Genomic DNA, 144,179 nt, shown 5'->3' with positions numbered 1-144,179 from the left:
CACAGATGATCGTTCACAAAAAACCGAAGCCGTAAAAAACAGTTATAGATGTTTTGAGACAGCTAAGGAAAAACCCCTTTCCAAAGGTTTCATCGATTAGAGTACATAAAATATTAATAATCACTCCTAGAAGATTTAAAAATAACTTGGCTGATAATTTCTTGGATAAAGCACATGTACCTTTCGTAGATTTGTGATGATTAGTTATACGAGGGCGAAAAGAGAATATATTGAAGCACCTCATAGTTTTATCAAGAAAATCCGAAAATTTAGTCGCTGTATTATTACACAAAGTGTCCAATTAAGTTCACAGCGTTTGAAAAAAAATATTTAAAAACGTACTGCAGGGTATAAAACTTAACAATCCAATATGAAAAAAAAATGAATATAGAACGTTGAAATTGAAAAGTTTTTTTCATGAAATGTGACTAAAAAAGTGTGATTTAACCTATTTTAAATGTTAAATTAATCGAAAGCACCTGTCGCTTGAATATTTTTTGTTTTCTTTCACATTTTCGTATTTTTTCTTATTGGAATCATCGTTATTCCTTTAGTCGTTCGAGACAATCGAACCTAAAAGTGCAGTCAGAAATAACTAACCAAGTTAACACGCCTGGTGTCGGGTGATAATTCGTCTCGAAACGTCACAAATTCTAGAATAATTGAAGGTGAAAACATCTTTTGTTTTTTCTCTCGAAGAAATCCGACAATAGAGAACGCTCGAATTGCTACAGGGTTGCCACATTTGGATTATAATTATTACATGGCAATCAATAATATGTGGTATTGGTTCTTATTGGGATGTGAAACGTGTAGGGTAATATGGCTAGTCCACATTTATGAAAGATTGGTTTTATGTTGAACCTAACTCGAAAATTGTTAGTTTCTACGTTGTGAACTTGATTTCACACTCGATTTTGTATTAATTTCACTTTTATCTTGTAGTTTGACGTATTATTGTTACAATAACCTCAAAACCGTCAACATTATTTCACTTTGTCAATGTTTTTGTTTGTATGGCCATCTTGTACATACCAATATCTTAACAGGACACGATATCAGGTATCAAAAGGCGTTTTCTCTTGGTTTTATGTTAAACCTAATTCGAAAAAGTTATAGTATAACCTCAAAAGGCGTTTTCTCTTGGTTTTATGTTAAACCTAACTCAAAAATTGTTAGTTTCTACGATAGGAACTTGATTTCACACTAGATTTTGTATTGATTTCACTTTTATATTGTAGTTTGACGTTTTATTGTTAGTATAACCTCAAAATTGTCAAAATTATTTCACTGTGTCATTGTTTTTGTTTGTAACGCCATCTTGTACATACGAATATCGTAACAGGACACGAGATCAGGTATCAAAACTCGTTTTCTCTTGATTTTATGTTAAACCTAACTCAAAAATTGTTAGTTTCTACGATGGGAACTTGATTTCACACTAGATATTGTATTAATTTCACTTTTATCTTGTAGTTTGACGTTTTATTGTTAGTATAACCTCAAAATCGTCAATATTATTTCACTGTGTCATTATTTTTGCTTGTATGACCATCTTGTACATACGAAAATCGTAACAGGACACGAGATCATGTATCAAAACGCATTTTCTATTGGTTTTATGTTAAACCTAACTCGAAAATTGTTAGTTTCTACGTTGTGACTTTGATTTCACACTCGATTTTGTTTTAATTTTACATGAATTCTGTAGTTTGACAGTTTATTGTTAGTATAACCTCAAAATCGTCTAAATGGCTGTAATAACTTTTAACAATCCAAGAACGGTACGGCGTTCTGCACACATGGTGGTAATTCGGTGGAAAACAACATCAATTATTCAGTGATGATATTATGAGTCGTACACAAGTTATAAATTGATATAATATGTCCAAAGATGGCATTGAAAACATGAAAAAGACGGCCGGTGAAGAAATACGAATCCAGAAACCGAATTCAACTCGAAATTCTACAAAAATGGTTCTGGATAACCTCAAGGTAAAACAAAAACAATATCTATTGTGAATCTTTGATGTACATTTTTGGTAAATATAGTTTGAAAGCTTCTCTTATATTATACAAAGGTATATCTTCTTTCCCAATGGTATTCTTCGCGTACTGGTCTAGTAGCTCTATAAAATCTACCTCTATGCATATCCTTCTATATAAATTAGCACTGTTATACTGTATCACGCATGCGATCATCCATCCCTCGATCCCAACGCCAGCTGGCGGCCACAAAGTGAGGTAATTAAACGTCAATCCCACTATAATCGTTTTAAGATTTGTTTGCATAAAACAATGTTCGTTACCGATTGTTTTCTCATTATGTTGGCTTTCCAGAGGTATTTAGAGGTCTCGTATGTGTTTGTTATGATTTTCATGTATTCAAATTAATAACAAACATAATTTTTATACGTTTATAATATCAAAAATAATGTTAACAATATCAAATTCATAAAAAATAATCGGTATGGGAATCACGTATCTTAACATAATGTATAATAGCCTTGTTAACACTTTCCACGTCTTAGGTTATCAACGCGTCGTCGTAAAGGCCTCTCCAAACAAAAACTAGCCGTTTGCAATCGTCACAAAAATTTTAACAAGTATTCAAATATGCCTTTAGCGCACCGTACAAGTATATACGCGCATCTCGCTTTCTACTGCTTCCATCGAACGTTCTGGAACGAGACAGAAGATTGTGCATAACTCGCGAAGTCTTCAACTGTCTATCATGATCATGAGTAACTGGATTTTTCGATTTCTGAAGCAGAGGAATTTCGGTTGTCGGACAACATTTCATTTGTTCGGTATTACAGGGACGTATTTCGATAAATTAGTATTTCAAAGTATGTTTTATTTGGGACGCTGTGTATGTTTTTGTGAAGGATATAGGATCCATATGCCGTTCGGAACGTCTCATTTTAATACAAACACACACATATATACAAATTAACTGTGTGACAGCGTGATTGTATTGTCTGAATGGAACCGAACCAACCGTAACATTATATGCCATTAGTTCCGTTGTTATGTTGTAATATGGTTGTCTGACTGTTGTCGCGCCCATATTATACTGTCAACTATCGTTGATTATTTGATTTATTTAATAATTTTGAAGAATATTCGTAAATTTTTCGTTGATACTCTTTACGAAATATAACGATTTTTCATTTTTTATTTATGACGGAAACAAGGCCTCGTACAGATTTTTTTTTGTATCTAATTTTTTTGGAAAACTGTTAATTTTGCGTCGATAAACATGGTTGTCATGAAATCGGTTCAATGGTTTAGCTATTAGACGGTTATAAAGATTAGTTAACTTGCGGTAAATCGTTGTCCTAGGCGAAACTAATCGAAGATACTTCGAGACGATTTCTCATAATTCAATATTTTTACTTAATTTTGAATCTGGTTATACATACTATTAAACTGTGAACATGAAATTCTGTAAAATATTCATACCAGTACGTTCAAAACGTACTGTTGTGAGTAGAATTATTTTCGATACATTTTTTGCTATAACTTCTGAATTATTTGTCCGATTTGAATTCTTCTTCATCCATCTTGAAGATAATCAAATTTCCTATCAGACAACATACAACAAATTTTGATCATTGTCCATAAAATACCCATATTACCAAATTGAAAACCCTGTAAAGCTACAAAATACATGTTTTTTGCATATTTTTCGCTATAACTCCAAAACTATTTGCCCGATTCAAATTTTCTCTCCTTCATTTTAAAGATAATCAAATTTACTATCAGATATCTTACAACGTACTTTGGTCCATGTCCATAAAATACCCATATTACCAAATTGAAAACCTCGTAAAACTACATAATACATTTTCTTGCATATTTTTTGCTAAAACTCCAAAACTATTTGCCCGATTGAAATTATCTTTCCTTCATTTTAAAGATAATCAAATTTACTATCAGACGACCCAAAATATATTCTGATTAATATCCATAAAATACCCATATCACCAAGCTGAAGACCTCATAATGTTACAAAATGTTTTTTGCACATTTTTCGCTATAACTCCAAAACTATTTGCCCGATTCGAATTCTCTTTCCTCCATTTTGAAGATAATCAAATTTACTATCAGACGACTCAAAATATGTTCTGATTAATGTCCATAAAATACCCACATTACCAAGTTGAAAACCTCATAATGTTACAAAATGTTTTTTGTACATTTTTCGCTATAACTCCAAAACTATTTGCCCGATTCGAATTCTCTTTCCTCCATTTTGAAGATAATCAAATTTACTATCAGACGACTCAAAATATGTTCTGATTAATGTCCATAAAATACCCACATTACCAAGTTGAAAACCTCATAATGTTACAAAATGTTTTTTGTACATTTTTCGCTATAACTCCAAAACTATTTGCCCGATTCGAATTCTCTTTCCTCCATTTTGAAGATAATCAAATTTACTATCAGACGACCCAAAATATGTTCTGATTAATGTCCATAAAATACCCACATTACCAAGTTGAAAACCTCATAATGTTACAAAATGTTTTTTGTACATTTTTCGCTATAACTCCAAAACTATTTGCCCGATTCGAATTCTCTTTCCTCCATTTTGAAGATAATCAAATTTACTATCAGACGACCCAAAATATGTTCTGATTAATGTCCATAAAATACCCACATTACCAAGTTGAAAACCTCATAATGTTACAAAATGTTTTTTGTACATTTTTCGCTATAACTCCAAAACTATTTGCCCGATTCGAATTCTCTTTCCTCCATTTTGAAGATAATCAAATTTACTATCAGACGACTCAAAATATGTTCTGATTAATGTCCATAAAATACCCACATTACCAAGTTGAAAACCTCATAATGTTACAAAATGTTTTTTGTACATTTTTCGCTATAACTCCAAAACTATTTGCCCGATTCGAATTCTCTTTCCTCCATTTTGAAGATAATCAAATTTACTATCAGACGACCCAAAATATGTTCTGATTAATGTCCATAAAATACCCACATTACCAATTTGAAAACCTCAAATTGTTACAAAATGTTTTTTGTACATTTTTCGCTATAACTCCAAAACTATTTGCCCGATTCGAATTCTCTTTCCTCCATTTTGAAGATAATCAAATTTACTATCAGACGACTTAAAATATGTTCTGATTAATGTCCATAAAATACCTACATTACCAAGTTGAAAACCTCATAATGTTACAAAATGTTTTTTGCACATTTTTCGCTATAACTCCAAAACTATTTGCCCGATTCGAATTCTCTTTCCTCCATCTTGAAATTAATCAAATTAACTTTCAAATGACATACAATAAAATTTGCTCAATGTCCATAAATCAAATCTACTCGCATTTTTAGGAATACTATGTTTTTATAAATAAATCAATTCATTTAAATAATCTTCATTATATTAAATTATAGCACAAGATGAATAAGTTTAAAACAAATACAACAGGCAATAAAGAAGCTGATGATAAGGAAGGCACCAGGAATAGACAGACATGATAAAAGCAGCAGAAAGAGAAATAACAAAAACAGTACAAATCATACTAAACAAAATATATGACACAGAAGAAACGTCAAAAGTGGATAGAATCTCACCAATATGAGAGAAAAGAGACACAAGAAACTGTAATATAAGATATAGAAAGAGCCATAAAGACTCACAACAAAGATTTAGAACAAACAGAGGAACGACAGATTCCAGCTTCATAATTATATAAATAACAGAAAAAGCTATTAGAGAAGACCGAGAGATACAATTATGTTAGATCTTGAAAACGCATTCGACAGAGTCAATATGTATAGGTATAGAAGTAAAACTAATGAACGCTACCAATTAAAATCGAAACAACAAAAATGGTAAGGCAAGGATGCATACTAAGACCATTATTATTAACTATATTATTAGATGGATTAATATGAAGAAGACATATAAGATAAAATTAGAAGAATCAAATATAGAGCAAGTTAAAAGCTTCAAATAACTTGGCGTGACACTAACAGAAGATGGGAGATTCGAACTAGAGAAAATGAGAGAATTGGAGCTGATGGAAGATTGTTCGAGGCAATTAAGATACAGTTTCTAGCTTATAAAAAACCCAAAACAAATAGAAACAGGAATATGTATAAAAATAGCAACATTAACATTAACAAGAATGAGATTTCTTAGAAAAATAGATAACAATAAGGAATGGCACTATAAATTTGAATTCATAACAAAATAGAAAAAGGACAATTGAGGTGGTACTGCAATGTTATAAGAATGGTAGAAGAACGATTAATAAGGAGATTATATGAAGCTGGAACTTACAAAAAAAAAAGAGAAGAAGACTTAGGAGGAGCTGGACAGACGGAATTAAGATAATAGAGGAAAATCGAGGAATAAGCTGGTACAAAATTAAACAATAGACGCAGGATAGAAGAGAATATAATCTGGAAAAAGGATCCCACGTAATAATTCAACTTTAACTTATTTTCACCTTGGAGGGTCTGTTTGTTTGTCTTCCAGTTCTTCTTGGTAAGCCGCCAACTCAATATGAACATTTCTTTCAGCAAAACCAAATGTATGACAATCTCTAAGGATCCGCTCAGATGTAAGCTGGTTGTGGAGGACAATCCCATAGAACAAGTTATGCAATTCAGATATCTGGGTATAGACATATCAAGTACCCACGACTCAGTTAAAGACCTAAGAAGCCAGATTAACAAAGCATCCGCACTATCAGGACGCCTACGAGATATAGTCTGGTCCAACCCGTACATGCGCAAAGATAGCAAAATTAGAATCTACAAGACTTGTATCAGACCCATCATGACGTACGGCACGGAAGTCCGCGAGGACACCAACAAGACGAAACAAATGCTGAGGGTGGCCGAGATGAAAACACTGAGATCAATAGTGGGGAAAACAAGAAGAAACAGAGTAAGAAATACAGATGTCAAAGTGGCAATGCGGGATACAAGACATTGTGAGATGGGGAAGACAACGTAAGAGGCAGTGGTACAACCATGTAAGACGGATGGACGAGAACAGACTTCCGAGAATAGTCCGCCCGGCTCAAGACCTCCCGGGAAAGGTGGAAAGATAGTTGGAAATCCACCTCTGTGGAAAAGATGCAGAGGCAGCTTCAGAATTAACAGATCGACAGATCTCCAAGAAGTAGAAGAAGAAGAGGGGTTTGTTAGTTACCAAAATTGTCGCTTTTGCGGGTTCTTAGAACCCATATGGAATCGTCGAACAGCAAATGCATCCATAACGTATCGCTGTTTGGTGTGCAGTTTGATCTAGATCAATAATTGGACCATAGTTTTTTAATAATGAGACAGGTCAAGCAGTGACTGTTTTTGGCGAATTGGATGATACTCATGTGTCCAATACGTAGTTTAAACATGTTATATAGTCCATAAAACACTTTAATTATTACATAAGACTTATCCAAAACGCAGTTCAACGTCAACAAGCCCTCAACCGTGCATTAAAGGAGGAAAATCAATTTTGAGACATTCTTTATAATATCCTATATTGTATGAGAAAGCAAACCAGGGATAGTTACAAAAGTGCAATCAGTTGAAATCGTACGTCGTTCCTTAGACTTCTGTTTGTTCATTTATGGACCACTTGACCGGATGATATTCCTAATGCGGGTAGCTCCAGGATACTATACAGACTATACGGGCCGGCAGGAGTGAAATTAGATTTTTTTTCTTCTTTTTCCGGATGTACGAATGCTATCGATTTCCCGAGTTTCCGTTGTTGACCTAACAGTTTTAGTAAGGATGTCCCCCATTGAACTAAACTATAAAATGATGCCGTTTAGTGAACTTTCGAAAATAATTTCCACCTGTTTCTCAGCGCCATTTTTGTTATAATTGTGATGCTGTTAACATAGGACAGACATCTCATTTATTGGAACATAGATTAAAAGACCATCAATACGACGTTAAAAAATAAAACTACATTTAAAAAAAAAAGCCAAATCAAATGTAGAAAAAAGAAAATTTTTAGAAATGGTTCACATATATAGGAACGAGAAAGCTGTCAACGTGAACAGACACCTAAAATCAAGACAATTTAGAACCAACAACATTTAAGAAAGGTTCTATATAAAACTTTTTCACAAGTTTTATAGAGAAGTTTTTGTATAAAATATAGTCCAAAATTATATCGAAATCAAATTAAACATAAAAAAAACTTATTTCTTCACGTACTATTCAATAATACGTTGATTTATCAACATATCTAAATACATTTCCTGGTAAAAACCAATTACTAGCAATCATCAAAACGGTAACTGTTTACACATTGATAGATAGAATGAAAAGACACCCGGTGCTGCTGTCTTGGTGAGCGGTGTCGAGAAGTACGGTCTAGTTGATTGGTATACAGCACTGGGGAATCGTATTTCCTTAACACAAAGACAACGAGTCACATAAACTAGCTTGGTACTTGAATACGTGCTCAAAGGCGTACTCAGATATCACTTAGATAAATATACAAATATGAAACATTCCCGTCATCGTCATCATCATCATTATCAACATTATCGTTACTATATTATTATAATAATAGAATTTAAATCTAGCTGATGTAGTTTAAACCATGATATTATATTAAAAGTATATTACCCATTATAAAATGATTTAATTCCATAGTTAAAATCATATGGTACCAGAAGTACCTGGCCAAACAAAGAAAACACTTAATTGTTGGAAAATTCTCTACCGCTAAACCATTTTTTCAAGTCTTGGACGGAGGATCCTATATATACAGAACGTTTTTAATAATAATCATACTAGAAAGAAGTTAACAGATCTGCAGATCCTTCTTTGACCAGTAACTCTTTTGAAACTGGTTATCCAAATATTTCGTGTATTTAATCATTACACGTATACTGCATTGATTTATTTGACTGAGTGGACATATCCACAACGATCAATTGCCTTGCTGATTACAGTCACACATTCATTCGATTATTAATTCGATTTAATCGATTAGAATCTCATATACGATTAATTTACTCGGTATTTCACGTTATTATCTACTGAATTAAATACCATACGACATGATGTATACGTCGAGAGATAATAATTAAACAATTTTAAATTAATGTTAGTCATTTTAATATTTAACGAAACGTAACATCCTTAACTACGAAATTATAAAAATAACACAATAACATTTCATTGAATGTTTCGTTTGACATGCAACGCGGCTATTTTCTACAATTCTACGTAAATCTTCATTTAATTTTCACTGTTTACTTCACACATTATACACATACGTGAAGCAGATCTTATCTTGATTTATATCTCGTCATATGGTTATAGTTTAACAAAAAAAATTATCATTTTTCCTTGTTGTTAGGGATTTTTTATTTTCTATGATTAACACTTGCCCCTTTCGACACTATCTTCAGTTCACGGTGATAATAATGGATGTACGTTTAGTACAATATCTGTTGAACTACAACTCAAGAATTTGATGACATACTAAGATATCTGAAGCTAGAAACTTGTTTAAAAAGTTTTTCGTTGATGTAATCATGTGATTATTTGTACCAATCGGAATCCTTTACGTTTCTTTATTTCGTAAAAACAGCCGACCATTTGCTTCGAAGTGCTTGGCGCGCTAACAAATTTTGGTGGATTTGGCTCTTCTTGAAAGACCCAAACTGTCGATTGGTGTTTAGCTCCGGGGTCATATGTATAGATCCATGATTCGTCACCGAATCTTTTGCCAAATGTTCATGCAATATCAAATGTAAACGAGTTGAACTAATGCCCAAGTATGTCTAAATCTCACGGTATGCCACAGGTCGATATTTTTTGGCACATCGACGATTTTGTACGACCGTCACGAAGTTCATTCCATGACGAAGTGCTACCGAATTTGAAAAACACCAAAAGTCGAAGCGAGTTGATCGGCACTTGTTGAAAGTCATAAAAAACTACTGTACAAAAATGTTTTGACCAATATGAATGTTTCAAATCAAATAGCAACAAGTTCACCACTATAAATGTCAAACTTCAGTGTTACCTTATCTTAAAACTTAACTAACAACCCTTAAAGTTTGAATCATTCTTCGTTCATAATGAAAATAAGTTTCCATTTCTAATTTTGGCTCATTATGAATATCTTTGGGACTGACGCGCTTCGCTAATAATAACGTTCCTAACCTAAAAGTATCGTAATTAAGTTATATTCACATTGTGATAGGTAAAATTAGGCCTTGAAAGACGATTTGTAGTAACTCTACGTAAAGATTCTAAAAATTTGAGATCTTAAAGAGTATTATTCGTAAATTGTCTCAAATCTGGTATTTTCGTCGATTAATAAATGAAGGGAATTATGAACAGTGAGACTCATTATGAACAAGCATGTTTAAGTGTTAAACCATGATCTATGCAATGAAAAATGGTTAGAAAATATTAAGTATTCGTCCCTGCACGAAAGTACACACATTCGACCGGTTAAAAATTGAAATATCGGCCCTCGGGCATTAAGATACAAGAGGCCGAAAATTCAGCTTTTGATTCTTGTACCACAATAAACCATTATGCACGCGTCGGTGACAAGTCTCAGCAAGATCTACACAAAGTTTTAACTTGTTACTCCGATTCATTCAGTTATAGTAGAGATCGAGCGTTATTTTTGAAACTGTATCAAATTGAATAATGACATTTTTACCTTAAACTAGAAGAATTAACACTAAAATAAATACAAAACAGAATACAGAACTTGTTTCCTTGCAGACGAGAATTATTAGAAGATGACCCGCGTGCGGAAAGTGATTGGTCCAAGAAAATTAGTGACCAGCGTCTAAAAACAGAAGACATTGCAGTAGATACCGCCAGTTCCAAAGCAAGGATCCTACAAGAACAATCGAATGATGAAACTACCATTTTTTACTATGATCCGATATCCAAAAGAGTTTCCATGTAGTGGAATCGATAAGTAAAACCCGTTCCCAAAAAATCAGGTTACGAAAAGCACCTAAAAGAGTAATGGCTCTAATATTTAGAGACTGCAAGGTTATCCTTTCGATTGATTTAGAAACGCGGCAATTTCAAAGGTTATAAGTCCTCGATTCTCATTATTTCAAGCTTTAATTGGACCATTAGTTGTTTTCCGTCCACAATTCCTAGTCTCATCGTTATTATATTGTCTCATATACGTGGTTCAGTCTCAACCTATGATCTATGGCTTTCTTTACAATAAAAAAAGGTTAGGAAATGTTAAATATTCGTCCTTGCACTAAAGTATACACTTTCGACCGGCTAAAAATGGAATATCGGCCATGCACGAGCGCCCTAGGGCATTAAGACGCAAAGGGCCGAAAATTATTATATGTCTCATATTCTGTTTCTCACATTATTCTTCATGTCATTTTTGAAGCTTATCATTGTTCTTTAGTACTCTAGTACAAGAATATGATTTCATAGATATTGTACACCCACCATATACTCCTGATCTAACCTTGTTTGACTATTTTTTGTTCGTTGAGCTGATAGCTGAGTTAAAGGATGAAATATTTCATAGCGACAATTAAATCGGACAAACTCTGAAGATGCAATTAATTTTTATAGTCACATAGAAGTTTTAGACTACGAATATGAGTTATAGGTTGCAGAATGTCTTTAGAAGTTTTTATGATACATGCATACTTCAAAGATAACTTGGAGGTATATTCAGAACAACATGAAGAATGTTTCCAACGAAATGAACAACGTTTTTAAGCATAATTTAATCAGAACACTACATTTGATATGTAATATGAAAAAATTTATATTTACACAGAAGAAAAACCAAAAATATTCATTGTTAGAGCTTCTCTATGTTTTATAACGACTTGTTGAACTAATAGCTACTATTTGAGGCAATAACATCCAATATAAGTTCTTTTTCCAATCTCTAATATGCTATAAATATAAAATAAGTTCATTTAAAACAAAAATTTTATTACCAAATGATTGGTTCTTGGTTACTTTTCAGCATTGAAACGAATCACACCGCAATTCACATTTGGCGGGAGTATCAATAATGGCGGACATGTTTACGTGGCTGTGCCACAACGCCGACTGACGACTGAATGTCGACAATGACGGTACGTGTAGAGCGAAAGCTTTGCACTCGCTTACCTCGCATGTCCGTCTTCTTTGGCCCGCGGGCCTCATACTATAATGATATTTATGGTGAATATGTTTGAAAGAATTCCTACAAGAGTTATATGGAAAATATAACTGAAAATCCTTAAACAACCACATTAATTAATTACAGTAATTGTGATATAAAACGATCTATATTCGATGAAATTTATATTAAATTAAATGATGACGTTATAGGATTTGAGAATCGGCAACATCGCGCACATGGATTCTCACACTCAATCAGAGGTACGTTGAGTTTTTTGCTCAAATAAAGATCGGTATTCTGGTTCTTTTAACCGTTCTTGTCACGTTTGAAACAGATAATGGATGGCTTTAGGTGGAGTTATTCGTGAAATGGAGTGAAACTGGTAGCAGTCGAAGGTGTGAGGACTCTAACTGTTCACTTGCGGACGTGTTAAACTCAAACAAAGGTACCGACTAAATTTAAATATCGTCGGTGGCTACTACTACTCGGTATTCGTTTGTTTATATTTTTTTATACTTATTTATAAACAGATTTGAATTTATTTTGTATAAAAACACCCTATATACCTATTTATAGTTATTGTTGAGGATTCTTGGAATTTTAGTTGTTTATTTCTGTAATTTTGGGTTTTATTCTTCAAAAATTGGGATATACCGAGGTAAATATGAATAAAATAACGAAAACTGAGTTTATATTTCGATTAAATACTTTTTTGTTTTTATTTGAAGAAAAGCGCAGTAATCTGCCATCATGGAAGTGCGTGAACTTTTTATTTTCATATTTTTAAACTAGGAGAAACAATTTAACATGTAACTTTTAACAAAACTTTTGACACCGCCCTGTCACTTGTCACACATTGTCGCATTTCGTTGATAGACGTTTTGAGTACGTTCACTATTAAAACTGTCAAACTTAATGATGGAACTGACAGTTTGACATATTCATATCGGTGTTGCCATATCTTAAATACAAACACTTGTATCATGATGTAGTCTTCTCGATTTGGTTGGAAAAAATAAAACACTTTGTTATAAATATCGTTTTAATTCTTAAACATGTACACAAGACACTTCACATTTTTTTCTACTTTGAATACATTATTTGAAAAGTACCAGCTACTGCTTTTTATTAATAAATAAATTATTTTCATCGTATCGGTATTGATCAAATTTGAACAAATAAAAAGCGTTTATAAGAAATTCGTTTTTTTTGAAATATACCAAATATTCTTCTCGTATTGAGCTAAAATTTGATTCCGGAAGAAAGTTTTTTCAACATATATATACAATTTAGTACCAAAAACAATTTTTGTTATGATATATAGGCAGAACTTTAATATATTAAATAAAAATTATGACAACTATGTAAAAATGAATGTTACAGACTTACATAGAGCCTTTAATTAGTAAAAAAAAATACGAGAAATGATAAAAATAGAAACATAATCATGGATCATGAAGTTTTTCGAATTATAGGTGGAAAAAAATTGTAACAAATTAGTATTTTGACTTATTGTATCGCACTAAAGGGTCTAAATCAATTTCTGGTACTAACACTACTAACTTCCGGATGATATTTTGAATTATTTATCGATTTATTGAATCATATACAATTTACATAAAAAAAAACAACTATTTACACATGGTACATCATTAGAAATGACTCAGAAAGTTTGGGAGAAAAAATAAAACGAATTGTGAAAATAAATGTATAAAGAATTTTAAGGTAAGTGACTACGTTTGTTAACAGTTTTCAAATTTAGTGGCACATGAATTTTTGGAAAGTTTTTGTATTTATTTGTGACACAAATATTCACACAATAAAAATATCCGAGTCGTTTCTGATTGAATAGACGAAAAGTGCATTAGAGAGCACAATATGTTGATTTTTCTAGAATTGAACTATATTAAGAATGGAGACCAGTCAAGTTTGAAATATAAGCAGCAACCATGTCCAGATTTTCAGTTTTCATACGATGTAATGCACTTTTTGAAATGCCTATTATGTCTGCTATCTCGCGCACTTTCAGTCGACCATCATCCAGTGGATTTCCTCCAACATTTATGGAGTCGTCACCTCATTTGGTCGACCACTGCGATGCTGGTCCTTGCAGGTCGTACAGCCTCGTCTGAAACTAATATTTTACTGTTGATAACGAAGAAGCAGTCTTCAAAGTAGAATCTAGTTCATTGAAAACGTTCACTATTGATGGTTGCCAAACAAATACTGGGACAATCCTCGTAGAACAGGAAATTTTCAAATGGTACGAAAAACAGACTATTTTTTCAAAGACAACACATTATAGTTAATCCTGAGTATCTAAAAATCAGATGTGGTATAAAAATAGTTTAAATCTTTGGACTATTTGCATAATTTTACATTAAACATTTTACAATATATCAGAATCATTAATTACATTGCCTATTATTTATTAGCTAAAGAAACACCAAATAAATAAACTCATATAAAGTTATAAATAATTTTTGAATGAGAAACGATCATCCTAACTATAACATCGTCCACAATCCCATTTAACTTTAATATTTAAACTCCTTCTTTTATGACATCTGCAACAAGTTTTGCCTGTGAATGTTTTCCACATTTTCCAAGACATTTTTGCTTCAGACTACTACTACATCCTGTACATCTTTTAGTTTGAAAATAATATTTTTGGCGCCCTCTTGATTTTTTATTCGAGCCCAAAATAAATTATTCCCAACAACGTTTTTTTTACATTCAAGGAAGTTTCAGTGCAAAGAAACGCATGGGATTTGACACAAAATTACGTCCCGCCGATTGATATACACTCCTAAATAAACATCGACTAATCATTACTCATTCCTTTTTAGCAAGAAATCGTTGAGCTTTTAGCAAATTATTTAAATTTTTCAATGAAATCAAAAGGTTGCGACTAATCAGGAAAATCAAATCCATCCTCCCAATGTAGAATATTGGGATTTGACACAAAATTACGTCCCGTCGATTGATATACACTCCTAAAGAAACATCAGTAGTGTACGTCAAAAGATTTGTGTAAAGTCGACCAATCATGAAATCTACAGAATTGCCAACTTAGAATCAAATCAGTCCTCCCAGTGTAGAATCTTGGGATTTGACACGAAATTACGTCCCGTCGATGGATAAACAGTCTTAAAGAAACATCAATCATTACTCATTCCTTTTTAGCAAGAAATCGTTGAACTTTTAGAAAATTATTTAAATTTTTCAATGAAATCAAAAGGTTGCGACTAATCAGGAAAATCAAATCCATCCTCCCAGTGTAGAATCTTGGGGTTTGACACAAAATTACGCCCCGCCGATTGATATACACTCTTAAATAAACATCAATAATTACTCATTCCTTTTTAGCAAGAAATCGTTGAGCTTTTAGCAAATTATTTAAATTTTTCAATGAAATCAAAAGGTTGCGACTAATCAGGAAAATCAAATCCATCCTCCTAGTGTAGAATATTGGGATTTGACACAAAATTACGTCCCGTTGATTTATATACACTCCTAAAGAATCATCGGTAGTTGAAGACCAGTCATTACTCATTCCTTTTTAGCAAGAAATCGTTGAGCTTTTAGCAAATTATTCGAATTTTTTGAAGAAATCAAAAGTTTGTGAAACCTATTGTATTTTGTCTAGATCTCTTGATATTCTCTTAACGTTATTTATCTTTTGAGTTTTCATTTGACAACAATCAATTTTCTGATAGAAAAAATGAGAATAAATGTTCAATACTCTTTTTTTGATAACAGTTTCAATATTTTTTAAGACATTTTGATATTGTCCTACAACATTCCTTCTTTAAATTTATGAATCTCAATTATTTTCAGGTTTTCAATTACGTGTTTTCCTCAACTTTTTGTCAATTGGTACTCTTCAGGACTTTAACAGGAATAAGGAATATTTTCTAAAGATAAAAGTGATAGAATATAGAGAGTCCTTGGTGTTTTTTATTCATTTAAATAATACATTATGTCCAATTATCCTTATCGACATTATAATCGCTGTTTTAGACGCGTGGTTGTTTGATATCATTTCAAAAAATGATCGTTCAACAGTAGGACGCCAGCCCAGCTGTTTACTGACTCCAAACGCCCAACAAATGCCGTAAGAGTAACATCCTGCCTACGATACCACAAACGTTTAAACAACAACAAAAAAATCTTTCGGCCTACACCTATGTCCTGTATTTAACAGTCTTATCGTATCGTTCGATCTAAATTTGTGTCAAAAGCGTTTAAAGTCATTGTTACCGAACTTACACATGTTGAAATTGTAATAGACGCGATAAAATAAAATAGATGGATCCGAAAAAGTCGCTTTATTCTTGCCACTTGAAGCGCGAACGTTTCGTTTTCATTAGAATAAATTGTGTCACCCGCATTTGTATTTCGTTACCCACGATATAAAAGGCTCGTTTAAGTTGTCACATTGAAATGCACCTTGTTTTCTATATGGGATAATTGAAAATTACTAAATTGGACACCAATTTTCCCTTGAAAGGTTTTTTTAAACAGGCGGTGAACACGGACGTTTTTTTTTCCGTTCTTCACAATGGTTAACAGTGAGGAAGTTTGCTGTATGACTCGACTCATAAATTAGTTGTCAACTTGATACGTAATTTAAATATATACATCAAAATAAATTATTTCTACCATTCACCTCCGAAATAGTTCCGAAAATGTATTCTGCAACTCCACAAAGGCGAAAATAACTACTTTCTTAGGTAATTCCTCGACGAATATTGAATTACATCTTCTCTGAAGAGCCCTATGTCAATTATCCTTTAGTCAACATTAATATCCCCAGTGATTCGCAATTGCAAGGAAAGGTTTGTAATCACTGACTAGTTTCGACGTTATTACGTCTCATCAGAGTGATATAACAAACTGGAGACCCGAACTAAAGTCAACGTCAATTATAATCACTATTTAATACAAGTAGTTAAATATTCCCCAGCGAACTCTATTTGGCGCCGTCCTCACTTCCACTGGTCAGGTAGAAATCTGGTGTAGTCACAGATAATATAGATTCAGATTGAATCACGTCTCCTCTGAAGAACGTGATGTAAATCGACCTTTTTGTCGACATTAACATCCCAAATGGCTCGCAATTGCAAGGATTGTAACTACTGACTAGTTTCGACGTTATTACGTCTTATCAGAGTGGTATAACAAACTTTCGTTCGGACTGGAGACCCAAACTGAAGTCACCGTCACATCTAATCGCTATTTAGTTCATGTATTTGAACATTCTTCAGCGAATTCTACCTGGCGCCATCCTCACTTCCAACTGCAAACCACTCGTCAGGTAGAAATTTGGTGTAGTCACCGATAATATATTAAGATGATAATTGAAATGTATCGAAGATATTAAAATAAATGATTTCTATATCCACCTCTCAAATAATTATTTCGAAATTTAATATTTCGGACATGTATTCTACCGTTCTCAAAGAAGAAACCAACTACTTTCCTGGCTAATGCCTCGACCAATATTGAATTACATCCCATGTGAAGAACGTGATGTAAATCGACATTTTTGACGACATTAACGTCCCCAATGGTTCGCAATTGCAAGAATTGTGACTACTGACTAGTTTCGACGTTATTACGTTTCATCAGAGTGGTATAACAAACTTCCGTTCGGGTTGGAGACCCGAACTGAAGTTAACGTCAAATCTAATCACTATTTAGTTCATGTAGTTAAACATTCCCCAGCTAACTCTATCTGGCGCCATCCTCAGTTCCAACTGCGAACCATTGGTTAGCGTAGTCACCGATAATCTAGATGACCATTAACAAATCACAAAGCTAGTATTTGAAAGTGTCCTAGATATATCCAAAACCAATTAGCACGGATACCAAGATTCTGTAGTAGTTTTCAACTGTTTTTTGTTGTCTTTTGGCTGACCAAATTTTCTTCACTTGTCTTGAATTGGTCATTCTCTGTAAATGTTCCCAACACATCGACTGCGTTCTTTCAATGAATCCTGTGACTGGTATAACTTGCAACTTTCTAATTCTATCATTTCTTGTCACTCCTTCTACTCTTCTCCAATATTTCATCTCTCAGGTTGTATTTTACTTTTTTCTTGCTGATTTAGCACCCACGATTCGTAGCTATGTTAGTATGGGTCTAAATATAGTTCGAAATACTTCCATTTTGGGTTCTTCTGTACTTTTCTCTCTCATCAATGAATCCATTGACCAAAGCATAGTATACTTTGTTGGTATTTTCAATTTTCCTATTTATTTCCGTCTCTAGGTTCCCATCTGCTTCTAGTTCCACTCCTTGATGTTGCACTACGCTTGCTCGTTCTGTTTTTCGCTTTCTATATTTTTTCTATTCATTGTCATCACCTTCGTTTTCTTCCTATACATTTTTTTTGTTTGTAAATACGACAAACAGCAATAGACTTAATCCTCCTTCTTGTCTTAATCCGTCTTATGTTGTGAATGTGTTTTTGACCTTCCGATTTGTGTATTACATATTTCCTTTGGTGTAAAAATTTGGTTTTTCATACTTTAGCCTTTTCTACATTGTTAATCTGCTATATGAAGCATATCAACATCTCCTCTATCATCTTTTTGTATACTTTCATCACTATACTCATTGGATTTATTCCTCTATAGTTATTTGCAATCCTCGTTGTATCATCTTCAAGTTTTTCAACAATTCAGATGTTATTTCATCTTCGTCGTGAGTTTTTTTCGTTCTGAATTGCTTCTTCAACCTTTTTATTTGTTACCTTTTCAATTTCTTTTCTGCATTCAACTTTTTGTCTCATAATTTCGTTGTTATGTTCGGGTAGAATTAATTTCACTGTAGTATGGAATTTCATCGGTAGCGACGCAACTACCGATCGGAATTCTACGAAATCAAGATATTAGCCCAGTTGATTATGCTAGATCTACGATACCCTCTTCTCGTTCACATATAGAGAACAAACTCGACTGGAGCCACAAAAAAAAACTCGAAAATATCAGCTCCGATAGACGCTTTATCAAAACCAATTCATTTCATATTACAATGGTAACAGATAGAAACGATTTTTTTATAGAAACTAATAAATGATAATCGGATCATACTATACTAATTTTGGTGATCAAAAGTTATCAAAAATGTATGAAGCCTTCCTTTGTCATTTTAGAACGTTGTATTGACGAACTCCAAGCGTTTTTATTCTAAATTTTCCGTCTGGAGTTTGGTTAACCTGATGGGTTTATATAAAATTCTCTCTCGAAAGTTTTTGGGTCTAGCGTGGTTGAAGTTTGATTTTTAACACCAGGGGGATGTAAATTCGGACGGTTTCACGGATTATTTTGAATTCACTCGGCCAAAAAGGATTAGTGAGCTAAGGAGAAAGATGAATTTTTATTTTGATACAATAATAATCGTCAGTATCGATAGAGACGTCTCAAAAAGATTTGATGTCAAAGTTGCTATTCCCCAGCAGCATCTCCTGTACATCAGGGATCTACGAGAGAAAACTGCAAAGCAAATCCGATATATAGCTTCGCCGACGGTACCTTCAAATCAACCGCCCCAATAAACACAGATCACCACCATCAATACCGTTGAAAACATTCTGGAGTGGAATCGAAGCAATCTGATCGAGTTTAATGCAGTAAAATCACCTTCTGCTGTTTGTACGCCGAAAGCTTGCATTGTGGTTTAGGATTTTGTGTTGTTTCGATACAGGGTCTTGCTATCAAATAACCTTTCATACCATAGGTTTTTTCCATTGATCGAAGCAGTGCTGGAAGTCTTCTTTGGCGAGGAGCTTTGCTGTTTTTTGCTTTACCGCTTTCATCGACTCAAATCGGGTTCCTTTCAAAGCAAATCTTTTTCTCTAACATTTCAAAGAAATCTGAGTAGACCCGTTGACGCAAGATCTTTTAGTCAGGATTTTTTAGTACCAACTTTACACAGACTTTTGTCTTGTGCAGTTCCTCGCGTAAAATTTTTCTAAACGTTTCTTTATCGGCGTTTACAACTTCGGCAATCAACCGGATGTAAATTTGATGACCTGCACGTACAATTCGGTTGAGTTTGGTCACTGTTTTCCGAGTTGAAACAGACCTGGACGCTGGTCATCTTCAGTGCCCTAATTAAAGCGCTTACACCACTCAAAAACACGCACACGAAATAGATAATTGTCCCCATAGGCCTCTAGCAACAATTTATAGCACTCAATCGGAGTTTTTTTTCAATTTGACGAGAAATTTGAGATTGATACGTTGCTCCTGTTTTTCGTCACACATGGTGAGAAAAAAACACGTTCGTTTCGAACCGTTGCTGCACAAATACTACGGAAACATGTTTTGGAACATGCATAGACTACTAGTTTCCTAGACCACCCGTCTAGGGCGCCCTCTAGATGCGCAGTCTCGTTATTTAATAGCCAAACCTCGTATAAAATATTATCATCGCCGCAAATTCGCTTGTTGGTTGTTGGGGTGGGCAATAACATGTTCTGGCATAGCCACGTGACCTAATTAGCTAAAGCAGCATCACAAAAAACTTTGAGCCCTAAGACTAGAAACCGCTTCTTATCCTATACGTGTATATGCAGGTGTATATACAGAACAGAGCAACCTGGACAGCCTGGAGAATAAAAGAAAATCGCTGAACTGAGTTTATTTTATGTGTATTATTAAGGAAGATGCTGTTAAACATAATCCCACCAAAAGCAGTATTTGCAGAACCTATTCGACAAGCAAATCGCCCAGAATTTTAATTTATCGAGCCTCTTTTTTTTGGAAAAGTTCAAGTCTGTGTAATCAACTATCGCTGTCTTTTCCAAACACTAAAACCTACAGAAGTTGAAAATCAATATCCACAGGCATCTTCATCTGTAGGTTTCATTGGAACCAGTTCATTTCAATAGGGTTTACCTTATTGTGCTTGCTTTTTATAAAAAAAATACTTAAAAACATCCCTGAATAATATTTTTATATATCAAATAGACAACTGGGAATACCTATGTAAAGCGGGAACATAAAGATTGTTGAAAAATCGTAATAATCGTTTTTAACACTTTTGGGTTAGGATACGTTAGATTTTTTTTTGGTTTCAAAATAGCAAATTTGGCCGAGTTTATATATCATCTATCTGCTATCGAACCTAAATAAATTGAGTAAGCTTACGAATCAACGCGATTAATTGATGTTATAAAACATTGTACAGCTGATTACTTTGGAATAATTAGAAGTAATTATAAGTAATTTTGTATAATTCTATTGGAAATTCTCTTTATGACATATTCATGACTAACAACGTTATTAATAAAACAAAAGGTACACGTAATTTAGTTTTATAAAATAGATCCAATTATAAAAAAAAGTTGCGTATTTTATGACATATACTACCGGTCAAAAGTTTTTCCCACCATAAAGTTCGCGTGATGCACGACAAACAAAAAAAAATCGATCGATTTTGGTATTTATATTTTGAAGAAAATATATATACCGTCTAACAGTAGATTCTCCAGTTTTTTTAATATTTATTAATTGAAAATAAAAAATAAAAGTTATAAATTCTTTTAATATTCAATAAAAAATTACAATTTCAGATTTTCAATTATGGTAACTACTTATTATATTGTATTTTCTTTATAGTCCATTTCCCAGAGACCAAAAAGCGGGTTCACCTTACAAAAGGTGGGGTACAAGATTTTATTCGTTTATTTCGTTTTAATCGGTATCAAGAGTAAAATATAAAAAATGTGAGTAAATCTGGGCTCGGCACAACTTTTGGTAGCCGAAAAACCTCGAAATTTTCGGACATTTTTCGGTTTTTTCGCAATATCTCGAAAAGGTGGTTCTAGCAAAAAACAGTTTCTATACAGAGTTGTACAGCATTAAATTCCCTACAAATTTCATTTTCAACTTTTTCTTCTACAACCCATAAGGAGCGAGCTACAGTATCTCAAAGATGAACCGGTCAGAACTAGTCAGAGGGCGTTCACTGATCAGTGCCACAGTTTTTGAACGAATCTTTAATGTCAAATATTCAAAATTGTCATTCACTGACATAACCTCCCCCCTCAGACGTTTACATTTCAAGTGACGTTTTATTAAGACAATTTTTGTTTGACTAATCTTACCATCGTATAAATATTGACATTGACATTGATTGATACTAACGTCACTCAATTGTCTTGAAGTCGGCGACTATGACGGTCACATAATTACTTCCAGTACATTCTTTCTTTCCAATTATTTGAAATACTCTTTACACAGTTTCGACGAATGCTTGGGATCGTTGTCAGGTTGGAAGATGAATTTTCTGCTTATCAGGCGCTTGCTAGAACGTATTACGTTTTCCTTTCATATTTTGATTATTTCTTCAAAATTCCTCCAGTTTTTACCAGGTCTATTCAAAAATTATCGAGAAAAAACAAACATTTTCATTTTATACTTATATTTTTATAAAATAATCTAATTAATCAACATCATATAATTGAGAAAACTATGACTGTCATTTAGCAAAAGTTAATCGTCTAGTTAACAGTAGAAATATTTTGAAGTAACTGCGCCTGCGCATTTGGTAGCACTTGTCGAAGGTCTTTTAAACAACAGTAAAAAACACAAGCGTGCAATTGTCAATTATTTAAACCACCACAATTCAAAATTCCCATGCATTTGAGTGTCTTACTCAAAGCCAGAATGCTAATTATCAATAGATAGAGACAAATTTTATAGATTTTATTAGTTTTTTATTCACATTAAAATCTCACGTTTCATTATTTTAAATTTTAACATGTAACGTCACAAAACTTTTGACACCACCCTGTCACTTGTCATACATTGTCACATTCTGTTGATAGACGTTCAGAGTACGTTCACCATTAAAACTGTCAAACTTCATGATGGAACTGACAGTCTGACGTATTCATATCGGTGTTGCCATATCTTAAATACAAACACTTGTATCATGATGTAGTCTTCTCGATTTGGTTGGAAAAAATAAAACACTTTGTTATGAATATCGTTTTAATTCTTAAACATGTACACAAGACACTTCACATTTTTTTTCTCTACTTTGAATATATTATTTGAAAAGTACCAGCTACTGATTTTTATCAATAAATAAATTATATTCATTGTATCGGTACTGTTCAAATTTGAACAAATAAAAAGCGTTTATAAGAAATTCGTTTTTTTTTTGAAATATACCAAATATTCTTTTCGTATTGAGCTAAAATTTGATTCCGGAAGAAAGTTTTTTTAACATATATATACAATTTAGTACCAAAAACAATTTTTAGTGTAATAAAATGTGTACAAAAATGCAGCAAATGATATATAGGCAGAACTTGAATATATTAAATAAATATTATGACAACTATGTAAAAATGAATGTTACAGACTTACATAGAGCCTTTAATTAGTAAAAAAAATACGAGAAATGATAAAAATAGAAACATAATCATGGATCATGAAGTTTTTCGAATTATAGGTGGAAAAAAATTGTTACAAATTAGTATTTTGACTTATTGTATCGCACTAAAGGGTCTAAATCAATTTCTGGTACTAACACTACTAACTTCCGGATGATATTTTGAATTATTTATCGATTTATTGAATCATATACAATTTACACAAAAAAACAACTATTTACACATGGTATGTACAATTTTTTTTCAATTTTACATTCAAAAAAGGAACAAATTATATATTTTCGTACATTTTTCTATGAATACAGTCTACAAAATCACTATTATCGGCACTAAAAGTTATGGTTAAGAATTTTCAATTATGAAAAAAAGTGATTTAAGGATGTGAATTGTCTCTAGTTTATCATGAAATCGATAAAAATGGAATAAATCTGTAAATATCTGTACAGTGTTCAGTAAGTCTTACCAATGAAGTATTTAGTTCCCAGTATTTTGTTCCAAGATGATCAAAATGTTTGTAGATGTCAAACTAAGTGCATAAAGTCTTTTTACTATAAAAAAGTGTATGGTACACATGAAACACCAAACTACAGAGAAATTTGTAGTAAAAAAACATAAAAAAAGGTAACCAGACGATATTGGAGGCAGCGAGAAAAAGAAAAGCATGTAGACACGCTGGAAGATGACTGTGTCTAGTACTATATGAACAAAATTTGAACGAGAATTAGGAAATTGATAAAAAAAACACATTTGAAAGTTAAGAATCTGTAGCTACTGCTTTGTCTAAGGTTTGTGAAACAACTGGAAATGTCTAATTTACTGCTTGAGCTATTTTTCCACTTGTGGCACACGTAGAAAGCCCAAATACCAAAAAATATTAAACAAAGAAACAGATGATAAGTCAATATTGAAAAAAGAAAACTCACAGAAACTTGTAAGACGTTAGAAGATAACTTTATGAAACGCTGGATTAAGGAAACCTAGAGGAAAATGAAGAAATAGTTAAAAATAGCTCTAGAACTTTCAAAGAGTCTCACCAAACGAGAATGTAGATGCAGATTTTCTCTAGAGTTACTAAAAACGACTGGGGATGTCAAACTCACTGCCAGAACTGTTTTTCTATCGAAAAAAGTGTGTAAGACACGTAGAAAGTCCAAATATAACAAAATTTTGGAGAAAATTTGAATAGATTCAGAAGAAACGTCGATATTCGGATCAGAAAAATTATAGAAACATGTAAGACGGTAGAATAGAACTTTCTGAAGCATTGAATGAAAGAAAACTGAAGAAGAATGGAGAAAAAAGCTGTTTTTAGTTAAAAATAGCTCTAGAATTTCCAAAAAACCTTACCAAACGAGGACTTGTTGACATTATCATGTCTAGTGTGTGTAGAAACAACTGGAAATGTCTAATTTACTGCTTGAGCTATTTTTCCACTTGTGGCACACGTAGAAAGCCCAAATACCAAAAAATATTAAGATAACAGATGATAAGTCAATATTGAAAAAAGAAAACTCACAGAAACTTGTAAGACGTTAGAAGATAACTTTATGAAACACTGGATTAAGGAAACCTATAGAGGAAAATGAAGAAATAGTTAAAAATAGCTCTAGAACTTTCAAAGAGTCTCACCAAACGAGAATGCAGATACAGATTTTCTCTAGAGTTACTAAAAACGACTGGGGATGTCAAACTCACTGCCAGAACTGTTTTTCTATCGAAAAAAATGTGTAAGACACGTAGAAAGTCCAAATATAACAAAATTTTGTAGAAAATTTGAATAGATTCAGAAGAAACGTCGATATTCGGATCAGAAAAATTATAGAAACATGTAAGACGGTAGAATAGAACTTTCTGAAGCATTGAATGAAAGAAAACTGAAGAAGAATGGAGAAAAAAGCTGTTTTTAGTTAAAAATAGCTCTAGAATTTCCAAAAAACCTTACCAAACGAGGACTTGTTGACATTATCATGTCTAGTGTGTGTAGAAACAACTGGAAATGTCTAATTTACTGCTTGAGCTATTTTTCCACTTGTGGCACACGTAGAAAGCCCAAATACCAAAAAATATTAAACAAAGAAACAGATGATAAGTCAATATTGAAAAAAGAAAACTCACAGAAACTTGTAAGACGTTAGAAGATAACTTTATGAAACACTGGATTAAGGAAACCTAGAGGAAAATGAAGAAATAGTTAAAAATAGCTCTAGAACTTTCAAAGAGTCTCACCAAACGAGAATGCAGATACAGATTTTCTCTAGAGTTACTAAAAACGACTGGGGATGTCAAACTCACTGCCAGAACTGTTTTTCTATTGAAAAAAGTGTGTAAGACACGTAGAAGGTCCAAATATAACAAAATTTTGTAGAAAATTTGAATAGATTCAGAAGAAACGTCGATATTCGGATCAGAAAAATTATAGAAACATGTAAGACGGTAGAATAGAACTTTCTGAAGCATTGAATGAAAGAAAACTGAAGAAGAATGGAGAAAAAAGCTGTTTTTAGTTAAAAATAGCTCTAGAATTTCCAAAAAACCTTACCAAACAAGGACTTGTTTACATTATTACATCTAGTGTGTGTAGAAACAACTGCAAATGTCAAATTTACTGCTTGAGCTATTTTTCCACTTGTGGCACACGTAGAAAGCCCAAATACCAAAAAAAATTGAACAAAGAAACAGATGATAAGTCAATATTGAAAAAAGAAAACTCACAGAAACACGTAAGACGTTAGAAGATAACCTTATGAAACACTGGATGAAGGAAACCTGGAGGAGAATGAAAAAATAGTTAAAAATAGCTCTAGAACTTTCAAAGAGTCTCACCAAACGAGAATGCAGATACAGATTTTCTCTAGAGCTACTAAAAACGACTGGGGATGTCAAACTCACTGCCAGAACTGTTTTTCTATCGAAAAAAGTGTGTAAGACACGTAGAAAGTCCAAATATAACAAAATTTTGGAGAAAATTTGAATAGATTCAGAAGAAACGTCGATATTCGGATCAGAAAAATTATAGAAACATGTAAGACGGTAGAATAGAACTTTCTGAAGCATTGAATGAAAGAAAACTGAAGAAGAATGGAGAAAAAAGCTGTTTTTAGTTAAAAATAGCTCTAGAATTTCCAAAAAACCTTACCAAACAAGGACTTGTTTACATTATTACATCTAGTGTGTATAGAAACAACTGGAAATGTCAAATTTACTGCTTGAGCTATTTTTCCAGTAAAAAAAGCTTGTGGCACACGTAGAAAGCCCAAATACCCAAAAAAAATTAAACAAAGAAACAGATGATGAGTCAATATTGAAAATAGAAATCTCACAGAAACACGTAAGACGTTGGAAGATAACTTTATGAAACACTGGATGAAGGAAACCTGGAGGAGAATGAAGAAATAGTTAAAAATAGCTCTAGAACTTTCAAAGAGTCTCACCAAACGAGAATGCAGATGCAGATTTTCTCTAGAGTTACTAAAAACGACTGGGAATGTCAAACCCACTGCTTGAACTGTAATTTTTAAACTGGAAGGAAGAAAATTGAAGGAGAGTGAACAAATGAGTTATAAATACTTAAAAATATCTTCAAATTCAGAAAATCCTTATCTAAGAAGTATTTATAGACATAATTGTCCAGCGATGAGAACGTTTGGTAAAACGATTCGGAATATCAAATTATCCACAATAAAACACGTGAAAACGCATAATACAATGAAATTTTGTGAAAATAAGCAAAAAGAAATTAACTGAAAACTTAGAAAACGAAATGAAACATTAGAAGAACTGAAAGTGACAAAGTAAAACAAAAAGATCTGCTTCTGAATCAACGTATCCACAAAATCTTCCCAAACTTGACACAAGTGACTATTAGTCGTTCTTACAAACAAAAATATAGTTTCTAGATGAGACATCAACATCTAATAGGTAAAGAACATCAGTCCTTTGTGTATCTTTTTTAAGTACTAGGACTTTTTATATCCTTAAACTTAATAATCGTATTATATATATGTTAAATCTGATCGAAAATTGTCGCTCAACATAAATTTCAGTGCCTTGTCAACTAAAAATATCAGCACCAATAAGAAATGAAACTAAATATTGCTATCAAAAATGTTTTATACAAATATAGGTTTGTACTTGGTAAGCTTGTAAAAAAAGCACTGCTTTGCTATTCGTTTCAATGTACAATGTAATTCAAATTCGACAATTTTGCTTTCTTTTAGTATTTATATCTATATTTAAATAAATAATTGCTCAGACGAACCAGAAGGTTAGTAAACAGAATTTCAGATACATCATACGTTTAAAAAAAATCAACATTCAATTACTAATTTTCTTATTAGGAAATATTTTTATGAGCTTCACATTTTATTGCAAAAACACCCCGATAAACTTCTACGGCAATTTAAAGTCGAGTTCCACAAGGTTTTATCACAGGTTCACTAAGTGCCGTACAAGATAGTTCCTAGGTCAATATTTTCTATTTGCTCTGTATATATTTCCACATTTTCCAACTTCTTATAGTTTCAAATAAAAGAAATTTCCAACGCGGTTCAACACAAAAATGCAAATTTCACGAATTTAGTGCAAGCAGTAGTTCCGGAATCTTTAGTGACAAATAAATACAACTTAGGTCTTCCAGAATCAGTGAATCATTCAAAAGTATATATAAATAATATCATACGAAAGATTAATCCCTAGGAATGAACAAAACCGCTTACAATTTTAGTATCATACATAATTCGGAATATTTTTAGTATAATTATCTTTTAGTAGGATTTCCCGTTCACAATCAGTAGTTTTGTGAGTTGTGGAAGTAAATGGTGTATTGAAAGTCAAATTATTCTTAAATAAATGTATGTGGGAGCCGTGGCTTCAAGATCAATCATTAATAAGTCGATTTGAAAATTCTGTTAACGTTCTGCTAGAGATTAGCACAGAGAGAGGCCAAATAATTGATAAAAAACTCCAATATCTATCAAAAAATGTTTAAAAAATGATTTTAATTACTTTCAACTGACTTCTTAGTCGAGAAATATCCAGAAAATCGAATATACTCTAAAAAATTTCAAAGTAATGTGTGACAATGAGACGTAAAAGATTTTCAAAATCCTTGAGGTATGTTCGATAAGAACACTGAAAAGCTTAAAAAAATAGTTTTAGATATAAAAACAGTAGATAAAAGGCAACCAGAAACATTTATTACAAATAAAACTTCGAAACAATAAATTCCTCGTTATATTTAATTTTACTGAATTATCTTCGCTTGTTATATTGAGTACAACTCTGTACAGTTCTGAATGATGTCCGCGTTTTTCGAATTATAAGGATTAAAACCATTTTTCGTCGATGTTTCAATGTTCCGGTTCTTCCAGATCATGTGAAGTATCGTAAATCTACTAAAATGTCACGGATATCGACAGGCGTGATGTAAACAAACTACAGAGACCGACTAATTTGGAAGACCACAAGATGCAAATGCTGTGAAAAAAGCAATCGGTGGTTGAAGATATTTGGATTTCATACTAATTCGACAAACATGAAAAGTTATTTATACAAGAATCACGAAGTCCCAATAACAAAAAGATTTTCTTTGGATCGCAAACAAAGAAAAATGTTAGTTGTTAGAATGAGATGAAATATGTTTTAAGGAAGCAACAATATTGAAAGTAACATGCAAAAGAAGGCACCAAATGAGAATCTGAAGTATCACCAGTTGAAAGTACAAGATACAAAGTTTTATGAAAATATTAAAACAAAAAGATTGAGAATGTCAAACTCTCTACATGAGCTCTATTACTCAAAAAATGGTGTGGTTTACGTGGAAATGTAAAATCCAGAGAAAACGATACATTTAAGAAAGACATAGACTATAATGAGAACAAAAAAAATGCAGAAGCCTTTAAAAATCTAGAATATGTCTATATCTGACACTGGATGGTAGAAATCTGAATGGAAATCAGAAGAATCATCCGTTGAAAGTAGCCTCAAAGTTTTCAAAAAACACTACCAAAAGATAATTGATTTTTCTCAAGTTTATAAAAGTAATTTGGAATGATAAACTCAATTTATACTAACAGGTGCAATTACCAAAAACAGATCCAATCAAAGCCAAAGAAGATTCGATAAGCTTCATGAAAAACGTACAAAAAAAATTCCGTAAAAGGCATGTGGACAAAACACTTTCCTCGTTCAGAACCAACAACTTATTAAAATATTAAAAGTCTTTGGTGGTATTTAACCATATTGGAAATAATTTAAGAAAAATATAAAAAGACCTAGGAACATTTTGATAGTAAAATGTATAATTTAAGATTTCGAAAAAAAAATAATTATATGGCTTACTAATAAAATTACTTATCAATATTTTCATTTTGTTTCACGTCCAAACCGTTCACCATTTTCTCAATATTCTTTAAATCACTAGGCGAGCTCGCTGTTTCAGGTTTCGGAGATGTCGTATTCGGCCTTAGCGGTGGAGATACAGAACTCGCCCTAATTTTCCCCGATGGGGAATTACTGAGACTCCTGGTGTGCGAACTGGGAGTAACCGTCTCGAAAGCACTACCAAGAGGCGAAGAACTAACTCCCGTCGTTGAATTAGGTAGTGTATAAGGCGCGAACCTATGTCCTCCCTTCAAGTGATTATGTATAGGAGAAGTAGGAGACAGGTGGTGGCCGTGTGGATTGGGATGTGTGAGATTCTGATAATGAGAAAATAGAGCGGGATGTTGAGCCGCGAGGGCTAGTTGAGCGTTGAACAACAAACTAGGATTCATACCGGGACTATGGGAACCGGTGAAGAGACTCAACGGCGGACCGAATGGTGAATGTCCACCAGCACCTGGGTAGATACCAGGGGGATATAAATAAGGAAGTAAATGTGGCGGTGGATGAATCGGAGGTCCTACACTTATATTCGGAGACGGATACTCTCCCGATGGATTCGAAGGTCCAGCGGAATCTTTAGGAGATGTCGAAGGACGAGGACGAAACGCCGTACTACCCGGCGATTCCGAACAACTACTTTCTGATCCGGAATCGTCATGTAGGCGTCTTCTGATCGAATCTTCTTCTACACCTGGAACAAAACGCGAATATAGTTCATGACATAGTCTAATAATTGATATATGAGATGAGAACTAATGATTATTTGATACCAAAATTTTGTTTTTGTGTCTTGTTAAGATATTAAGTATCTTACCTGATTGATTCAATGATGAGGTTATGGGTGTCGAAGAATGCAAAGATGGTCTTGGACTATCGGCCGTACCTACGACGTCTAATTCGGAATCATCCGTTTTGGACACAGTACTACTATCAGCTGACATTCGGGCTGGTAGAGGATGCGAAGTTTTATCGTCTGTATGCCTTTGCGCTAGCATTGCCTGTCTGTAACAATATAAAGAATAAAATTATTAAATTTGACGTTTGGAATAAGATAGACAAATCGTCGAAGACCTAACCTAACCTAAACCAAAACATTGACCTCGCAAATTATTTCGATCTGTGGAAATTAATAATCATTGGGTACCAAACAAGGTTTATACGGTGGATGATCCATCAATTCGAAGTTTTTCACTGTTCAAAAACGTTTTTGTCTCGCATTGTCTTGGTGGAGAATGATTTGTATTCCCTGATTGGTACGCCATTTGTGGTGCTTCATGCTTGAACAAAATTTATTGGATTCGACTCGTCTTGAAAGACTTAACAATCGATTGTTGTTAAGTTTCGGATTCGCCTGTCAAATTTTGCGGTCAATCATAAATAACCTTGCCTAATATTGATTTTAACCACAAATTGTACTACCGTATGATTTTCATCCCCTGGATAGACATAGAAAAAACAAAATTTAATTTAACCCCCTTAGATTCCAAACAGTTGGCCTGCTAATATATGCATATCACTTACTGTAAATGCAAATTTGATACACCCACCAAACGAATAGCGAAAAGTCGGGGGTTTGTCACCCTTTTTGACCTTCTGCAAATGCCACCGCTAATTTGATAGTGTTAAGCCTTATTGTCACCCTTTGTGTCTTCATTTCCACTCGCCTTTTAATTTAAACTTTTCCTAAAGAAAGAATAAGTTGCTTGACGGGATGCCGAAAAGTCTTTACGGTTTAGGGTATGAAAATCGGCTTGGAGAGAGTTGGAATAGGGGTTGGAAAATGCTAGGTCATCTAACGTATAATTTAGAATTAGTTTTTCCGGTTTTAATCTGAATTATTTGGTAATTTAAGTCTGCCCTAATGAATTTTCCGAAAATTTTATCGAATTTACTTATAAATTATCAAAATATGTGGTTCAAATTCTAGATTTTTTTATTTTCGATATAACTGATGGATATTATACCATTTATAATCCACCCAACTGATATTTCAGCCGACTTTTGTCTCTTTCCATGCTTTTGAATCTGTTCCAATTCATTTCGAATCTCTTCTTTGTATATATACATACCCTATCATCCACTTTCACTTTGTTATTGATCTCGTGATTCATTAACCTTTTTAAGTAACCCTCATCGGTCTTAACAGGGTCTCAGTATCTTCCTCAAGACCTCTATCTCTCTAATATTCAAATATTCTTTCCTGATAGGCACATGGTTTTGGTTTTCGTATGTAATGACTGGTCTAATTCACATATTTTCAATACGCTTTTTTTGATGCTCTTATTTTCTCAATTTCTTTTATGTTTCGCTCATTTTCACCACCAAATCTTTTCAATTGACTTCTTTCCAAAACGATCTCACTCCCATTATTTATCTTGGGCGTATTTTGAAGTTTTCTGCAGCTTTCTGAATTACCTCCAGCATGGGATCTATTCTATGGCTTCTTTTCCTGATTTTAGCATTTTAGTGGTTCGTTCTTCTACAGCATTTAAAGAAAAAAGATTTAAATCTGTTGAAGATGTAGAGGATTGAAGGAAATAACAGAAACAGACTTCCTGCACTGTTTTGAACAATGGGAGATTCGATTTGAAAGTCGAAGCTAACTGAAAATCATATAAATTCAATAACAGCAGTAGCAGTATCAGCTTAGGACCTTTTTGGTCACGTATAACTATATTTTTTATTGAAAAATCGATAGAAACGTTTCTAGAAACATTTTTTTCAACAGAAATGTACTTAAATATCGTCGTCGTTCCCTCTCGATCTATCGTATACTCGAAAAGGTTACTAGCTATAATTATCGCAGTAACCGGTCAATTAAACCTTGTTATAATTCAACCAGATCGCCACCCTTTGTCTGACCCTTCTTTCACTACTCGCTGTATATAAATTCGTTCTACCCTCGAGCTCAATTTCTGTATGCGACATATCAATCGCTCCATTCTGCTAGGATGATACTGAAAACAGTGCCGTACGAATGTGAATTCAATTTAGTAACTAATATTTACACTGAAGATGATATAGTAACGAAATAAATCTAGTTTCAAGTCAAATTCATCGCCTCTCAATTGATTCATCCTCTGTCTACCCTGAAATTGGTTCAAAAAATGGGGTACTGCTTAACTGACTGGATTTTGGTGCATTGACAAAGAAACCTCAAAAAAAAAAGATACAAAGATGTTGATTGAGATGTTGCTGATGCAACGATGTAGCAACTGCAGTCTGGGAAGATGAATTAAGCATCTAGTTTTGTTGGAGGACTGCCAGAAGCTGAGATGAGGAGGTTATGTCAAGAAAACTAAGCAGTACTTGGCAACACTAAAATGTTTTAACAGCAAGGATGATACGTTGAGAATTTCTTTAAGCTCTTGGGTTTGAATTACTGAATGATACACTCCGTCTGAACAGTCTGAGTCGACTGAGAATGGTTTTATATGTCGTAATTTTACAGTAGTCAAAAATGTCAAGTATAAAAATCAAGTTTTTGTTAGAAGTTAACTTTCAAGTGAATTTAAAAGAAACAGTTTGTAAGATTGCTCTGTCCTCAAGTCTTTGGTTGTGTTGTAATCACAGATTTATGCGTCGCCTATGGATTTAGATAAAAGCACTCGAGGCACCACAAAGCAAGCTGTTAACATCCACTGGTAATCAATTGACATAGGTTAAATTGTCACTGGAAGCCTGAAACCTCTTATATCTCGATCTAAAAATATATTTCCAACGATCTATCAATGACAGAAGGATCACACTGATAAAGAAAAAGTGCAACATGTTGAGAATGACGTTAAAAAAAGTTTTTTCTCTAAATTCATCTTTTATTTGATAATTTTCGTATTCTAGTGTGGTAATTCTGTATTTCTCAAACTTGAGTAAAAGTAAAAAACACCTCAAATAACAAATATTAATTATATTTAGCACATTATTCTAACAGAAATTTCTTACTGAGCGAATTAAAACTTAAGACATTTTAAAAGTACGTAGATTCAAATCCTGAAGATAAACATCTAAAACATTGAAACATGAGAAATTTTTGGGTTGAATCTGTGTCTGCTCACTCATTCTGATGCTTGTACAACCATTTCAAGAAGCTTTTAATGATGTATATAAAGACAGAAAACAAAGATGTAGCTTTGCAGTTCTGAGCTATACAAACCGGCAATTACAAATCACAGTTGTTTTATTTGAAGAAACTCAACAATGTTTATGGAACCAGAAATATTTTATTAGGCACTTAAAACTTTTATTGATACTGCTAGATGAAAAGACGGTGAGTTATATGAGACTTTCAAAGTTATAGACACCATAAGCTTGCTACAAGTTCTAATAACGTTTGAGGAAGATTAGATCAGCTTGGTTTTAGATTTGAACTCAACCAAAGACAGTTTTAGTCTCTATTTTCTAAAATATTCGTCCATTTTGAGTGTGTTTCATGGAGTGATGTGGAAGAGGAAACTCCAGTCCAGATATGTACCTCCTTGTACATTTAACGCTGTCAAGATTAAAAAGAAATCAAGGGAAAGACAATTCACAGGTTTAAACTACAGATTCGTTCCAACCCATCCTTGGTACGGTGACGATTCTGCGCAATAAAATACGTGTTGGGAATCGTTTCCGGAACGGTTTTTTCGATATTTGGTTGATTGCAAGTACTGTTACAAGAACCGTGCGTAACTTTTGATCTTGGCGGTGGAATGAAACAATTTCGAGACAAAAAGTGTAGGTCTTAGCAGATTGTGATTCTGGTACCTCAATTAATCCATTAAATAAGAATTCTACTTCAACAAAACGTCTTGACGAATTATAGAAATGTCGAACTTGATACTTACTTTTTTTCCCGCTTTCCTGCACCCGTGTCTCTGAATCCTTTGGCGAAGGGGTTATTGTCAATTTTCAATTGCGTTATCTGTAATCAAAATAAATTAAATGGAAATAAAAATTGAAATAAAAAAAAAACAGTTGAGTGACTCATTCTTCATCACGTGGAAGCTACATATGGAGATATCTGTAAGGTGGGTACCGCGATTGCTTGAAGCCGATCAAAAGCTCTTAACGAAGAGACAATTGTCATTTAGACCAATTGGATCACAGTTATACGGCAGCAGTGGTATTTAGAAAATAGATTACATCGATATTTATGAGTATTTTTATTATTCTATCGTTGTAAATAGCAATTTGTTGAAACAGTCGCCGTTTTATTGCATCAATATAAACAATAATTCAAACTAACTTTCAACTAGTTTTTTCTCAGTAATCAATACTGTGTCCCGCGAGTTAAAACTATCTGTATATTGCAAAATACTTATAGTAAAATCATGAAAATCACTACGTTTGGGTTTTCGGAAACGATATTTTTAACTAAAATATTTTTAAAGATGGCCGACTTCCGGTTCTACCGGAAGTCGACTGTAACTTTGTTATTTTAAATAGAACATCTTGTATATTAATACATTTTAGAAATCTACATAAAATTTAAGTATACTATTGTCTGAAAACTTTTTTCGAAAAATGCATACATTTTGAATTATTAATTTTTTTGTAAAAAATTTGACCGTTTCATACCCTTATAAATTATTTTTTTACGAAAATACCCTTAAGGATATAAAAATGATTTCTATTTGGTTACTTTTAGCAAAGTCAGACGTATTTGAATTTATGTTGAAAAATTCTCCATTTTGTACAAGGTGTGTATAAAAAGTGTTCAAATTTTAACTTCATAAATATCAATTTTTATTATTTTTTTAAATAGAATCACACGGTTTTTCTATTTTAATGCATTCGGAGGTAAAAGTGAAAAATAAAGCAATTTCATAAAAAAGTATTTTTCTTTATTTTGTCAATGTAATGAATGTATTAAAATAGAAAAAAACCGGGTGGTTCTATTTGAAAAAATAAAAAAAATTAATATTTATGAAGTTCAACTTTGAACACTTTTTATACACACCCTGTATAAAATGAAAAATTTTTCAACATAGATTCAAGTACGACTGACCTTGCTAAAGTAACTGAATATGAACCGAACAAAAATCATTTACATATCTTTAAGGGTTCCCTCGTAAAAAATAATTTATAAAGGTCTGCAAAGGTTGAATTTTTTACAAAAAAATTAATAACTCAAAAAGTATGCATTTTTCGAAAAAAGTTTTTAGACAAAAGTATACTTAAATTTCATGTAGATTCCAAAAATGTATTAATATACAGGGTGTTCTACTTAAAATAACAATGTTATTTATATAGTTAAATATTTATAATATATAATATTTATAAAGTTATATCTTTGAAAATATATTACTTAAAAAGATCGTATCCGAAAACCCAAACCTAGAAATTTTCATAATTTTATTATAAGTATTTTGCCATATACAAATAGTTTTAATTCGTCATGGGACAGCCTATATAGTCGTAGAGGATGATTTTTCATAGTTTTGATTGAATTATCTGCATAAAAATGATAAAAAAAACAGGAAACTACAAAGGCGTACTAAATATTAATAATAATACACGATACTTTGTGTAAAACTAAACTCTGGTATTTTTTTTTGTATAAAAAAATCGATTTTAAACGATTGAAATACCCCCGATCAATCAATTTGTAGTAGCGGAATTTACTCTTCATTCTTTATCTTTATCAAGATCGAAATTTTCGGGAAATAAATTGGTCGACGAAATAAACACAAATAAGAGAATTTGAAATATGTTATCGAAAGAAAAATTCGGCCTACCGGTTACCACAAGCTTCGGCATTTCTTATTAATTTCCTATTCTAGGAATTGTCAAAGCAGCCGCGACTTGGTGAGAAAATTGTTGTTATAATTAGTTATCGCAAGGTCGGAGCCAAACCGTTTTCTGGGAAGGATTTTTTTTTATATATATATAAATACAAAAACTTAGTTCAACAATTGGGCAAAATTAGTTGAACGATCACAAATTCCACACATTCTTTTTAGCTTTTTAGTTAATAGAAATTGGTACAAAAACATCAATTCTCTTCTAATTATTATAATTATAAATAAATCGACACCAATTCATAATCAGAAGATTTTCAAGATAGTTTCGACGAGAAGTGAAGCGCTTTTTCTCCATTCCGATTGAGGTACCTCCAAAACATCTGATTTGATTGCATCAACCGCTTCTTCAACATAATCAACCAAACAACGACTGTACGGTTTTTGAGCCATCAATTCGATGTTTTGACTGTTCAAAAACGTTTTCGTTTAAGCTGTGTGAAAGTTCGCTTCGTCTACCATTCAGAATTCAGACCGCTCTACGTTGCTCTAATGGAACGTTGCTTGATTTGGCAAGCCTTGAACTACCACTACCTTTCGAAGCACTTGAACATATCTTTTGACATGTTTTCTAACTGATTTTGGACGAAATTCATCTTGTAACCAAGTACGACCACGATCGGATTCTAAAAAACACCTCGACTCGAAATGGTGCTTCATCACCAAATGTCAAAGCGAGTTGATTGGCATTTTTTGACCAAGATGAATGTTTTATGATGAATAATAGTTTATGTTTATATTTGTTTTAACTTCAACGATCTAAAGAGTTATTAAAGAAGAAAATTATGACGAGGATCAAACAGCACATGAAAATCCATAGCAGGCGTTTTTATTTAGAAAAGAATCTTCGACAATAAATGAAATCTTTTAAAAAGAGTTTATTTTGACTGGAAAAATCATTCCATGAAGTCAATATAGAAATAGAAAGAAACGATATTAAAAAATGAAGAAGAAATCACCTTAGAACTATAAGAGAAATGTTCATCCACCATCTCCAGGAAAACAAAGGATATAATTTGAAATAAATTCAGTTTTCAGACTGAATAATGCTACCCAAAAACTGAAAAAGGAAATCCAAAATATCAAGAATAACACACAAATAAGTGAATACTTGAAGGAATTGGTAAACGACAAGTGTATAAAAAGCGACCAAGAGATTAAAGAGGCCAATCATTCAAAAACCTTGGACTAGAAACAATCAACAAAAAGCAAATAGATTTACAGAACATTTAGCTCAAACTTTAACATCTACAGAACGAAAAACGACTTGAACAGTTAATGCAGAATCGAAACATCTTCAAAATAACTCAAACTAATCCAAAGGAAGTATCCACAAGTAAAGATCAACCCGAACAGAGCATCTGACTTCGACTTAATCCCAGGAGAGATACTACATTCACCAAAGAAAGCTACAATCAAATTAAAGCTGCCTTTCAAATTGAGTAGGTATGTATGATTCGCAAACCAGGTAAACCCATTTCACTATAGACCAAGTACACAGAACTAAGTCATAGAAAAGAAAGAAGTTTTCTTGGACGTGGCTCAGGCATTTGACAAAGTTTGACATGATTCCCAAACCAGGAAAACCACCAAACGTTGTAAAAGATTATTTAAACAAAGAAAAGTCATACCTTCACTTCAGTTTGGCTTCATTCCAATATAGACCAAGTACACAGTACGAAAAAAAAGAAGTCTGCTCCTCTGTTTTCTTGGACGTGGCTCAGGCATTTGACAAAGTTTGTTATGAAAGGCTCAAATACAAACTGGAAAAACTTTTGCCTAATCAATATACAAAACTGTTAGAGTTCTATATAAGCATCGAACCTTCAGAATAAAGCAGGAAGATTGTTAATGAGACTCAAAGAAAATCAACGCGGGTGTACCACAAGGTGGTATTCTTGGGCCGGTCTTCTTATACAGATATCAATTGTAAAGATGGCAGGAACCGATAACTAAGCGACTGTACAGTACTGATGTAGGTCATGGAAACTAATTCAAAAGACAACAAAAATAAATAAAAATGCTCTGGAAAATACCTGGTGGCGTGAAAATGAACAATGATTCGTGTAGAACTCGAACGAACTACTCAGAGGCTGAAGAGGTATCGAAAAATTTAAACACACTTAAATGTATGAATTGACACAAAATGACAGTTCAATAATGTGTTGTAAAAGTCAAAATTAGTTTAGCTTGAGATTTTGAAAGATAATTCTAAAATATTTGATGATCAGTACCAAAACAATCGTTCTGTCTATAATTTAGATACGGAAAATCGTCTCAATTCAAATTAATACGATCTTTACGGTATATGGGTATTTAAATAACTATATATCTGATGTCAGTTCGCGCAATTAGAAAACATAATTTATTCTTCGCAGTTGTATATCTTCGGAACCGATATTCGTTTCGAAAAATTTATGAGACACTTGTCTATATCATATTGATTAGCCGTTATTAAATTTAAGCGCTTGAGGATATTACAATTATTTTCAGTGTATATGAATGATGTAATTTAGTGTAATGTAAACTGGTTATTAATAAAAACTCTTTTTGCAACGGCCTTTTGAATAAATCAAGTTATACCACAAATAAATTGAGCAGCTTTTCAATCCAAATATTATGCAATTTTTATAATTAAATAATGTTATAGTCCATTCATTTGTGAAGAAAAGTAAATCGAACAGCTCTTCAATCTAAACTCTGCACTATTTTTATATTTAAATAATGTTATAGTCTATTCATTTATGAAGAAAAGTAAATCGAACAGCTCTTCAATCTAAACTCTGCACTATTTTTATATTTAAATAATGTTATAGTCCATTCATTTATGGAGAAAAGTAAATCGAACAGCTCTTCAATCTAAATTCTGTACTATTTTTATATTTAAATAATGTTATAGTCCATTCATTTATGGAGAAAAGTAAATCGAACAGTTTTCCAATATAAACTCTGTACTATTTTTATATTTAAATAATGTTATAGTCCATTCATTTATGGAGAAAAGTAAATCGAACAGCTTTTCAATCTAAACTCTGTACTATTTTTATGATTAAATAATGTTATAGTCCATTCATTTATGGAGAAAAGTAAATCGAACAGCTTTTCAATCTAAACTCTGTACTATTTTTATAATTAAATAATGTTATAGTCCATTCATTTATGGAGAAAAGTAAATCGAACAGCATTTCAATCTAAACTCTGTACTATTTTGATAATTAACTAATGTTATAGTCCATTCATTTATGGAGAAAAGTAAATCGAACAGTTTTCCAATATAAACTCTGTACTATTTTTATGATTAAATAATGTTATAGTCTATTCATTTATGGAGAAAAGTAAATCGAACAGCTTTTCAATCTAAACTCTGTACTATTTTTATAATTAAATAATGTTATAGTCCTTTCATTTATGGAGAAAAGTAAATCGAACAGTTTTCCAATATAAACTCTGTACTATTTTTATGATTAAATAATGTTATAGTCCATTCATTTATGGAGAAAAGTAAATCGAACAGCATTTCAATCTAAACTCTGTACTATTTTGATAATTAACTAATGTTATAGTCCATTCATTTATGGAGAAAAGTAAATCGAACAGTTTTCCAATATAAACTCTGTACTATTTTTATGATTAAATAATGTTATAGTCCATTCATTTATGGGGGAAAATAGATCGAGCAGCTTTTCAACCTGAATTCTGTAATATTTTTATAATCAAATACTGTTATAGTCCATTCATTTGACGTGCAAAGTAAATCTAACAGCTATTCAATACAAATTCTGAACAATTTTCATAATCAAATAATATTATAGTCCATTCATTGAGGGTACAAAATAAATAAAGCAGATTTTCAATCCAAATTATATGCAATTTCTATAATTAACATAATACTATAGTCATTTAATTTAACGAAGTAAATCAAGTAGTCCATGTATCCAAATTCTATGTTATTTTTATAATTTAATAATGTTATAGTTCATTCATTTAACGCACAAAGTAAAACGAGCAGCTTTTGAATTCAAACCCTATGATATTTTCATCATTTTAGTAATTTTATAGTCCATTCATTCTGAGATCGAAGTAAATTGAGAGCACAAAAAAATAAGATTGAAAGACAATCAATGGTTTGGAATACAGATTTTGGAAACTCACTTGTTGTGTTAACCTGAGCCTAAGAAAATCAATCTTCTTGATGTTTCCTGCGCTTTTTACCAGATTTTTCTCGTTAAGAATCGTGGTATCGGTCATTTTGAGATGTTTTAGATGCATTAATCATCCTCAATTGAATAAGACTGTCCTCTATAACTTCATAAGGACCTTTAAAGATATTTTGAACTGTCACATGCGGGGGTTACCAGCTACCTGCTTGGAAAGATTTCTCTATCAAACTTTCGATTAATCCATCGTATAAACGAGTTGACAAGATGTTATTTTAACTGTCTGACGTTTCATTTTCACACCAGAATGTCCAGGAACCTACGTAAGTTTCTTTGACAGCATTTGAAGTCGTTCTATTTAGTTTGATGTAACCTTAGAGGTGATAAGCAGGATCCTGAATTATCAAAGAAAGTTTTAATTATCAAAAATCATAATAAGACTTATCCACGACTTATTTTTATGGCTAGAGCTGCAATGTTTTACCAGGTCCGTTTCTCAGCGATTAATTCCTGTTTCATTACCTCTTCACAGGAAAAAATTTTAATCTAACTTTAATTTGGATAAAACGAATGGACTATAACATTTGCTAGTGAAAATATGAGACAAAGTATCTTCTGTTTATGGTTATTATAAAAACTACAATTTTGTTTATATTTTATATTAATGAAGAAAAAAAAATGATTTACCTTCTCATTTTGGTACGCCGTTACTGCAATGAATTCGGTTTCCTTGAAGACGTACGTTCGAAACGTTGAATAAGGAAGTTTTAGAATATCGTTAGCTCTAACTAAGTGAAATCTCGGTTGGTACTTGTGCATTGAATTTAATATCGTCTATAACAAAAAGAAATAAAAACTATTAACAAATTTTATAAGGAAAATTATTGAAATACTGAATAGATGTAAATGAGATAAAAGTAGACCACCTCGTATATTACCTTGGGATAGTCGAAAGCGCCATATTAGGTGGTCTTCTAACCAACGTATAAAACCAATATTGAAAAACAAGCAAAAAAAAACCTTTTACATATTTTTCAAATAACGAATGCGTAGTACTTACATACTACGTACCAGAACTGGTTCTTTTACCAACTTACCAACGATAATGATTTGTTGCCAACATTATAAACATCTCTGTGTGGTCTGGAACCGCTAGCTTCGTCTGTAGATCGCACACAGTCAACCAATATTTAAATATTTAGGGATACCATGTTCGGTTCTTTTAGATTTGGAAATTAAATTTTTGGTACCAAATTTTTGAGTAATAATAATATAAAAATTGGTAGAAAACAGTTATTTGAAAAAAACAAAACAAACTTTGCAATAATTGGTTGAATAGAAACGAAGTTATCTATCTTTGTTTTAAGTATTTAGAAATCCTGAAATTTCATCACAAAACGGCTTAAGATGAGTAAGCAGTAAATACAAATATCAAATAACTTATTATTTTGACGTATATTTTCTTTGAGATGCTAAAATCATAAGAATAATGAAATTTATAGACTTTTAACCGCGAGCGTAGTTTTTTTTGCTAACGATTGTACGAACATGGTTCCATAAGTACCTACCCTGACTTAGGGATGACGGTAGTTGCTTGTATTACAAAGTACACAATCTGTTTCTAGTTTGAAGACTCCACGTTGTTTAATATTTGGTTGGCAGTCATCAATAATGAATTTTTAAATTGGAAAAAGATGCTGAACTAGATTCAACTTTGGGTGAGACTGTTCCTTCGTTATCAACAGTTAAATTTTGATTTCAGACGAGGCCGATTGAACTGTGATGACCAGCAACGCAGTGGTCGACCAAATGAGGTGAAGACTCCAGAACTGGTGAAGAGTATCCACTGGACGATCGTCGACTGGAAGTGCTGGACCTAGCAGACGGAGTAGGCGTTTGGACTGAAATATTAAAGGAAATCCCCTGGATGATCGTCGACTGGAAGTGCTGGACCTAGCAGACGAAGTAGGCGTTTGGACAGAAATATTAAAGGAAATCCCCTGGATGATCGTCGACTGGAAGTGCTGGACCTAGCAGACTAAGTAGGCGTTTGGACTGAAATATTAAAGGAAATCCCCTGGATGATCGTCGACTGGAAGTGCTGGACCTAGCAGACTAAGTAGGCGTTTGGACAGAAATATTAAAGGAAAGCCCCTGGATTATCGTAGACTGGAAGTGCTGGACCTAGCAGACGAAGTAGGCGTTTGGACAGAAATATTAAAGGAAATCCCCTGGATGATCGTCGACTGGAAGTGCTGGACCTAGCAGACGAAGTAGGCGTTTGGACAGAAATATTAAAGGAAATCCCCTGGATGATCGTCGACTGGAAGTGCTGGACCTAGCAGACTAAGTAGGCGTTTGGACTGAAATATTAAAGGAAATCCCCTGGATGATCGTCGACTGGAAGTGCTGGACCTAGCAGACTAAGTAGGCGTTTGGACTGAAATATTAAAGGAAATCCCCTGGATGATCGTCGACTGGAAGTGCTGGACCTAGCAGACTAAGTAGGCGTTTGGACAGAAATATTAAAGGAAATCCACTGGATAATCGTCGACTGGAAGTGCTGGACCTAGCAGACTAAGTAGGCGTTTGGACAGAAATATTAAAGGAAAGCCCCTGGATTATCGTAGACTGGAAGTGCTGGACCTAGCAGACTAAGTAGGCGTTTGGACTGAAATATTAAAGGAAATCCCCTGGATTATCGTAGACTGGAAGTGCTGGACCTAGCAGACTAAGTAGGCATTTGGACAGAAATATTAAAGGAAATCCCCTGGATGATCGTCGACTGGAAGTGCTGGACCTAGCAGACTAAGTAGGCGTTTGGACTGAAATATTAAAGGAAATCCCCTGGATGATCGTCGACTGGAAGTGCTGGACCTAGCAGACTAAGTAGGCGTTTGGACTGAAATATTAAAGGAAATCCCCTGGATGATCGTCGACTGGAAGTGCTCGACCTAGCAGACTAAGTAGGCATTTGGACAGAAATATTAAAGGAAATCCCCTGGATGATCGTCGACTGGAAGTGCTGGACCTAGCAGACTAAGTAGGCGTTTGGACAGAAATATTGAAGGAAAGCCCCTGGATGATCGTAGACTGGAAGTGCTGGACCTAGCAGACTAAGTAGGCGTTTGGACAGAAATATTGAAGGAAAGCCCCTGGATTATCGTAGACTGGAAGTGCTGGACCTAGCAGACTAAGTAGGCGTTTGGACAGAAATATTAAAGGAAATCCCCTGGATTATCGTAGACTGGAAGTGCTGGACCTAGCAGACTAAGTAGGCGTTTGGACTGAAATATTAAAGGAAATCCCCTGGATGATCGTCGACTGGAAGTGCTGGACCTAGCAGACTAAGTAGGCGTTTGGACAGAAATATTAAAGGAAAGCCCCTGGATTATCGTAGACTGGAAGTGCTGGACCTAGCAGACTAAGTAGGCGTTTGGACTGAAATATTAAAGGAAATCCCCTGGATTATCGTAGACTGGAAGTGCTGGACCTAGCAGACTAAGTAGGCGTTTGGACTGAAATATTAAAGGAAATCCCCTGGATGATCGTCGACTGGAAGTGCTGGACCTAGCAGACTAAGTAGGCGTTTGGACTGAAATATTAAAGGAAATCCCCTGGATGATCGTCGACTGGAAGTGCTCGACCTAGCAGACTAAGTAGGCATTTGGACAGAAATATTAAAGGAAATCCCCTGGATGATCGTCGACTGGAAGTGCTGGACCTAGCAGACTAAGTAGGCGTTTGGACAGAAATATTGAAGGAAAGCCCCTGGATGATCGTAGACTGGAAGTGCTGGACCTAGCAGACTAAGTAGGCATTTGGACAGAAATATTAAAGGAAATCCCCTGGATGATCGTCGACTGGAAGTGCTGGACCTAGCAGACTAAGTAGGCATTTGGATAGAAATATTAAAGGAAATCCCCTGGATGATCGTCGACTGGAAGTGCTGGACCTAGCAGACTAAGTAGGCGTTTGGACAGAAATATTGAAGGAAAGCCCCTGGATTATCGTAGACTGGAAGTGCTGGACCTAGCAGACTAAGTAGGCGTTTGGACTGAAATATTAAAGGAAATCCCCTGGATGATCGTCGACTGGAAGTGCTGGACCTAGCAGACTAAGTAGGCGTTTGGACAGAAATATTAAAGGAAAGCCCCTGGATTATCGTAGACTGGAAGTGCTGGACCTAGCAGACTAAGTAGGCGTTTGGACTGAAATATTAAAGGAAATCCCCTGGATTATCGTAGACTGGAAGTGCTGGACCTAGCAGACTAAGTAGGCATTTGGACAGAAATATTAAAGGAAATCCCCTGGATGATCGTCGACTGGAAGTGCTGGACCTAGCAGACTAAGTAGGCGTTTGGACTGAAATATTAAAGGAAATCCCCTGGATGATCGTCGACTGGAAGTGCTCGACCTAGCAGACTAAGTAGGCGTTTGGACAGAAATGTTGAAGAAAATCCGCTGGAAGATCATCGTCAAGATGTTTCCATCGATTGTTTGACAGAAATAAAGCCGTTTCATAACCCCAAAACAAAATGACACAAAAATGGACTGAAAAGGGAATACCGGTTCCAAAGAAGGCATGAACGTTCCATATACAAGCAATGTCATTGACTATTTTGGAAAAGGGAAAACTATCAACGGCAAGTATTATACAAACGTTTGAGCGATGAAAATCCAGCGAAAACGGTCGTATTTGGATAAGAAGAAAGTGTTGTTTGATCAAGATAATTAACCAGCTCACATATTTGTTATTAACAACAAAGAACTATTGAGTTTTCGATGTTTTCACTTTTCTAATAAATCTCCAAGCTTTGCTACATCTCCTTTCTCCAATATATGACTCAATTTCCATAAATTACTGTTCTCTTTCCCTTTATCTGATTCTTTATCTTGTTTGTCTTTTCTGTTACCTATTTCTATATTTAAGATATAAAATATTAACGTAAAAACAAAGTTTTTCACTAATATTGACACTATATTCAATTTATTCACATACATTAAAAATATATTACCTTAGATAATTATTGTAATGTAATTATTTTCTCGGTAGCACTTTATATACAAACACCCGCATATTGTACATTATAATTATGTAGATTTTATTGTATATTGCTTTATAAACGTTTTTGAAACGATACCTGAACGTAAAGACTAGTAATCGTAAAAGCCTTTTAATGCGAGATCACAGATTTTCGTTACGTGGTAGCCGTTTCCAAAAAACCTGAGAGTCGAGTCGAAACTTGTAGCATTACCCTCGTATATAAAATTCTACTTGATTCACAATTCTCTTCGCAAGTGCACGTAATGCATCTAAACGTCATATCAGGTGTTCGAATAAATTTAAATAAAATCCAAAGTCGGTTTGTTTAATGTAAATTTCTGATATCGACAGGAAATGTTTAAATAGTATGTTAATGATAATTAACAACCATAATTTGCTTCTGTTTAGCAATTTTTTTAATCACACATCCGATAAAAGTTCAGATATACATAAAAAAGTATATAAAATTATACGTTTATCTATTGTTGAACTTTTGTTTAACCTCTATATAAACAGTTTATCTACGTCTTGGATTGACGGATGTTTATCAGTGATGAATTAGTAATAAAAATGTTAGAATGTGACCGCCTCTTGATCAATTTCACTTGAGGCGGTATCTACCAAAGGTTTTTATAACAACGATCATTTTAATAGAACTTATCACTATGTTAATTGACACGTTCTTTGCATGTTACTAAATAATTTATTAATCTTTCGTTCGATATAACGCTTATTTGATAATCAAATTTGAATATTTCTTTACATTGTAGCTTGCATTTATTCTGAATACGATGGTTGCCATTTCAGTTATCAGATATGGCAACACTGATATAAATATGTCAAATCTGACATTGCCATCATAAAGTTTGACATATTTTTATTGGGGAATGTACTTAGAATGTCTTGTCATACGAGTGGTGTTTGAGTTGTTTACAGATACTTGAAGCATGCTTCTTGGTCAATGATGTTGATGAATTTCGAAAAGGTCGTCCAAACTCGGATGTTGTGTCAGAAAACAACGCTGCTCTGCGTTAATTGATATTGCAAGATCGTAAAGTGACATATTGAGGAAAGCTTGGACATTGATTACTCAACTTACAAAACAACAATCGATTGTATGGGTCTTTGAAGACGATCCAAATCCAATAAGTTGTTCATGATGTACGAAGCACTCGATATCTCGCCACCATTCCATTGAAGGAACGTAGAGCGGTCAATTCTGATTAGTACATCAGCATCTGTTTGCCAGAAGGGCTTGGAAAAATCAAGAAAACCAATCGCAGAAGACGAATTATTCTTTACCACGACAATTCGACACCTCACACATTCGAAACAACGTTTCTGAACAATGAAAATATCGAACTGATTGGTCATCCACCGTACAATCCTTGTTTAGTACCCAATTATTTTTTCTTTTGCGAAACAATAAGGCTAAATCCAATTATTTTTCTATATGAAAACTTAAGTAGCAGCCCTCGTAAGAGCTTTTGTAAAGTAGTGATTACTATATAATGTACAAAGTACAAAGAAAATAATTACATCAGTAAATATTCGTCGTATTTTGAAAATGAATTTTTAAAAAAAATTCAAATCTTTATTGTGTTGAGACGTAATAAAAGTAATTTTTTTTTCAGTGTATTTAATAACCAGTATGAGGTGCAAAATATTAATATAATTTCGTCTTCACATTAGCGCAAAATATGCATAATTTTCGCATTTGAATTCATAGTTTTGATATCCTGTTCTCTCACAAAAAGACCGACTTGTTTTTGAATCCGAAATTTCTGTTTTTTTTTCACAATCATATTTTTTAAAATTATTTTCTTGTATATTAATTTTTTTTCTACTGTTTCATGTATCATTAACCACGAGAATTTTAACTTGGGCCTCCGGATGATTGCCGAAGCTGTAAACGCCGATAAAGAAACGGTTAGAAAAATTTTACACATGACAAAAGTCTATGCGAAGTTGGTGCTAAAAAATCTAACTCCTGAACAAAAGCTTTTGCGTCAACATGTCTGTTCAGATTTCCTTGAAAGATTAGAAAAAGATCTGCTTTGAAAGGGACCCGATTTGAGTCAATGGAAGCGTTAAAGCAAAAAACGGCAGACCTCCAAAAGGCACTCACCAAAGAAGACTTCCAACACCTCTTCGATCAATGAAAAAAACTTATGGAAAGCTGTGTGTCGATGGGAGGGGGGTATATTGAAGGGGAGCAAACCCTTTTTCGTAACCAGTCTCATTATTTAATAGTCAGATCTCGTACATTTGAAATCAACACTCTTTAGCACGGTAGATGTCGCTTTAGCTTATTTAGAAGGAAAGCGCATTTTAATCAACATTTTAAAGGATTTATTTACGTGGTTTGATCAAAATGAGTCGGCGCATAACTGCAGATGAAACTGGAATTAACAATTGCACTATTAAATCGAAAAAATGAGAAGGCGAAAGGCTAAATTGCTCCGAAGATGGTTTCACCCGCTGCAAAACTATTTTTTGAGATGGCAAGTAGATTGTATTAATCTACTATTTTCAAAATTTTGAAATAATAACGGGAGGGTGTTACGTAATATTTTTTGATGAGGTAAATTGAGAAATTGCTAATGAAACAACTATCTTAGAATAAAAAGAAAGAGCAAAATTCACGATTTGATTCACTATCTACTCCAGATGTAGCCCCCTTTTGAGATTTTTTAAAGTTTTTCTTGCAGGATAAAGCTTCTCATCATACGAGGAGAATAACGCCTATTTTGAAGAAAAATCGGGTCCCTTTCGAAGCATATAAAAAGTCGCACGGTACCAAATCTGATGAGTACGGCGGGTGTTCTAGCACTGGAATGCGCTTTTTGACCAAATACTTTTGGTCGGGAGTCAGATTTTTTGGCACCAACTTCGCACAGACTTTTGTCATGTGTAAAATTTTTCTAACCGTTTTTTATCGGCGTTTACAGCCTCGGCAATCATCCGGATGCTCATTCGTCGATCTGCACGCACAATTTGGTTGATTTTGGTCATTGTTTTCGGAGTTGAAACGAACCTGGGCGCTGGTCATCTTCAGTACTCTTTCGCCACTCACTAAAGCGCTTACACCACTCAAAAACACGCGCACGAGATAGAGAATTGTCCCCATATGCCTATTGCAACAATTTATAGCACTCAGTCGGAGTTTTTTTTTTCAATTAAGCGAGAAAATTGAGATTGAAACGCTGCTCCTGCACAAATACTATAATAGTGACGGAAAGTGTTTTGGGACGTTATTTAATAGCCAGACCTTGTATATACATGCTGTTCGTCAATCTCGCTGAAATTTGAGAACGGCTGGACCGATTTGACTAATTTTGGTCTTGAATTATTTGTGGAAGTCCACAGAAGGTTGAAAAAGTGACATTTGACAACCAACTAATATGTCGATCGATATTTCAGACAAAGAGTGCTACGTCATGATACAAGTTTGTCAAAGTTGGCACGACATTATTTGAGGGCAGTTTTAAATATTCCTGCATTCAAGTTGTTAACAATGAAATAATTTCCAATAATTCCTTTCCAAATATGATTATTTTTATGATATTGCGTATGTTTTTTAATCTAATGACTTTGACTTTACGATCTTCTAATAATTTTATTGGTTATTTTATGCATTTGTGTTGAATGAACAATTTTTCGCATACACGTAATCAGATAACGAATAAATAAATAAAAATGATGATTATATTCAAAATCCAACTCCTGATGCCAACCACGTTGTCGCTAAAAGCCACAATAAAAAGAAGAAGAATTAAAAAAAAGAAGAAATTGTCATAGGTAACGACGACGACTGTTTTACCGCCTCGGATTCGTTCGAATCTCGGTCGGTATCATCCGATATCTGCTAATTAAGCATAAAGACAAGATGTTGTGTTTCTTTTGCCGAAATAAACTCCATCGTATCGTTTCGAAGATATCGGATATTTTACTATAGACCTTTTTGATTCCACCGAACCGCAATTAGACCACTTTATCTTTGAAACTTTTAAAATGATAATAATGTTAATGTTTTCGAACGCTGACATTTATAGACCGAAAAGCTCGGCGAGTTAACAGGGACGGGTCGAGATTAATTAATTTAATTATACTTCGTTATATATAGAGCGTTTAAATATGATACGTCAAGAAAAACGTTTTAGCTAGAACCTGTATTAAACACGCCACGCCGTTTTCTTTAACCAAAGTTTCTATGCTCTTTAAAGACCTTTCGTATATAACATCCTTTTACTGTACTTTTACTAGAGGGCGCTAGCGTCGCCTACGATGCTACTTTGCGTTAAAGGAGGTGGTGAGAATACCGAAAGATCGATGTCTTTACTTCCGGTGTGGTAATTTAGTATTCAAAAGACATAGGCGGGTATTTGGGATAATCGATTATTTAATAATTGAATTAAAATAATTTTAATACTCGGTAGTTTACTTTACCAGACTGTAATTCATATACAAGGTATTGGTTTTTGTCTTTTACATTAGTATATGCCGAAACGCTATCAAAAATGGCAATTAACGACTGTGCTTTATAATCTACGAGGGTTGCTACTTAAGTTTTGAGATTGACAATTGGATTGTTTTTCAAAATATTCTTCATTGATATCAATTCACTTTTGCATGCGTTTATACGAATTGTCTGAGTATTTTTCCCATTTCGATTGAGGTACCTCTAAAATAAGTAATTTGGACGCACCAACTGCTTCTTCAAGTGTATTCATTGACAGCCTAAACCAAGACTGAAATATTGAATCTTCTGTATCAAACGGCTACGTTGTGATACAGAATCCAATTGTCGCTAGTGAGTTCGGAAAAATCCCTCACTAGATACAGATAAAACACATCTAAAGCTCCCAAAATACCCGGGTGGAAACCATCAGGAAAGATCTATTGGTCTTTATTTCTCTTAAGGGGGCGATATTTGGAACGTGACAGTAGTTCCTGACGTTCAGTCCACGTCGAAAATCATGGAAATTCATCGAACGCATACGCTTAACGTAAACAAAGTCCAAAAGGAGTTATACATGATGATAGATCTTGAAATTTTAGTCTCCAAATCAATATCAAATAATACCAAAACTGATGCTAGACCTGAACTGAAATATTTAATCTTGGGCTCGAGAAAATCCCTCACTAGTTACAGATAAAACACACCCAAAGCTATGAAAATATTAATACCCGGGTGAAAATCATCAAGGAAAGATCTATTGGTCTTTATTTCTCTTAAGGGGGCGATATTTGGAACGTGGCAGTAGTTCCTGACGTTTAGTCCACGTCGAAAATCATGGAAATTCGTCGAACGCATACGCTTAACGTAAACAAAGTCCAAAAGGAGTTATTCAAGATGATAGATCTTGAAGTTTTGATCTCCAAATCAATATCAAATAATACCAAAACTGATGCTAGACCAAAACTGAAATATTTAATCTTGGGTTCGGGAAAATCCCTCACTAGTTACAGATAAACCAAAACCAAAGCTACCAAAATAATTTTTTCCAATTGATTCCAATAATCACAATAACCAGTTTGAAGAAAGGTGTATTGGATCAATGTATTGGCCACCTACATTACTTGATATTATCCCTTTCGACTTTTTTGATGGTAAACTCAAAAATTGTATCGAAGTTAACCGAACAGACAAAACGAATTAGATATAAATTGACTTATTAACTCCAAAAATTAAGTCTACACTTGGCCTTCACATAAATATTTTCTGAATTTAGTTAGTTTTACCAATTTCTTTGCGTATTATTGAATTCAAAATGGTTGTACGTCACTGGAAGGGGTGTTAGAGACGATATAAAGGGGGAAACCGGAACGTCGCTTTTTCAAAGTTTGGGGAATCAACCGTGTCAGCCTCAAGTATGCTGCGGATAGTATTTTACGTACGAATAAACGAGCAATTTTTTATACATTCTGTATTTATTATACACATTTTATCTATTAACGAGTTCATTCTAAAGAATCCTCCATTAAAAAATTATACTTAAAGTACGGTTTGGATTTCTTAGAAAATTTCACGAGTACCGTCCGGTATATATCATTAAATTTTTAAACACCCTGTAGATACATAAATACGCAATTAAACTGAGACTTTCTTTGGAAAAAAAGTGATAATCTTTTGGTTTTATCTGTACGGTAGCGCTAGCAGATTCCACATCTCTTTTAATGTGAAAATGGGTGTCTTTTAGTGGCTGTTTTAAACGATAGATGGCCACCCAGGTACAGTAGATACGAACTTTAATGGGTATTTTAACGAAAGGTATTTCGTGGGGAATGTATCTGGTACGTTGATATCTCGCAATTGAAATTTGAAAAATTATAATAGCTCTAAGTGTCGGTAGCCGTGAAAGGACTTCAATAAATTAAAAATATTTATTTATATCGAGACGAGTCTAGTTCAAATATATATAATTCAAATGTTGTTGACTAGCAACGTTGATACCTAGTGACAAATCATAGACTAACAGCTCTAAAATGCCTCGGATTCCGCTGTATTCAATTATATGGTAGTCATTCCTTGTTTTTTTACCATACTGATCTATTTTCTCGGTACGGACTAGTTAGCGACCATCAGCTAGTAGCCTGAAGCCTACTTCTTCGAATACGAGGTTTACCGTATCTGTATACAAACCAGTGTAGCCGTGGCCTTCGTTTTCATAGGGACTGTTTATTTCTTTAGTTGTAGAACTACAACAATTGAATGTTGTGAAAGTTCTAGCCAATAACAACATCCCAGTACTAGACTACCCACCTTAATCGCCGGATCTTGCACGTTGTGACTTCTACCGTTCACTTTAAGTCAAATCTGCATTAAAAAGAACGAGATTGGAGTCTGTTAAAGCTTCGAAAGAAAACACGGCGCACGTTATAGAGGAACTGACAGAAAAAAAACTGGTAGATGTAGATTCTTCTGGAGCGATGTAAAGATAGAGGAGAGGTATATGTTAAAGGTGATAATGAATAAATAGACATAACATCATCAGTCTAGTAACAGCCACATCTCGTAAATGCATGATCAAGATCAAGTTTCTAGTCTTGTCCACGTAGTATTGGTATTGCAGACCCGGTTTTGGTCTTGCGAATCTGAAGGTAGCCTTGGTATTGATATTTTCGAAATAACAAGACCAAAACCGCCATACCAATACCATTGTTACTCATCAGTAAATGTTTTAGCGCGTCATTATCTAACAAGGCTTTTCCAGGACTCGTCTTCCAAGGATTAGAGAGATTATTTCCATAGTTTGTTAGAGCTGGCCCTGATATAGGACCTAGGATTTCACATTGTGCATAGGTTATGTTTCCAAGTGACATCTGAATTGGATATTTCTTCTCTTATAACAAAAACATTTAAACAAAAGTTTCTATAAGTTGATTCCAATTAACATTAACTTTTCATTATCAGAATTATTGTTTCTACAGAAAATTATCAAAATAATTTCACCTTGGAATGTATTGTGATGTCAAAGACTAATTTTTAAATCAAATTATCTACTTCAACTAATCCTATACGGATTTAACACGATAAAGCTTCAATAGTACACGTTTACATATTATTAGTGAATGTTTTCGATATACAGATTGGAATCTAATAGTTTTTCCATGGGAGGTTATGTGAATCATTACTCACGCAGTTGCCACAGTTTTCTGTTAAAATTTATCATTATTATTGTTGCAAGTTGAACACTATATTTTATCTATGATTATAAATGTTTATTTAGTCTCAACCAAGCTTTAGACAAAGTTTCAACTGGCTTCTTCGATCCAAGAGCCCGAACCAAAAAAGTATGTTCTGAAAAAAACGTACGGGAATAGGTATTTTTTTTTAATATGTTCAGGGGTGTCCCCTGAATGTAAATCCAAGTGGGTGTCATGAAGGGGGCTTCACTTATTAAATATCTCGCAAACCGCGTGTCGTACGACAAAAATTGTTTCAATCATTATTGTAGATAATAATATTTGCAATCTTTTTTATTTGAAACTTTTTTTTGTATAACTCATAGTTTTTTAATTATAGCGCTCTAAAGTTTTTTCAATATAGTTTTTGCTAAATTTTTAGTTAATGGTCAATGATAAATTGAAAATGGTGGTAACTGGATTGTAGAGCATAAAATTTTCTATAAATTTCATTGGAACCTTATTCCCGTAGCGTTTATGGTTTTTTTTTAAAGTAACTTTCGTAAAATTCTTTTTCTTTTAGTGATTTTAGATTTTAGTATTTTACAAAATTGAAACGGTTTAGCGATTTTTCGAAAATAATACTGTACAATATAATATAGCATAATACAATCATAACGTTAATTAATAATAATAATATTAAGAATAACAATAACAATCCGTACGATGTAGCGTAACTAAATATTTAGCAAAAACCATATTGAAAAAAGTTTGGAGCGCTATAATTAAAAACCTATGCGTTATACAAAAAAAAGTTTCAAATAAATAATATTGAAAATATTATTACCTACAATAATGATCTGAACAATTTTTGTCGTACGATACGCGGTTCGCGAGATATTTAATAAAACGTGTTTTTCAAGATGGCGGCTGAAGTGAATTCCCCCCATGACGCCCTTGAATTTACTTTCAGGGGACACCCCTGAATATATTCAAAAAAAAAAACTTGTTCCCTTACGTTTTTTACAAAAAAAGCCCGGCTCTTGGCCTAGTAGATTTCGAAATATAAATCAAGTTTTGAAAAACGTCTCAAAATAAGTTTGATACTTGATTAAGTAAATATTAACAACAACACAGATCAAAAACAAATTTTGAGCAATTTTTAGAGCTTTGATAAAGTCGCGGAAACGAGTGGCTAAATCAGTTTCTTCACGAGGATGCTTCAATGTACACTACATTTATATAAATAATGAAAAATATCTACAAAAATGACTTTTGAAATATATAAATACATTCTTAACATAAATGTCTAATTTTAGCGGTTACCAAAAGCATTTTTTTTCAGTTTCTATGCTTACAATGCTGTAGCTTGTATACTAAATAGTCAAGCGCTGAAATGCTTCGAAAATTGGTTCAAACGCATGCCAAAGTGTATTGATCTTAATGGATAATAGTCGGTTTTCGAAATCAAAGACACTTCTTCATAATTTTAAATATTCCACACACATTTAAGCTTAAGACTCAGCATATATATGATCCGGATTGTTCAAACAACGTTTCTTTTGAACTGCACCCTACAATTTCATAAAACTGACATTAATTCAGTTGATTTTCCCATCGGTAATTTCATTATTGCTAAAAGCGTGTTTTTTATTTTGTTCAAACTATAATTTATTTGTAATTCAATCCAATTTCTATGCTACAATCAACTATTGTCGATTTCAAATTTTAATCACGCTATAGATAATTTCGAATTTGCTTAATCTCAGAATAGATAAAGAAGCAATAAAATCAAATCAGTTTATATACAATATTAATAATATGAAATTAAGTGTGCTAAGAACGGTCTGGTACCTCGAAATTTGTCGTCTTTCATATATATAAAAAAAATCATCGATTCAGGATTATAAATCACGACAATATTAATAATGAAATGATATTGGGGAGACGTAATTATTATTATTAAACACAAATTTTCTATTTTGAGGTATTTTCATCCCTCAAATCGTTTTTAAACTCGGAATGCTCACATCAAATCGATAAATTCGTTCTACGAGGGTCATACTAAAACATAGTATCCATATTCCAGCTTAGGTATTCCCTAGTCGTCAACCCGTTGAAGAAGCGCTTTAACTATTGAAGCATTTCCTATTTAAGTGGTCTTTTAGCTTGATAAACTGGGGATAGTTGCTGGGGTCTAAGTCTGAGATGTAACCACGACAGTTCTCTCACATCTCATATGTAAAGCGTTGTCCTGAAGATTCTGGATAGCTTGCAGAAGTTTGGTCAATGTTTCACGATGCGTGCAACCCATAGAAAAAGCCCTGTATCATTTGTGAACTTGAACTATTCACCATAAACCTCAGATCCTTCCACGTACAAGAAATTCTATAAGGTCTGAGGATCTAGCAGCTCACACTTTGCTGATCCTTCTGTCTCTTTTCTTTAATTACGTAATAGTGATTATTTCTGCTCTAATATTAACAGTTTTAGCAAGAAAAAAATTATTTTATTTGTCACAAGAGAAGTTTTTCACCTTTTGTAGGATACAGGGTGAGCTAAAAAATCGACTCAATTTGTACACTCGAAGGTCTCCTCGTAATAACGGTAAATTTTGGAGACAACAGATTATGCTCTGGCCTTGTCGCAATAAGGTGACGCTTTATAACCATGTATGGAAGGTGGAATAGTTTGGAAAGGGAGAACCAGTTCCAATGAAGGAAAAGACGGTTCCATCTGCATGGAACTTCATGGCGTTGGTGTTTTGAGATGCGCTTGGGATAATTTATAAACAGCAAGCATTATGTGAAGTTATTTCAACGATTGAGTAAATAAATCAAGCAAAAATGGCCGTATTTGGCTAAGAAGGAAGAGTTTCACAAATACATTGCACCTGCTCACCCAAAATTGATGAATTAAAGTTTGAATTGCTACCCCATCCACCCTATTTGCCAGATTTAGTCCCCTCGGGGCTATTTTGATTCAGAGAGTTGAAAAAATGGCTCAGTGGTCAAATATTTCCCAACAATAAAGAGGTTATGTTGCTAGTTAATGGCTAATTTGAGAATCTTGACGATTATGTTATTTGTTTATTGGGCCAGGTACTTCTGGGACCTTCCTGGTATAAATTATGGTATTTTGACATAATTTCCATAATTTCCAATAATCATCCTTCACATTTATTATGAGACTCCATAAAGACGATATTTAGTACTAAGATATACCAAAAATATTTTTCATATGAAAAGAATGTTTTCACTTTAAGTAAAATTCTGAGAATTTATAATTGTTTTTTTGTTTATTAAATACTATATGGTCACTTAAATATAAAAGGACAAGCTCCACCTCTTTTTGGACAGAAATATTTTTAATAAAAACCTGTCAAAGATTTAACAATGGCCATTATATCACGTAAGCCAATCACAATAAGCTATAAAAACAAAAACAAGAATTAACAGACATGGTAGTCTGGACAAGAACAAATCAAAATCATATTCCGCGGGTCAGACATCTAGAAATTACTAAAAAAAATGTTTATTTAAATTACAATGAAAATTTTTGGCTGCAATAGAAATCCAATCAAATCAATTAATTTTAGATCATCCGATTTAACACAACCAATCAGTACAGCATTATACTAAAAACAGATCACATGTTTCTACTTCACCACGTTGCCATGGAAACAAATCGGTTTATTTCGATTTTGACGTTTAGTATTTCAAAATGTCACGATTTGGTCGAAGTATTAACGAAAATATTGATGAAATTGTAAAACCAAATATACCAAAATAGTTATTTATATGCCAAGGACTGAAAGTCCTACTCTACAAAGTAGTATTTCAGCCGCGGCGTACACAACATTTTTTAAACGACGCATAAGATACAAAACTTTGTCAATTACACTGAGGAAACAAAATAAATAATAGAGAATTATAAACATTTTATTTATTGAACAATTCAATGTACTTAATGATATTTGTAATATCAATATTAATTTATTAAAATTAAAATTTAAGGTAAACAAAATTATCGAAGTGAAACTGTCAACTGTCAACTGTCAAGTGATTAGAATCACTCCAGAGCGTCCCGAAAGTGTTTTACAGTACGGAACTGTCACTTCTACTACATGGAACACTCAAAACGCGACTTTCGAACAGCTTTCAGATGGCGTCGTCTGAAAAATACTGTTAACAGTAAAAAATTTGTATGGAAAGCTTTTATGGACTTGATGAAATGATAGAAGGTAGCAATTATATGGAAATCGGAGGGAGTTTAGTACAGAATTTAAAAAAACTACCGTGAAACCTAGTAAGTAAGTTATTACAAGAAAAAATATCATAAAGAAACGTAAGTTCTTATGGACACGCTCAAAAGTGCGCGAGCTGCTCGCGATTCTATACGGCGAAAACTGCTGTGAAAGGAAAGATCGACAGTATCAAGTTCCGTAGAAATAACGAAAATTAATGAAATGGAAATACCTCTGAAGAGCTTCAGAGGAAATTCGATCACATAGCTGAGGTATAATTAGGTTTTGTAACAAATCGAGTTGAATACAATCCTGTATTCAGCAAGAATAGCAGTTAAAAGGATCAGTTGTCATCATCAAACTTGACTGGGCAATGGCACAAGACTGGTTGTGGAAAAGATGATGAATAACGTCATTGAGGCAACAATCATAGAAGATAAATATAAAGAAGAGGATGTAGCGTATACCGATGATTCCAAGATTAATAATTTCCGATACGTATAGCCTTTTCAATGACTATAAATAAATCGCAGGGACAGTCTTAAAAAACAACGTTCGTCCTGTCAGATCCGAAAATTATCGCTGTTATGATGATATGTCCATTGAAAGAAAGACGATTCAATATTGGACAAAATACCAAGGAATCAAAATACAATCCAATAGATCGACCGTGGTTAGTGGATTGGTTAAAAGTGGTAGACAAAAGCAAAATCTCATAAAAATTACTGGTCACAACATGTCAACTGAATAGAAGAATATTTAAATATTGACGAAGAACGTCATTACCAAATTTATTAACACCATACGTATTGGACATACATCTTCATCAGGTATAGAATCAAACACGTCTGGATCTTCACTAAGCTTTTCTAATTTTTCTTTTGTTGATTCCACCTTCAAATGCATTGTTTTTGCTTTGTATTTTCTGTATAATTAGTACATCAAGAGACGGTATCTGTTTCCAAGCAACAAGCTTTCGAAATCCGTTTTTTTTCCGAATAATTCTCAATATTCTTGGGATATTACTGCTGAAGAAAGATTTGTAAGAGAATAAATTACAGTTCAAAAATTATTAAGACGTTATTAGAACTATATTATTTTAAATTATCTTGCTATCAATACCTAGGTGTATAATGGCCGTCAATTCAGAATGTATGAGTTCGGATCTTGCATCAACAGTAGGATGTCGGGACGGGCAAAATGCCACGGGCCCCCATCCGTAAGGGGCCCACATTCCGAGAGGGTGCGACGTCTAGTAAAATAAATTAGATTTATCTTCAATTAATTCAATTTATCTACGAGCAAGAACAAGTTAAACGGGAAGTTTTATCAAAAACACTTAGTTTTAGAACGTAGCCGGTAGGGGCGGTAGGTGATAAAATCCTTGCCACATTTAGATGCAACGCTTTGAGATTTTCACTTTAAGAGTTTGCACAAGGAGCTATTTTAATGAAAAGTCAATTGCAAAATTTTATAAACCATATAAAGCGCTTCAACATAAAGCCATAGATCTTTCATATGCCTCAAAACTCTCGTAAGTTGGCCTGGAAGATCTTAAAAAGACTCGAAAGGTCGTTAAACCTTGACATACCTGAAATTCATCAGGGAAAGTCAAATTTGCGAGAATGAACGTCCCCAAGATACTGGAAGCTTGTTTAAAGCTGAATATACAGAATCGTAAAAGCAGCATCGATATTTGTTTTATAACTTGTGGTTATTTCCACTAATCTTCACGAAACCTCGACTTTTCATAGACCAAAATATTCCTCATGAATTCATCTATCAAATGGTGGAAATTGCGTGGAAATCCGTTCAGTAATTTTTGATTTATGCACTAATATACTGAACCGCAAAAGCAGCATCGATCTTTGTTTTATAACTTGTGGTTATTTCCACTAATCTTCACGAAACCTCGACTTTTCATAGACCAAAATATTCCTCATGAATCAATTCATATATTGGTGGAAATTGCGTGAAAATCCGTTCAATAATTTTTGAGTTAAGCACTAATATACAGAACCGCAAAAGCAGCATCGATCTTTGTTTTATAACTTGTGGTTATTTCCACTAATCTTCACGAAACCTCGAGTTATCATATATCAAAATATTCCTCATGAATCAATCTTTCTATTGGTGGAAATTGCGTGGAAATCTGTTCAGTAATTTTTGAGTTAAGCACTAATATACTGAACCGTAAAACCAGCATCGATCTTTGTTTTATAACTTGTGGTTATTTCCACTAATCTTCACGAAACCTCGACTTTTCATAGACCAAAATATTCCTCATGAATCAATTCATATATTGGTGGAAATTGCGTGAAAATCCGTTCAATAATTTTTGAGTTAAGCACTAATATACAGAACCGCAAAAGCAGCATCGATCTTCGTTTTATAACTTGTGGTTATTTCCACTAATCTTCACGGAACCTCAACTTTTCATAGACCAAAATATTCCTCATGAATCAATTCATATATTGGTGGAAATTGCGTGAAAATCCGTTCAATAATTTTTGAGTTAAGCACTAATATACAGAACCGCAAAAGCAGCATCGATCTTCGTTTTATAACTTGTGGTTATTTCCACTAATCTTCACGGAACCTCAACTTTTCATAGACCAAAATATTCCTCATGAATCAATTCATATATTGGTGGAAATTGCGTGAAAATCCGTTCAATAATTTTTGAGTTAAGCACTAATATACAGAACCGCAAAAGCAGCATCGATCTTTGTTTTATAATATGTGGTTATTTCCACTAATCTTCACGGAATATTTCCATAACTGTTACGCAACTTTGAGTTTTGCTGAACAGAAAACCCGAAAAAAGAAAATTTAATAATTCGTACTCAAACAAAAATTGTGATTCTAATTGAGTACGCTCTTTAAACTGAAATTACTAGAAAATCAATGATTATAATAGCGTTTCATATATGTAGTGATTTATTATGAAATAAAAAACTTTATCGTTGATTGTGTTTGATACGCCACTGGTCAGATTAATTTTTATTCAGATTCATTTTTCGCGAAATTATTGCTCAACATTTGAGATGAGATATATTTAGAATATTAAGGCTTTCGTTGTTTGATTATATAATAAACGGTATTTTTGAGATAACCTTTATAAACAAATCAAGTTAAAAATTTTGGTGAACACGCCTTATTCCTTTGAGAACCTCCACCAAATATTAAAAATTTTATTAATTATTTTATTCATTGGAATCCTGACCTGTAGTGATATTAATGATGATTTTGTGTATTCGATCAGCGATCGGACTAAGATTGGAAGAAGAAAGACAAAGAGAAGATTAATCGTGGGACGGGTAGAGAGAGTGAGAAGGGGCGTGGTCAGATGGCGCCACTGTCCGGCGAGAAGGCGTACGATCTTCGGAATAATTTGATAAAGGTAAGGTTAGGAACCTTGTTAATTTTATTAGGGTATTTTTTCGTTTTTATATTTTTTTGGTCTGCGTCTCGGATGAATTTCGCGATAAATTCCAAGGATCACAATGACGAAGGAGGTCAGGATATTATGTTGTGGTGAAATAAGAAAAGAAAAACGTTTTATGGTGAGTAATTTGTTGCTAGGGAATAGTTTTACGAGACAGGGGCGGACTCGAAATTTTTCGAATACATTATTATCATGAAATACCCTTCGATTTATGCCAATTATGCTTGAATTTGTCTCTTTTTTCTTAGTCAAAATTGGGAGTAGTTGAATACCACTTGGCAAAATTAAGTGGGGAGTAGTCGCTCTCGCAGCACATCAAGGAATTTTTCTTTTTCTTCTTCTGCTTGCTATCTAACTAACTGTATCTTTTATGACCTGTGGGGTTGTAAGCAAATTTTGGTGACAAAATTTTGTTCGCAATTCCTCAAATGATTAACATGGCGATCGAATATTGGAAACACATGTCTTACAGTGGTTTTAATCCCGTAGAACTTAACTTCTGGAATACCCTAGGGCTTTGTTTTAATAATTTTCAATAATAATAAATGACATTATTTTTAAATTACATTTTAATAATCCCTATTATTGATGAATGTGCTTACAAAAACTCAACATAAGAGATCATGAATCAATCTTTCTATTGGTGGAAATTGCGTGGAAATCCTTTCATTAATTTTTGAGTTAAGCACTAATATACAGAACCGCAAAAGCAGCATCGATTTTTGTTTTATAACATGTGGTTATTTCAACTAATCTTTACGGAACCTCGACTTTTCATAGACCAAAATATTCCTCAAGAATCAATCATTCTATTGGTGGAAATTGCGTGGAAATCCTTTCAGTAATTTTTGAGTTAAGCACTAATATACTGAACCGCAAAAGCAGCATCGATTTTTGTTTTCTAATATGTGGTTATTTCCACTAATTTCCACAAAACCTCGACTTAATATACACCAAAGTATTCCTCATGAATCAATCTTTCTATTGGTGGAAATTGCGTGGAAATCCTTTCAGTAATTTTTGAGTTAAGCACTAATATACTGAACCGCAAAAGCAGCATCGATTTTTGTTTTATAATATGTGGTTATTTCCACTAATTTCCACAAAACCTCGACTTAATATACACCAAAGTATTCTACATGAATCAATCTTTCTATTGGTGGAAATTGCGTGGAAATCCTTTCAGTAATTTTTGAGTTAAGCACTAATATACTGAACCGCAAAAGCAGCATCGATTTTTGTTTTCTAATATGTGATTATTTCCACTAATTTCCACCAAACCTCGACTTATTATACACGAAAATATTCCTCATGAATGAATCTTTCTATTGGTGGAAATTGCGGGAAATCCGTTCAGTAATTTTTGAGTTAAGCACTAATATACTGAACCGCAAAAGCAGCATCGATTTTTGTTTTATAACATGTGGTTATTTCAACTAATCTTTACGGAACCTCGACTTTTCATAGACCAAAATATTCCTCAAGAATCAATCATTCTATTGGTGGAAATTGCGTGGAAATCCTTTCAGTAATTTTTGAGTTAAGCACTAATATACTGAACCGCAAAAGCAACATCGATTTTTGTTTTATAATATGTGATTATTTCCACTAATTTCCACCAAACCTCGACTTATTATACACGAAAATATTCCTCATGAATGAATCTTTCTATTGGTGGAAATTGCGGGAAATCCGTTCAGTAATTTTTGAGTTAAGCACTAATATACTGAACCGCAAAAGCAGCATCGATCTTTGTTTTATAACATGTGGTTATTTCAACTAATCTTCACGGAACCTCGACTTTTCATAGACCAAAATATTCCTCAAGAATCAATCATTCTATTGGTGGAAATTGCGTGAAAATCCTTTCAGTAATTTTTGAGTTAAGCACTAATATACTGAACCGCAAAAGCAGCATCGATTTTTGTTTTCTAATATGTGGTTATTTCCACTAATTTCCACAAAACCTCGACTTAATATACACCAAAGTATTCCTCATGAATCAATCTTTCTATTGGTGGAAATTGCGTGGAAATCCTTTCAGTAATTTTTGAGTTAAGCACTAATATACTGAACCTCAAAAGCAGCATCGATTTTTGTTTTCTAATATGTGGTTATTTCCACTAATTTCCACAAAACCTCGACTTAATATACACCAAAGTATTCCTCATGAATCAATCTTTCTATTGGTGGAAATTGCGGGAAATCCGTTCAGTAATTTTTGAGTTAAGCACTAATATACTGAACCGCAAAAGCAGCATCGATTTTTGTTTTATAACATGTGGTTATTTCAACTAATCTTTACGGAACCTCGACTTTTCATAGACCAAAATATTCCTCAAGAATCAATCATTCTATTGGTGGAAATTGCGTGAAAATCCTTTCAGTAATTTTTGAGTTAAGCACTAATATACTGAACCGCAAAAGCAGCATCGATTTATGTTTTCTAATATGTGGTTATTTCCACTAATTTCCACAAAACCTCGACTTAATATACACCAAAGTATTCCTCATGAATCAATCATTCTATTGGTGGAAATTACGTGGAAATCCTTTCAGTAATTTTTGAGTTAAGCACTAATATACTGAACCGCAAAAGCAGCATCGATTTATGTTTTCTAATATGTGATTATTTCCACTAATTTCCACCAAACCTCGACTTATTATACACGAAAATATTCCTCATGAATGAATCTTTCTATTGGTGGAAATTGCGGGAAATCCGTTCAGTAATTTTTGAGTTAAGCACTAATATACTGAACCGCAAAAGCAGCATCGATTTTTGTTTTATAACATGTGGTTATTTCAACTAATCTTTACGGAACCTCGACTTTTTATAGACCAAAATATTCCTCAAGAATCAATCATTCTATTGGTGGAAATTGCGTGAAAATCCTTTCAGTAATTTTTGAGTTAAGCACTAATATACTGAACCGCAAAAGCAGCATCGATTTTTGTTTTCTAATATGTGATTATTTCCACTAATTTCCACCAAACCTCGACTTATTATACACGAAAATATTCCTCATGAATGAATCTTTCTATTGGTGGAAATTGCGGGAAATCCGTTCAGTAATTTTTGAGTTAAGCACTAATATACTGAACCGCAAAAGCAGCATCGATTTTTGTTTTATAACATGTGGTTATTTCAACTAATCTTTACGGAACCTCGACTTTTCATAGACCAAAATATTCCTCAAGAATCAATCATTCTATTGGTGGAAATTGCGTGGAAATCCTTTCAGTAATTTTTGAGTTAAGCACTAATATACTGAACCGCAAAAGCAACATCGATTTTTGTTTTATAATATGTGATTATTTCCACTAATTTCCACCAAACCTCGACTTATTATACACGAAAATATTCCTCATGAATGAATCTTTCTATTGGTGGAAATTGCGGGAAATCCGTTCAGTAATTTTTGAGTTAAGCACTAATATACTGAACCGCAAAAGCAGCATCGATCTTTGTTTTATAACATGTGGTTATTTCAACTAATCTTCACGGAACCTCGACTTTTCATAGACCAAAATATTCCTCAAGAATCAATCATTCTATTGGTGGAAATTGCGTGAAAATCCTTTCAGTAATTTTTGAGTTAAGCACTAATATACTGAACCGCAAAAGCAGCATCGATTTATGTTTTCTAATATGTGGTTATTTCCACTAATTTCCACAAAACCTCGACTTAATATACACCAAAGTATTCCTCATGAATCAATCATTCTATTGGTGGAAATTACGTGGAAATCCTTTCAGTAATTTTTGAGTTAAGCACTAATATACTGAACCGCAAAAGCAGCATCGATTTTTGTTTTACAATATGTGGTTATTTCCACTAATTTCCACCAAACCTCGACTTAATATACACCAAAGTATTCTACATGAATCAATCTTTCTATTGGTGGAAATTGCGTGGAAATCCGTTCAGTTATTTTTGAGTTAAGCACTAATATACTGAACCGCAAAAGTAGCTTCGATTTTTGTTTTATAACATTTGGTTATTTCCTTTAATCTTCACGGAACATACCTCTCACACTGCTACCGGTTCCTTTCTCTATTCTATTATCCAATTGCTATAATTGAAGTTTCAAAGGGAGACATTTTTTTTTCAGAATAGAGATTTTCCTAACTCATGACCTTTAGGTCATAGATAACTTGAAAACAGAATGTCAGAGAAATTTTTAACACATTTTTCAAGCTTCTCTTTCAGTACGATAGCAAGAAAATAAATTAATATCTAATAGTTTGTAATATTTCCTTAATATAGTCTCTAATATATTCTCTCAAGCTCAAGTCTTGTTAATAAATTAATTAATAATAATATTATATTATCCAAAACTATGTATTTTGCCTACCTACGAACTTAAAAATGAATTAATAAAAATTTTACGTACCAGAAGTTCTACAGCTTTGTCTTTCAACTGAAAATAAGTAAACATAGTTTTAGATAATCGTCAAATATTATTATACCAGATGTTTTGTTTCGAAAACATTACAAACTATCCAAAGTAATTTATTTATAATAATCTGATTTGGATTTTAATTTTTCTTTTGTCTCCTATTCATCCACCAAGAAACAACAATCGAAGAAATTGTAAATTAGAATCTAAATTAATCCAAAATGACGTCCTAGAAGAAACTCAACTAGATTTTGATCAACCGCCGATCGAAACTCCACCGATGGTTAACCGGTTAACTTTCTTCCCAAAAATTTGCGTTGGCTGCACTGAGAGTTCAATTTTAACCAACACGCAAGCTAAAGTAAACAAAAATTGAGGTTAGAAAGTACATTTCAACTGTCGGTTGACACTTCGATATTTATAATACGTAAATTCTGTTTTAACTAACAGTTGAATCTCAATCTTCGATCAACCGGACTCCGATTTCATTCACTCTAAGTTCAGAATGTGTATTTAACACTTTGAGTGTCGATGGTCTAGGTATTGGATTAATAGTCATAAGGGCAATGGAATATTTAAATATATTGCGTTAAAGCAAATCGTAGTACGTAGTACACGTTGTGTAGAATAAAATTTTATATTTTTCAAGGTATCTGTAACTACAAACTATACTAGATAAGAGAGGTTATGTTTTTGACGTTCAGCGACGATCAGCGCGTAAAAAGTTGGTTAATTTTTGACATTTATGAACGTCTAAGGCGCATTTTGCAAGAAAATGTTAATTCCATTATTAGACCAAAATGAATATTTCAAATATCTATCAGCAACTCGCATACTCCTCGTATGACAACGTGTTTTGAGTACTTTAACAATTAAAAATGTCAAGTAATGTCATATTTGATATATTTACAATGTTGCCGTTTCTAAAAACTTAAATAGAAACCCTCGTATAAACCTAATTAACTATAATTCATCAGTCGACGTCGTCTGTTGTGTCCATTCATTTCAAAGTCTCGTGGAAAACTTACGAAAAGTGTCGCAATTAAAATATTCAACTCCCTGTGAAAGCTATAAATCTAAACACCATATTATGGTAATAATTCAGAAAAGTGCTGCTTTATGAACGAAATTAATAATTTAGAAACTCAAAAGCTGCAACAAGGGAAGTAAATTCCGTGAAAACTTCTCATATAATTAATAACCTCTGAAAATAAACAGCAAAAACTATGCAAATGCTAATTTTTGGTAGAGTATCGTTTCAAAAAAATTTATAGACTTAAATGTTAAAATTATGATTCCCAACTGCATCATTTGGAATATCTAATCAAGTAGTTGAAATTAGTAGCAAAAATATAGTAGAACTGAAAAAATATAATCCAGCAAGACTGTCTCAAGAAATTTGTGGCTTCTGTTATCCATATCAGCTAGTGGAAACTTACGCTATCTCGTGGCTATTTTGAATACTAATAAGTGCTTCAGAAAAATTGAATACCCAAATTAAAAACTTGCCTTATAATAATATTAAACGCAACTTCTAACTAGTTGTTGTCACTAAAATTAAAAAAGTAAATGATGACAACGTAAAAAACGAAATTATAGTTTTTTGAAGGATATCTAGTAGTCTAGTTCAGACACCGATTCAAACCTAATCGTTCAACATCAAGACAAACGTAGAGGGCATCAACTAATGGCCCTTTTCCTTAAGGATTTTTCCGGATAGATTTATCCAACTATCAAATCCTGAATTTTGATATGGAGCTATTTGAAAGGCAAAAATCGCAATAGATACTACAATCAATTGAGAAACATAAGCATAAAACATTTTTCCTTACCATATGTACAAGGACTTTCTCAACAACCTTTTTTAACGCTGTCTACATGGGACAGACATCGCAATATTTAGAAAATAGAATAAAAGTTCATCAACATTTTTCCTTACCATATGTACAAGGACTTTCTCAACAACCTTTTAAAGCTGTCTACATGGGGCAGACATCGCAATATTTAGAAAATAGATTAAAAGTTCATCAACATTTTTCCTTACCATATGTACAAGGACTTTCTCAACAACCTTTTTTTAACGCTGTCTACATGGGACAGACATCGCAATATTTAGAAAATAGAATAAAAGTTCATCAACATTTTTCCTTACCATATGTACAAGGACTTTCTCAACAACCTTTTAAAGCTGTCTACATGGGACAGACATCGCAATATTTAGAAAATAGATTAAAAGTTCATCAACAATTCTTAGAAAAGGTTTACAAACATAACAAGATAAAACTATTAATGATGAAAAAGACCTTATCAATTTAAGAAAATTTGTAACTCTATTTTAGAATTTTAATACAAGTACAAATAATTTGATTGATGGCTGCTACATATTTTTGAGATGTAAAAATTCAGTAAAAAACAATTTTTCTTATTAAAACTATTTTGTTTCCATTTTCATTCTGATAATAATGATGTAGGTCATCTATTGATTAATACAAATACGCAAATTGTCAGTGTCAAATCATATTTTGATAAAAACTGAAACTAGTCGAAACGCCAAAAACAAATTTTAAATCAGAAAATACCTAAAATCAAAACGATTTAGTTCTATTTATCTTGTCCTATGTGAAAAAAAACCTCAAACTGGTCGATTTTTATTCTTAAATTTGATGTTATACCCTCCAGCCCCCCCTACGAATTATAAGTACCCCTCGAAAATTTTAAATGAGGAAAGGGATCGTGTCCAAAGGGATTTTAGTCCTCTGTTCAGCAATATGAAGTTTTTTCAAATTTAGTGCAATCATAACTGAGAAAATTAATTTTTGGAGCAAGGAAAATCCTCACTGGATGTGCTGGACTCACACTCAATATACTAAAAAAGTAAACGGTTGAGTTGGTATCATTAACAGTAAATTATTTTTTTGAGTGCACAGTTAATGGTGTTAATCATCCTAATTAGATAGATTGGTTTATCCCAATAGGTGAATTGGTAGACGTGGAACGATCGAATGGCCGGCTAGATCTCCCGATTTGACTCCTCTCGATTACTTTTTAGGTGGTTATTTATAATCTAATCTATATTTCAATAGGCAAGGCAATATTCCTGGCTTAAAAGCTAGGATAATGAAAGAAATTAACAAAATAATCCCTGGGGTCATATCAAGAAGTGAATTTTGAACTTTAATTGTAAAGTACATTGTTATGATTGAACCAAATTTGAAAAACTTTATATTGGTAGACAGAGGACTAAAATCCCTTTCAAACAATGTGCCATACGACCCCCTTTCTCATTTAAAATTTTCGAGACAGTGCTTTTCAATTTCAGAATAAAAATCAAAAATCGACTTGTTTGAAATTTTTTTTAGTACATAATAACATACTTAGAATCAAAGTTTATTACCCGATGTTTCTTAATGAGATAAACAAGTGTTTTATCGGTAATCTTCAAACGTTCAAAGTTGATAATAAAATTACCCCATCTAATTATAAATTGATTGGTATAAAACGAACTGGTGAGAAATAACAAACAATTCGATAAGAAAGCATCGAACGTTATCTCTGCATGTTGTTTATGAAGAAATCTCGAAATAAATCATAATTATTAATATTAATTAGTTGGAATTATAAACAATGAATAGCTATTTTAATTAAACATTAGTTTTTCATAAAATCGTTTCAAAAATCTTGTTATTGCTCCAATTAAACTGATAATTAAACTAAAGATTATCAATGCTTAAATATAATAATAAGAAACAACAAAAATTTTGATAGAATTTTCAAAAAAAATCCTGTCGTTAAGTTAATGGGTTAGGGTAGGAGTGGGGGAGATGTAGATGGTACAGATTGGAGGGATAGTTCGACTAAAAGGTCTTTTTTCAGCTCAATCCAAACTCGTCAAAAAATTCACGCCACAAATTACTTGGTAAGCAAGCTTGAACAGGAATTATAATTTATACGAGGTAACAACAGATAAATCAAAGATTTTTTTTATACCAGGTATCAAAAAACAATAAGTTTAACAGGAAATAATAACCTCAGCTGTATCCACCCTTAAGCCTAGCTAAAACACCCCAACAGCGCTTCGTTTTCACGACCCATTTTATTTTATTCGCTTCATTTATAGTATTCAATTAAATTCTAAGTGTGACTCACTAAGAAAAACACATTTTTCTCCCAAAAATTGATTTTGTTCATCAATATAATTTCCTTCAAGAACAATACATCAATCCAACGCTTCTCTAACTTCTCAATGAGCTTTTTCTCAAAATAGGCTTCAGTTTTATCAATTGCTTCTTCAGTCAGTAATCACTGATGGTCAAATCTGGACTAAACGGTGGATGATGAAGCAATTCGTTCAGTTAAATCATCGTTACCATCGACTTGTGAATCGGTGCGTTGTTTTGGTGAAACAGTGGACATTTGAGGTCGTTTTTCCTTGATTTTTGCATTCAAACTATCCAACAACTGCATTTAATATTCGCTATTGATTGTTTCTTCCTTTTGGACATAATTGATGAACAATATTGCACGCACATCCCAAAATACTGAAGCCATAACCTTAGGACGTGGTTAACCGGCTGTAATCCATTCATATAATGATCGTTTTGATTCCAAAGTAAAGTGATGGATCCATGTTTGATCCATTGTCACATATCGACGCAAAACCTGTGATTTATTATGTGTAAACATGGCCAAACACTGTTCTGAATCATCAAAACGTTGTGGTTTTGGATCGACTGTGAGTAAACGCGGCGCCCACTTTAAAAAAGCTTCCCCATGGTCAAATTTTCATGCATAATTGTAACACACTGCCTTCTGACATGTTAATGGCGATTAATTACGATTAGGTATAACCAATTTGTGGACTTTTTTACGTTTTCTGGAGTAATCACCTCAATTGGTCGACCACAAAGTGTTGTTTCATCAACATCCATTATTGCAATGGCTGAAATTATTGAATTTAAGTTTAAATTTCTAACTCATGCACCCTACTCTCCAAATTCAGTTCCCTCAGATTTTCAGACTTGAAAAAATAGATCGGGAGTTAAAGATATAAAAATAAATATATTTCTTTCCAAAATGTTTGGGTACATATTATGTAGTTTCTTTTTTCGTTTTGTTTCTTTGTCGTATTATTTTGATTATTGTTTTTAATTTTATATTTTTAATATTAAAACTTTTCCATTTGCACTCAGTACTTTATTAGATGCTTGTTTTCGATAGTTTTAATGAGTATTGACGTTGACGATTCGCAAATTGTGGAAAATATAAATTAGACTGTAATTTGTAGATAAAAACTGTGTTTAAATAGAAATTCTGTTAAGTAACTTTTTTTTAATTATTATCTCATTCAATAATCTCTATAATATGTTGTGGAAAATTGAATAGACTCGTTTTTCAGTTGAAATTGTTGATTTAAATGTATAAAATGCGCTTTCAACGATTGAAATTTCATTAAAATTAACGAGCTGTCTACACCGGAACGAAAGGCATTAAATTATATAATCTGGTTTTGAACAATAACCAACTATCGTACTATATCAAATATTGTATTAATTTTATAAAATTGTTCACATTTTTTGATAATGAAATATAGGAACGTGACTCAAAATGTCTCTAGCAATTGATATCGATAAAAAATTTGATGAAATTGATAAATAAAAAAGCAAAACTCCTGTCCCAATTATTGATTGAAATATGATATTGGTGACTATCAATTTACTAGCAGTAGAATCCGTGAATCGATGTTAAAACAATTTCAAGATGTTTATCATCAGGTATTAGAATGATTTTTACGAAGTAAATGCAAAATAATATAAAAATGGAAAAATCAATGTAGAAGGGGCATAATTCAAGTAGAATAATCATCAATCTAGAGTTTTTCAACTAAATACTGTATATCAAACCAGATAACTTAAAAGTACGAGTATGGTTCTAAAAGTACCTGGCTCACCGAATAAAAACACATCCTAAGGCCCTTAATAGCTGAGTCTTCATAATTATTCATAGCAGTACGTTTTCTTCAAGTACTTGGAAGATATTTGAAGAGCAGCAGCTACATCATAATCATTACAGACAGGTCCAAGAACTCTTACCAGACGATTTATAGGTTAGAATGGATTTTAGCCAAAAATTACCAGAAATGACAGCCCTAGGTATGTTTAAAACTCGTTTAAAGTTTATATTTGGGCAGCAACTTTAGGTAACAAATTAATAAGTTATCACCTGGAAGTTTAAATAATGATACGAGGGAAGATCTCTATTTTTTATGCACGATGGAGCTCCACCGCACGTTGATAGAAGTTAGCGTCATTGGTTGAATAACCATCTTCGAATCGATGGATTGGTAGAGGTGCAGAAGCTCCGATTCATCGGCCTCTTCGATTTGAATTCCTTAAATTACACAGTTTGATTAGTAAGGCAGAATTCAACAGACGCGATCACTTTTTTAGAAACACCCCGTATATTTATTGTATTTCGGGTTTAACAGTAAAAAAATTGGAGCGTCGTACACCCTGTATTAAGTATTAAGAAACGGGACTAATTTTAGAAAAATAATTTTGAGGTGACGAATTTGCGGACCACCTCAAATTCGAAACAAAAAATAACATTATCAAAATATAAAAAGAGATAGAAATTACCCGTCTATGACGAGAATTAGAAAAAAACGGGGGCAACCGCGGTAAGAAAGTGGAAAACTGTGTTTTGTAATCTAAATGGCGTTTGGATATCGAGTTTTAGCTACCGTTCTGCCAGCATTTTGGGTGGCTTCATATAAATGAACAATAATGTCCTTTTAACACTTGATAAGTGAATGATAAGGATTGGAAATTAATGCTTTTAGTTCTTTTAACGTAGGACGCCGATGACACGCTCATAGAAGCTACTAGATTTTTTTTTTGATGATGACGACTTTAATTCTGAAAGGTATTACAACAGAAAGAAACTGATCAAGATATTGTTTCCATTAACATACTGTATATTATTAATATAGGGTTCTCCATAAAAGTGTTTCAAAATAAATATAAGGGTAAGGAAGGTAGAAATTCGTACAATTTGCACAGCTTAACAAGTGGACGTTTATAGAAACAATTGTCAATTATTTCTCGTAATTTGACAGCTGTCAAATGTCACAAGTTGTGTTTTAAGTATGGGAAATGGTGAAAAAAGAAGAGAGACGCTTTGATTGAACTAGATCAGCGTCAGTTTGCGAATATTGTGCAAATAAGCAACAAAAATCGAAATTTAGAGCTCTCGCTCGCCAAAGATTTGAAAATTATTATCGACGAAGAGTCATATTTTACTTTTGACCATATACCGTATACCATGAAATTGTTTTAAAATAAATATGGACAGCTTAGCAAGTGGACGTTTACCAAAACAACTGTCAATTATTTCTCGTGATTTGACAGCTGTCAAATGTCACAAGTTGAGTTACAAGTATGGAAAATGGTGAAAAAAGAAGAGAGACTCTTTGGTTGAAGTAGATCAGCGTCAGTTTGCGAATATTGTGCAAATAAGCAACAAAAATCGAAATTTAGAGCTCTCGCCCGCCAAAAATTTTGAAATTATTATCGACGATGAGTCATATTTTACTTTTAACACCAATAAAACGGCGGATAAACAGACTTATTCTTCTGGTAATTCTGCGAAAATCTATGAAACAGAATGTGTTGCTTCGAAATTAATGCAGTTCATAAATAAACAGCATCCTCAAGGATATTTTGTGTTTGCACTACATATGACAACTGCCCATCATGCATAAGATGTTGTGAGAGCTTATGAAGAATTGAATATTTCATTTATTAACAAATCAAATCTTAAAGGCACATGAAGAATTAGAAAAAAATTCCTGCTCATATCAATTAAGCACAACCAAACTACACAACGAATTATTACATATCTTGAGATATTTTTTGACTATGAAAGATTTTTCCGCTTCTTGCTTTCGATTTTTGAATTCCATAATGCCCTATATAATTTTACCTTTTCATACCTATACAAAAAAGAAACAAGGGAAAAAGCTGAATTAAAATGAATGTTTTGATCAGAAAAAATTTCATTAAATACAAAAAAGAAAAGAAAATAATGGAAACAAAGCAAATGGACTACTTGAGAAGATGGTGCGGGATATCCAGAGCAGAGCATATACGAAATGAAGACATTCGATGAAGGTTTACATGATTTCACAGAGAATGCAGAGTAAGCAATTGCTTTGATAGAAGACCCTCAAGGATCTGGAAGGAAAAAATTGAGCAGACCATGAAAGACAGAGCTATCCAGGAAAACGAGTGGATATAAATGATGTTGAGGATACGTGAAGATATTTTTAAGAAGACATTTTAGAGAAGAAATATAAAAATAACACACTGGTAAACGAAAAATATAAAAAGGATGGTTAAAAACATAATATAGTACAAAAAATTGAAAAATATAGTTTTTTTTACTTTATTTATTTTTCAATACCAACAACATATAGATATAATCAAAAACTTTTCTCTGGCAAGTTAAGGAAACATATCTGAAGAATCTAAAAGACGTGAAATGCCATAATAATTAGAAAATAGTTCAAGAAACTCTTGATGAAATTGGAGCGAAGAAAAAAGTTCTGAACCAGACCAATAAGAACTAGAAGTAGAGGAGATGAAGGAAGATCTAGGTGGTCAAGTAAATTCAATCTACCATCTTCATAATTCTTCTTCTTGACCACTTATAACAGCCGATATTCCGTGGAAAACTAAGCAGATACCTTGACATGAAACTTTTAGCTTGATCAAGCGTTTTAGGGAAAGTCTACAGGTTATTCCTCCTCCAGAATATCGCGTTTGTTATCTGTAGCAATGATAAGAGTTATTTAGTTCGCTAATGCTGATCCCAATCTTTTTGTCCTAATCTTTATCATACATTCCTTACCATCAGATGAAATACACCATGTTGAACTACAACAATTTAAGTATTGATATTTAAGCATCAATACAGATCAAACAATTACAGTATATGATGAAACTGATGGTCAAAAATTCTCTCAAAATTAATTATTTGGGATTGTTATCAAATTTAGTTTCCAAGCTCTCGATAGTAGTATGTTAAATCAACTTTCTATCAAAGTGAAATGAAATTCATTCGAACTATTCAGAGAAAATGATTGGTAAAAGTATTTTCTTTTAGTCGGCTTCGTATGCGTCTGGTGTCGTACTACATTATTTCTTTTATGTATCAGATCGAATATTTACATGGAATTAAGGAAAAAAACTATATTTGTCTTATTTTAATTCGTCTAAACCAACTGGCAACTGGTTCCACCAGTTAACTAGGTCTCTGTTTTTGAATCATAATGAGATATAGGCGCCTCGGCATAATTTATATCTCGCCTGTCTTTTGTTCTTTTTTTTTAATAGTTTTGTAGAGGCAGGTACCTACGGTTTCACAACATATACGACCTGTCCCATCAAACTTTCGGAATATATATATCTTTAAATATGAATTGGATAGTTTTGTAGAATTCGTTTTAAAGTCTACCATAGAACAAATATACTACCAGTGATTCTATTTGTACGAGCTATAAACTTATCATTCAGTCTTGTTAAGTAAATTGTTAATCTTCAACTGGTAGATACTTTTAGTGCTAATAGAAGAAAATTTACGTCAAAAGTACAATCTATAACTCGATTTAAAACTGCTACACAACTTCAAGATCATTAGTTTTTCTTTACCATGTTTACTTGTCCAGAAACCACCAGATGTTAAGCTATCTTCAGGTATGATTTCCATTTAGAAGATTGGCTATCATCTTAGCTACTCTAACAATGATTCTTTCGACGCTTTCCTTCAAGACCAAACTTTTCTTTACCATGTTGAATTGTCCAGAAACCACCAGTTGTTATGCTATCTTCAAGTATGATTTCCATTTAGAAGATTGGCTATCATCTTAGCTACTCTAACAATGATTCTTTCGACGCTTTCCTTCAAGATCAATACTTCTTCTTTACCATGTTTAATTGTCCAGAAACCACCAGTTGTTATGCTATCTTCAAGTATGATTTCCATTTAGAAGATTGGCTATCATCTTAGCTACTCTAACAATAATTCTTTCGACGATTTCCTTCAAGACCAAACTTTTCTTTACCATGTTGAATTGTCCAGAAACCACCAGTTGTTATGCTATCTTCAAGTATGATTTCCATTTAGAAGATTGGCTATCATCTTAGCTACTCTAACAATAATTCTTTCGACGCTTTCCTTCAAGACCAAACTTTTCTTTACCATGTTGAATTGTCCAGAAACCACCAGTTGTTATGCTATCTTCAGGTATGATTTCCATTTAGAAGATTGGCTATCATCTTAGCTACTCTAACAATGATTCTTTCGACGCTTTCCTTCAAGATCAATACTTCTTCTTTACCATGTTTAATTGTCCAGAAACCACCAGATGTTAAGCTATCTTCAGGTATGATTAACATTTAGAAGATTGGTTAACATCATAGCTACTTCAACAATAATTCTTTCGACGCTTTTCTTCAAGATCAATACTTCTTCTTTACCATGTTTAATTTTCCAGAAACCACCAGATGTTATGCTATCTTCAGGTATGATTTTTATCGTTTCGTCTTCCACATAGAGTAGTTCGTTGTAACGGAATCATTATCAATGGTTTTGGTGAAGATTTACCCTGGCCTCTATGCATTCGTCAGTTTGGATTGAATGCAAACATATACAGTTTGTTTAAGATTATCATTTGTATATTTGCTTCATCAAATGTCTTACATTTTGGTTGGCATTACATTTTGTTTCTTTGGAATTGTGACAAAAGTTTATTGAAGCCGTATATTAAACATGTAATTTCAGTGAGATATTGTTGGATAGGGAGCTTTTGCTTACCCTTCTAAATCCTTCATTTTATTTACTAAAATTTCCATTTAAATTTATTATCAAACAAAAGATATTAATATAAATGATAATATGTTTTAAGATTCTCAGAGAAACTGAATAAAAAGTATTAGTAGCAATAAAACTAAACCTCGTATTCGTTTGTTGCACTTCGGGGGGCAAAAGACCTTTTTTGTAAACAGACCGCTTTAGCCTTAAAACATTTAAAGTTGACTTTCAAATAATTTACGGCTTGAGCTTGTTAAACGTCGTCACCAAATTTTGTACCTGGTAAAAAGAAACAAAACGAGAAACATATCTAAAGTTTAGATAAGATTTTATACGATTTGCCTTACTTTAAATATCAAATTCCATTGCACTCGAATGGGATCTTCAATGTAGAGAAGCATGTGGGAAATTTGTGTTACAACATCCACCAAGCTCGCCAGATTTAGTTTCCTCTCAATTCTGGTTAAGCTAAACCCATTCAAAATATAATTGAGTTCATAGAATCGTGTTTCTTTGACCCGAGGTACCTCCAATGGATTGACAACAACACGTTCTGAGTACTTCACTATTTAAAAATTGATTAAGTTGTTGAAAGGGGGGATAATTAATTGTTTATTAAGTAGAATTAAAAGTCGGTAATTCTTTTACGAAATCTATCGTATCAATTAACTGAGTAGCACGGCTTTCTTCTGTGAGAATCCTCAGCCTGTTTATATATTTGTTCACAATCTCCGGCTAACACTTTGTCAATATTTGACAACTTCGGCCTTCTGATCGGAACTGACGGCTATCGTTTGTCGCTCAGTCGATACTTAATCTTCTTCTTACTCAAACAATGTTAATGCGTATTTAACTTCAATATCGTATTTCTAGGAATAATTTATTAAACTAACTAAACACCTGTGAAAAAAATTACTAATACGTGTTGAATCAGATTCTATAAAGATTATTAACGATTCTGTCAAATCTTTTTACGTGGAAAACTGTTTCCCTTGTTAGGTGAAACGGTTCAAGCTTCAAAAATTATGTAGATGATACAATTTAAACTAAAATAACTTTCATTGAGACAGATTTTAATTTCAATAAAACAAATAAACAGCAATCATAATCAATAAACTTATTTATGTCTTATATTCATTTCAAACGTATTTTTCTAATGTCATGAATTCAGAATTTGAGGAAAAATGTGAAAAAAAATGTTTTATTCTTTTCTCTTTACTGTATCTCTACGTTCTTCACTGTCCTCTACTCTTCCTCCTTTTTAAATTACTCTTCCTCTTCTTAAATCGGATTTTGCCCATCCTTCATCTCACCTTTAGCAATTCTTTTTGGATTCCTACCCTGACTCATTGAGCTCTAGCTACGACTATTATGTTAGCATCTTCATATATTTCTTTTATTTCATTATTCCTTTTTATTGTTTCATCCTTTACGAACTGGTTATCTTCTTTTAAAATCTATGATATACACAAGGCGCCTTAGAGAATACTCCAGACGAGGCTGTCAATAGAGAGGATAAGATAGACCAACCTTCAGATGTATGGTAGGGCAGGATATTATTTCAATTACTGCAAATAGGGGATGTCCACAAGAGGGACAACTGGGACTACGGCATACTCTGTAACATAGTTCAAAGAGGACCCAACTATACGAAAAGGTGGTGTCGATCGGTGGGTCTAAACGTCATCCCGGATCTAATTTCTTTCAATAGCAAGAAAAAACGTCAAGTCCATCAAGCTAGACATCAGAAATCATGCTTAACAGCTGCACTAGAACTGATTCTAAATCTCCGCATAGTACCGGAAAGTGTGGTAGAGAAGACGTCACTTAGAATGTTCAGAGACGAAATCACCAAAAAAAAACCGTCTCTAAATAATGACTTAACCTCTGGGACAAGTGGCGTCATAAGACTATACAAGAAATGAATAGAAATACGATTAAAAAGTATACGGAAGGATTTAAAACAGCAGACGGAACTTGAATAGTGTGCGAGAATCAAATACTCGGAGAGTATTTGTATTTTTGATTGTTTAATGCTAATCAAAAGCTCGTTAGCATTGTGAAGATTGTTTTTATAGCCAAAACGTTTGTGGATACGATTCGAATACTATTAAAAACAAGGGAAACGATAACTAAGTATCATTATGATGATTTATCGACAGTTTATTCATTTGATGGTTTAAAAAATATTGAAAACTCGCTGGTTTTCATTGAAATTTTTAATATAAACATGTCACTTTCGTCTGTTTAATATGTCTATCTCGAAAAAGAAATTAGTTGTAACATTTTTTTAATTCCCTTATGAATAAAATAACCAACCCATTCCGGATTTAATGAGGATTCATTAAAAATAGTTTAGACAGCTGCCAAAAGAAATTCAATTTCCGAAACTGACATTTTACGTAAGCTACCTCTGCCCGAACGTCCTAAAAATGATGCTCGCGTCTACAACTGCTTATTTTGATTTTTTTTTAATTTTTGAAAAATTATCGATAAATTGGCAGTGTTCTTCTTCGTTTCCTGCGCATATGAACTCGAAGAAGTCCGCAGTTGTTGGCACGGGTAGTAAGTGGCGCCATCAATCATTGTTCTACGGAAAACGCCCAGGGCTGTCTACTAAACAAACATGTAATTATGTATATGAACCCCTGTTTATCCCGAGTCACTATCATTATACAACAACAACAACAACAACCTGACCACCTCGATTTCTTTCTTTCTTCTCTTTTATATTTCTATAGTATGGGAGATAGTTTATCTATAAAGAAATACGGATTTTCGTCTATGAAAGAAGTATCGAACGTCAAGAAACTCTTTCAAATGTTGTGGTAGTATCCTAGTAAATGATAAGATATCAGTTGCTAGGCAAAGCTACACTGCTCAACACAATTTACTGTCACACGGAAACTTGGAGCAAATTTTGCAACCAAACAATAATTTGTCAATAAAAAAAATTGACACATCAGATTTCTTTGTGACTTCAGGACTTAAATTTATTATGAAAAGTAAAAAAATTACTAAAGCTGTTAAATAAACAAACATTAATTTGGATTTTTCGCTTTTACGTTAAAATATATAGGGTGATTATACTTATGCGAGACCTGAGGACGTCCGGACTAGATTTGTGCTTGATTTGGAGGCTTTGAGACAAACAGTTTGGCACTATGTAGAATTATGTCAAAAAATTCAGAAACTCGAAAAAAAATTTGACATGTTTGTATATATATTTATATATTTCCTAAACCATTCGAGATATCGATTTATCTTTGACATTAATCGATTGAGAAAACATGTCTCTATATATTAGATATCTTCAGTTTTATATTTGGAAGAAATATACAGGGTTAAATCTGAAGTAATTTTTTTTTAAATAATATCATATAAATTTGTAGTATTTAAAGTTGTGGAATGGCAACGTAGCAATACAAAAAAATCTAAATAAGAACGTTGGTACTTACTTAAAAAAATGCAACAGCTTTTTCGTGATGATACTAAGCAAGTTTTATAACATAAAGTTAGAAGTTATGAAAAAGTGTATTTCCAACTATTATGTCAAAAAATCCAGGAATTAAAACAAAATTTTCATATTTCGTAAACCACTCGAGATATCGATTTATTGTTGACATGAATCGATTGAGAAAACAAGTGTCTAAATGACTGTACATATTAGATGTCTTCAATTTATGAAGTTATAAGTTATGAAAAATTGTATTTCCAACTATTATGTCTAAAAATCCAGGAATTAAAACAAAATTTTGACATGTTTGTATTAAAATTCCCATATTTCATAAACCATTCGAGATATCGATTTATCTTTGACATGAATCGATTCAGAAAACATGTCTCTAAGTGACTGTATATATCAGATACCTTCAGTTTTATATTTGTTAGAAATATACAGGGTGGAATCTGAAGTAATTTTTTTTTTAAATAACACTATATAAATTCATAGTATCTACAGCTGTCGAACGGCAACGTTGCAATACGAAAAAATCTAAATAAGAACGTTGGTACTTTCTTAAAAAAATGCAACAGCTTTTCGTGATGATACTAAGCAAGTTTTATAACATAAAGTTAGAAGTTATGAAAAAGTGTATTTTCAACTATTATGTCAAAAAATCCAGGAATTAAAACAAAATTTTGGTATGTTTGTATAAAAATTTTCATATTTCGTAAACCATTCGAGATATCGATTTATTGTTGACATGAATCGATTGAGAAAACAAGTGTCTAAATGACTATATATATTAGATGTCTTCAATTTCATATTTGTTAGAAATATACAGGGTTAAATCTGAAGTAATTTTTTTTTTAAAAATAACACTATATAAATTTATAGTATCAAAAGTTGTGAAATGGCAACGCTGCAATACGAAAAAATCTAAAAAATAAAATTGATACTATCAAAAAAAAATATAACCGCTTGTTTTTGCTCATAAGCAAGTTTTATAACATAAACTTAGAAGTTATAAAAAAGTGTATTTCCAACTATTATGTCAAAAAATCCAGGAATTAAAACAAAATTTTGACATGTTTGTATTAAAATTCCCATATTTCATAAACCATTCGAGATATCGATTTATCTTTGACATGAATCAATTGAGAATGTGTTTATATATTAGATACTTCAATTTTATATTTGATATAAATATACAGGGTTAAATCTGAAGTGAATTTAAAAAAAAAATAACAAAATATAAATTTATAGTATCTACAGTTGTGGAATGGCAACGTCGCAATACGAAAAAATCTAAAAGAGAACAGTGGTAGTATCATAAAAAATATATAACCGCTTTTTCGTGATCATACTAAGCGAGTTTTATAATATAAAGTTTGAAGTTATGAAACAAAATTTCAGATTTCAAATGGAACTCTTTCCTCTGCTAATAGCAAATAATTTTGTTACAGATTTTGCTAAATTTATGTAGAATGGAGTTTTTTTGAAACGAGAAGTTCAGAAAAGATAGCAGCTGCTTCCAAAAAAAAATTATTATAAACGGAAAATTGAGGAAAATTCATGATTTCTCGTAAAACAATACAATTGATGCGACAATTAAAATGATTTTTGGATTTTTCTGACCGAAATGCATGATTTTTGTTACATATGTTTTCTAAAAAAGTGTATTTTCAACTATTATGTCAAAAAACACAAAAAAATTGAACATGTTTGTATGAACACTTCAATATTTCCTAAACCATTCGAGATATCGATTTATTTTTGACATTAATCGATTGAGAAAACATATGTCTAAGTGACTGTCTAAATTAGATATCTTCACTTGCATATTTGTTAGAAATATGAAGGGTTAAATTCATTATTTCTCGTAAAATGATACAATTGATCTGGAAATATGTTTTTTACATATTTTGTGTTCTAATTTCCAACTTATAAGTCATTTTAATGCTTTTGCTATAAAATAAGGACTTGGATATTGATGCTGAAGCCATTTTGAGATTTTTAAACCCCCAAATTCCATGTCAAAACTATTGCAACAAATTATCAACAAAAATAATATCAAAAGTGAATACGTTTTGTATTTACTCTGAAAAAATCTCAAAATATAGACTTAAGTTGTTTTTATTGTATTCATAACGCCGATAACAACATTTTCTGAATACGCCTTGTAGTTTGGCGAACATTCAGCATCCTATCATTTGTACAAATTCTCATCCCGTTCTGCAAATGATAAAAATGAAAGACTTACTAAAGAAGCTTAAGAAAATGCTAGTTTCTGGAGTGAATTACGTTCTACAGTTTCAAAAACAAAGAAACTTAATAAAATTCATGGTTTCCCAACCATTTTGATAATATAAATAACGATATTATCAAAAATTATAGTTTTTCAAAAAAAAATTTCGAAACCTAAGATTTATATTCGTCTTCAGACAATCACAACTTTGGTTTATATCGAATTAGTACTGAACAACTATCGACTAAAGTTTTCTATTAATTGATTAACACGAAGAGAAACTTTTTTTTACAAAAAAAATTGCTTTCCCAACAACTGAAAATTAGTTTGATTTTTACTAAATATTTGAAAATTTGCATGTGTATCGGGTAAAGGATGTTATCGATAGACATTTTGATGTCAACTGGAGCGACAATATGTTCATCGTCCTCTTCACACGGCTGGCTGAGACAATTTTTTTGTCGTCTAGCGATTAATTTTTGGTCCAATGGACCGGAAAGTCAAAAGAGACCGGCCAATGGTTCAAATTTCGCTCCTTATATTCCAGGTCCAGACTGACAAAAATATTTCGTTTATAATAACTGAACAAAACGTAACAGAAAAAAATTCAAAAATGACAAGAGAAGAAGAGGAAGAAGCAAAATGCCCAACGAAAACTGGTTGTGGAAGCAGAACTATAACTAAAACAAATTCGTCGACTCATCGAGACAATCTTGATGATGAAATAAGATCCCAGAGGACTGTAAAAACTATATTAAACCAGGACGATCCACAATCAACGCAATCCTCATAGTAGCGAACTACAAATCATCATTTTGAAAACACGAAGACCTAGGAGGACGAAATATGAGGTATAGTAAATATTTGAGGACACTACGTTGTTTATCATGTTAATCATCAAAAGTGAACTTTTTCAGTGAATTTGTGAGCTTGGTCATCATTACTTTTATTTGAAAGGCTTTAGCACAACCAATATAAAAGCTGGTCGACCAAATGATGTGACGACTCCAGAAATCTTGAAGAAAATCCACTGGATGATCTACGACTGGAATTGTGTGACCTAGCAGATATAGTTGAGACATTAAATAGTGCGATACATAGCATATTGACTAAAATTTGGACATGGGAAAGCTGTGCGTAAGATGGGTGGCGCCTTTGCTCACAATAGAACAAAAACAGCGTCTTAAAGATCGAGTGTTTGATATTTTTGCACCGTTTAATAACCAAGGATGGAAAATGAGTCCATCACTTCACACTCGATTAAAAAGAACAATCAAAACAATGAACTGGAAAGGGGGAAACGATTCCAAAGAAGGCAAAGACCGTTCCACCTGCAGGTAAGGTCATGGCGCCGGTTTTTTGGAATGCGCGTGGTATAATTTCCATTGACTACCTTGGAAAAGGAAGAAATATCAACGGCAAGTATTTTGCTAACTTATTGCAAACTTTAAGCGACTAAATCAAGCAAAAACGGTCGCTTTTGGGTAAGAAGCAAGTTTTGTTTCCTTATTCCTTATTATTTGATCCCTCGGATTATTTTCTGTTCCAAGAAAAAATGACACGGTCGTCGAAGATTGTCGAACAATGAAGAGAGACATTTAATGGCCAATTTGAGCAGCTTGACTATTCTTATTATAAAAAGTTGAAAAAAAAAATATATTTTTTCCAAAATTTTCGTGCTTTCTTTGTACCATCTTCGTATAAGAAGCTTCTAAAATCAGTTAGAAACAGTCTTATATCCGTACTAGACTTTTTTTTGTCTTAGTAACTTGAAAATGTGAAAATCAACATATTCTCGTTTTAAGTTTATTATTTTATTTTTCGTCTTTTGAAAATAACTTTTTTATAAATTAAAAATGTGGTAGTACGTCCCAATTTCGACCCTGTGTGGGTGAACTAAACATTTACGCCGGTTTGAACTCTTTTAAGACACTCGAATATTCTATGGCAACCCTTTTTCCAAAACAGGCCGTGTATTTTAATGTTTTTTAGGCAAGATCTTAAATAGCTGGTGAATTGATCGGTGAGTAATGCGAGTAAATCATTATTATTCCGTTGGATACATTGTCATAAAAAACTTTTTATTACAATAAGAAAGGACCTTTAACGATGTATTTTCCACCATATCTTCACTTTTTATAGTTAAATTTATATACTGAAAAGTTGATGAAGATGACGTTGATAAAACTGATACTGATACTGATAAAACAGCTGATGGAAATCTCACTTTTCTATTAACAATTTTTAGTCAATAGTAACTATGCTTAATACAAAATCTACAGGATGTCGTAAAAATGCTTTCGTGCTTTTATTGGTCTTGTATAAGCTGCACAGAACAATAAAAAAAGGTTTGGACAGGCCAAAACCGCTAGATGGGGTGTATATTCACCGTTTCTTTATTCACATTATGAATTATTTTGGTATACAACGAAATTATGTGGTAAAAAATGAGGTTAATAATTTAGATCTGAGCTCTTTATCCCAGAAGACAAAGAAAACACAAAAATTCCGAAAAAAAATCGTTTTCAACGTAATCTCCTTCCAGTTCCATATACTTTTTCCAGCGATGTTCAATGAGTGCGATTTCCTATAATTAGAATCGTCAAGCTCATCAAAATGGTCATTAACTGTCGATCACCTCTTCATTGTTGGACAATCTTTGACTCTGAGCCGAGAGGGCTAAATCTGGCGAATAAGGTTCATAAGGTAGCTCAAACTTTGATTGTCTTGATGAAACAACACTTTCTATTCAATGAGAATTATCCCACGTGCATTCCAAAAAACCTGTCCTCACCTGCAGGTGGAACGGTCTTTGCCTTCTTTGGAACCGATCTCTCTTTCCAGTTCAATGTTTTGATCGTTCTTTTCCATGTTCCATCCTTGGTTATTAAACGCTGCAAAAATGTCTAAAACTCGATGGAAACATCTTCAAGAAGCGCACAGCTTTCCCATGTCTAAATTTTCAGTTAATATGCGATGTACCACACTTTTTGAAATGCCTACAATGCCTGCTAGGTCGCGCACTTCCAGTCGACGATCATCCAGTGGATTTTCTTGGACATTTCTGGAGTCTTTTACTGTTAATATCAAAAGAGCAAATTCTAGATCAGTTTCTGATCATAATGATGACCAAGTTTACAAATTCACTTGAAACGTTCATTATTGATTACTGCCAAACAAATATTGAACAAAGTCAGACCAGGTAGGTACTTTTGGAACCATCCCCGAATTCGATGGATATAAATTTTAGTGATGAAATAATTTAGATGCTTTGCTTTCCAAAATTAATGTAATATGTAAATTATTTTATGTTTTACGAGTTATAATTGAATGAAATAAATTGCTACGATGTTTCGTTCCATAAAATGATATTTTAGTTACCCTGTATAATCAAATATATCTATTATACAAATTCTAACGATAATTTCAACATCGATAATGAATAAACTCGTACACGAATACAGGTAAAAGAGTAGGTAGATCAAAGCCTAATGAGTGCTCAAATGAAAATAGTAATAAATATAATAACCCATCAAACTCGTTAAATCAATAAAATTTCTATAGTTTCTATTGACAATACCCTCATTAGGAAGGGTTTTTTTTATATATAAACATTATTGTGTAAACCGAGAAACACCAAAAAACGATTATCATTACAATCATTATAGGTCATTATTTCTTTGACATAAAATAAATAGTTTTATTTGCCATTGTAAATTACGTATTTAATATTTCATTTAATTCGAAAAATAACAATATTATCAATTTATTCAGGGGGTTTCAATATATTATACATAAAGCAAAAAGAAAAAATGTGGCAATAGCTCTTTTTTTGAAAAATTGTCAAAAAATCATTAAACAAAGAATGTCTTTCGACTTAAACGATTAAAATAATGTTAAAGCACAGAAAAACTAACAAAAATTGATAGATATAAATATAAACTATGAAATATTGACTAAATATTCTAAAAAATGAGAAAATAAAACGAATAAAGAAAAAATTAGTAATTTTAAGATGTAGACGAAGTATTACGAGTATATGAAACGTTAGATAGAAAAGAAAAACTGTATGAAGAAAAATAAACAATTGAATACTGAAATTTTGGATATTTATTCAATTTTCTTTTCGTATACATCATTAGTTTGGGACTGCACCTTATCTTTGAACCCACTGGGAGCAAACAAAAATTTGGGTTACAGTGGAATACAATGGACAAATTACTTGACGAAGATGACCTTTCCTAAGGATCCCGGAAAGTCTCTAGGTTATGGTCATGAAATAGAAAGAGATGATATTAGAAACATGGACAACACAATCAAAGATATTTCTTTTCTTTTCTATCAACTGGTACCGAAAAACTCTTTCATTAAGCATGTTCACTGGACATTGTTCTGTGAATTACCAGTTGAAAACGTCGGAGAAACTAACCAGAAGGTTTTCTTTGTGATTGCTACATAGCCCCCAAAGTTTGCACCTAATTGCTAAACGTTCTCTCGACATTAGTTAGTCCTTTTATATATTAGGTGCATTGAAATATTGGAAATCAAAAAAATCATTCATAATTTGCTAAGAAAGATGTCTAAGCTTCACACTTTCCAATTATGAAATTAAAGGATATGATGGAGAGTGTTCTCACAATGTAAAATGTAAAGAAAAAGCAAAATTTGTTGATAAAATTGTGGTCTGGAAGGTGCGATTTCGACAAGAAGGACATCCACACCTTCAGAACTTATGTGGGTCACGTTAAAGGAGAAGCTGGAGATTCTGTGAAGTATATCAACAACTGTCTAACTTAATTAGTTGGTTTCGGATATATATCAACATTTGTTTTTTTGCCAGAAGTGTTCGAAAAAACAACGACAATCCGAGCTTTCACATATCAATTCAAACAAAAACGTTTTTGAACAGTCAAAACATTGAATTGATGAGTCAACCGCCGTATAGTCCTTATTTGGCACTCAGTGATTTCTTATTATACTCGTAGATCAGAAATAAATTGCGAGGTGAACGTTTTTCCACGCCTGAGCAGAAGCAGTTGATGCGTTTTGAAGATATCTCAATCAAAATGGGAAAATTACGCGTAGAATTTTTAAACAGTAGTTGTTATCAAATTACTAAGACTAAGACCAAGACAGTTATCACAAAAATCAAATTATCTTTGATTTTATATATGAATTTTGTTGCTTAATGGTTTGAAACAAACACGGTTGAAAGTTTGCGAGGTTAAGTTGTCATTTTGCAGTCGAATGGTCGCGGGTTCGAGTATGACCGAGAAAAAATTAATTTCTGTTATTTTATACTTTGATAATGTTAATAAAACGATTATTTTTCGTTTAATTAGAAGTAAATTAGAATAAATATACACAGAATGACTAATACAAACTAATAATTTTAGTGTACATTTCGACCGGTCGTAACCGAATAAATAGAAGCGAAATGGTCAAGACGCGCATCTTCGATGTCTTTGAAAAATATTTAAGCCTGTTAAATAGAACCTTGTTTATCCACACAAAGTGCCGACGCATTGTACCTAGGTCTCTTCTTATTATACTCAACACAAAGCGGCACAAAGGTACTTAGAGTGCATTAAGAGGCATTTTTTTAAAAACATCTCTTTTTCTTGCGGTAGCCCGACGCTTCATTCAAACATCCTTTTGTTCGACAACTTTTATAAAAGATAAATTTTCAAATTACCACCTGTATGAAGGTATCTGCGGTTCGTGTACAGATAAAACTCTCCCACAAACGAAAAATAAAATTAATTTAGATATTATTTTGAAAAACAAACATTTAGAAATTGAAAGCGAACCACTGGAATTTATAAATACAATTTTGGTTATAATAAAGGACTACGTGGGAAAATAAACTTTTTACTCGCCATTTGAAGAAGATCCAGTACCAACAGATGGTTGATGATTTGATGTTGATACCAAGAAAACAGTAGAAACCACAAAATATTGACTTCGAAAGAGATATCCAGATCTACGAAAGTTCGAACTTTGAGATCCGCCCGTGAAATCTGGATTTTGACGAATAAGACTAAACAGAAGTTGGAAATCTGGGAAAAAACATTTACACACTTTTCAATTGGTCACCAATCAGCGCGTTTATAAAGATAAGGTCACAACGGCTAAAACACAAATGGCCGAAGACAGACTCTTGAAACTAATTGCATGGAACATACCAGAGGGCAAGAGGAAGAGAAGTAGATAAAAAAACCGGTGGAGATAAGTAGTAAAATCCTTTAAAGACAAAAATTTTACTAGAGTAGTTTCGACGTTATTACCTCTCATCAGAGAGGTTTAACAACCCTCGCTTAAACCCAAATGGTCTTAAATTATGAGTATTATAAATTTTTTCGTATTTATTCATTTCTATTCGTGGGGTTAATTTATAAACACTGTCTCTTGCGCTCTTAATTTATTTACACACTTAACAATACACTTAACTTATAACAATTTACTTATAAATATCACTTGAACAGTTTTTGCGATTACTTTTACTAAATCTTTCTTTTTACTACAACTATTTATTTAAAACTAACACACTCACACAACTAGAACAAAAAGTAACAAAATAAATAGATAAATAGGCTTTCCTAGGAATTATTCAGAAGAAATACTTTAAACAAATATCAAACGAATTCCGTCACTTGAAAAAAATGTAAAGCTCGTAAAGCGCCTCGCGAATTCGCCGGCCTAGGAACCATTTTGCGAACTTGTTTCCCAATAGTATGTGGAATAGACATTTCTTTGATACCATTTGAGCTACGAATTTGCAAGGTAGTCTAGGAAAAATCATTGTTGAATAATTGGAAATAGAATTAGAGAAATTCGAAGGACACCAGACAACAATTCGTTTATATCTGCACTTGAATTGAAGAGGAGTTGATTGACAAAAAGAACGAGTTATTTTTTCAACAGATGACGTAAATTAGTATAAAATAATAGTCCGGGAAAGTTTGGATGTCATAATCAACTTTTCCACATAAGAAATATTACGTTTTTTCCTCCAAGTATAACTCACCTATCTCCAATTATAGATATCGCAATTATGGGAATTTTTACGCCCTGTAACATTATAATGAATGTCCCAAAATTAACGCATGATTTGAATTAAAATGAAAACACAGTTTTTACTATTTTTATTGTAATTTTTTATTACATCTTCTCCTTCAAAAAACGCGTCGTTGTGGGCTTGTTGACGTGGACCTGTCGTTTCAAATAACCCCATAAAATAGGAATCTAATGGTGTTGAATCACATGAAATCAATTCTGATCACTTAATGGAGAATGTACACGATCTGGGAATGTTTCAAGCAGTAATTGAAGTGTTTCATGGGATTTACGGTATGTGATACCATCTTGTTGAAACTACATATCAATAAATGTCGCCAGGCCATTTTCCAAGCCATTGGAAAATTTCGTAAATTATCTTAAAACCGAAACCCGAAGAATTAAAATCGTAGCGCCCAATCAGCTACCAGTTCTTTCAAAAGTATTCGAACACCTCTTGAGACGACTGAGCTCGATTGTAGAAACCATAAATCTCATTCCAGATCATCACTTCGGTTTCAGATCTGCCCATAATACTGAAGAAGAAGTGTAGGGAAAAAAATATATTCAGCTTTGGAAAGTGAATCCTGCCTCTCAGCAGGTTTCCTGAACGTTAGCTAAGGGTTCGATTGAGTCTGGCATGAAGTACTTGGGTTTTCATCTAGACAGTTCAAAAATACATATTTATGAAAAGGAAACAACTTGTCAATAAATTCAAACGAATGTTATGAATGATTAACCTTAAATTTGAACTGACTTTAGTAAAACAAACTGCTGTTGTACATAGTTTTATAGTATCTAGACCAATTTGGACTTACGGCATCCAGCTGTGAGGACTGCAAACAATTCTAACCTAAAAATACTGCAGCCGATTCCAGATAAGGTGTTACCAGCTATAGTAAACAACCCCATAGTATGTTATATCATCGTCTATAGTGAAAGATGTCCTTGTCTACGACGCCGAATTCCTAGATTGTCAAGAATTGCTTTGACATTGACATCTGAACGACTTGTTGATGTTTGACATCTCCAAATATTGTCAGCTTCAACTGTCAGCTGTCGAATAGCTTTATTTTTTACTGTACAGAAATTGCCTTAATTTTGGTACACGCTTTATGTGATATGACCAATTAGGTAAAATTTTTAATGACAAATATGTGAAACGGAAGATTTCACATATCAAACATTTTAAATGAACTTATATCGACCGGAAGCTTTCCCTTCGACAACAAAAAACCCGTAACAGAATTTAATATGCTAATTTCTACATTTTTTTATGTCGACATGTTTATAAGGATGTGATGGTGATTGGCGACGAAATGTAGAGGTGGAAGTAGATACAATGTAAATTAGACCGTGTTTAACCACAGTTGGAGGTAATAAAAATATTAATGGGGAGATTATTTCCTTTCTTTTAGTACGTACTTGTATTAAATCTAGACGTCTGGAATATTAATATATTATAAAATCACGCTAATATTAGAGGTTATGTAGTTCATAACTCACGCAAACGAAGTGAATTTTGACCATTACCAACTGCTGAATACTACAATTCCAGAAGACAGATACTGTCCATTCAAAATCGCTTCAACATTTTATTATTTCATTTACTCAAGGCACATATTGACCTAGTAAGTTTAACTCGATGCCGACATTATTTGACACCATACAGGGTGTTCAAAACTTACAACAAAATTAATTGAACACAGAAGAGAATCTAACAAACATTGTTGTAAGATTTTTATATCCTGTATAATTGGAAACATGAAAATTGTGTTGCAATGAGATGAATAATCTATTTAGATTCAAAAAACACTCATAAAACTCTATTTTTATTCATAGAAATGATCCAAAAGTTTATTAGAAAACAGATAGATGAGTAGGCCGTCTTACAAACATTGCTGTAAGATTTTTAGAACCTGTATGATTGGAAACGTGAAAATTGTATTGTAATGAGGTGAATAATCTATATAGATTCAAAAAACACTCATAAAACTCTATTTTTATTTATAGAAATGATCCAAAAGTTTATTAGAAAACAGATAGATGAGTAGGCCGTCTTACAAACATTGCTGTAAGATTTTTAGAACCTGTATGATTGGAAACGTGAAAATTGTATTGTAATGAGGTGAATAATCTATATAGATTCAAAAAACACTCATAAAACTCTATTTTTATTTATAGAAATGATCCAAAAGTTTATTAGAAAACAGATAGATGAGTAGGCCGTCTTACAAACATTGCTGTAAGATTTTTAGAACCTGTATAATTGGAAACATGATAATTGTGTTGCAATGAGATGAATAATCTATTTAGATTCAAAAAACACTCATAAAACTCTATTTTTATTTATAGAAATGATCCAAAAGTTTATTAGAAAACAGATAGATGAGTAGGCCGTCTTACAAACATTGCTGTAAGATTTTTAGAACCTGTATGATTGGAAACGTGAAAATTGTATTGTAATGAGGTGAATAATATCTATATAGATTCAAAAAACACTCATAAAACTCTATTTTTATTTATAGAAATGATCCAAAAGTTTATTAGAAAACAGATAGATGAGTAGGCCGTCTTACAAACATTGCTGTAAGATTTTTAGAACCTGTATAATTGGAAACATGAAAATTGTATTGCAATGAGATGAATAATCTATTTAGATTCAAAAAACACTCATAAAACTCTATTTTTACTTATAGAAATGATCCAAAAGTTTATTAGAAAACAGATAGATGAGTAGGCCGTCTTACAAACATTGCTGTAAGATTTTTAGAAACTGTATAAATGGAAACATGATAATTGTGTTGCAATGAGATGAATAATCTATTTAGATTCAAAAAACACTCATAAAACTCTATTTTTATTTATAGAAATGATCCAAAAGTTTATTAGAAAACAGATAGATGAGTAGGCCGTCTTACAAACATTGCTGTAAGATTTTTAGAACCTGTATGATTGGAAACGTGAAAATTGTATTGTAATGAGGTGAATAATCTATATAGATTCAAAAAACACTCATAAAACTCTATTTTTACTTATAGAAATGATCCAAAAGTTTATTAGAAAACAGATAGATGAGTAGGCCGTCTTACAAACATTGCTGTAAGATTTTTAGAACCTGTATAATTGGAAACATGATAATTGTGTTGCAATGAGATGAATAATCTATTTAGATTCAAAAAAAAACACTCATAAAACTCTATTTTTACGTATAGAATTGATCCAAAAGTTTATTAGAAAACAGATAGATGAGTAGGCCGTCTTACAAACATTGCTGTAAGATTGGTATGCCTTGTATATTGAATTTAAATACCATAAAAATTGAGGTATGGAGAAAAATATAGAGATTGAGGAGCAATTATAAGATGCTCTGATGTTTCTTTACTAAATTGACTCGGATTAAATTAATCTTCAACAGATATCTTAAGAGATATCGTATACAAAAAGTGTATGTAACGGCAAAATCGTTCACCGAGATTAAAGATATGTTTCACCCCACGAGAGAGGGTTTTAAAAGGATGACAGGGGATGTTTAAAAGCTCACTCTGCCAAACGAGGGGGGTGAATTTATAGAACCGACCGCAACGATATGCCGAAGTTCGAATTTTCTTAATGCGATTTAGGCCCTTCTTAAGACCCTTAAATATTTAAATATGGTAATTCGCTGTTATAAGAAAGTTTTTTTCATATTTGAAGATTTAATTCATGCTGGAATTCATCATTCCTGCATCCATCAATATTCTAGAACTTTGGAAAGAGATGTAGCGTATGTGTCTAGTCCAGTTCTAGCACAGGGGGTACAAACCTCCTCATATATCATCCCAAAAATTAAAAAAAAACAACTAGAAACTTTTTTCAAATCTTCCTGATGCGTGTCAGATTAGTTTATATAATAAATCCACCAATAACTGTAGAAAAAAAAATATTCCACGTCACCATAAACGGCATTCTCAATCATTTTGATGGGTAGAGAAATTTCGTGTACGAACTACCACTATTTTTATTTTTTTCATCGATATCCAGGCGGCTACGACCGTCGTAGTAAATAAAACATAACATCCGATGTAACCCCTACAACACCCCCTAAAACACAGGGTCGAATCTACTAGATATCCAAAAAAAACTGAAATATAGAAGTTGACATTTATACAAATTTCGAAGCTACCATCCCCAAAACTTTCTGCAATATAAAATAAAAGAAATTATTAATGACTAGGAGAACTTTTATTATAACTTCTCCTCGGTTTCTATGATCATTTTTTTACGTATTTAAAGCAATAGAAACAGTTTTCTTTATATAAACATGACAACTCATATAACCGTCAAATTCACGTGAAATTTTGACAGATGAAAACGAAAATATGGCGGAAACTAACAGTATCTTCACTATCGTGCATTCCTCTTCGAATTATATACAAAAAAACATTGAATATAAAGGGATTATTCAATCATAATTTTTGCTAAGTAAAGCATATTATGCTTATTCTTATGCTACGCTTATTATATTTATAAGTAAAGAAGTTACTATAACCTTAAAATGTTTTTGCTTTCACTTAAAAGCTGACAAGTGACAACTGAATAATGACATTTGCAGAAACGACGTATAGTTTTCATAAAAAAGAAGAGTGATAATTGCCAAATAAGCGATTTACAAAATCCATATACTTCCGTCGAATTTTACGAATTTCTCGAACCTATCCTGCTAAAAAGCCCATGTAGCACAATCGCGTGACAAACCGAAATAACCCAAACACCTTCAAAGCATTAGTGGCCATTTCGAAGCTGTATTAACACTATAGTATTACCAACGACGAAACGCAAAAGTTACCAAGTATTCGCTTGAATTAAAGGCGAATATTGTTCGAAACGTGACTTTTCCGAGTCTCCAAAGGGTGTTAGGAGGGAACGGAAAAATAACCTCTATAAGAGAACTCTAATAAGGGGTTTGGAAAAAAACCAAAGATATTTTTTGTACTTGCATGCCATAACAAGAACCTCATTATATTTAAAACTTGTTTGCTCGTTTGATTACTGTAAAAGAACAAATTTCTCACGATAGTTTATACGGCATAATTCACTTATTTGGGGAAATGATTTGTGAGGGAAAGAAAGTATTTGATGTTAATGACCTGCTTGGAGGGATTGTGTGAATTAAATGTACATATTTTGAAACGAATTCTAGGAATGACGCCTTTGAATCTGGTCTAAGTTTTAGCTTACCAGTAATGGAGACCTAGAAGAAGAGGTAAGAGGACAAGTAGCTAGAGCAAGATGGCGAGAGGTCTACAGAATGTAGTATGGTGAAAAAAACAACTAAGACAAGAAAAAAATGCGTGGATTTATAAAGCAACATTGAATCAAAGCCAGAAATATCAAAAACGAACTTCTGGAGAACACAAAAATGGAAATTGTCAAGCTGATTTGGGTGAAAACACTATTAGACCGAGAATGAAGCAAAAACATCCAGCGATATTTGAGATATTCACGAATGGGTCTCGCAACAAATAAGTCAAATGATAGACGATAGATTTGTAAAAATACCAAGGGAGGAATCTCCAATTTGAAGACGAAGTAGAGATCGCTCATGAAGTTGGTGAAGTGATAACCTAGAACCAGGATAAAGAAAGATGTCAAATAAGAAACAGCGTATTATGAAAGAGAAAAGAAGTTTGATATCGAGTTTGATACGTATTCTAACCAAAAAAGATTTTTTATTGTCAAATTTCTGTCCAAAGCGATCAGAAAACGGTTGGTTTTGTTTTAAAACTATAGAGAACTCGATCAAGTTGATTGATAAGGCCGATTTTACATGGATTTACTTCAATTTCTGTCTTTAGCATGTCGTTGTCTTCTTAATTGATGTGGATCTACTTAGAAAACTATCTTTGTGAGACACAATATAGATTGTACTCCTTCAGGATGGCTGGAAATTTCATCTCAAATCTCAAGTTAGAATTGATTGTTTGATAAGAATAAAATCAAGTAAACAAATTTTCAATTGAATTTTCATTAATCGTGATATGAAAAAAGCAACGCTGGTCAATCGAAATAGTGACTCCATCCGCATGAGACAAACTCAGACCTTATACATCTCGGTTTGCTATGGAAACGTTGAACGAATTGGTTTAGGAAACAATGGAACATCCTTTTTATAGTTCCGATTTATAACCATGAGACTATTATTTATTTGGCAGTTGGCGGACTGCGATTCGAAAAGATAGGAACAGATTTTTACGGAAAAAGTTGGGAAAATGTGTAAACAACTTATAGACATTAAAAACCAACCAAAACTCGCACTTCTTGTATCTCTGATAGTATAAAAGTTTACTGGCCAGGTTATAAAGTTAACACTTGAATTTAAATCATCGACGATTCAAAAGAAAAGTTCCATTTTTAATTTTATGTTTGTGAGAAGCCCTTAATTCCGAAGATTTTATTGATAAATTATGTTTTTTATCACCACCACTGGTGGTCTTCGGTAATTAAACTGTACATTAAGGACTTTAAGTCCAAATACCTGACTAATTACGCCGTTTCTTATAGATTTTAAAAAAGATAACAAGCAGATCTTCACTATTGAATTATAGTCCGGTCTTTAATAAAATTTTTAAATAAGTAACTCGACTTTCTGTTCCATTTATTATATTACGAGTACGAGGATTGCTAGTCAAGTTTTAAAAGGATAAGAAGGAATCATTGGGTACCAAACAAGGACTGTACGGCGGATAAATCATCAAATCGATGTTTTGACTGTTGTACAACCTTCTCGTCGAAACGATGTGTGATGTTACCATAAGAAACGATACGTTCCGAATAGTTTATCGTATTACTTGGGCATTATTTAAAGCTGCTGCATATCTTTTCCAGCCAAATTTATAACTTGAGGATCGCCAGTGAATGGGTAGCTGAGTTAGATAAGAGTAGACATCAAGTTTCGTAATATATTATCGATAATATCTTCCTTACATCCATTGCAGCTTGTATATTGTGAATTGAGAAGTAAAGGAAAACGGAAATTCCTTGGAACTCACTAGGAAACCTGAGAACCACAACGTAAAGACGAATTGTGGTATAAAAGGCTTGGAATGGAAGCATGAAAAGCTTCAGGTAAGTACTAGGAGTTGAACAGTGATTAGTAGAAAGCTCAAGAGTTCACAAGAACTGTCCAAATATTGGGGTAAAGATAGGAAATAATGCGTAATGGCAAGCAACAAAAATTCCAATAAACTGTTAACACAAATACTGGATTCACAAGTGGTAAGACATATCGTACATGGCCTCTACAATGGATGATTATTGGAGAAAAGGGATAAGTTTAAATTGATCTGGAACATAATAGAGAACAAAGCAATACCTAATAGTAGTACCAAGATGTTACATAGAAATTTAAGTTTGAGAAGTGCTACTTTTGGCTGCTAAGGAGCAAGATAATGCCAATAGAAAATTGAACTTGAATCACAACACTTTTGAATTGGTGATTGGTGATTTGTTTATAATATTTTCCTTGCAACAGCTTATTTGACAGGTTGTACATGGTTTTGATCTTCAAATTCTGTACCAAACGCAAATTCTTACACCCGAATTATTTTGTACAAATGACATTTTTTTTTTGGTATGTTTGAGTCTCTAACTTCATTAATATTCTCGTCAGTACTACAACCGAATCGTGACATTTTGAAATACTAAACGTCAAAATCGAAATAAATCCATGGCCACGTGATGAAGTGGAAACAGCTCATTGGTTATGTTTTCAGTATATATTGTTGTACTGATTGGTTGTCTTCAATCATATGACTGGATATCTGCTGGAGCGAAAAATTTTCTCTATAAAAAAACTAAGAAAATCAGTTTTAGTTGACGATTGTTTTAATGGCGCGTATTTATGAGTCCTGACACAAAGTTAAACACCGAGTGGTATAAATATAAATTCAAAGAAAGTTCACTAGGATCCCTTATTTGGGCTGCCGGCACGCCCTTAGGCGGAGCGATTTGGTTATAAATGAAATGTGTTGTACAATAAACAGATCTTGAATTAACTATATAAAAGTCAATTATCTTCTTGTCTGATTCAATTATAATAATTTTTTTTTGAAATAAAATGAAAAAATACTTACGAAACCGTGTTTATCCGATATATTATTGGTTAGTTTGAGTTTGTGGAAAGATACAACTTTCTGCATCCATTGCTCGCCGGTCGAGGGACTATCCGGGTGGATGTACATCCTTTTAGGCATTTCGGGATCGGCTTTTCCGGCTACCATCCATCGGCTATAACAATTAAAACAATTCTAGAAAAAAACACCCAAAGAAAAATTTATCCGAAACGAATTTATTAAGATATGGACCTTTGAAGTAGTCTTAAGGATGATTTTGAATCAAATTTTGTTTATTCTTTCATTTATTAATGTAATAGTTTCTTAAAATTTCATTTAAAATCACTTTCTTCATTAAATATTCCATTAAACGATTTTAATCGACGTTGAACATTTGAAGTGAATTGTTTTGACTAAAAAAGTGAAAATTTAGACTTCATATCTAATGATAAAGATCGTGCTATTATAGATTATGTTGAAACAACCAAATTTGAACAGGATTGGTGATTGCTGAAGAAGAAAATGGCAAAAAAGAAAAGAGAAGTTCTGGTCACACCTGCTCATTGAAAATTGGGAATCAGATTGATAAAAGCTGCAAGAAAATCTATAAGAAACATCTAAACAACATCTTTTAGAAATAAAGAAAATCGGCACCCAAATATTATGAAAAGCAGCACATGGAACAAAAATCAAAACTCAAAAGTCTCATCAACAAGTTTTTTTTCATTCTTCTAACCCAAATACGACCGTTTTTTATTGATTTGTAATAAGTTTTTTGTCTCCATGACCTTGCCTGCAAATGGAACGGTGCTTGTCTTCTTTGGAGGTGGTTTTTCCTTTTTAAGTCCATTGTGTGGATAGTTTTGATTGAAAATGTGAAAATTTAGACGTCAAATCTAACGATAAAGATCGTGCTGTAATAGATTATGTTGAAACAACCATATTTGAGCAGGATTGGTGATTTCTGAAGAAGAAACTGCTAAAAGTGAAGAGAGTTCTGGTCCCAGCTGCTCATTGAAAATTGGGAGTCAGATTGATAAAAGCTGCAAGAAAATCTATAAGAAACATCTAAACAACATCTTTTAGAAATAAAGAAAATCGGCACCCAAATATTATGAAAAGCAGCACATGGAACAAAAATCAAAACTCAAAAGTCTCATCAACAAGTTTTTTTTCATTCTTCTAACCCAAATGCGACCGTTTTTTATTGATTTGTAATAAGTTTTTTGTCTCCATGACCTTGCCTGCAAATGGAACGGTCCTTGTCTTCTTTGGAGGTGGTTTTTCCTTTTTAAGTCCATTGTGTGGATAGTTTTGATTGAAAATGTGAAAATTTAGACGTCAAATCTAACGATAAAGATCGTGCTGTAATAGATTATGTTGAAACAACCATATTTGAGCAGGATTGGTGATTTCTGAAGAAGAAAATGGCAAAAAAGAAAAGAGAAGTTCTGGTCACACCTGCTCATTGAAAATTGGGAATCAGATTGATAAAAGCTGCAAGAAAATCTATAAGAAACATCTAAACAACATCTTTTAGAAATAAAGAAAATCGGCACCCAAATATTATGCAAAGCAGCACATGGAACAAAAATCAAAACTCAAAAGTCACATTAACAACAACAAGAAAATTGCAAAAAAGAAGAGAGAACTTCTGGTTATAGCTGCTGACGAAAAATTTGGAGTCAGTTTGATAAAAGCTGCAAGCAAATTCAAAATATGTAAACAACATCCCAAATGCGACCGTTTTTGCTTAATTTCTTCGCTGAAAAGTTGCAATAAGTTTTTCCACGCCATGACCTTGCCTGCAGATGGAACAATCTTTGTCTTCTTTAGAGATGGTTTTTCCTCTTTAAGTCTATTGTGTGGATTGTTTTTTTTTCGGGTGTGAAGTGATGGACGCACGTTCCATCCATGATTATGGAACAGCGCAAACATTAGATTTCATTCCTGTGACATTTTGTTAAACACTCGATTGAAACATCTTCAAGACACGTACAGCATTCCCGTGTCCAAATTTTCACTTAATATGCGATGTATGACTTTTATGTCTGCTAGCTCGTGCACTTCCAGTCGACGATCATCCAGTGGATTTTCTTCAACATTTATGGAGTCCTCACCTCATTTAATCGACTGCTGGTCTTCGCAGGTCGTGCAGTCTCGTCAAAACTCCGCTACCCAATATTTGTTGTTGTTACGGTTGGCGTAGTCGTTCTTTAGCATACATTTGTCCTTCTGGAAATTCTGTAACCGCCATATATATCAAAAAAAGTATGTTAGATCCTGTGGTTTACCCAGATATGGTAACTGCTCATTATGCAAAGGACGTTGTGGAAGTTTTCGTAGAATTGAATATTCCTAATATGCCTTAACTGAATATAAACGATTTTGGAAAAATTTGAATCGAAACGTTTAATTTTCAGTTAACCACTCTCATAAATTTTCAATGGGATTTATATCAGGACTATTTGCCGGCCACGGTAAAGTTTTGTGGGAACCATTGTTGAATGATGTGGGGTGTGTGGACAGGTCAATTATCATTAAGACCTAGATGAACTCCCAGTCTTCTGATAGCTGCTTTCTGAATTTCAATTAACTGAGGTAGCATTAAGCACAAGTCAGCTGAACTTAAATTAATTACTGATTCATCTGTCACTGACAATCAGTTTTAAAACTTTTGGGTCTCGTACAGAATAGTTTAGAAGCCAGCTTTTAGTGACTATTTCTTCTTGAAGAAAACATTATTTAGGCAAACTATGACAGGGTTATTGTTATATTTAACCTAACTGTTGAGAATTGATTCCAGGCGAATTTATTTGAAAAATATTTCAAAATATCACGTTTGTCCACTATGTACAGTTGAACATATCTTCAAAGGTCACATAAGTACATTCTCTGATGTTAATTTTGAAATTTGAGTCATGCAATTGACTGTTTTTTTTTTATATAGAAGATACGAGTACATTTTTTTCCTTACATGCAAAACATTAATTCTAATCGCTACTAACTACTGGATGTATATGGAAATTAAATGTTTTCAAGTGAAGAAATAACAATATTGAACATAGTTTCTTACTATTTACATAACAAAATCAATTTTCACGTTAATACCATTCACCTTAAGTGTATAATAACGGAAAGTCGTTAACATTTTTTTCGACGGGAACGCTGTTATTGAAATGTTGTTATTTCTTCAGGTTTCTACTGTTCAAAACGCATGCTTCGTGCTTTTTTTATATCACACCAGTAAGGGCCGTTTTTATTTAAAATAAAAAAAACACACCCCGATTGGAATACAACCCCGAGCTACACAAACCAGTACCGCAAAGCAAACCAATTCATATAAATAATATCGAAAAATTTTTTATTTGTTATTAACGTTATCAAATACGTTATTTTTCTTTTTATTTTTGTATTTTTGAGACGATACACTCGAGATTTCTCACCATTTTTTTTTGGTAGTCTACCTTCGTGTGTTTGTTTCTGTATTTTCGCCTATTCTTCTCGTTTCGTTTTCTTTTAATATGATTGTCAAATCCATCCTGAATTCCCAGTTTTCTATTCGTTTTATCTTCAAATTCGTTGTTTTTAAGTCTTTCATTCCAGTCGTGTTCTCATTCTGTTCATTATGTCAAACAATGTAGTGCTTAGACTCTCCAAGTCTTCTGTACTCCTTTATACATTGCTTTTCTTGTTTTAATCCTTTTTTTAATCCTTAATTCGGCATTAAGTATCTTCTACATTATTCTGTTGTTATTTTAAGCCAAATTGTTGCTTTAAAATCTTCGATATAATTCTAATTAATTAGTATTATTGTTTTAATCCCTTAGAAGTACTCAATTTTCCTTACTTACGGGGGTAGAACAAATTTTAGTGAACTATTTTTCGTTTCTTGTTCATGTATATTGGCATGAGTTAAATAGTACCGCCCTCGTATTTAGTTATTCAACGGAAATAAGAAAAAGGTTATTTGATGAACCAGGTAGTAGGGCAATGGGGTGTGAAGATCATCCCCTCGATTTTGTTATCATTTTTGACGAAGCTTCTCTTTGATTTGAAGCTTCTTTTAGTATTTTCATTAAAAATGTTTGGAAATATGATTTTAGAGAAAAAAGGTTCAAACAAAAATTGAAGCTTATAAAAATCTCTTTAAAAAAGGTTATATACAGTTTTTACGTAAACCTAATATCTTGGATGTTATGACCCAAAATATCTCGACAGGAGCCAAAATTTTACTCCGTCAGAGATATTTGGGGTCATAACATCCAAAAGATGAGGTTTACGTAAAAACTGTATATAACCTTTTTTATAGAGCTTTTTATGAGCTTAATTTTTTATCAAGAACTTTTTTCTGTAAAATTAATATTTTCGGAGATATTTTGTTTGAAAAAGGCTGGGGGGAAAACGAAGTTTTTTTGTATAAATCTTTTTTGGGGATTTTCGTTTTTTAATCAAGGTAGAGCTTTGACGGAATTTTGAACGAAATAAGGGGGTTAATTTTTCGAAACTTTTACCCGAACATTATACTACGAGGTATAGTCAAAATAATAGAGTCGTTTCGGTTGGTATTGCTTTGATAGTACGAGTTCGTGAATTCGGTTTTGGATAATATCTTTTTTTCTTTTTAATTTTTTTAATTTCTAACCTGTTATGGAATTTATATCTACAATCATCAGCGGCAACGATGTCCATTAAAAGTATGTATTTGGATTTTTTGTCTAGGCCCGAAACGCGTACTTTGTAAGCAGGAAACATGCGCCTGAAACAATTTTGATATGTCAGAAGTTATTCTTATAAATATTCACCTGTTGTGAAACTTGTATCGATAGTCGTCTGCAGCAACGATGTCTAATAATAAGATATATTTCGCCTTCAGGTCTAAACCTGAAACTCGAAACTTCATTTGCGGAAACATTTGCCTAGAAAGATTATTTAATAAATATACACAAAAAAAACATAAATATTCATGAATAGATACAGATACAGACATAGATTTAGACACTTGTTGTTGCCAATAATTTTTTATACCCTTTTGAACATCAGAGGATGCCAAAAACGTCACTTTGGATATCGGCAGATATTATACAAAGAAATTCAGAAGATTTAGTAAATTCTATACTTGTGGCATTATAATATAATTTTTTTTTAAAAAAACAATAAATATTCGACAAAAATCAGATTAAGTTACAAGGCTGAAATTGTTCACAGTGTTTCTAGTCTTCCGTATCTTCTAATGGACCTAATGAATAATAGTCACGAGGCGACAAATCGGGGCTATGAAGAGGGTGTTTCAGTGTTTCCTAACCCAATTCGTTCAACGTTTTCATCGTAGTACCGAGCTGTATATGGTCGCACATATTGGAATATCGCTTAGTTTTGATCTACAGATGTTTTTAGGGGGTTAGGAGAAAATTAACTCCAACTACTTCATTTCACGCGTTACTTTCTATAGTGGTGTAGTCTAGTCTCGTCTGTGTGTGAATATTCAGTGCAATTCTTCTTAATACCACTGCAGAAGATGCGTGAAAACTTCCCAACGTGTGAATTTCTGCTCAAAATTCAGTCTTGGCACTTATGTGGCTGAAATTTTGCAGTAACCGAGCCGTACCACATATCAACTGAAAATTTGGACATGAGGAAGATGTGCCCAAGATTATTGCAGCGTTTGTTCACAACGGAACAAAAACAATAGACTGGAACCAGTTCCAAAGAAGATCAAAGACCGTTCCATCTGCAGGCAAGGTCATTGCGTCGATTTTTCGCGTATTTACTCAAAAGTACTTAAACTGAAGCCTTATTAATCAGTAGATATTGTAAAGCACAGCATCGGTCTCCCAAAATTAGTCATAGACTAGTCTAATATCCAGTTTATGACACTAAACTTTTCGAACGTTCATTCGAAAGAACCGGTTTATTTTCAACAACCCTCGTATAAAAAAATCTTTATCTGTTGCATACACGTATAGAAAATACAAAATATTTGTGACAAAACAGCCAACTATTATTCAAAATCATCAATTTCAACTTCAATACACCATACAGAAAGATTTTGCAGGATTCTAAATTCCCTTGGGTTCCCAAAGGATCAAAAACTTTTTTAATATTTCCGTGATACTAACAGGAATCTTACACAAGGACCAAAAAGTCGAATTTCTATTTTTTTCAATAACTGAAATAAAAAAAAAATAAAAATGCATAATATTGACAATTGATTTCGGAAAAACTGTTTTTAAGTAAATAAAAAGAAAATTTTCTTTGAACGACTAACGTTGAGCCTCATAAATGTTTCACCCTTTTCACTTTATTAAGAAGAATGTAAGTACCAGTCCATATGAGGGTGTAGGGGCAAAAAATCTGTACAAACTGTTACTCTACGAAACGAACTACTTAATTTCTTGCTCTTAGAATCAAAAATGAATTAGTTACAAGGTAAGTCATGAAATTAGGCTACCCGCTACGTAGGTGAACTGATCCCTTTACCACTGACGGAGAGCGTGCCGAGACGCACCCGCTTAATTATCGGAAATAGGACCTTGATCTTCTGCATGGATACCTGCCCACACACACGCCCTAGGCAGGGTTAATCCTTGTTCAATGAAGACGTGAAGATTCTGTCTTTATCCGACGACAATCTGGAATGCTGGAGCTCTGGAACTTATGTCGATTTTTCCGACTTCTGAATGATATTGACATTATTAATTTTATTATCCAAAACAACATCTTTTGATGTCTATTTCAATATAATTAATTGAAAATATGTAATTTATCATAGCTGATACAATAAACAAATTTTTAAAATTATAAGATATGGAATAAATCATTTCAAATCAAAATAAAACATTTCCTGTTATTCGTCTTCGTGTAATTTTTATCAGGAGGTCGAAGAAGTCGCAGGGTTGAAAGGTTAGTACGTGCATTATCTACAGATGAAGGTAATATGACACTGGATCGTAAAAAAGGGACTGTCTAAGATAGGTCAAATTTATTTCTAGGGACGTTTGTTGTTTTCATAACCCATTTAGATCTAGTGATAAGAAAAATTTGTTATTTTTCCACATCTGTTGCTTGTCTTAGTTAGTATATAAATAGAACGTCTATCTAACCACTCGAAAAGAACTAAATTTTAATGTTTTCATCCCTTTCGTTGTAAAGTAAGTTTGAAGGTACATAATACACTCCATGTGTTGTTAACCTAACATAAAAATAAACGTTCGTATCAAAAAAACTCAACCCTTCAGCTTTGCGAACAATAAATAGTCGGACAGGGTCAGATCGAAGCTATACGGTGGGTGTTCAGCTTTTGAGAAATAAATTTCTTTGACCAAAACACAAAATTTTCCTTTTTCTTCATGAGCTGCATTAATCTAGATCTGATATACTCTTTTTCTTATATTTTGGGTTAGATAGAAGGGACAAATGTATCCTGAATATCCTGTCAAATAAGACCGTCGTGGTTAATGATTCCCAAACAATTAGAAGGCCTTCATTTGAATCTAAACCTAACCAAAGCAGATCTTTAAAAATATGAAAGAATTTACCATTTTTATTCATTAATGCATCACTACAAATAATATTTTTACTAAAACTGAAAAGACGGTGAGGACAATGTTGATCCTGCAGCTGAGGATGTAACTATTCCTAAGGCATGATAAAATGAGCTAGTATCCGAAAAATCAAATTTGACGACGTAGCTACAGCCCTAAAAGTTCAAAATGACCTTTAATTCAAAAGAAGATATCTTACAAAAATGAGCAAGGACTCGAAAAATCGATGGTGGAAACTTTGAAAGGAAAATTATGCATCAAATTTGACGACGTAGCTACTGCCGTAAGACATCGTAGTGTGAGAAACCATCAGCAATGTTCTATCAATTCAGAACATACACAGAAAATTAAAATGTGTAGAGAAACTGGTACCATTCTGGTATTCGAAAAAATTTGAAACAAAGATGCAGTTTATCACCAAGATTAATCAATATATACATTCAAGAAGCTCTGAGTAGTTGGAAAACCAAAATTACGAGAATGGGAATTTAGATAGAGGATGATAATTGCAACGAGGACGATGCAGATTATATGCTGGGACAATTAGAATATACAAAATGGAGTTTGATGAATATGAATATGACAGATAGAAAGCACACAAGAAGACCATTAACTAGGTAGCTGAAGGAAGCATTGATGTATCAACCGCAGAATAGAAGAAGAGGAGGAAGATACTCAAGGATCTGGAAGGAAGAGATCGAACAGACCACCGAGAACAACGTTTCGTATTTTTTTTTATTTGAGCTTCTCATTTCCTCGGTGGACTTCCAAGGAGTAAGCAGATTGAGGCCTTGTAATCAATCTCAAGCGATAACGATTTTCTGCATAATAATGTGCGAGCTTAAGGAAGATGTTTTGGTCATTAAATTATGAAGTTTCGTATATTTTATTCTCAATTTTACTCAACCTAAAATAAAATTCAGTTATCAACAACATTGGGGTTGTTTCCTTTTTGAAATTACTCCATGTTGTAGATGTTTTGATATTCAATTCGATGCAAAACTAGAAAAATTCATTCTAGGTGAAGAAATTAACTAAATCGTGAAAGAAATTATGAATTCTCCTCTCCCAGTACATTTCCCGATATTGTTTTATTCTATTCTTGAGATTATCGAATTTTCAACCAAATATTAAGGCAATTATAACCAAAAATTAACTAATTACCTAAAATCTAATAGATGATTATGAAATTTCAATTATTTTATCGACAATTTCATCTAATTTTATATTTTAAATTAAATATGGTGTCCGATTCATACCTGACGTCTAGTTTCATGTTCGGGATCCATAGGTAAATTTTTTTAACCACGTTTCGTATTATATCCTTTATCCTTGTATAATCATTTATCCTTAAACAGACTTCTAGTAAGGTCTGAATTCGCTCGAAACGCGTTATACAAATATAGATATCACAATAATGGCGATATTCGGTCTCCCCTTCAATTTTTCGACAGCTGCCTTATAATCCATCATAGGCCCTTTTTATAGGGTGCAAATAAAAACGTGGATCTCAGTTTTACATTTATCATTTTTGGTACGGGCGTCGCTTCAAATATTTTGGCAGATGGTTAGTTACTGAATCATTTTCATAGTCTGTTTGGAAAATACTGAAATCTTCGTCGCCAAATATTGTTCATCGGGAGCTTCGTTGATGGAGATTTACTTTTTTGGAATCTTGTAAACAAAAATTGATATTAAATACCATCGACTGATAATCATTTGGGAGATGAGGTGCGTTTCCTTCTGATATGTCATTTTGACATTCTAAACGCGCCTCTTAATGTTAATAAGGGTTTATAAACTCTTCAAATTGAACGACATTACAATAAATAAATGATTTTTTTTTAGTAATTTAAAAAGATAAGAATTGACAACTGCCCTTTTAAAATTAATAATATTTTATGGTTTAGAGAAGACGAAATACCATAAATCATAACACAAACGGTAAGTCAGAGGAAACCAGCATATAAATATTCGTATTTGGTTTAACAGGAACGTATCAAGCCCAATATGACGATTTATAATAATAATTTTAGCATAGTAAATGATGATTTAAAAGAATTAGTTTCAAGGTGGTTGTTAGATTTATGGGGTAGTTAATTCAATTTATAGGAAACGGAATTTGATTAACAAACATGTATACCATTTTTTACCATTATATTCAAAGTAAAATTCGTTCGCAAAAATCAAATACGTACGCTTTTCAAGACTAATTGCATAGAAGTTTTAGTCAGACGTTCTGAAAAGTGTATGAAAATAAAAAGAGAATATTTTCCATAATAATAACATCCTAATTTTTCTTGAGTCTATACACTGGAAGTTCAGTGAGTCCGGTCGTTAACGATATATACAGTGGCGCCCGTTAGTCGGGTCTCAGCGGGAGGTTGAACGTCTTAACCTCACATTAACATAACACCTGAACTACTTCGTGTCTGTCAAATATTTACCTTAAGTTACTGCATCTTAAAGACGGTAATCGGTTATCGGGATACCTTTACGATGGTATCTACCTTTGAATATTGCGGCTCGAGCCAATTATTGTGCTGGCGCCTAAATTCCAATGTACAAAGTCTAACATAAGGGATTAATTTTTTTTCCTAAGCAAATTGGATATACGTTAAATATTATATACAGATTAAAATCTTATATATAAGTTTTTATGGACTTTATAGAAGATACTGAAAGAAAAATAGTTTTACGTTAAGTTTTAATCTGTTTTTTACTAGATTTTAGTATAAACACCCCAAAAAAACACAAAAACATAGAAAAATATAAATAAGTAAATTCTTATTGATTATAAGTTATTTTCTGTTAAACTCTTCAGTGTATTTTAGTATTTTTTTCTTAATTATAACTCAATTAATCAAAAAGAACATAAATATTCAATTTCTATTATAATTTACTTCATTTTTATATGAGGAAAAACAAAAAAATTTGTAAGGTATAATCCCGATCACCCTGTAGAATGTAATAATTTTCTAAGTGTATCAAATTACGGACAATACAAGGATAAAATAAAATCTCAGTTACGTTTATTTTACTTACACGAGAATTGCTAGTTGAAATTTTTGAAATATGACAACACTCATGTGTCATATGTCAAATCTGTCATAAAGTTTGACATTTTTAATTAAACATAAAAGAAAAGGTTTGAACAAACTCTACTGATGTTGTAAAGTTGATTATTTTTTTTTCACTAATTAGTATATTCTCTATCATTAACGTTTCTTCTCCCTGTTTATATATAATGATACATAAATAGCCGAAGTGTACAGATAATTGGAAAGCATCGTTTTTCTCACCTATCTAACCTAACATATCATTAAGGAATCATTCTTCGAATACAGTAATTTTATATGCATCAGCTTACGAGATCACGATTCATGAGAAAATCAACATAAAAAAAACCATAAATAATTGATGGTTCGGTATTTAACACCCAACGATATATTTGAAGTGGATCCACAATGGGAAAAAACAAATAAAAAGAAAAGTGTCATTGATTATTGTATATCAAATATCTTGCAATGATTGTGAATGATAGGACAAACATCTTAGTATTTGGAAAATAGATTAAAAGCTCATCAAATCGATAAATAGAAATAAAACTACATTAATAAACCAAAAAGACATACTTTCAATTATTAAAATTGAATGTGTGTATAAATTTTTTAAGCAGAAACAAAAAAAGAGAATTCTTGAATGGAATTTCAAAAATTTGAAACTCATCAATTTTCTTTCAATGATCAAGTCAAGCGCCATTGTTAAAACTATTCAAATGTTGATAAGATTAAATTTTTTTTGTAAAAAAGGTTGTATTGAAAATTATGTATGATATACGTGTTAAAAGTGATTTTATACTGCTGTCCACTAACAAAATAAAATCTTACTTTGGAACTTGTATCATGGATGACTATTCAATCAGGAAAGACCTAAAATCAAGACTAATGAATAAAAAAAAACATAGTTCAAATAAACTAACAATAATGATATCTATGGAAGCTGTAGTAGTTCAAACGATCTAAAATAAACAAAAACTCAGCCCCCGTTTCTTCTTCTTCCTTAAAGGGGATATATACGAGAATAAAAATAAACAAAATGGCGTGATAGAGTCAAAACATAATAATTGTGATGGAAGTCGATTTATAAGTACAAATTAACTAACAATAATGTTATCTAAGGAAGCTGTAGTAGTTCAAACGATCTAAAATAAACAAAAACTCAACCCCCGTTTCTTCTTCTTCCTTAAAGAGGATATATACGAGAATAAAAACAAACAAAATGGCGTGATGGAGTCAAAATATGATAATTGTAATGGAAGTCAATCTAGTAGTTCAAATCAACTAACAATAATAAGATCTATGAACGCCGTAGTAGTTCAAATGATCTAAAATTAACAAAAACTCAACCCCCGTTTCTTCTTCTTCCTTAAAGGGGATATATACGAGAATAAAAACAAACAAAATGGCGTGATGGAGTCAAAACATTATAATTGTGATGGAAGTCGATTTATAAGTACAAATTAACTAACAATAATGTTATCTATGGAAGCTGTAGTAGTTCAAACGATCTAAAATAAACAAAAACTCAACCCCCGTTTCTTCTTCTTCCTTAAAGGGGATATATACGAGAATAAAAACAAACAAAATGGCGCGATGGAGTCAAAATATGATAATTGTAATGGAAGTCAATCTAGTAGTTCAAATCAACTAACAATAATAAGATCTATGAACGCCGTAGTAGTTCAAATGATCTAAAATTAACAAAAACTCAACCCCCGTTTCTTCTTGTCGCTTGAAAGAGATATATACGAGAATAAAAACAAACAAAATGGCGTGATAGAGTTGAAAGATGACAATTGTAATGGAAGTCGATAAAGTAGTTCAAATGAACTAGCAATAATAATATCTATGGAAGCTGTAGTAGTTCAAATGGTCCAGAAATAAAGAAAATCATCGAAATAGGTTATGAGAACAGTTTTTAGAAAAAAAAATGACACATTAATTAATTTTGAACAATGATAAATACAAAGTAAATGTTCTAGTACAACCCACGTAACATTCGCTTATAAATGTCACATTTTTTCAAAACAACATGTAATATCCGAATTCGTTATTCATATAAATATAATTAAACTTATTTCTTTCTTTATATTCCGAAAGCACCGACAGAATTCTTCCTGTTAAACATAATAAACGGCAAATATTTCAATATCTAACTAAATTTCTTCAAATATTCCTTTTCATTTCCATCAATTTCACTCGTACACCCTCACGTCGAAGAAAGAATATAAAAATATCTTGGAATTAGATTTAGAAATACCCCAAATATTTCTCGGGGTAGAGTGTTCTCCGCGGTTATTGTCGTATAAATTTCAATATTAACATCGAGTTTTATAGTCTTTGACGCCATTGCATTTTGTATTTTCTCAATTGCTAGATTTATTTCAACAATATATATATATATATTAGAAGTAAATCAATATCTTTAAATTCATTCATATTTTTGAGTTAAAAATAGCTCCGATTATATCTCTGAAATCTATCAAATAATAACTGATGGAATTATCGTAAACGATGTTTTTAAGTGAGAAAAAACTCCTTATAGATCACCTCTTGGTGGTCAAAGATTTAGACGAACTATTTGCTCTTTTTGATCTAGGATCGTTTGGTACTGAAACCAACCAGCTTTTGGCATAGATCACTACCAATAGCCACTGCTCATAGAATCATCACCACATACTTTCAATACTAAAATCCTGAGAAACTGCGGGTTCCTCATAAATAGCCATGAACTTATCCTTGATCTACGTACGTCTTTTCTGTGCTTTTATACAGCGTGTCCTGGAGTAAAGGAGAAGCTCCACCAAACTTACCAACCAGTACTGACAGCTAGCATGTACCAAAATCTGCTCTATTTATATCTCTTTGGATCTGTAAGCGACCGTCAAGCATTTCTTCGCGAAGCAAGCGTTCGGTCTTTCTTTTTTATTACTTCCCAGTATCCTCCAATCAACGCTAGTTGGTTGGAGGTTCAATAGACACCAATCAATCTCCTACGATCTTCTGATTGCTGTTAATATTTCGCTCTTTGCATTCCAGGTCTTGAAGGACTTTGTATTGAAGTTTGTCGATGCATTCTATTGATCTTCAGAGTATTCTGCTTGAGACCACAGTTTCTGGTAGGTTATCTCAATCTAGTGTGTCATGAACATTTTGAAAAAGACATGATCCGGCTATTGGGGTCTCCTCGTACATGTATTTGTACAGGTATGCCCAAAAACACCCATCAGCTGCGTCAGGTGGTAGCTACCATAGCCCTGCTGTATGCCCTTATTTACTTTGGGGATTAAACCCCCTTGGAGTGAAATAATGTGTAGAAGAATCATTGTTTGGAGTACGAAAAGATCATCATCTGAATATAGCCGCTTCAGAAATATATAAAATACATTTCAAAAATCGATTTTATAATTAAATCGATTTCATTCATAAATACTTAATCGATACGATCTTTAGAGAGAGAGAAAAAAAAATACCAACTAACAACGACTCCCATTTCTACAAGTAGGCGTGTACGAAAAAATAACCAAAAAACCATAAATCATCAACGTTCACCTCGTTTACTTCGCCACCAACATGGTTATTTTACTAAAACATATATTAACTCGGGACTATGTATGCTTGTTTTAGATACGTCCTCGTTTCTATGACAGGACGTACCCCGAGGTAATAAACATAATACTGGGTTAAGCATCTACGAGGCGCCTAAAGAAGACGTAAACTTGGTTTCTGCAGCCAGCGCGGAAACGATCTCGCGAGAATGAATTATGGTTATTTTGGAGTTTTTGTTTAGAAAAGGTGCTAAGATAATAAGATATATGATGGTGGTGTAGGTTGAGATTAACGAGATTAAAGATATAAAATACGAGAAAGAAAATCTTATTTTTGCTACACAGAAAATTACGAGAATTTTTAGTTTTCATTCGTGAGTAATATGTTGCTTATTTCTGATTCTATGAATTATTTTAATGCTTCTATCTTTATCGAAGACGCGGTACGTTTTTACTATGAGTGAATCAAATATAGACCAAAATTTTTTAAGAAACGCGCGACAAATTTATAATTGCTACGGTGGCTGCACTGGATGTTAGATTGAAATGTTACAAAGCGTGAAGAACAGTCCGGACCACGTAACCTCACTTTTTAGTGTACTTATAACCAGTGTCTGCGACCTGGTAACTTGACAGAGATGACAAACCTTTTACTAGGTATATTGCCCTGAACACTTGACGGAGAAGACAAACCTTCTATAAGGTTTATATTTCCTGGAAACTTGACAGAAACGACAATCTTTCTACGAGGTATATTGCCCTGGAAACTTGACAGAGAAGACAAATCTTCTACGAGGTTTATATTTCCTGGAAACTTGACATAGACGACAAATCTTCTACGAGGTTTATAATTCCTAGAAAATTGACAGAAACGACAAGCCTTCTATGAGGTATATTGCTCTGAACACTTGACGGAGAAGACAAACCTTCTATAAGGTTTATATTTCCTGGAAACTTGACAGAAACGACAATCTTTCTACGAGGTATATTGCCCTGGAAACTTGACAGAGAAGAAAAATCTTCTACGAGGTTTATATTTCCTGGAAACTTGACATAGACGACAAATCTTCTACGAGGTTTATAATTCCTAGAAAATTGACAGAAACGACAAGCCTTCTATGAGGTATATTGCTCTGAACACTTGACGGAGAAGACAAACCTTCTATAAGGTTTATATTTCCTGGAAACTTGACAGAAATGACAAATCTTCTACGAGGTTTATATTTCCTGGAAACTTGACATAGACGACAAATCTTCTACGAGGTTTATAATTCCTAGAAAATTGACAGAGACGTCGAGCCTTATACGAGGTATATTGCCCTGAACACTTGACGGAGAAGACAAACCTTCTATAAGGTTTATATTTCCTGGAAACTTGACAGAAATGACAAACTTTCTACGAGGTATATTGCCCTGGAAACTTGACAGAGAAGACAAATCTTCTACGAGGTTTATAATACCTAGAAAATTGACAGAGACGACAAATCTTCTACGAGGTTTATAATTCCTAGAAAATTGACAGAAACGACAATCCTTCATAAGAGGTATATTGCTCTGAACACTTGACGGAGAAGACAAACCTTCTATAAGGTTTATATTTCCTGGAAACTTGACAGAGACGACAAATCTTCTACGAGGCTTATAATTCCTAGAAAATTGACAGAGACGTCGAGCCTTATACGAGGTATATTGCCCTGAACACTTGACGGAGAAGACAAACCTTCTATAAGGTTTATATTTCCTGGAAACTTGAGAGAAATGACAAACTTTCTACGAGGTATATTGCCCTGGAAACTTGACAGAGAAGACAAATCTTCTACGAGGTTTATAATACCTAGAAAATTGACAGAGACGACAAATCTTCTACGAGGTTTATAATTCCTAGAAAATTGACAGAAACGACAATCCTTCATAAGAGGTATATTGCTCTGAACACTTGACGGAGAAGACAAACCTTCTATAAGGTTTATATTTCCTGGAAACTTGACAGAAATGACAAACTTTCTACGAGGTATATTGTCCTGGAAACTTGACAGAGAAGACAAATCTTCTACGCGGTTTATATTTCCTGGAAACTTGACAGAAACGACAAATCTTCTATGAGGTTTATAATTCCTAGAAAATTGACAGAGACGACAAGCCTTCTACGAGGTATATTGCCCTGAACACTTGACGAAGAAGACAAACCTTCTATGAGGTTTATATTTCCTGGAAACTTGACAGAAATGACAAACTTTCTACGAGGTATATTGCCCTGGAAACTTGACAGAAAAGACAAATCTTCTACGAGGTTTATATTTCCTGGAAACTTCACAGAAACGACAAACTTTCTACGAGGTATATTGCCCTGTTAACTTGACAGCGATGAAAAATCTTCTACGAGTTATTTTGTCCTGGGAACTTGACAGAGACGACAAATCTGCTACGAGGTATTTTGTCCTGGAAACTTGACGGAGACAACAACCCTTCTACGAGGTATATTGCCCTGGAAACTTTACAGCGATGAAAAATCTTCTACGAGGTGTTTTTTCCTGGAAACTTGACGGAGAAGACAAACCTTCCATGAGGTATTATGCCCTGGAAACTTGACAGAGACGACAAATCTTCTACGAGGTTTATATTTCCTGGAAACTTGACAGAAACGACAAACTTTCTACGAGGTATTTTGCCCTGGAAACTTGACAGAGAAGACAAATCTTCTACGAGGTATTTTGTCCTGGAAGCTTGACGGAGAAGACAAATCTTCTACGAGGTAAAGATTCCTAGAAACATTGTAGAAAACCTTAAATATTACACCAATGGACAATGACACTAAAATGAAAACGACAATGCAATAGTGTCCATTCGACGTCGCCTACTAGAAAAGATTCAAGCAAACATCATTTATTACAGTGACGTCAAGATGAAAAAGAATTTGATAGATTTGATAAAATATAATTTTGTTACCTCCCACGCTAAATCTGCTTATTAACGTCAAACGATTCTTGACAACGTACCAAGAAAATTTAAATTAATGCAATTGTTGAAAAATTGTGATTTGCTTTGTTGTCTAAAGAAGGATTAACACCAAATGTAACTTCACATGAACACCCACTATATAGCCCTGATCTAGCCTCCTCTGACTATTTTTAGTTAACTAAGCAGAAGAGGTAAAACATTTTGATTTTAAAGATGCATTATATTTTTATAGAAACTTCAGTTAGACGTTCTGAAAAATGTGTGGAAATAAAGAGAGAATAATCAAACTTTTTTATAATTTAAGACCATTTTCCTTAATCTAAAAGCTCATAGATCGCACCACGTAATCATTGAAATTTATAACCTCAAAATGTATATATCAAAATCACTGCTGTATAAACGTAATTATTTAATTAGAAAGTTTAAAAAAAAACGACGTTCGATCGATTTTGGTAATAAATAAACAGATAAACTCAATGGATATTGTGAACCAATAAAAAATAAGTCGTAAGTGAGTATTAAAAAACAAAACAGCTTATTAACTTCAGAATAAATCCACAAATCCCCTAGATGACTTGATTTGGATGCGAAGAAAAAACACACACACAAATTATATGGTGTGTATAGTTACCAGAGGCGTAGGCAACTGATTTTTTTTATTATTCGAATGGAATACTTAATTATAAGTTAACTGCTGCAGTTGCAAACAAGGCACAAAACAACTGAGGAGAATTGAGGAGCCTGGACATCTTCAGCTCTTCGTCGTTGCAGAAATACTCAACTATCGATAGGGATATCGCTACTAACAAAATCGTGGTTGTGAAATGGATGACCAAACAACTTATCGAATTGAAGAAGCTTTCAAATCACATGTTTTGGAGGTACCTCAATCGGTTTCGACAATAGGTTCAAACGTTATTGTCTATCTGAAAACTTCAGCAACAAACCTCGTATAACAAGGTTTTATCTGCAATGCACTGTTTTAATTCGACAGAAACTGACTTTTTCATCGTTTAGTTTAATAAAAATTGGGTTTTCTCAATTTAGTTGGACAAAAATTGATTTTTCCATAATGAAAATCGACAGAAACTGACTTTTTCATCATTTAGTTGAACAAAAATTGGGTTTTCTCAATTTAGTTGGACAAAAATTGGTTTTTCCAGAATTAAATTCGACAAAAACTGCGTTTTTCATCGTTTAGTTGCATTTCCTCCAATTTATTTGAATAAAAATTGATTTTCTCATAATTTTGTTCAACAAAAATTGGCTTTATCAATATTTAATTGGCTTTCTTTTAATTTAGTTCGACAAAAATTGGTTTTTACATGATTAAACTCGACAAAAACTGACTTTTTCATAGTTTGTTTGAACAAAAATTTAAGTTTTATCAATTTAGTTAGATAAAAATTGGCTTTTTCATAATTTAGTTGGACAAAAATTGGTTTTTACATGATGTATTGCGACAGATAATGACTTTTTCATCATTTGGTTGAAGAAAAATTATGTTTTCTCAATTTAGTTGGACAATTATTGGATTTTTCTCAACTTAGTTGGACTAAAATAGGCTTTCCAATAATTTAGTTGGACAAAAATTGGTTTTTACATGATGTATTGCGACAGAAAATGACTTTTTCATCATTTGGTTGAACAAAAATTGTGTTTTCTCAATTTAGTTGGACAAAAATTGGATTTTTATTAAATTATTTGGACTAAAACAGGCTTTCCAATAATTTAGTTGGACAAAAATTGGTTTTTACATAATTTATTTCAACAGAAACTGACTTTTTCTTCATTTGGTTGAACAAAAATTGTGTTTTCTCAATTTAGTTGGACAAAAATTGGATTTTTATTAAATTATTTGGACTAAAATATGCTTTCCAATAATTTAGCTGGGCAAAAATTGGATTCTCCATAATTAAATTCGACAGAAACTGACTTTTTCATCGTTTGGTTGAACAAAAATTGAATTTTTCTTAATTTAGTTGAACCAAAATTGGCTTTCTCTCAAATTAGTTAAACAAAAATTGGCTTTATCAAGATTTAGTTCGACAAAAATTGGTTTTTCCAGAAATAAATTCGACAGAAACTGCCTTTTTCATCGCTTAGTTGAACAAAAATTGTGTTTTCTCAATTTATTTGGACAAAAATTGGCTTTTTCATCATTTAGTTGGACAAAAATTGGAGTAGATGCAACTTATACAACTTTTTTATAGATCTTATAAATCTACACTGCACAGTTCTGTTCTTGCAGATATATAATTGGCCTTTGTCTTGGTCTTGCTTCTTATAAACAAGAATCTATCTTTGTCTTTCAAAATTTTATCCAAAACTGCATTCCTGAACATCTATTTTTCTTCTAGTTTTTATTTATATATAATTGTTCCAAGTTAGAATTAAACTTAACCCACGAGGACCACCACTGGGTCTCATAACGACGATGTTAACTAACAAGTGTCTCATAAAAACATTCTTCCAATCATAAGGAGTAAAACAACGTTTAATAGCCCGAAGAAAATATGAACAACTGCACTGGACGACTATACCTACCTCAGTCTGAAAAAGATAAATACAAAATTATACCCTATTCGCGCTGACCATAAGATACACGGTTTGATGATTACTTTAGTAATAAAAAAAAAAACAAAAGCTGGGTGATGATGTGTTTAATGCAAAGGTGTTATTATGGGTTTTTATAACCGAAATTTTTGTTAGTTTTTACTGAGTGTGTGGAAATGTGTGCGGTCCGTAGAATTGGGACCACCTGTCTTTATTGATATAAACTATAATAGATAGGTCCGGATTTAGATTAACTTCAACTGCTCATTTAAACAACGATAATTGATTTTACAGTTGAGACATTTGGTATAGTATTTTTCGTAATCTAAGAAAGAGTCTTTCGTTGAAATATATGTCTTGTATATCACTTTTGTCCATTCCGATTGAGGCTACATGTGATTTGAATCCATCAATCGCTTCTTTTATCTTTGATCTATGGGAATAAGATGCAATCTTTGAGTGTCAACCATCAATTCGATGTTTTAACTGTCCAAAAACGTTTTTTTTTTGAACTTTTGTATGAGAGCTCGCGTTTTCGTGGTGGAGAATTATTCGTCTACTGCGATTGGTTCCCATGATTTTTTCGAACACTTCTGATAAACAAATGCTGGTGTACAATTCGGAATTGACAGTTCTACGTTGCTCTAATGGGACCATTTGAAAGTAGCCTTGACCTTGATCCTTGTCTAATGTTTCGTTTTTTCAAAGTTCATCTAAAAATTTGTGGATTTCGATGTGGCCTAGTTAATGTATAAATTAAAAAATCGACAAACTGATCCTGTTAGTCCCCCTCTCTCGGCGACCCTGGGATTAAGCTCGTCTTGAAAGACCTATACAGTAGATTGTTGGTTGGACAGAAACTAGCTTTGCATCATTTGGTTGGACAAAAATTGTGTTTTTTCAATTTAGTTGGACAAAAATTGAATTCTTCTTAAATTAGTTGGACCAAAATATGTTTTGCAATAATTTAGCTGGACAAAAATAGGTTTCTACATAATTAAATTCGACAGAAACTGACTTTTTCATCGTTTGGTTGAACAAAAATTGGGTTTTTCTCAATTTAGTTGAACTAAAATTGGCTTTCTCTTAAATTAGTTTGACAAAAATTGGTTTTTCCATGATTAAGTTCGACAGAAACTGGCTTTTTCATCATTTGGTTGGACAAAAATTGTGTTTTCTCAATTTAGTTGGACAAATACTGGATTTTTCTCAAATAAGTTAGACCAAAAAATGCTTTGCAATAATTTAGCTGGACAAAAATAGGTTTCTCCATAATTAAATTCGACAGAAAATGCCTTTTTCATCGTTTGGTTGAGCAAAAATTGAATTTTTCTTAATTTAGTTGAACCAAAATTGGCTTTCTCTTAAATTAGTTTGAGGAAAATTGGTTTTTCCATGATTAAATTCGACAGAAACTGCCTTTTTCATCGTTTGGTTGGACAAAAATTGTGTTTTCTCAATTTAGAAGGACAACTTAGCTTTCTCATAAGTTTGCTGGACAAAAACTAGTTTCTCCAAAATTAAATTGGCATTATCATAATTTAATTGGACGAAAATTAGATTTTCCATGATTAAATTCGAGGGAAACTGACTTTTTCATCGTTTGGTTGAACAAAAAGTGTGTTTTCTCAATTTAGTTAAACAAAAATTGAATTTAGCCTAATTTAGTTGGACAAAAATTGGTTTTCTCATGATTTAGTTGGATAAAAATTGGTTTCCTCAAATTAGTTGGACTAAAATAGGCTTTTCAATAATTTAATTGGATAAAAATTGGTTTTTACATGATGTTTTGCGACAAAACCGACTTTTTCATCGTTTGGTTGAACAAAAATTATGTTTTCTCATAATTTAGTTGGACAAAAATTGGTATTTCCATAATTAAATTCGATAGAAACTGAATTTGTATCGTTCAGTTGAACAAAAATTGTGTTTCTAAATTTAGTTGGACAAAAATTGACTTTATCCCAAATTAATTGGACAAAAATTGAATTTATTCCAATTTAGTTGGACTTCGACCGAAACTGACTTTTTCATCATTTAATTGAACAAAAATTGTGTTTTCACAATTTCTATTAGAATATGTGCATTTCATTGTGACCTTAGGTAATGTATAAATGAAAAAATGAACAATCTGCCCCTTTTTGCCCCCTTCTCTTGGCGGCCCTGGGATTTAGCTCGTATTGAGAGACCGATACAGTAAATTGTTCGTTCGTGATGGTGTTTCATCAACAAAAGTCGAAGCGATTTGTTCTGCGGACTGCTGTTGATTTAATCCACATCGAAAGTATGTGGTACATGGCTCGAAATAAACTGACACAGACAAATGCGTTGGGATCATACATAATTCGACCCTGTTAGGATCGGGTATAAATATAAGGTTAGAATGTATTATATTGCATCCCGTATATAAAATGGGGGATAGTCACTTTCTTCGTGATTTTGGAAAATTCAATATTATTTAGTACACGTATTCAACATAACCTCAATTCAGTTATATATGAATTAACGTATTTTGATAGATAAAAATGTTAGTTGTATATATTATTAATATTCCTAAAGACGGTTCTGTAAATATTCGTGTGCTATTATTGGAAAATTGATGGGAAGCCATAAATCTTCTTCATAGTGGTTATAAGACAAGCCCAAATTTTAATTAGTGGGTAATTTCGTTATATAATAATTGGGTTGTCAAAATGGGCTACAAGTCAACATAGTTTATTTTGCTGTTTTGGGTTTTAGGTTATCACATTCGTCTTCTTTTCTCGTTTAGAGAATTAAGTGAATCATTGGAAGCAGTAATGACTGGTAGATATTTTAAAACGAGGGTGGAAATACAGCAAATTGATGGTTGACGATATACAAATCAATCGTTTGTGAATGTTAATTATTGTTATCAGTTTCTGGGGATTAAAATTTTCCACAGGAAAGGCTGCTGCCTTGAATTCTTGGAAATTTATAAGGAATCTTAGGAAGTTAGGATTTCATTTTTTGATATCATAATAATGTGGAGATTAAAAAGAACTTCGAGGTGCTGGTTCGGGGGTTGTTACAAATTAATTAGGAAAAACCGTTTTCCAAATCACATTTGATCTGAAAATGCCTTTTTTGAATATAATTTCATCGAGTCGCTTGGACCGTAATGGACTGAAGCTGGTTTTGCTATAATTTAGTTGGACAAAAATTTGTTTTTCCATAATGAAATTCGACAGAAACTGACTTTTTCATCGTTTAGTTGAACAAAAATTGTGTTTTCTCAATTTAGTTGCAAAAAATTGGGTTTTACTCAATTAAGTTGGACAAAACTTAGCTGTCGCATAATTTAGTTTGAAAAAAGTTAGTTTCTCCATAATTAAATTCGACAGGAGCTGACTTTTCCATCGTTTGGCTGAACAAAATTTGTGCTCTCAATTAAGTTGGACAAAATTTTAATTATCCTCAATTTAGTTAGATCAAAATTGGCTTTCTCATAATTTAGTTGGACAAAAATTGGTTTTTCCATAATTAAATTCAACAGAAACTGACTTTCTCATCGTTTAGTTGAACAAAAATGAACACTGAATGACAGACAAAGAAATACCGACATAAGGGGAAAATGCGAAACAGACGACATTGTCAGATGGGTGAGAAAAAGAAGAAGAGAATGGAACCATCATGTCAACAGAATTACCACAGATAGAATAGCAAAAATCGTACGTAACAACATCCCACACGGAAGAAGACCTGTTGGACGACCACCAAAAGGATGGCGGGACAGTTGGCAATCAACCTCACAGGAACTAATGCAGAGAAACCGGAATTGAACGGGCGCTACGCCTTCTACACGATGATGATGATGATAATGAAAAATTAGTTTCTCCATAATTGAATTCGACAGGAACTGACTTTTTCATCGTTTGGTTGAACAAAAATTGTGTTTTTTCAATTTAGTTGGATAAAAATTGTATTTTCCCCAATTCAGTTGGACAAAAATTGGCTTTCTCATAATTTTATTGGACAAAAACTGTTTTATCCATAATTAAATTCGACAGAAACTGGCTTTCTCATCATTGAGTTGAACAAAAATTATGTTTTCTCAATTTAGTTGGAAAAAATTGGGTTTTCTTCAATTAAGTTGGACCATACTAATCTGTCTCATAATTTAGTTGGACAAACATTAGTTTTTCCATAATGAAATTCGACAGAAACTTTCCATAATTAAATTCGTCAGTAACTGACTTTTTCATCGTTTAGTTGAATAAAAATTGGGTTTTCTCAATTTAGTTGGACAAACATTGATTTTTCCATAATTAAATTCGTCAGAAACTGGCACTTTCATCGTTTAATTGGATAAAAATTGGGTTTTCTCAATTTAGTTGGTAAAAATTGGGTTTTCTTCAATTAAGTTGGACAATACTAATCTGTCTCATAATTTAGTTGGACAAACATTAGTTTTTCCATAATGAAATTCGTCAGAAACTTTCCATAATTAAATTCGTCAGTAACTGACTTTTTCATCGTTTAGTTGAATAAAAATTGGGTTTTCTCAATTTAGTTGGACAAACATTGATTTTTCCATAATTAAATTCGTCAGAAACTGGCACTTTCATCGTTTAATTGGATAAAAATTGGGTTTTCTCAATTTAGTTGGTAAAAATTGGGTTTTCTTCAATTAAGTTGGACAATACTAATCTGTCTCATAATTTAGTTGGACAAACATTAGTTTTTCCATAATGAAATTCGTCAGAAACTTTCCATAATTAAATTCGTCAGTAACTGACTTTTTCATCGTTTAGTTGAATAAAAATTGGGTTTTCTCAATTTAGTTGGACAAACATTGATTTTTCCATAATTAAATTCGTCAGAAACTGGCACTTTCATCGTTTTGTTGAACAAAAATTATGTTTTCTCAATTTAGTTGGAAAAAATTGGGTTTTCTTCAATTAAGTTGGACAATACTAATCTGTCTCATAATTTAGTTGAACAAACATTAGTTTTTCCATAATGAAATTCGTCAGAAACTTTCCATAATTAAATTCGTCAGTAACTGACTTTTTCATCGTTTAGTTGAATAAAAATTGGGTTTTCTCAATTTAGTTGGATAAAAATTGATTTTTCCATAATTAAATTCGTCAGAAACTGGCACTTTCATCGTTTTGTTGGACAAAAATTATGTTTTCTCAATTTAGTTGGAAAAAATTGGGTTTTCTTCAATTAAGTTGGACAATACTAATCTGTCTCATAATTTAGTTGAACAAACATTAGTTTTTCCATAATGAAATTCGACAGAAACTTTCCATAATCAAATTCGTCAGTAACTGACTTTTTCATCGTTTAGTTGAATAAAAATTGGGTTTTCTCAATTTAGTTGGATAAAAATTGATTTTTCCATAATTAAATTCGTCAGAAACTGGCACTTTCATCGTTTTGTTGGACAAAAATTATGTTTTCTCAATTTAGTTGGAAAAAATTGGGTTTTCTTCAATTAAGTTGGACAATACTAATCTGTCTCATAATTTAGTTGAACAAACATTAGTTTTTCCATAATGAAATTCGACAGAAACTTTCCATAATCAAATTCGTCAGTAACTGACTTTTTCATCGTTTAGTTGAATAAAAATTGGGTTTTCTCAATTTAGTTGGACAAACATTGATTTTTCCATAATTAAATTCGTCAGAAACTGGCACTTTCATCATTTTGTTGAACAAAAATTATGTTTTCTCAATTTAGTTGGTAAAAATTGGGTTTTCTTCAATTAAGTTGGACAATACTAATCTGTCTCATAATTTAGTTGAACAAACATTAGTTTTTCCATAATGAAATTCGACAGAAACTTTCCATAATTAAATTCGACAGAAACTGGCTTTCTCATCATTGAGTTGAACAAAAATTATCTTTTCTCAATTTAGTTGGTAAAAATTGGGTTTTCTTCAATTAAGTTGGACAATACTAATCTGTCTCATAATTTAGTTGGACAAACATTAGTTTTTCCATAATGAAATTCGACAGAAACTTTCCATAATCAAATTCGTCAGTAACTGACTTTTTCATCGTTTAGTTGAATAAAAATTGGGTTTTCTCAATTTAGTTGGATAAAAATTGATTTTTCCATAATTAAATTCGTCAGAAACTGGCTCTTTCATCGTTTAGTTGAATAAAAATTGGGTTTTCTTAATGTAGTTGGACAAAACTTGGCTTTGTCATAAATTTGTTGGACAAAATTAGATTTTTATTAAATTTAGTTGACCAGAATTTGGGGTTTTGCTTTTAATTTCTACAAAGAGTCTACTCAAATGTCATTTTGTCTATAAATGACTTTTCAATTTGGACTGAAAACGAATTGTCCAATCTTAATTTCGACATATTAATTTGGTCCTTCTAACGTTAATTTAGACACAAAATGGCATAGCCAATTTTGATTTTAAAAAACAGTCTTTCATAATTAAACTTTAAAATTAACCACAATATAACACTTTTTTTCTGATCAAAACCAAAAAAAAAAAAATTAAAATGTAATAACTTCATACAATTCAATTTACTTTGTAGACTTTTGGGTAATTAGAACTCCACTTCTGTTTGCATGATTCGCCTATGGACGACGTGACCAAGAAAGGGCATTTCTCTATCAAAGCAACATCAAATATATATCGTCAAAGGGACTTTCTTCCATAAAGGCATCTAGTAATCCTCTAGATAGCATCGAAGCATATCTTTGATGGTCCTCTGAATTGAACAGAGACTTCAAATCAGTGGCGTACAACATAATCATAAATTCTTACGTCAATTGTTTACTCGAATTGTATTGCTGGTTGCCTAGATTAATTAATCTATAGAAGATTACGTAACTGTTTAAAGCTATTAATTATAAATCATTTTTTTAACATAAATTAAATGATTATAATATATTTTTCTAATCAAAATAATAAAAAAACGTTTTATAATGTTGGTTAATTATATATCTTCATAATTTAGTTGTAAATTATTCATATGACGGATACTGAAGGTTTGTATAGTATTGTATTGTTGGTTGCCTGATATTTTATATATTAATTAATGCATTGAAAAATTACGGAAAATGATGTCAGGAAACTATTGCATTTTTTATATAAATCGATTATTTCATTTCGTTTTTAATAATATATTAAAAATTATCGATTTTCCACGTTGGTTGATAAGAATTCAATAAACTTGTGATGCTGGTTGCCTACTTGAGACGCTCCTGTAACATTATAGGATGCGTTGACGCGTTCGACCGTATACCTGAAATAGAGAGATGATTACCTCTTTGCATCGCCTTCCGCGTTCAATTTGACGTAGTAAATTTCCCAAAGGTGCAAACGTATCGCGAGCGTCAACCCGAATAGGGAAATTTTCGTGCACAATTCAAATTTTCCCACTATGTAACTATTTGAATTATCTTTATGACAAATGACATATGAAAAATAACGTAATGTCATATTTTTATACTAAAATATTGACGTTTACTGTCATTGAGGTTTGGATGTGAAAATTCACGATTAGTCGCCGATAATAGGGTCTCAAATATGAGTTTTATGTATAAACATGACTTTTATATACAAGTTAGAGTCTAGAGGATTTCGACACGAGTCGCGTGCCCGAGGGAACCGAGCCGAGCACGCCGTTCACACTCTCGCGCTCGCTTTCTCTCGTGTCGGGGAGCTCTTATTTTTCTGTATTTAGTAAAATATACACAATAATGAAAAATAATGATGTTTAATCTATGAAAATTCACTAGCTTTCCTTTATATTGCTTTAAAACAATCTTTTCACTTATATAGATACAAAAATACTTCGTAATCTGCTATGATCAGCTCTGAGTTCGAATTGAAGCGAATTTAGGGGGATTTAAGAATCTTTTAGACCTTGGCCCAGTATAGATACGAATTTAAGCTCGAAATTAAATAGGTAACTCAAAGAATCTTCTAGATACAGCGCAGTGTTGAAAGTATTGTCGAGAAGGATAGTAGAAAGGGTCCTGATGGAAAAGCGTTTTCGTTTTGTTAAAATGTGGTTGTTTTTTAGATCTCTCCCTTTAACAAGCAATGATGCTAAATGATTCTCAGTTATTACTTAAAAATGGTGTCAATAAGATCAGGAATATGCAGAAAGCTCGTTGCTCGCTTTTAATTAGGTCTACTCAGTAAAATGCCCACAGTCTCTTCGGATTAAACATCATTCAAAAACAAAAGAATCTCATAAGACTTAAGTTAGAAAAAAATGGCTTTCTTTTTTTGCATAATTTATTTCAAGAGAAACTGACTTTTTCCTCATTTGGTTGAACAAAAATTGTATTTTCTCAATTTAATTGGACAAAAATTGGATTTTTATTAAATTAGTTGGACTAAAATAGACTTTCCAATAATTTAGTTGGACAAAAATTGGTTTTTACATGATGTATTGCGACAGATAATGACTTTTTCCTCATTTGGTTGAACAAAAATTGTATTTTCTCAATTTAATTGGACAAAAATTGGATTTTTATTAAATTAGTTGGACTAAAATAGACTTTCCAATAATTTAGTTGGACAAAAATTGGTTTTTACATGATGTATTGCGACAGATAATGACTTTTTCCTCATTTGGTTGAACAAAAATTGTATTTTCTCAATTTAATTGGACAAAAATTGGATTTTTATTAAATGAGTTGGACTAAAATAGACTTTCCAATAATTTAGTTGGACAAAAATTGGTTTTTCTTCATTTGGTTGAACAAAAATTGTATTTTCTCAATTTAGTTGGACAAAAATTGGATTTTTATTAAATTAGTTGGACTAAAATAGACTTTCCAATAATTTAGTTGGACAAAAATTGGTTTTTACATGATGTATTGCGACAGATAATGACTTTTTCCTCATTTGGTTGATCAAAAATTGTATTTTCTCAATTTAATTGGACAAAAATTGGATTTTTATTAAATTAGTTGGACTAATATAGACTTTCCAATAATTTAGTTGGACAAAAATTGGTTTTTCCTCATTTGGTTGAACAAAAATTGTATTTTCTCAATTTAGTTGGACAAAAATTGGATTTTTATTAAATTAGTTGGACTAAAATGGACTTTCCAATAATTTAGTTGGACAAAAATTGGTTTTTCCATGATTAAATTCGACAGAAACTGAATTCATCATCATTTGGTTGAACAAAAATTGTATTTTCTCAATTTAGTTGGACAATAAATGGATTTTTCCCAAATTACTTGGACTAAAATAGGCTTACCAATAATTTAGTTGGACAAAAATTGGTTTTTCCATGATTAAAATCGACAGAAACTGACTTCATCATCATTTGGTTGAACAAAAATTGTTTTTCTTAATTTAGTTGGACAATAAATGGATTTTTCCCAAATTACTTGGACTAAAATAGGCTTACCAATAATTTAGTTGGTCAAAAATTGGTTTTTCCATGATTAAATTCGACAGAAACTGACTTCTAATCGTTTGGTTGAACAAAAATTGTGTTTTCTCAATTTAGTTGGACAAAAATTGGTCATTTTCTCAGATGTCTCCCTTAACAAACAATGATGCGAAATGATTCTCAGTTATTACTTCAAAATGGTGTCAATAAGATCTGGAAAATGCAGAATGTTCTCTGCGATACCCAACACGCAAATAGCTTACGTGGACTTCAGACAATGTACAGCAAAAGCTTTGTTTTTTTATATCGATAGTCAGTCCCTCGTATATTTTGGCTGTCTCTTGTTTGTTTTTAATTAGGTCTATTCAGTAAAATGCCCACAGTCTCTTCGTATTAAACATCTTTCAAAAACAAAAAAATCTCATTAGACTTTTGGCATCATCTTCTCTTAAACTTACAACATTAGATATAAAATTTTTATAATTACTTTTCCTTTCTCTCCAATTATTTGTAATGAATTCATATTTTGAACATTACAACAATTAGTACTGTTTTAAATACATTATTGTTATTTTTTTGAAATTTGTTATGAATGTTGAAAATTCAAAATACAAATTCTTATGTTGATATTTCAATCATTAGAATACTATGTGTACCCACTATACTTTTCAATAAATTCCTTAAAAAAATATTTATTCAACTCAATAATTAACGTTCTCTCCCAGTTCATTATTTCAATATTATCCATCAACTACTTACACTAAAAAAAACTGTTAAATATCTTGAGACATAAGAAACAACAATAAAATGATATTTGGTGAAAAGAATCATTCCGAATTTGAAATATGGCAGCACTGATATATATTTCAAATCATTCAATGTCATATGTCATATCAAATCTGACATTGAAGTTTGACATTTGCTCCTGTCGATTGGTGTAAAGAAATACTGAACAAAACAGTGTAATAAGTCTCAAAGAACTCAAAGTGAGACTGAAAATGACCAAGCCCTTAGAACTGGTCAAGCAATAGCTAAACAATTGAATGAAGATAAAAAAACGTGCTCTGAGATAAATCAATGCGTCAAAAAATTATCTACCGCCCAGAAAGTGGAATCTTTCATTTTAATGGCGCGTTTAATTCAAATCCCAACGTGCGAGACTAAATTTCGAAAATTGGATGCACATTTTCACTCGATATGTGTGAAAATAACCGAAACAAAACGGATCAAAATAAAAAATTGACTGTGAATAATTTTTTAATCGACCGTGTTACCTAAATTGACTTTTACACCGAATTGTGCTGCGCATCATTAGATTTCATTCAAATTAAAATGTGTTTTTGGATCTATTAGTGAAAAAAAAACACCCGAAAAAAAATTTACGGTGTTTAATTTATCGTATGTGATGTAATATATAGGATGATCTAGTTATTTAAAATGTCTATGTGGCATGAGAAATCGTATAACTATAAAAATTTTTAACTTTTTTTTAATAATATCTGAGAAACTATGGATTTTAGAAAAAAATAATCAAGAACAAAGTTGAAGTATATAAATGAAAGAAAAGTTTGCTATTTTTTTTATTTTTATCGCTGCTATATTCACCGATTTATCCCTCGTTAAGAAAATTTACAATCCGCAGTTGAAAATTTTCAAGACGTTTCAATGTCAAATAACAAGAAAACCGTCAATTTTTTGAGGAAAATTTATATATACTTTTTCAAAAATCACGCAAATATCTTTAAAATGAGCTATGTCAAAAGGTTTTTGCTTGCAAATTGACAGAGTTATAGTTAAAATATTGGGAAAAAAATGGAAATTTGAAGTAATAGATTTTCCGTTATGATGAAAAAATTGGATTCAACAACATTATTCAAATAATAAGATATTCCAATAATGTTTCCAACAAATTTAACCGGTTTTGGAATCATAATTTCAAAAATAAATATAATACGAGGGGTAATCTCAATGTTCCAATGAACAATAATATGTATTTTCATATTTTCTTTAGTAGAATTGATTTCAGTTTATTTTTCTTAATAAAAATCGATCTTTAAGACGAATATTATCAAAAAAGTATCTATGTATAATCAAAAATATTGTTTTAACAAAATAATAGAAACTTTCCACAAATTGACGAACTTTACATTCAATACAATGAATTTTGACTTGTTTTCATGGTTCTATCATAGATGTCACTCATTTTCAAATCATTATTATCACCAAACGATCGATTCATAACCATTTCAAAACTAAACACTTAATGATATAATAGGAAATGTCTGTGTTTATACCCTAAAACGAAATAATCACTTTCAAATCTTTAAAGTGAGATGGTCGTAATTCAAAATGTCATTAAATATTAAACTGACGTTTGATTTAATGATAGGAGGAATCATTTCGATTTGAAATTGTATAGTTATCACAAAATGGAGTTATATAAATCATGGAGCCCGATAAGTTCAGTACTGACAAAATTATAGGTTAGTAATACAGATATTAAGCAATTCATGAATTATTTATCAAATATTTTATTCATTTTACTTTCATTGATAAGTAAAAAAGACTTATTAAAGTAAAGATATAAACCATTAGGTAGTCCTCGCTGGTTATGTAGCTGAATCACTAGCATTTCTTAAAAAAGGTGGAAGGTATATCAAACCATACTGATACCAAAGAACCAGCCGAAGAAATTAAGTCATAAGCCAACTCTGAGAATTGATAAGCAAATACCTGATCATCAGTTCAGATTTGGAGATATTCTGTCGATGGAAATACCTCTATCAATAGATAATTTATCTATGAAACGGTAATGGAGACTGTGATATTACAAGAGGAGCTACTCGAGCTTAGTACCAATGAGGAGCTGAAAGTGACATTTCGAAGATGGTATCAAAAAGTTGCTTATCGCGTTTGTTTCGTCATTTTCTGTCGAAAAAAATTTTAGTTCCGTTACGAACTTATTAACAAAAAAAACATATTGAATATCACAGAACTCAATCTAAATTTGGCAACCAAAGATATACGGGCCCTAGAGAAGAAGAAGAGGGTAAAAAAATAAAAATCATCGAGATGATTTCGTGGATCTTGATAAATAGTCGGTGTCTAAAATTTGAAGAAACTTTTAATATTTTTCATTTTTATTCAATAGCATCCCAAAATAGGTTTCTTCTTCTTCTATAATCTTCTTCTTCTATAATATTCTTCTTCTATAATCTTCTACTTCTATAATCTTCTTCTTCTATAATCTTCTTCTTCTATAATATTCTTCTTCTATAATATTCTTCTTCTATAATCTTCTACTTCTATAATCTTCTTCTTCTATAATCTTCTTCTTCTATAATATTCTTCTTCTTCTATAACCTTCTTCTTCTATAACCTTCTTCTTCTATAATCTTCTTCTTCTATAATCTTCTTCTTCTATAATCTTCTACTTCTATAATCTTCTTCTTCTATAATCTTCTTCTTCTATAATCTTCTTCTTCTATAATCTTCTTCTTCTATAATATTCTTCTTCTATAATCTTCTACTTCTATAATCTTCTTCTTCTATAATCTTCTTCTTCTATAATATTCTTCTTCTATAATCTTCTACTTCTATAATCTTCTTCTTCTATAATATTCTTCTTCTATAATCTTCTACTTCTATAATCTTCTTCTTCTATATTATTCTTCTTCTTCTATAATCTTCTACTTCTATAATCTTCTCCATCTATAATATTCTTCTTCTTCTATAACCTTTTTCTTATATAATCTTCTTCTCCTATAATCTTCTTCTATAATCTTTTTCTATAATATTCTTCTTCTTCTATAATCTTCTCCTCCTATTATAATCTTCTTCGTCTATAATCTTCCTCTTTTTCTATACTCTTCTTCGTCTTTATCTTCTTCTTCTCCTATAATCTTCTTCCTTTTTTTCTATGATCTTCTTCTTCTATAATCTTCTTCTTATTCGTCTATAATCTACACACAAAACATTTTGACGTGATATACCAAGAATATACCAAGACAAACCCACTCGCCTTCTTGGAGGATCTTAAAGAACAGCAGCCACGTGTTCATCATTTAAGCACATTATCATTAGAAATTTTTCAAACAGTATCTAGTTTCACTAAAAGTATTTTTTTTTATATCAAACATTGGTTCATGTTTGAGGTTTTTATAAAGAAATCTAACCTTAAAAAAATTGTACGAATTGTAGAACTAGCGCCTTTTACGCGATTCACATCGTATTATAGTATAAAATGCTCAATTATGATGTATAGTTATTCCAATATCAATTGCAGAAGACAATCAATATTTCATAAATACCTACGCACGGCACTTTTACCAAATTAAGAAATGAAAAATAATGTTTAAAAGTTTGGTAAACACTTAACAAACCGTCAGTCCACGTGGACTCATCATCTCCACTGTTTATCAATGAAAACATCGCATCTTAAACATAAATGCATCTCTATTGATATACCAGAGACACAATATACAACAACAGGAACTTGGGGTGCCCACTGTACAAGAAGTTATCCAAAAGAGGATTATCAAATACCATAAATCTTAAGACATTCAACCAAATCCACCACTAGAGGGGTTGTTAATTCCACGAAACGCAAAAGCCAATAGACCTAATATGAGGTTGCATCACTGGATGCAAACCTCACCAAGATATTATAGATGTTAGATTATCGAACAATCGCCAGCAAATTAGCCCATAGAATGTGAAAAATATTCTTACTGTTAACAAAAAATTTGCAAAGAATCTATTTTCCTTCGTGGTTTTCGCTTTGAAATTTCGTTTTCCAGGTGGGTACAAAAAAGACTCAGTTCACGTCTAGTACCCTGTTTAAACCAAACGCCCTTTCGTCTATTTACGTTTTAAGGTATAATAATGATTTTTTTCCAAGTTTTAATTTTCTGCAATTAAGTGCATCTGTCTAAAAAACTGTGTATACGCCGTCCAGCAAATACAAGGGTTTTTATATCAGTTTTTATAATCTGCAATTGATATTTTAAGAACTATGAAACTACTAGATTAAGGATGATTTAATTAATTTTTGTTATAAATATTCAGATAATCGTTTAGGCAATTAATTTCTCAGTCGATTATATATAATCTTAATCCATTTCAGAACGAAATTTTTTATCGGTGTGTACTTTATTCTATGTTTTCAACGAGAATGTACAACGTATAGTGCGGGGTGGGAATAATTAGGCCTTTTCTGAAGTTCTAAACTCTCATACACCCTATTACTCTCGTAGCTTGTCTTTTCATATATAGGGTTAACCTCTCATAGCCTCCCTTTGCGCTTTCACTACCTATATTACGTGTACGACGTTCATACCATATTTCTCACAACAAGAAAGTGAAAGAAGTAAACGATTTGATGAAACGGAATTATAAGATGCTAAATTAAATGAAAAAAAAAATAAATTGAGATTAACCGGGGCTGAAAATTTGAAACGAAGGCTCTAATTATAAATCTTCAATTTATATATCAATCAACCCCGATATATTTGATTCGAATCGTTTCACAGGTGTTATAAAAAGAGAAGATTTCGACAATAAAAAAAAAGTAAGGGAAATTGCTTCATAGTTCTAAAAAAACGAAGAATGGGTGTTGTATTTATACCAGATGAAAATATTTTAATGTAGAAGAAGAAAAATAACTGGGAATCCAAGATGAAAGACATCTAGAACTAGAAAACGATCATCCGTATTACTTCGATTACTCGACTCAACTGACTCACGTCGCTCCGACGTACTCGTTTCATATTGTTAACTAAGGCTCTAGTCTTTACTCGAGATTCTATCGTTTAGGATATTTCCGCTTGCTGCTAAGAGATGGCGATACTGTCTTTCTCTAGCTTAACTAGGCCCGCGCTGCCCTTGAAATTACTTATAAACATCCGTAGATTTGAGAATCGAGTTTTTAAAACATCGAATAAAGATCTAAGAAACATGATTCTTCTTTCTGTGACACATTGCGATTGCGGGCCTTATTGATACGGCCCAGGGGCCGGAAACGTCCCGCGGGCCGTATCTTTGAGTGTATTAGGCCTATAAGGAAAATAGCAAAAGAACAGATAATAGGAAAGAAGTGAGAGTGAATCAAAAAGTTTACGACGGCTTCATAGAAATCTAAAAAGGAGTTGATAGCTTCCTAAAGGACCAAATATGGGGCAGTTTACAGCTAAAAAGAATTGGAGTCGAATAGAGAAACAGTATGTTAAACAGTTAATATGAAACAAAGAAAGATTAAAGACGCAATTCATAATGATAATGATGTATTGGAAGGGTGGGTTCTTCTTTATTTTCATTTCTAACAATTCTAATCGTATATAACACATTCTTTATTTTTTTATTGTTAAACGTAGTGGTTGAAAATGGAAGAAAAGATAAATTTTGTAAAGATATCGTTAAGAGAGACTTTTTGTTCAAGTTTTAACAACTTTTTTTGAAAAAAATAGTTTTTGGTTTCAATTAATCATAAGTCTCAAACTCAAAAAAATTTTGTAACGCGAATAACTCGAAAACTATAAAGCATTCGAAAAAAACTGCCTCATCAAAAAATGTAGAAGACCAGATTTTCCACAAAAAAGTATTCCAGGTATTTGCTTCTAACCTCAAAATTTTCAACTTAAAATGGGGTTATAAACTCAAAAACATTTTGAAACGCAAATAATTTGAAAACCGTGGAGAATTCGAAAAAAACTGCCTTATCAAAAAATGTAGAAGACAAGATTTTCCACAAAAAAGTATTCCAGGTATTTGTTCCTAACCTCAAAATTTTCAACTTAAAATGGGGTTATACACTCAAAAATATTTTGAAACGCAAATAATTTGAAAACCGTGGAGAATTCGAAAAAAACTGCCGTAACAAAAAATGTAGAGTACAAAATTTTCTACAAAAAAGTATTGTGAGTATTTGTTCCTAACCTCAAAATTTTCAACTTAAAATGGGGTTATACACTCAAAAATATTTTGAAATGCAAATAATTTGAAAACCGCGGAGAATTCGAAAAAAACTGCCGTAACGAAAAATGTAGAAGAAAAAATTTTCCACAAAAAAGTATTCCAGGTATTTGTTCCTAACCTCAAAATTTTCAACTTAAAATGGGGTTATACACACAAAAACATTTTGAAACGCAAATAATTTGAAAACCGTGGAGAATTCGAAAAAAACTGCCTTATCAAAAAATGTAGAAGACAAGATTTTCCACAAAAAAGTATTCCAGGTATTTGTTCCTAACCTCAAAATTTTCAACTTAAAATGGGGTTATACACTCAAAAATATTTTGAAACGCAAATAATTTGAAAACCGTGGAGAATTCGAAAAAAACTGCCGTAACAAAAAATGTAGAGTACAAAATTTTCTACAAAAAAGTATTGTGAGTATTTGTTCCTAACCTCAAAATTTTCAACTTAAAATGGGGTTATACACTCAAAAATATTTTGAAATGCAAATAATTTGAAAACCGCGGAGAATTCGAAAAAAACTGCCGTAACGAAAAATGTAGAAGAAAAAATTTTCCACAAAAAAGTATTCCAGGTATTTGTTCCTAACCTCAAAATTTTCAACTTAAAATGGGGTTATACACACAAAAACATTTTGAAACGCAAATAATTTGAAAACCGTGGAGAATTCGAAAAAAACTGCCTTATCAAAAAATGTAGAAGACAAGATTTTCCACAAAAAAGTATTCCAGGTATTTGTTCCTAACCTCAAAATTTTCAACTTAAAATGGGGTTATACACTCAAAAATATTTTGAAACGCAAATAATTTGAAAACCGTGGAGAATTCGAAAAAAACTGCCGTAACAAAAAATGTAGAGTACAAAAGTTTCTACAAAAAAGTATTGTGAGTATTTGTTCCTAACCTCAAAATTTTCAACTTAAAATGGGGTTATACACTCAAAAATATTTTGAAATGCAAATAATTTGAAAACCGTGGAGAATTCGAAAAAAACTGCCGTAACGAAAAATGTAGAAGAAAAAATTTTCCACAAAAAAGTATTCCAGGTATTTGTTCCTAACCTCAAAATTTTCAACTTAAAATGGGGTTATACACACAAAAACATTTTGAAACGCAAATAATTTGAAAACCGTGGAGAATTCGAAAAAAACTGCCTTATCAAAAAATGTAGAAGACAAAATTTTCTACAAAAAAGTATTGTGAGTATTTGTTCCTAACCTCAAAATTTTCAACTTAAAATGGGGTTATACACACAAAAACATTTTGAAACGCAAATAATTTGAAAACCGTGGAGAATTCGAAAAAAACTGCCTTATCAAAAAATGTAGAAGACAAAATTTTCCACAAAAAAGTATTCCAGGTATTTGCTTCTAACCTCAAAATTTTCAACTTAAAATGGGGTTATAAACTCAAAAATATTTTGAAACGCAAATAATTTGAAAACCGTGGAGAATTCGAAAAAAACTGCCGTAACAAAAAATGTAGAGTACAAAATTTTCTACAAAAAAGTATTGTGAGTATTTGTTCCTAACCTCAAAATTTTCAACTTAAAATGGGGTTATACACTCAAAAACATTTTGAAACGCAAATAATTTGAAAACCGTGGAGAATTCGAAAAAAACTGCCTTATTAAAAAATGTAGAAGACAAAATTTTCCACAAAAAAGTATTCCAGGTTTTTGTTCCTAACCTCAAAATTTTCAACTTAAAATGGTGTTACACACTCAAAAATATTTTGAAACGCAAATAATTTGAAAACAGTGGAGAATTCGAAAAAAACTGCCGTAACAAAAAATGTAGAGTACAACATTTTCTACAAAAAAGTATTGTGGATATTTGCTCCTAACCTCAAAATTTTCAACTTAAAATGGGATTATACACTCAAAAATATTTTGAAATGCAAATAATTTGAAAACCGTGGAGAATTCGAAAAAAACTGCCGTAACGAAAAATGTAGAAGAAAAAATTTTCCACAAAAAAGTATTCCAGGTATTTGTTCCTAACCTCAAAATTTTCAACTTAAAATGGGGTTATAAACTCAAAAACATTTTGAAACGCAAATAGTTTTAAAATCGTGGAGAATTCGAAAAAAACTGCCGTAACAAAAAATGTAGAAGACAAAATTCTCTACAAAAAAGTATTAGTTCAAGTACAGGTATTTGTTCCTAACCTCAAAATTTTCATCACAAAATGGGTTTATACACTCAAAAATATTTTGAATTACGAAAACTCTAAAACTATGCAGAATTCGAAAAGAAGTGCCGTGACAAAAAATGTTCGGCACAAAATTCTTTACAGGTTGGTTCTTGATCATTTTTTCCTAACCTCAAAATTTTCACCGTAAAATGGGTTCATATACTCAAAAACATTTTGAATTGCGGTTAAATCGAAAACTATGAGGATTTCGACCCAAATTACTGGGACAAAAAATGTGAAGCACAACATTCTGTACAAAAAAGGTTACAGTTTTTTCTTAACCTCAAAATTTCCATTATAAAATTAGTTTGAACGCTCAAAAATATTTGGAATTGCGAATTACACGAAAACTATCTGGAATTCGAAAAAAATTACCAGAGCCAAAACTGTAGAGCATTAAATTTTCCACAGATAGGTCTTCAAGGATTTTTCCTAACCTCAAAATTTTCACCTCAAAATGGGTTTATACACTCAAAAATATTTTGGATCGTAAATAAACCGAAAACTGCGAGGAATTCGACACAAACTGCTGGGACAAAAAATGTGGGGCACAGCATTGTGTGCGTTTTAATTTTTTCCCAACCTCAAAATTTCTATATAAAATGGGTTTGAACCCTTAAAAATATTTTGAATCGCGAATAACACGAAAACCACAAACTATCGTTTAAATTTCATTTAATTCACAATTAAATTTGATATTTCATATGTAGTATAGTGTGATTTATTTAACGTTCATATTGTTTACAAATTTACAAAAAAGTTTACAAAAAAAGAAAAAAAATTACATTTTTTTTGAAATATTAGTTTCTAAATTGAAGTTAGTCGAAGGTTTTTATATTTTTATAGAAGTCACCCACTTCTGATTGAAAGATTCGGTTTACACTGTATACTGTCACAAAAAATTGATTTTTCCTCAAAATATTTTTATTATCTATCCAAAAAATCATTTGTTCCATGAATTTTTTCATCCATTCTCCTTTATTTGATATCAGATATAATTTTTTGTAATATCCTTATTTTAGAATCAATTTTTTTAAAAAAAGATTCGAAAAAACATTTTAGGAATATGAGAATTGATAATATATTGAATGTGGTGTAAAAATTAGAAAATAAAAATCCGTTTTATTCACTAGATACCATATTTTAAATGTAATTTACGCTATTATTCCCATAATCAATAAATATTTCTTTATATTTGAACAATTTAAATTGATAATATATGAGAAAAATCATTATAATCTTTTAATTTTCTTTATTTCTGTCGAAAGTCTTCGTTAAATACATTTTTTTATATAATTTACGTGATCTAATTTCTTCTTAAGGAAAGTTAAATTGTAAACAAAATATTCTACTATTATTTCTAATCATTTTTTACAAGTATTTTTTTTTAAATTTATACGAGAGACAGTTCAAATGATGCAAGTTTTTTACAGAAACGAGTGTTTTATTTCAAAAAGTTTATAAAAAAACATTTTTCTCCGTGTAAGGATACAAAATATTTGCTTTGTGAATGGAAGTAACATTTTCCTTGCTAAATTTAAAAGGTTATAACACAAATTTTGTGACAGAATCGTTTTTTGGAATAACACGAAGGCCAAAAACATATTTTCTAAGTTTTGGGCTTTAAAAGGAATTTTGAGACACAGAGGATATGAAGAAGATTCCGCAGTTGTTTTCACAATCATTTTTAACGATACTCCAATATTTTTATGTAATTTTAGAGCAGGGAGTTCAAAAAATAGAAGCTGGTTTTGTTGACTACAGTTTCAATGAAATAAGGTTAAAAAACATTTTTCTTCGTGTAAGGATGCAAAATATTCGTCTTATGGATGGAAATAACATTTTTTTCATCAAATTTGGAAACTTACAACAGAATTTTGTGACAGAATCATTTTTCTTTCATACCATGAAGGCCAAAAAATTTTTTTCTAAATTCTCGTCCATACAGTTGTTATAAAAGGAATTTTGAGACGCAGAGGACATAAAGAAGATTCTGCAGTTGTTTTCACAATCATTTTTAACCATATTCCAATATTTTTGTGAATTTTTACAACAAAGAGTTCCAAAAATACAAGCTAGTTTAGGAGTCAGAGTTTCAATGAAAAAACGTTATAAAAAACATTTTTCTACGTGTAAGGACACAAAATATTCGTTTTGTGAATAGAAGTAACATTTTTTCATCAAATTTGGAAACTCATAACACAAATTTTGTGACAGAATCATTTTTTTTTTTTTCATACCATGAAGGCCAAAAAATTTTTTCTAAATTCTCGGTTTTACGATTGTTATAAAAGAAATTTTGAGACACAGAGGACTCAAAGAGGATTCTTCTGTTCTTTTTACAAACATTTTTGACGATATTCCAATATTTTTGTGTAATTTTTCAGCAAGGAGCTCAGAAAATTGAAGCTGGTTCCGGAGACCAGAGTTTCAATGAAAAAAGGTTAAAAAACATTTTTCTTCGTGTAAAGACATACAATATAGGTTTTGTAGATGGAAATAACATTTTTTTCATCAAATATAGAAGCTTATAATACAACTTTTGTGACAGAATCATTTTTTGTAATAACATCTGAAGGCCAAAAAAATCTTTTCTAAATTTTCGGCTTGACGATTGTTATAAATGAAATTTTGAGACACAGAGGACACAAAGAAGATTCTGCAGTTGTTTTCACAATCATTTCTAATGATATTCTAATATTTTTGTGATATTTTATATCAGACAGTTCCAAAAATACCAGCTTGTTTAGGAGTCTAGTGTTTCAATGAAAAAACGTTATAAAAAACATTTTTCTCCGTGTAAGAACACAAAATATTCGTTTTGTGAATAGAAGTAACATTTTTTCAACAAATTTGAAATCTCATAACACAAATTTTGTGACAGAATCATTTTTTTTTATACCATGAAGGCCAAAAAATCTTTTTTAAATTCTCGGTTTTACGGTTGTTATAAAAGAAATTTTGAGACACAGAGGACTCAAAGAGGATTCTTCTGTTCTTTTTACAAACATTTTTGACGATATTCCAATATTTTTGTGTAATTTTTCAGCAAGGAGCTCAGAAAATTGAAGCTGGTTCCGGAGACCAGAGTTTCAATGAAAAAAGGTTAAAAAACATTTTTCTTCGTGTAAAAACATACAATATAGGTTTTGTAGATGGAAATAACATTTTTTTCATCAAATATAGAAGCTTACAATACAACTTTTGTGACAGAATCATTTTTTGTAATAACATCTGAAGGCCAAAAAAATCTTTTCTAAATTTTCGGCTTGACGATTGTTATAAATGAAATTTTGAGACACAGAGGACACAAAGAAGATTCTGCAGTTGTTTTCACAATCATTTCTAATGATATTCTAATATTTTTGTGATATTTTATATCAGACAGTTCCAAAAATACCAGCTAGTTTAGGAGTCTAGTGTTTCAATGAAAAAACGTTATAAAAAACATTTTTCTCCGTGTAAGAACACAAAATATTCGTTTTGTGAATAGAAGTAACATTTTTTCAACAAATTTGAAATCTCATAACACAAATTTTGTGACAGAATCATTTTTTTTTATACCATGAAGGCCAAAAAATCTTTTTTAAATTCTCGGTTTTACGGTTGTTATAAAAGAAATTTTGAGACACAGAGGACTCAAAGAGGATTCTTCTGTTCTTTTTACAAACATTTTTGACGATATTCCAATATTTTTGTGTAATTTTTCAGCAAGGAGCTCAGAAAATTGAAGCTGGTTCCGGAGACCAGAGTTTCAATGAAAAAAGGTTAAAAAACATTTTTCTTCGTGTAAAGACATACAATATAGGTTTTGTAGATGGAAATAACATTTTTTTCATCAAATATAGAAGCTTACAATACAACTTTTGTGACAGAATCATTTTTTGTAATAACATCTGAAGGCCAAAAAAATCTTTTCTACATTTTCGGCTTGACGATTGTTATAAATGAAATTTTGAGACACAGAGGACACAAAGAAGATTCTGCAGTTGTTTTCACAATCATTTCTAATGATATTCTAATATTTTTGTGATATTTTATATCAGACAGTTCCAAAAATACCAGCTAGTTTAGGAGTCTAGAGTTTCAATGAAAAAACGTTATAAAAAACATTTTTCCCCGTGTAAGAACACAAAATATTCGTTTTGTGAATAGAAGTAACATAAGAAAGTTAAAAAAATACAAGGTGGTTTTGGAGACTATAGTTTCAATGAAAAAACGTTATAAAAAACATTTTTCTCCGTGTAAGGACATAAAATATTTGTTTTATGTATGGAAACAACATTTTTTCAATCAAGTTTAAGAGCTTACAATACAGAATTATTTTTTTTAATTACACAAAGGCCAAAAAAAATCATTTCTAGGTTTCGAGCTTTACGATTGTTAGAAAAGAAATTTTGAAACACTGAGGACAAAAAGAAGATTCTTCTGTTCTGACCACAATAATTTTTAACGATATTCCAATATTTTTGTGAATTTTTACAACAAAGAGTTCAAAAAATACAAGGTGGTTTTGGAGACTGGAGTTTCAATGAAAAAAACGTTATTAAAATTATTTTTCTCCGTGTAAGATCACAAAATATCCATTTTGTGGATGGAAATAACATTTTTTTCATAAAATTTCGAAGCTTTCAATACAAATTTTGTGACAGAATCGTTTTTTTTTCACAACATGAAGGCCAAGAATTTGTTTTCCAAATTCTCGGCTTTACATTTGTTATAAAAGATATTTTGAGACACAAAGGACACAAAGATGATTCTTCTCTTCTTTCCACAATCGTTTTTAACGATATTCCAATATTTTTGTGAATTTTTACAACAGAGAGTTAAAAAAATACAAGCTGGTTTTGAAGACTAGAATTTTAATGAAAAAATGTTATAAAAATCACTTTTCTTCGTGTAAAGACATAGGGAATTTTATTTTTTGGATGGAAATAATTTTTTTCAATCGAATTTTTGGGCATATAATACAGATATTCTGACAAATAAATTTTTTGTCATAATATGAAAAAAAAAAGAATCGTTTCCAAATTTTAGGCTTTACGATTGTCGTAAAAAAAATTTGAGTTAAAGAGGATACAAAAAAGGCTCTTCTTTAATTTCCACAATCATTTTCAACAATATTCCATAATTTTTGTTGAATTTTACATTCATAAAATTAAAGTTGCTTATGATAACAAATCTTTCATTGCAAGAAAGTTATAAAAAACAATTTTTTTGTGTTGAAACATGGGAAAAATTAATTTTCTTTCTGGAAATAGTATTTTTACAATCAATATATAAGTTTCACTGCACAAAATTTGTGATTTATTAATTTTTCGTCTTAAAAAGACACAAAGCAAATTTATTATACAAATTTATCCCTTATTTTCTCAAAAATGATTTTCTTCGATTAATATTGAAAATTTTAAGATGTAGTGCTTTATATTTTTGACATATTAAAGGTTTTATTGTATAAAATAGTTAAAAAAACTTTTTCCGTGTAGTAAAAACAAACAAAAAATTCATTTATCAATATACTTATTCAAATTTAGATTTTATTTACCATTTTCTACAGGAAGCTAATTTTTCCGTTGAAAAAAATATCAATTTTTCATTTTTCGTGGAATTATAGTTGGAGAAATGTATTTTCCTTATAATATTATGAAGTTTTTAACATTTTTTTGATAGTAGACGGTACAAAATTATATTTATTTTGAAAATGATATCAATATATACATCGGGATTGGAAAAACCTTTTTCTCGATTTCAAATTTCGTTCATTTGTTCCTATAATGTCTAAAATCATTTTTCTCGTTTTGTTTGGCTGTTTTGTCATTTCCAAATATATCTTATTCGGTATGAAATTTGAAAAAAAACTCACCTTCCACTTTTCGTTATCACCATCTCAGTACCCAATTTATGAAACTTTTCCCACAAGTCTTTACCTTCTAAAGTCACTTTGGGATCATCGACGACCCCATCTTCTTCAGGTTGTATCGCCCTCAACGGCCTGACCATAGCCGGATGGTGATTATGTGCAGCAACCGCCGCCAAAACTACATCTTCCGCCGTGGTATACGGATGTCCGCTAAGAGCGTGATGAGCATGAGGATGATTAATCTTCGGTATCAAAGTCCCAGGATAACAACCGTGGCCAGTTTGTTGCGCTCCGAAAGCGGCTAAAGCTGCCGTCGGAAAGAATCCGGGAGTCGTAGGGGAATTCGACGAGGTGTTCGTGTTATTGGCAGCCGTTAGTAGAGACGATACACTGAAGTCTGTCTGTCTGGGTAGTTGTAAGAAAGGGTGGTAGGCCATAATACTTTTTGACTTACTAGAGTCAAGGACAGTGTCTATTCCTGTTTCGAAACGCATTGGTTTTGATTTGACGCGGTAGAATCGCTCAGATTCTTGCACCGCTTCGTATAAATCATAAATAACGGTTTATAAACCTTTTTAACATACTTCTGATCGTCACTGTATATAGTTCAGCCGCACATCGTCACTGTTTTTAACACTACACTTGCCTAAATGTATTTTATTTTATTTTTCAAATTACACGCACTTTTTTTTAACAATATTTGTTTGGTATTATTTGAACGCGAAACTGTCTAAATCTGTATATTACAAGGGTTAAAAAGTGTGAATCATATCACCTCTATCCCGACGAAAAGACAGTAGAGGACTATAGAGCTAGCCCCACATCAGTAACACTTGGTTGTGTTAATGATGGTAACGCGCCGCTATTGGCAGACTGGTGTCAGTGTTAGCGTTTAGGCCAATCGCAGGGCGACATTTCCCCCGCTACTTTCACACTTCTCGTGGGCAGGAGTTTCTGGGTTATGCCTACGGAGGTGTGGCTGCGGCTTTTTTAGACGCCACTGCCGTCGTTGTAGTCCCGGCTTTTTTGTTTTGTCATTTGGCGTTCGGGGGACATTTTCAGCGGGTGGATTTTTTTTTCTTTAATGTTTTTAGAAAGGTATTGCTGATGTGCGGATGTCAAGTTTCGTCTTTGAAGATCGCGTCGCTACCAAGTAAATACGAAAAGTATTAAGTATTCGATATTCGGAAACTCACTTCTATTGGGGTTAAAAGTGAAAAAATACTAGAAACAACAAACTTCCCCCTTCTATCGATTAAGTACTCTCTTTTCCTAATGTACAGGCTTCACGTTATTCACATTTTAACAGAATTGTTTTTTCTCGAAACTTGAGAATCGAGGCCAGTCGAACAATTTGCGAAAATGCCAAAAAAAGAAGAGAGAATCTTTAGGTTAGAATATATCACGGAAAACTGGAAGTTAGCTTACGAAATTCGGGGAGAAAATTCAAAATCGATATGAAAAAATACTGGAAACAGCAAACTTCCCCCTTCAATCGATTATTTGCTGTTTTTTCCTAATGTAAGGCTTCACATTATTCACATTTTAACAGAATTGTTTTTTCTCGAAACTTGAGAATCGAGGCCAGTCGAACAATTTACGAAAATGCCAAAAAAAGAAGAGAGAATCTTTGGTTAGAATATATCACGGAAAACTGGAAGTTAGCTTACGAAATTCGGGCAGAAAATTCGAAATCGATATGAAATAAGTAAGCAAAATTCTAAAGAAACAAAATTTGAGTTAATAATAAAAAAAATCGGCATCCAAATACTCTGAAAAGCAACAAATGGTACAAAAATCAAAACTCAGAGTCAACGACTTTTCTTCCACTAGAGATTTGGAAATTATTATCAACGACGACACATATTTTACTTTTAACAAGAGTTGAACGGCGATTAATAAGACTTATTATTGTTAGAAAGGCGAGGAAGTGAATTCAGTTTCAAAACACATAGAAAGTTCAACTCCAAAAAGTTGATACGGTTGACAATATCTTTTCGTAATCGTTCTTCAGCCTAAATATATGAAAAACAGTGTGTGCTTGATCTAGATTAATACCGTTCATAAAGAAAAATAATCCTGAAGGAAATTTTGTATTTAATCTAGATATGGCAACTACTTATATTCAAAAGATATTGAAGTTGAATATTCCGTTTATGGAGAAGTCTAAGAATGTTCCTAATGCTCCTCAGCTGAGGCCAATTGAACGTTTTTGACGTAATTTGAAACGAATCTTGTATTCTAAAAATCGGAAAGAAGAAACTCGGATGTAATTCGGTGGAAACAACATGGCGGATTTTCGATGCAAGTGCCTTCGATGGTACGTGACAGAACTAATATATTTTCGCGGTTAATTTGAATTTATAACACAGAAGATATCAACTGTATATTATGTTGAAAATTATTGATTTTTTTACCAGTTTCATATATTTTAAAAAGAAATTCAAAGTCAATCTTTGGACTTGTCGGATTTTGATACTAGGATTGGGATTCGGCGGGATTTGACACAAAAATAAGCTTAGACCTCATCAACAATAATGTTTTCATCTTCTTCATTATTGAGATCTTTATCTCGTGGTTTCTCCACCCTTATCAAAAGTGTTAACAGCTTCGCAATATCCTCCATCTTCGCAGCTTCATACTAACCCCTTGTTGATGGCGTTTGAGTTTATTAAACTTTGTTAGTGCGACAGATTTTACTTGACAAGCTTCAGTTTTATAAGAAACTTCAAGTACCACACGTTTTTTTTGGACTTTTTCAGATTC

At 32.3% G+C, this 144,179-nt stretch overlaps 1 protein-coding gene across 4 annotated transcripts; it reads right to left on the bottom strand.

The window, feature by feature from the left end:
* Nucleotides 1-23,138: 23,138 nt before the first annotated feature.
* On the bottom strand, nucleotides 23,139-142,288 carry LOC130901697 (optomotor-blind protein-like). 4 transcript variants are annotated; one of them, XM_057813233.1, is made up of 8 exons: nucleotides 141,417-142,273; nucleotides 102,173-102,286; nucleotides 97,389-97,542; nucleotides 65,654-65,680; nucleotides 41,573-41,719; nucleotides 34,773-34,849; nucleotides 30,761-30,948; nucleotides 28,736-30,637 (listed from the first exon to the last, which is right to left on the bottom strand). In XM_057813233.1, exons 1-8 carry the CDS (start codon nucleotides 141,905-141,907, stop codon nucleotides 29,910-29,912), a joined length of 1,926 nt encoding a protein of 641 aa, XP_057669216.1. In that variant the 5' UTR covers nucleotides 141,908-142,273; the 3' UTR covers nucleotides 28,736-29,909. The 4 variants fall into 4 exon arrangements, with proteins under 4 accessions (XP_057669219.1, XP_057669216.1, XP_057669217.1 ...); XM_057813234.1 differs by lacking the exon at nucleotides 102,173-102,286 and adding an exon at nucleotides 102,013-102,126; XM_057813236.1 differs by lacking the exons at nucleotides 65,654-65,680; nucleotides 102,173-102,286 and adding an exon at nucleotides 102,013-102,126 and having other exon boundaries at nucleotides 23,139-30,637; nucleotides 141,417-142,288.
* Nucleotides 142,289-144,179: the final 1,891 nt, after the last annotated feature.

Source organism: Diorhabda carinulata, chromosome X, assembly GCF_026250575.1.
Source record: "Diorhabda carinulata isolate Delta chromosome X, icDioCari1.1, whole genome shotgun sequence".
NCBI classification, from domain to species: Eukaryota; Metazoa; Arthropoda; class Insecta; order Coleoptera; family Chrysomelidae; genus Diorhabda; species Diorhabda carinulata.
The sequence above is the reverse complement of the archived record's forward strand: the minus strand, read 5'-3'. Positions and strand labels throughout refer to the sequence as shown.

What these genes read in the sequence shown, in the direction of transcription:
- LOC130901697 (XM_057813233.1), bottom strand. Translation starts at nt 141,907, where the DNA reads ATGCGTTTCGAAACAGGAATAGACACTGTCCTTGACTCTAGTAAGTCA. An exon ending in GTGATAACGAAAAGTGGAAG is followed by an intron (nt 102,287 to 141,416) that starts GTGAGTTTTTTT and finishes TAATCTTTCTAG; the next exon opens with GCAAATGTTTCCGCAAATGA. An exon ending in CGGCGTACCAAAATGAGAAG is followed by an intron (nt 34,850 to 41,572) that starts GTAAATCATTTT and finishes TTTTGATTACAG; the next exon opens with ATAACGCAATTGAAAATTGA.